The 144,179-nt window shown below is 41.5% G+C and overlaps 1 protein-coding gene and 1 long non-coding RNA gene across 2 annotated transcripts; one reads left to right on the forward strand and one right to left on the reverse strand.

The window, feature by feature from the left end:
• Nucleotides 1–9,768: 9,768 nt before the first annotated feature.
• On the reverse strand, nt 9,769–11,159 carry LOC121443396. Its single transcript, XR_005973659.1, has 2 exons — nt 10,946–11,159; nt 9,769–10,620 (listed from the first exon to the last, which is right to left on the reverse strand). It is a non-coding gene; the product is annotated as an uncharacterized LOC121443396 (long non-coding RNA).
• Nucleotides 11,160–11,428: 269 nt separating this feature from the next.
• On the forward strand, nt 11,429–94,857 carry LOC121443395 (DNA excision repair protein ERCC-6-like 2). The gene is made up of 19 exons (XM_041645151.1): nt 11,429–11,510; nt 15,289–15,713; nt 19,738–19,857; nt 26,550–26,743; nt 29,862–30,023; nt 30,791–30,998; nt 33,478–33,618; nt 35,742–35,855; nt 36,633–36,752; nt 40,820–40,891; nt 41,480–41,625; nt 44,666–44,761; nt 50,843–50,942; nt 54,179–54,331; nt 55,657–55,737; nt 57,606–58,710; nt 65,110–65,264; nt 89,449–89,618; nt 93,274–94,857. The coding sequence occupies exons 1-19, from the start codon at nt 11,468–11,470 to the stop codon at nt 94,217–94,219; spliced, it is 4,551 nt and encodes a 1,516-aa protein (XP_041501085.1). The 5' UTR covers nt 11,429–11,467; the 3' UTR covers nt 94,220–94,857.
• The last annotated feature ends 49,322 nt before the right edge of the window (nt 94,858–144,179 follow it).

Consider the following 144,179-nt stretch of genomic DNA (forward strand, 5'->3'; position numbering starts at 1 on the left):
AATAAATATTCAGGGAATTGTGAACTTTTCAGACAATTTTTAATATTATTAATTCTTTTGTAAATTTCTCATTTTTGTTAGAGAATTTTTATAGCAAAAAATTAGAAATTGACATTTAGTAGACTATAATATTATTTACATTAAATGAGCTGTAGATTATATGAAATACACAGAAAAGGAGACATGCAAATTATAACTGGTTTATACATCCACACCTGGAGTCTGAACAATACACTAGTCCTGCCTGAAAAATGCAGCCATTCCTGTGCATGCCACTGTGCAATTACTGCACTGCACTCGGCCACAGACTTTCTCCCTCCATCATACGGTAACCAGCTCAGTGAGATCACATGTTTTTCTAGGAATATTGTAGGTGTACTGTACTCCAACCACTACAAAGATCACTAAAAGACTTAGAACTGAAGTGATTTTCTTTTTATTTCCCTGTAGAATATCCACACATATTAATGGACACTAAATGATCAAACCGAAGTAGAAGACTTGGCTTAAGTTATCTGTGTGATAGTTATGTCCTGGTCCTAGGTGCTTGATCAGGAGAGAGAGACTTTGCTCTATCTAGTGACGGTTGAGTGGGTGAACCCTTTCACCGCCATGCTAAACTATCATCTAGCATTTTAGAACTATGTTCAGTAGACATGCAAAGTTACAGGGTGCTACAGCCTTAGTGACTGGAGCAGTTTTCTTAAGGAACAGCACTGAAAAGATTGATAACTGGAAGAAAGCAGACATTTTCCTATGCCGGTGAGCACAAAAAGCAGGGAAATGTGCTTTGGGTGGCAACATTCTTGCAGGTCTTCAGATACTGAGAACTTATTTGTCAAAGCGAGCAATATAAATAATTAGAAGAAAGAAAAACAAAGGCCATGTTTTTCTACAGAAATTGAATGAATTATCGAAATTTGAGAAGGTGTTAACAGTCCTGAAAATATGAATTCTTTGGGTTTTGCATTTCCACTGTGCATAAGTAGTATGGGATACTTCAACCATTCTGTCAAATAATCTCAGCATCGGCTGGAGAGCATGAACAGTTCCCCTGAAAGAGTTGCTTTATATTGAAAAAAAAAAACGGGGTCCAGTTTAAAAACAAATTCACTTGCCTTTTATATATTTTTTTTATATTTCTTCCATCTTAATTAATTCCTTAACTTAACTCACTTCCAACCAAATACAGTTAAAGCCTACGTATTATTCAACCATATAATGCGTTTAGGATAATGTGATCAAATTAATCTCTGTGTTTGCATTTGGAACAAGCCATCGAAGTCTGTACATCTTATAAACATAGCACTTCTTTTGCCCTTGTTTTATGACACCTACAATCTTGTTCACTGGGGAACATTTTTGAAAAGTAAAACTTGAGCAACAATCTTTTTCAAAGCACATCAGTACATTTTAACTTTGCAGTTGAGAACTTAGAACTATGTAGCCTACTCTCTCTTCGGTTTTCTTTGCTTGAAGGATTTAAGTGATGCAAACTCCAAAGACAATCTTCAAAGATCAGATGATGTGCCCTAAAACAAGTCAGAGAAAAACTATCTTTAATAGAAATCACATGGGTCATTGGGCATAGGTGGGACCATGGCTCATATAATATGAAAGGTGTTGGGAAAGTCCATTTTAAGGCCAGAAAGCATTTTTTTTTAACCCACAATTCTAAAATATGATCCAGATAGTTGGGTTTTTTTTTTATCATGCTTACTGAAAGCTGTTAAAATACAATTTACCTATTTCTCTCATATCTTGATTCTATTCAGATATAATCTACTTTAATTGAACTTCTTAGAAAAAAATTCTATTGTAAATATGCAGTGGATTTTTGGAGCTTAATTCCCTAAAAATGTGTGTTTAGGGGCTGGATGGATGGATCAGTGGATAAAAACCCTTGCAATACAAGCTTAGCAATCTGAATTCAGTCTTCAGAAAGCACAGAAAGGTGGAGAGAACCAACTCCAAAAAGTTGTCCTCTGACGTCCAGATGTGTGCTGTAGCAATGTGGTCACACATTTCATACACACACAATAGTAATAAAATTTTTAAAATCTAACAAGGAAACAGTCTGTATATGTTCAATACAGACCAAACACCACATTTTCACTAGTTTCTTCTTCTAGTTGAGGGAGGCCTTTCCATGGAACTTGTATTAGCTAACTTTCTGTGCTACAGCGCTTTTGATATGTGGGGGAAGAAAGTACAAACAAGAGTATTATTTATTAATCTTTTACTTGAAATTTTATTCAGTTTCACGTTAGCTTTCAAAAACTAGTTTGGGCACTTAAAAATATCAGTATAGTTAAGCCTACATTGATTTAATTACTTACATATTTTGGGCGTATGCATGTGTGTGCGTGCCCATGTCTACATGAGCATGTAGACATCAGAGGATACCTTAGGTGTCACCTGTTAGAGGGCATCCACTTTGTGAAAATTTGAAACAGGGTCTCTCGCTGTCCTGGAATTCACAAAGTAAACTAGGTGGCTGGCAGGGATCTACTTGTTTCTGCATCTCCAGTGCTGGATTAGAACTGGACACCATCATACCTGGATCCCTCCAATCCCTCTCACATACCCCTCCTTGTTCTTTCTTAAATTTCCACCTGGAAGATGCCTGATCTCAACTGGCATTCTTTAAAATATAGGTTCTACAGTTTCAACTCATGCTTGCAAGTCAAGTACTTCTACTATCTAAGCTATTTTACCAGCCTGCATTTATTGTGCCAAAACACAAAACAAAACAAAACATTAATCTAGGCTGGGTGGTGGTGACACATGCCTTTAATCCCAGCACTCAGGAGGCAACGGCAGGTGGGGCAGGTGGATTGCTTTGATTTCAAGGCCAGCCTGGTCTACCCGTAGATCTAGTTCCAGAACAGACTCCAAAGCTACAGAGAAACCCATTCTCAAAACGAAAACAAACAAACAAAAATTAATCTATTGATTTACATTTCCATCATAATCTACCAACAAAGTTGGGCAGCATGTTTTTCTATGGATATACTATTTATTCTGATCATTCTCTGCTGAGGAATAATCCTCTTGTGTACTGTAAAGATTTGTCACTCGAACTAGTTTAATAAAATGCTAATTGGTCAGTAGCCAGGCAGGAAGTATAATAGGTGGGGCAGCTTAACTAAGGATGATGGGAAGTAAAAGGGTGGAGTCAGAGGTTGCCAGCCAGACACAGAGAGAGCAAGATGGGCATGCTGTAGTGAGGAAAGGTACTGCCATGTGGCAGAACATAAATAAGAAATATGGGTTAACTTAAAATGTAAGAGTTAGTTAATAATAAGCCTGAGCTATTGGTCCAGCATTTATAATTAATTTAAGCCTCTTTGTGGTAATTTGGAAATTAGCTGCCAGGTATTTGGGAATGAGTGGCTCTGAGACAGGAAACTTCCGTCAACGATTCTCATAAGTTAATTATATATGATATTGTACTTTTATATATGTATCCAATTTATATATTCTTATTTTCTTATTAATTAAAATCTTACATTAAATAAGATGAAAGTATGCCAGAAGGAGTGCTTTGAATATAAACACTCAGGCTTCAACAACATGCAAATTTTGACACAAACAATAAAACACAGTCCTGTCCAATTAAAGATCTAAAACAGGCGTGATTAAGCAAGGCCACTGCTTTGCTAACTGTCCCTTCCATGCGTACTCTGTTCTTCAATGCTTCCTTCCCTGTTATAGTTCTTTGCTGTTCATTTGGTATTTGATGGTTTACTGAGCTGACTAGAACATCTGTATACCTGAAAACTTTGTCTTCTTTCTTGCTAAACTTAAATCATTAAAAAAAAAGGGGGGGGGGGGTTTGATGCTTAACTTTACAGTGTTAGTACCAGTGCTATTTTTTAACTATTCCTTTGATACCATGTCAATGTTGACCTCACCATTCTTCATTTACTCTTTCATATGAATCCTTACAATCTCACTGTTCAGGTCTGAGGGAAACCCTTGTTGGTAATCTGGCAAAGAATTGCTCTATAAATTTATTGGGTTGGGAGGAGCATCTTCATCGTACTGAGTTTTCTTACCGTAATAACACAAACTCTCTCTCTCTCTCTCTCTCTCTCTTTCTCTCTCTTTCTCTCTCTTTCTCTGTGTGTGTGTGTATGTCTTTTTTTTTTTTATCAAGACAAGTTTTCTCTATGTAATAGCCTTGGCTGTCCTGGAAATCACTTTGTAGACTAAACTGACCTTGAAATCAGAGATTCACCATGCGCCAACTTGTCCAGAGATAGGTATTTCTTTATTGAAGATTTTCACATTTTATTATTAGCTTAAAAATATTTTCCATTTATTTTAAACTATTAACTATTGTAATTTTTGTTATTAAGTGTAAAATAATCTATTTTAAATTATATTATTAAATTTGAATATAGTTCACTTGTGCTCACCAATAATCCTCTTATTCTAAAAGTTTATCAATAATTTTTCATTTTATACATAAATGATCATCTTGTTAACTATTGTTTTTATAATTTGTTCCTGGTATCTATGACTTATATCCAACATTGGTTTACTAGAATGATTAGTACAATGTTGACTAGAGGGAGCAACAGACATCACACTCCTGATTTTAAATGGAGACCATATAATGAAATGAAATGAAAGTTATGCCCTGGCAGTGCTGAAGCATGCATGGGCAGCCCGAATATGGTGATACAAATTAATAGAAATGGGTTAAGATGTAAGAGTTAGTTAATAAGAAAACCTGAGCTAATAGAGCAAACAGTGTTGTAATCAATATAGTTTCTGTGTGATTTTCCGGTCTGGGCAGCTGGAAAACAAATGCATGGTCTCCAGTTGTAGGTCTCTGCATCTGTTACCATCTTTTGCCAGAGGAAGCCTCTCTGATGATGACTGGGCGAAGTACCAATCTATGAGTATAGCAAAATATCATTAAGAACCATTTCATTGACTTTTTTTTTTTTTTTTTTGTCAGTTTAGTTCTACCCTAGGAATCTCTGAGCCATCCAGTTCCCAGTTCCTGTATATCTAGGCATTGTCAGGCATGGGCCTCCTCTTGAAGCTTGGGCCTCAAGTTAGACCAGTCATTGGTTGGCCACTCCCACAAGCTCTGAGCTGTCTGTCATTGCTCCAGCACATCTTGCAGACTAGACAGGTGTGGGTTGAAGATTTCGTGACTGGGTTGATGTCCTGGTCCCACCACTGGGGACCTAGCCTGGTTACAAAAAATGGCTGGTTCGGACTACATATTGTTGTGGAATATTATTTTAAGATGTGTTAAACTTATTTATGCTGTGGAACATTTGTTTTAATGATGCAAAGATGTTGCATTCTTTTACATTGCTTGTGTTTAACTCTGTTAAGCTGTGTTACTTTGCCTGTCTAAAACACCTTACTGGTCTAATAAAGAGCTGAATAGCTAATAGCTGGGCAGAGAAAGGACAGGTGGGGCTTGCAAGCAGAGGGAATAAATTGGAAGAGAAATCTGGGAAGAGAAGATCAAGGAACAAGAGAAGGAGAGAGGACACCAGGGGTCAGTCACCCAGCTACACAATAAGCCATGGAAAGGTATAGAGAAATAGACAAAGATAAAAGCCCAGAGGCAAAAAGTAGATGGGCTAATTTAAGAAAAGTTGACTAGAAACAATCCACGCTAAGGTTGGGCATTCAATAAGTAATAAGTTTCCATTTGATTTATTTGGGAGCTGGGTGGCAGGCCCCCAGGAGTAGAAGAGTAAACAACGCAACAACACGTATCCTCCAGTACTAGGTTGTATGAATTTCAGGGTCACAGTGAAGCTGAACACAGCAGTAGAAGCCTTTTATCTTCTGCAGGACTTGTTTAATTTTATGGAGGATAGAAGCAGAGTAAGGAAGGGAGAGAAGATCTCAGTGACCTACCTCCTGAAACAAGATTCCATCCCCTAACGTTTCTAGAACCATCCAAACCAGGGCTGCCAGCTGTGAGTCAAGAATTCAGTGGCTCCCCTGGGTGAGAAATTTCATATTTATGTTATAATACCTGCCTTACATTGGGGTGACTGAGTTTTATCTTTTCCTATTGAAAACTTGTATGCCCCTTTAATATTTAACTATACTAACATTTAATGTGAAGTCTCCATCAGAAGTTCATCAATGCCTGCTTTCCTTTCCAGCAAAGGCATCTTTTAACTCTTCACATGCCTTCACTGTCTGCAGCAGTCTGTTACTGTAACTTAAACTGCTTGCTTCCGTTTTGGGGGTTTCAGCTGATGGTGCCTTGGCCCCAGTGTTTCTGGGCCTGACATATTATGGCAAGGGTACATGGTACAACAAGCTACTTACCTCGTGGTGTCCACCAATCAAAGAGAAAAAGAGGAGAGCCTGGGATCTCAGTGTCTCCTCTAAGGGTATGTTTCCAGTGACCTGAGCCCTCCCACTAGCCTCTACTTCTTAAAAGTTTTCGTTACCTCCCAGGAGTGCCAGGCTGGCAAGTAAGGATTTCTCGCGTGAAACTTTGGAAGTTATGCAACATCTAAGCTGCAGCATTGTAGTCATGTTGTATGCTATTATACAACATTCTTATTTTCTTTTATTTTCATATATTCAAATTGTTTCTATTGTTTTGGTTGTTGCTTTACAAGGCCAGTAATTGCCTACCAATTTTTTTAGGCTAATCATTCCTTCTTACAATTTAAAATTTTAAGTTCAAAATCCTTTAACAGATTCTGTAGTGAAAGCCCACTGGTCTTGTCTGAAAATATTATTTGCCTTAATTAAAATCTAGGTTGGCAGCTATCTCCCGTTGGCACTTTGAAGTCGCTCTTCTATTGTCTCAGACTTCAGTGTTACTATGGAGATGTCTGCTCGTCTTGGTGTCATTCCATTGAGGGGTAATCTGACCTTTTTTACAGACCCTCAAGATCTCCAGATTCTTTGCTACTTTCTTCTGTAGTTTCACTTCTATGTCTAGTAATGCATTTTATTTATACACACCACTCTGCATACTTCCCTCGTCTAAAGACATCAGAGATTTCTTTGAGCATTGTCTCTCTCAGGCTCTCTAGTCTTTACTTCTAGGTCTTCAATTAGATTTTCACCTTTCATCTGAATTTGCTTTTTTCTTTCTTTTCTGTTTCACGGCTTCTTGGTCTTTTACACTGTATTTGGGGACATTCCCGCAGAGCTTTCAGTTCATAATTTTTTGTTAAGATGTGTTTCATATGCTCTTTATTTTACCACTGAGTTTTAGATTTCAATAACTAAAATTTACATTTCTAGAATTTAAAAATAATCTATCTAGACTTTTTTGAGACAGGGTTTCACTGTGTAGCTCTGGCTGGCTTGGAATTCCCTATACAGACCAGGCTGGCTCCAAACTCAGAGATCTACCTGACTCTGCTTTCTTGAGTGCTGAGATTAAACTGTGTGCCTGCTTATCTAGTACTTCTTGACGGTGCCTTTTATTTACTCTCTTGCTTTCTGTCCAGTATATAAAAACATCAATAAATATTTGAGTGACAGTTAAAAAATACCTATTATTCTAATAATGAAAATTACCAGGGTACTATTTTTATTGCAAACATTTTATGGTGGATCTTGTTCATGATGGCTTGTTTTTGTATATTTGTTTCAGTTTTGGGATTGTAAATTTCAGGATAGGGCTTTTTCTCTGAGATCTGTGAATCTTTAACATGGTTCTCACTTGAAAGGATGCACTTGTTTCTTTCCAACTAACTGAATGCAATAATCTGGTACTTCACTCTTATTATTTTGGGGATTTCCAGATTGTGTGCAAATGAAAATTCTAAATCTGTATGCTGCAGATACAGGAAAATATCATAAAAATCAACAGCATAGAAAATCCTTGAAAAGGATCCTCAAGCACATCCTTTTTCCATCGTTTAGGTGTTTCTTTAAGTTTGCCATTTCGTGAAGAACATTGTATTTCAAATCTTCTTATTTTAAATGGAGAGTTTTACTTCCAACATGGGCTTTAATAAGACTCTGTGAGGATGAAAGCTTTATCTTCTGCCAATGACTGTTAAAATTCATGGTTATGTAACTGAGACAGGTTAATGCCTTCATGATAGCAGTGGGTTAAGTACCACTTCAATAAGCCAGCTTTCAGTTCCTTACGTAGATGTCCTGTGTGCTGTAATATATTTTTGAGAGGTAAATTATACATCTTAGTATTTTGACAGAAATATTTCATCCAGTACTTATGGGTGATTGTGTGTACCTGTGTTCATATGTGTAAACATATGTATATGCACAGAGGCCAGAGGTTGGTAATACATGTCTTCCTTGATCTCCACCTAATCATTTTGGAGTCTCTGGCTGAAACCAGAGCTCACCAAATGACTGCATAAAAGCTTAAGGAATCCACCTGTCTTCTTCCCTCCACAACCAGCACCAGGGTTATGGGTGCACATACCCATTCCTAGACTTTTTATACAGATGCTGGCCATCTGAACTCACTTTACTGACTGGGCCATCAGTAAACAATACCAGTTCTTGTTTAGTTGCAGAATTTTCAGGCTTATTATCTGCCATTAAATGGAATACTACATCAAAGTCACAGGCTTTAATTCTTCAAATCTAAAGATTTCTTCTGTACACGGTTTTAGAGACCTTATATAAGAACAAGTCAGGAAGGCTGGGAACACAGTTCAGTGATGGAGCTCTTGCCTATACACACACAGACCTTTGTTTGGAGACAGAGCCTCTATAACCCAGGCTGGCCTCAAGCTTGCTGAGGCTGCAAATGACTTTGTACTTCTGATCCTTATGCCTCTATACCCCTAGTGATGGGATTACAGGTGTGTGTCACCACTCTGTTCATGTGGTGCTGGGCGTTGAACACAGGGCTTCATGTATGATGGCCATACATCAACTGAACTACAGCCCCACACCCTTGGTTTTTAAATGCTAAACGTTAAGACTTATTGGCACACAAGGACACATCCACTGCATTTCTTTTCTCTTGCTCTCACTTACATCTTCCATCTCACTTTCTTTTCATTGGCTGCGACAATAGATCAAGGGAGAAAGAAAGGCTACAACCCAAACTCATATAATTAATAAAACTTAACAACATTCTTGTGTTATTTTTGTTTTCATACTTATTGTTTTCTATGAGCCTTTTGATGGATTAATCCATCATTTTAAAGACCTATTTGCCTCACAATATGTATTTTTTTACATTGTGAGCTTAAATATTAACCAATTTTAATAAAGTATTGGGGGGTTAATAATGCTAAAAGTCTCTTTAATATTCAAGTAAAATTCTTTTGAAATGCTTATGCTATGATGATTGTATTGGGTGCTGAGGGTTGAACCTTGGGTCTCATGCATGTCAAGTATATGATCTATATTCCAGGTGCGCTACACCACAATCCTATTGTTATAGTCTAATTTGGCTTAATTATTCTAGGTTCTCTATTGCTAGTGGTTTTGCATGCAACATAGTCAATGCAACAATACTTATAATTGACTTCAGAAATTCTCAAATATATCAATTTCACTTTGAAATAATTAGCATTATAGTGTTTGGAGGGTCACAATATCAGCATCCCCACAAGAGACTGGCAGACAACCGGCAAGAACAACAGCTACTGGTAAAGGCAGGAAGAATGTTACAGATGCTTAACTTCATGAAGCACGTAGATCTTTAAGATAGTTTCATGTTACAACTGTTTCCGTTTCATTGTACAGGACAAGCATAGCAATGCGGTGACATAATCGACACTCAAGGATAAGGTGTCTTCTTTCTTGTTAGTCATAAGAATATTCCTTCGACAAGTTGATTTATTTTATTTAAATCAAACTTATTTTGAGTTTATCAAGTCACCTGTAGTTACAGGTCAGCTCTGTAAGGATTGACATCTTAAATCAACAGACTTCTGGGAAATCAAGACAATATACAATTAATGATATCAATGGATAGCAGGTTGGAGAGTGGGGAAGAGCCAAACTTTTCTTGTAGCAAAAAACAACAACAACAAAAAAAAACAAAACAAAACAAAAAAAAAACAAAAAACCAAGCTTGATTAAAATTTCTATTTATCATTTCGATTTCAAAGAGTATGTGAGGAGAGTTTAAGATAAGGAATACATCAGAATGTATGCTAGAATCAAAGGTTGTAATTAATAATGTTTTCAATGGTTGTATCTGAAACATGTCCTATAATAGATGGGGATCTTAAGTTAGAATCAATGGATCAAAAATAATATGGTACAATAAACTACCAGTCAAAATATTAACCTATGCAGCATGTAAATTTTAAGTGGATACATTTCATATTTGTATGAACAAACATTTCTTATTGTGACTGCAAAGAATGGAGATCGCTTTGTAGGACAGGCATAGTGTATTCAAAAAAGATCCTATAGCAGGCAGGATAATGATTCCCTCAAAAAGAAATTTGTCTCTATAAATTCAGGAACCATAAACTTTTTTTTACGTTTCATAAGGGTCTTTACTGATGCGGTTAAGAATGCAGACATGGAAATGAGATTATTCTGGTGAGCTCTGAATCCATCCTGGTCAAGTCGAGGAGTCATGATTTCTTCCACCTTCGGGAAGGAATGCAGCTTCTGACATTGGATTTAGCTTCAGGAGACCCATATAGGAATTGTGGCCTACAGAAATCATAAAGACATTAATGCTGTTTAAAACAAAAAGTTTTGTGGGAACCGGTTACAACCGCAATAGGCAAGAGGCTTATTCCAGCTAAATCAACGACATACTGCGTAGCACACGAACATTGTAACACTGTAACATTGTAACAGAGTGCAAAAAAGATACTCTGGCTTCATTAACTTGGCGGGGAGGTGTCAGACAACGGGCAGCATCCATTTAGCTCATGCTAGAGAGGGTAACAGGCTGCGTGGTGTGCGCTTCTTCATCAGGGCGTTTCACGAGGCTAAAACTCCGGGGTTAGTTAACCGAACCCCCCTTGTTTACCTTGTTTGTGCAAGGCCTGCTGGTTTTGTTACAATAAACTAGGTAAACCCAATAAGACGACCTCTTAAAGCTCGCTCTCCTGAAGCTCCCAGACGACGAAGCCAGCACAAGGACAGCAATCTTTGCAAGGTTCACACTGTCCTTTCCCGCTGTTGGGGAACGCCACGCGCCTGGAGCCTCAGCAAAAATAAATAGATAAATAAAAGTTCAAAGTCGGCGATGAGTACCAAATCTCGCGATATTTGGACGTCCGCAGATCGACCGGGCCGACCGAGTCCAGAAGGTAGCTCGCCGGAGCCGGCTTGGAGGCTAACCCATCTTCTCGCGATATCTGCCGGGAGCGCCTAGGGGGTCGTTCTCGCGGGATTTCGGCACTGCGGCTGGTCGCTGCGGTGACGCCCACCCCGAACTCTGCGCTCCGGCGGGCGATGCCAGGCGGGCGGCCTCCGAGCCGTGCCCTCTTCGCCGCCGACCGCTAGATGTCGAGAGCGGCGGGGCTGCCAGGCGCCTCCCCCTGGCCCGATGGACGCCTCCTCCCCGCAGCCCCGCGCGGAATCCCGCAAAGGTATGAGCTCCGAGCTCGCGCCTTTGCGCTGACACGCGCCCCGAAGGGACTTCCGGGAGAGGCTTCCGCGTGGTTTTTTGATTGGCAGCTGACGCTTTAGACCCCTTTCACCGCGGGAACCTGAACGTCAGGAGTTAGTGCTGCTCCTCTCCGTGGGAGCAGACACCTCATCTTTTCAATGGGGACAGTTGAGTTTCATGACTGAGATGTACGCAAGTGACTCCACTTTTGACCCGTAACAAGCATTCAGTAAATGTTAGATATTTTTCCTTTCCGTCTTTGCATATGCCAGTCACTAGACGATAGTAGGAATTTGTTAAGTGGATGAGTGAAGGTCTATTTAGTTAAGTTTTAGTCTTATTACACAGACAGCTTATTACATGGTGTATTGAAGCCGCGAATTCTGCCTCTAGTAGACCACCAAGAGTTTTTGAAGAAGGCATGTTTATTTCATAAGTATCAGGATGCAGGCTTGCCCCCTAACTTATATTAATTACAGTGATTGCTATAACTGATTAAAAACCGTTTTGTGTATGCCTGCGTGTGCACGCACCAGGCATGTGTACGTTAGGGGACAACTTGAGCACGTCAGTTCTCTCCTTCCACCTTGTGAGCTGTGGGCATGGAGCCCAGGCCACCAGTGTTAGCAGCCAGTTGGCTTACAGGTGGAGCATCCTATAGACCTTACAGAATGGATATACAGTTGACTGTTTGTTGCCCAGGAATCTTCTGATAAATTTTGCTTTTTCCTTTGAGGAAGGTCTCTCATGAAAGCAAGGCGGGATCCAGTGCTAAATCTCAGAGTAGGCAACAAGCCCTGAACTCCGGGGCTATAAATTGATAAAGTCATCATAATTAAGGGCCCACAAATATAAATGCCTTTGTGAGTCTGTCTGCTAAAGGCAAATAAGTAGAACTTTTTTTTTATTGATTTTATTGAGCTCTACATTTTTCTCTGCTCCCCTCCCTCTCTCTCCCCTCCCCTTCAACCCTCTCCATGGTCCCCATTCTCCCAATTTACTCAGGTGATCTTGTCCTTTTCTACTTCCCATGTAGATTAGATCCATGTATGTCTCTCTTAGGGTCCTCATTGTTGTCTAGGTTCTCTGGGATTGTGATTGGTAGGCTGCTTTTCGTTTAAAAACCACTTATGAGTAAGTACATATGATAATTGTCTTTCTGGGTCTGGGTTACCTCACTCAATATGATGTTTTCTAGCTCCATCTATTTGCCTGCAAATTTCAAGATGTCATTTTTTTTTCTGCTGTGTAGTACTCCATTGTGTAAATGTACCACATTTTCCTTATGCAGTCTTTGGTTTGGGGCATTTAAGTTGTTTCCAGGTTCTGACTATGACAAACAATGCTGCTATGAACATAGTTGAGCACATGTCCTTGTGGTACGATTGAGCATCCTTTGGGTATATACCCAAGAGTTGTATTACTCCGTCTTGAGGAAGGTTGTTTCCTAATTTTCTGAGAAATCGCCATACTGATATCCAAAGAGGCTGTACCAGCTTGCACTCTGACCAGCAATGCAGAAGTGTTCCCTTTACCCCACAACCTCTCCAGCATAAGTGTCGTCAGTGTTTTTGATCTTGGCCATTCTGACAGGTGTAAGATGGAATCTCAGAGTTGTTTTGATTTGCATTTCTCTGATGACTTAGGATGTTGAGCATTTCCTTAAGTGTCTTTTAGTCGTTTTAGATTCCTCTGTTGAGAGTTCTCTGTTTAGGTCTCTACTCCATTTTTTATTGGATTATTTGTTCTTTTGATGAACAATTTCTTGAGTTCTTTGTATATTTTGGAGATCAGCCCTTTGTCCAATGTGGGGTTAGTGAAGATCTTTCCCATTCTGTAGGCTGTCGTTTGTCTTGTTGACCATGTTGATTTACAGAAGCTTTTTAGTTTCAGGTGGTCCCATTTATTAATTGTTTCTCTCAGTGTCTGTGCTACTGGGGTTATATTTAGGAAGTAGTCTCCTGTGCCAATGCGTTCAAATGTACTTCCTACTTTCTGTCCTATGATTTTCAATGTGGCTGACTTTATGTTGAGGTCTTTGATCCTTTGGACTTGAGTTTTGAGCATGGTGATAGATATGGATCTATTTTCATTCTTCTACATGTTGATATCCAGATATGCCAGCACCATTTGTTAAGTATGCTTTCTTTTTTCCATTTGATATTTTTTGCTTCTTTGTCAAAAATCAGGTGTTCTAAGGTGTGTGGATTAATATCCATAAATGATCCCTGGAAATAAGATGCAGGGAAACTACTCACTACCTTTCTTTGACATTGTTCTTCATTTTATACCCATTATGTGGTACAGTGTCTGATAAATAATCAGTGTTCAAATCATGTATGTTGAGTGTCAAATTAAGGAATTAGGTTTTAAAAATCAGAGGCAGATGCATCATTTAAAACAGAAATTATGTGTTAGGAACTGCCATGGTATCGTTAGCTCAGGCTCAGCTAGCGCTGTCCCAGAGAGAAGACACTTGGACCTGCCCACCCTTCGTGCCTGGACAGTAAAGTAGGGTTAATTTCATAATAGAATAACAGTTCTCAGTTTGGATCTTAAGAATAGAGTGGGAGAACATGTTTTTTTCATGTGTACTTAGGATGACTATAGTAAAACCACCTCAGCAAAGTTAGTGGGAATAATGCTTTTGAGGAATAATTGATGAAGACCATCACGGTGAGTTATTCCTGCTTAAGACAGCTTATACCTCTCATTATAACCAGAAATGTTTTGAAGTTCTAACTGGAACTTCTCAGGAAGATCCTAGGAAAGCACTGATGGTCTTGTGGTATCAGTGAGGAGTGTGTAAGAAAAATAATCCCCAGTATCCTTACAGTTATAGCCGTATAATTTCTTAGATCCTTTCAATGAGGAATTCCATTTGGAAAAATTACCTTTTCTTAGTGTTCTCCATTTTGTTCTCCTTAAGCTGCTTAGTAGTATATTCTAGGAAATCTCTCCCCACTCATGCTGTCTTCAGAAGAGAAAAAAAGACAGTTGGCTGAATAGTTAACAAAGAGTGAGTTCAGGTGCATAGAAATCAGTATCTTCAGTAATGGCAGGATCTTACAAAGGGCTCTTAGGACTCATTTTTGTCTCTCTTTTCAAGACTTATTTTATTTAAGGTGTATGAGTGTTTTGCCCGTGTATTTATGTGTACCACATGTTTGCCTGGCACCCAGGGAAATCTGAAGAGGGTGTTGGATAACTTGGAATGGAGTTATAAATGGTTATGAACCACTGTGTGAATACTGGGAATTGAACCCTGGTGTTCTGCAATGGCTTCAAATACTTTTCAGAGCCCTCTCTTACAGTTTAAAATATTCAACACCCAAAATAGATAAGCTGTAATGGTTGTGGTGTCATTGTAGTCAGATAAGAGGTTCCCTTGGCCTATTACATACCAGTGTTCAGAGAAGGATGGAGTAAACAAAAAGCTCATGTCACAGAGTTGCTTTCCTGAAGATTCCAGCTTACTCTTTACTGTATCTGTTTCTCTTGCTGTATCATATAAGGAGAATGTGTATAATATTTATGAATCAGAAAGAATGTTTAAATCAGTGGATTTCAGCTCTGGTTGACCATCAAGATCAATTTTATAGGAATACATCTGATAATATATTTTAGAAAAATATGCATGAAAATAAATATTTATTTTGTTTAAGTTATTTGGAAAACATGTTATATTTTCTTTTCTCAGATAAATGAGGTATGACCTCGTGAGCTTTTAGAAAAGCTAATTTTCTTTCTTCTTATAGACAGGTGGTATCCAGGAGAAAGATGTCTTGCTCCTTCTTCAGATGAGAAAAAGCTTTGTGAAGCAACCATAAAGTCTATCACTGTGGATGAAGATGGGAAGCCATGTGCAATTGTCCTGTATGCAGATTTTCAGGAAAAGAAAATACCTCTTCAAAGACTTCAAGAAGTAAAATCAGCTAAAAATTTCTCCAGAAGTTTTATATTTGATGATGAAGATTTGGAAAAACCTTATTTCCCAGATCGAAAAATTCCACCATTGGCTAATGCTTTTAAATTATCTGAAGATGGAGACTCCATTCCTTACACTATTAATAGGTATTTGCGCGATTACCAAAGAGAGGGAGCTCAGTTTCTCTACGGACACTACATCCAGGGAAGAGGGTGTATTCTCGGTGATGACATGGGACTTGGAAAAACAATACAGGTATTTATATTAATTACTTTATAATCAGGGTAAGCTCATCCTATGTATAAGAGTGCATTAACTTATTCAAATCTCTTTTTGTAATACCACCTGTTACTATACGTTTTTGTTTGTCTCATTAGCTAGATGGTAAAGTTTCAGAATTGAGAACAGTGACTCGGTGTGTCACTATTTTATCCTCAGTACTTTGTTAATATGTGGGGAATAACATTTTTCTTAATTTTTATTCTTAGAGAAAATGCCATATGCAATATAAAAAGTTAATTAACATCTAGCGCCCCAAGCCCTTTAAAAACGAAGCAAAATAGCCTTTGCATTTTAAAGATAAATTTGATAATATCTGTAATTCATATTGTAAGACTCGAGCTTTGTAATGAAAAATGAGCTAAATCGCCTTTCAAAGTGGCATTTAATTATACATTTTTAAAAATATATTTTGGTCGTTTTGTTTTGTTTTGTTTTTTTGTTTTTCGAGACAGGGTTTCTCTGTGGCTTTGGAGCCTGTCCTGGAACTAGCTCTGTAGACCAGGCTGGTCTCGAACTCATAGAGATCCGCCTGCCTCTGCCTCCTGAGTGCTGGGATTAAAGACCTGCCCCACCACCGCCCGGCATTTTTTACCCTTTCCTAACTCCTCTTAAATCCTCTGCCTTTCCCAACACAGTATTCTTTCCTCTCTTAAACACACACACACACACACACACACACACACACACACACAAGCAAAAAACCAAAGAAACCAGGCAGGGAATCAACCAACAACAACACACACTCAAAAGAAAAACGAAACAAAGAAACCCATGGGATTCATTTTGTGCTGACCAAGGACCCTGACCATAAGACCAGCTCTGGAGTGTGTGGTTGATACACCCATTGCCACTCTATTGAAGACAATGGGCTTTCCCTCTTGATCAGCTATCAGTTGTAAATAGCTTCTTGGCTAGGGAGTGGGACTTCATGCCCACTTCCCTTTTTCCATTCTGGGAAGCTGTCTGTCTTGAACTTGTGCAGATCTTGTGCTTGTTGGCACAGTTTCTGAGTTCATGTGTGCTTCAGTCTTACTATACCTAGAACATGCGATTTCCTTGGAGTTGTCCTTAACTTCTGGCTTTGTAACCTTTCTGTTTCCTCTTCTGCATAGATCTGAGCCTGGAGGGGAAGGGTGGGATAAAGACATCCCATTTAGTGCTAAGTACGGTGAAGTTTGTCACTCTCTGCATTACCATTTTTTTTAAGCAAGCAAAAATCTTTTTGCAAATATTGTTCTGAAACATTCTCTGTTTCTTTTCATCTTCTGTGAGATGAAAAACAATAAGGAATGTGGTTATCTCTTTTGTCTTATGAAACCCACTTGTCACCCTCCTTTTTTTTTTTTTTTTTTTTTTTTTTTTGGCTAGGCCTTTGGTTCGAATGTTTGAACTGTTTCCTAGTCTCTCGTTTATTCTATATCAGGAGGTAACTGCAGGTGAGGGAAGGTGACTTATAAAAACGTTTGCTTGGCAGAGTTTAGAAGGGAATGCCTGTGAAAGCAAAACTTTTCCTGGAAAATATTTTATCTTTGAAATGCAGGTTATGACTTTTATTGTTCTAATGTGATAGTCTTAAATTTTTATCTATTTATCTATATATATTCTGTAAGCAATTTTGTAAATATTCCATAGTAAAGAATCTTCTGATTAGTTTCTTCTGAGGATTAGTTTTAAAAATCTTCATTCTAAATTTGTCATAGATCTGTAAATTGAGATTTGTGTAGACCTGTACTGTGGCAGTGAATTGTGGTAGACCAGGCCTGATCTTCTCCAGATATCCATGTTCCTTTTGCTGTGGAGTAGTAGACCAAGTACAGTGTTTCTCTAATCTTGCATGTCAGTGTAGTTTTGATAGACTTAGGCCAGTAAAAATAGCATAGATGAGATGAGTACCATTTTGGCCCTGGCCCATGAACTACCTGTATGATTCTTCACATCCTTCTTTCCCCTTTGTATATTATTAACACATTATAGTTAGCATCACTTTAATTATATCAGGCTGAGAGATTTCCATGGCTTTAGTCTCCCTGTTCACTTAGGGTGTGTTCTCAACTAAAGGACAAGTTTATACCTTTTTTTGGGTGTGGGTGAATGAAGCAGTAAAGTTAGAAGTTAGTGTATATTGTTGTTATTATCATTAGTGTATTTAAGGAATTAGGTAAAGCTGATTTCTAATTGGATCTTAAAATGTAGTTACGATATTTTACAAAAGTCTGAGTGTTTTTAAAAATGATTTGTTCTTAATTATGTGTGTATGTGTGTTTCTGTGCATGAGTATGAGCACATATGTGTGCAGGTACCTGAGGTGTTCAGAAAAAGGTGTATGATCCCCTGGAGCTGGAGTTGCAGGCAATAGTGAGCCACCCAGTGTAGGTGCTGAGAACCAGACCTGGTCCTCTGCAAGAGTAGTGCACTTCTTAGCTGCTACACCATCTCTTCAGCCCTAGATCTGAGATTAAGTAAATGAAAAGCATTTCATGTTTTTGCTTTAGGGAATTTGACAAATCTAGAATTAAGATTATTTTAGAAGTATTCTAAAGTATTCTATTTGTTTCCTCTAGTCACTTTTAATAACTTTTGTGTCTCAGTTTTTGTTCTATGAAGCACCCACTTGTGAATTTTTGATAATTTTTTATTTTGGTGGTGGTGAGTAATTAATATTTCTAACTACTGAGCCTATGGCTTAAGATTTTTTTTTAAATGAACAACTTTTATTTCTTCAAATAACTCTAATTACCATTCCTTTTCTTCTCTCATTTGGGTTTAGATAATTGGTATCTACATATTAAAATCACTTTTCTCATAAGGTGTGTACTGACAAACACATGCATGGATGCAGTCACACTTGTAATTCCAGCACTTGGGAAGGATAAAGCAGGATTGCTACAAGTTTGAGGCCACCTTGACCAGGTTACTAAGTGAGCTTTAGTCTTCCCTGGGCTAGAGTAAAAAAGATCTTTGTCATCCCCCTTCCTTGTCCCCAAATCCAAACTTTCCTTTATAGTTTTTCTACTTTCTTTTATAATTTTTCTCTAGATTTCAATATTTCTATAATTTATTTATTTTTTTTAAACTTATTTATTTATTTATTTATTATGTATACAATATTCTTTCTGCGTGTATGCCTGAAGGCCAGAAGAGGGCACCAGACCTCATTACAGATGGTTGTGAGCCACCATGTGGCTGCTGGGAATTGAACTCAGGACCTTTGGAAGAGCATGCAACGCTCTTAACCGCTGAGCCATCTCTCCAGCCCCTATAATTTATTTTTTAAAGTAATGATTTATTTACTTCTATATGAATACCCATCTCATACACTTTCATCCCAAATCTTTAAAACAACCTTGCCAATATTATTTTTATCATTTTTGCAAAGAACTATTTAGGGAGTTGAATCACCTTGCTGAAGTTCACACAGCTGCCAAAGAACTAGAGCTAACGTTTTAACCAGCCAGCGTCTAATTGGTTGAACGTTACTTGTTGTTGATCGTGTGACTACACATGCTTTTTCTTATTTTTAGCCTTCTTATTTAATTTTTGGAGAATAGCCACTATTTAAAATGGTATGTGTATTGATGAGTTGTGGTACCCTACATTAAATTGGCATTGCCATTCATTAGATAAACAAAGGTACTAATCTATGAGGCAAATATTTCTTCCTTTAAGGAATTCATTTTTTACAGGAAAAGAAAAATGTATAGTTTATTCTAGAGGCTTTGAGAAGATAGTATCCATGGATAGAAACAAATAGTAAGGTAATATCTCAGATGAGGGAATAAAGAAAGAATTCATCAAATGGGCAGAATTGTTCTGAGATGATGGCCATGTGGAGTTTTATGTGTTCAAAGGTAGTATTATTATATGTTTGCTTGTTAATTCAAAGAAAGTACCAATATTTTTATGCTTCCTCTGACATATTTTTGTTTGTAGTTTACTGATTAGTTTGTCACATGTACAGTGAAATTATGCATAGTGATAAAGTCTTTTTTCTTCCCAGGTTATTTCATTTCTGGCTGCAGTTTTGCATAAAAAGGGAACTCGTGAAGATATTGAAAATAACATGCCAGAGTTCTTACTAAAAAGTATGAAAAAGGAACCCTCTTCTACGGCCCAAAAGGTAAAATGTCTCGAAGTGTTTAGCTTATAAAGCTGACATTGCAAATACAGAAACATTTAATCACAATATAATGTATTATACATTTTAAAACAGGAATTTAGACATTGAACTATTTATTTAATTAGACTATTTTTGGAAGGTTGCCAGTTTCATCTGCTAGTTGAATCAAGTTATATCTGAGACTTGCCCACCCCGTAACTGATCAGGCCTGGCTCTGTTGAGATCAGACAAGATTGGACATGTTCAGGGTAACATGCACAAAATAAGAGATTTGTAACAAAATTAATAAAACAATAAAATTATCAGAAGCGTTACGCTTGCAGCCTTTGTGTGTATACGTGTGTGTGTGTGTGTGTATACGTGTGTGTGTGTATACGTGTGTGTGTGTATACGTGTGTGTGTGTATACGTGTGTGTGTATACGTGTGTGTGTGTGTGCGCGCGTGTGTGTGTGTGTGTATACGTGTGTGTGCGTGTGTGTGTATATACGTGTGTGTGTGTGTATACATGTGTGTGTGTGTATACGTGTGTGTGTATACGTGTGTGTGTATAGTGTGTGCGTGTGCACGCGTGCGCGCGCGCATACGTATGCAGAGGCACATGCACGTGTGCTAACGAGAACCAGAGGTCAGTGTCTGGTGTCTTCTTTCTTCACCTTAGTTTTTGAGTTTTTGAGTCAGGGTCTCTCAGCAAACCTGGACCTTGCTGATCCATCTAGACTGGCCAGCCAGCAAGCCCAGGAATCCTCTTGTTTCTATGTCCTCAGTGCTGGGACTGTAGGTGTTCACTGGCACACAGCTTTTTAAACCATGGGTGCTGAGGATTGAATCAGAACCTCATGCTTGCACAGCAGGTCCTTTACCAACTGAGCCATCTCCAGTCCCCTTATGTGCTCTTCTGTTGTCCTCAGTATTTAGAAAATTAATAGGAATAAAGATGGAGTGATTAGATGAAGACAATTACTGTTTTATTAAGGTAGTGAACTATATTCCTCAAGTTCTAACACGGGGTTTCTTTAAGATTTTATAAATCTTATTCATAAGATTGCTATGAAGTCCAAGTTTACTCCAATGACCTCAGAAGAGTTATATTTATATAAAAAGTTGAGAAGTACTGGTTCATGGTATTTTTGTTATTATCTTAAATTTTCTTACTATTTTACCAGCATTCATGCATGTGGTCTGAGATAATAGCTGCCTCAGTTGACACTGGTGTCTTCATTTATTCTTTCCTTCCTTCCTCCATGTGTCTGTGCATATATATTTCAATCCTTTGTCATAGCACACAGCATTTTTATTAGATCTTCTGTAGCTGAAATTTTACTAATTTGTGTTGTCTTGTATTCTAATAAATTCCATTAATGTATAGATGTTCCTTTGAGCACTACTGTAGCTCCATTACTATCTTGATAAGTAGTAGTGTTCTCGTTATTCTTGTCTGAATTGTCTGTGACTCCACTTTTGCTCTTTTTACCCAAGTACTATTTAAAAGACAAGTTCTAAAATTTCCAGATAAATATAGTATTTGTGATGGAAGAGCTTAGTTCTTAGGATAATATAACTGAAATATTTCCTTTGTAAAGTATTGATACTGTATTTTGTGTAGTCTGTTATGTTAAAATACCCATTTATTTTTTGTATTCTTTGTTATTATGGACACATAGTTGTGTACGTTCTGTTTAACCAAACTTGATTGCCTTCTTAAAAACCTTAATCCTATAATTGAGACAAATTAGAAAGACAAGGATCCTCTTGACTGCTGAGTGTCGAGAATTCCAGCACAATTAGCAGATTTGCTGTGAGACTTGCCTGTCTATAAACATCAGAGCCATTTCAAGTAGAATACTAAGATATGGAATTTTGCATAAGACTTAAAGGGATATGTCCTTTGAGTTTGGCTCACTCCTTTCACAGCTGTAAACCTGCAAGTCTTTGAGATGCTCACTAGACTATAAACTTTGTTTATGGGAAAAGCCTATGTTTTCACTACCTAGTGTCTACTATAATTGGGATTCCTTCAACATTTGTCACCTGTAAACCTATCCACCGTATCTCAGGAAACAACCTATGATCCCATTTACTGAAAAATGGTATTGAAGGAAGGGTGTTAGAAATTATTTAACAAGGGAACCGTATAGCCACCAAAATTATCTATATGGCTACTGCTAAGATACTTAAACTCAACTCTCTTGACAAGCTCATGTCTGTATGTGGCTATGTACTGTTTTTTCATATTTTCTCATCCTGAAACTTTTGCAGTGTAGTCAAGAATCCTGAATTTTCTTGAGTAACAGTCTCTGAAAAAGAACTCAGGCTTGGACAGGTGGCAACTGTGTCTCCTGCTTCTAATATGATTTTCCTGTTTATTTGAGCAACTGAGTTCTGAGAAATTAAATTATCTGTTATGACTGAGGTTGTGTTGACTTTGTGTTTGTGTTGACTTTCATTAGTCTCTTCAAGTTTGGTTTCATAGATTTTGTTTGTATATTGGTTACATACTTGGTTAACAGATTATTTGATGATTTCTGAGTTCAAAATTTTATCTTATAACTTGACCTAAATAATTTTATTATGTTCTGTCATTACGTATTTTAGATGATGGTTCAATGCTGAATTGATTTTTTTCCCATTGAAAGGAAATTCCTTTTTGTTGAAGTACCAAGCATTCTATCTTTGAAATTTCAAAACAGAGCCCTAATATTTACTGTAGAATTCTTTCAAATAAGTTCACTTTTGAAAAATGTGTCTAGGAATCAGAAGGATGGCTCAGCAGTTAGGAGCATTTACTGTTCTTGCAAAAAGTACCAGGGTTTGATTCCTAGCATCCACAACTCAAAATCATTTTTAACTTTAGCTCTAGGGGATCATATGATTCTTCTGGTCTCCACAGGCCCCTGCATGCATATAGTGTTCATATGTGCGTATCCACACACACATAAAAATTAATAAATAAACATTTTTCTGAAAAAATATATACAGTACTTTTTTGTAGGGAAAGCTAAGGAATGATGCCAGAGTCAAGTTTTTGACAAAAGCCTCGTTCCACTGATCTTTCTGAAAACCCCTGAACATGACTGTTACTGACCTGGTCCTTCCAGCTGCTTCAGTTTGTCCGTTGGGTTCTGCTCTTGCTTTTGTTTTTATGACTTTGTTTGATGATTTCTCTTTCATTGGTGCTATTGTGGCCTTCTCAGTTCTGCAGCGGGTGGGGAGTACACACCCCTGCCATCTTCCTGGACTTCCTGCTCTGCTGGGAGCTCCTTTCCAGGTGTCACAGCGCAGATAGTTTTCATAATTTGTTCTTCATTTTGGTGGCATCAGTGCACATATGTTTTCAGAGAGTCCATTTGAAGGAGCATACATTTTTAAAACATGTTTTGTGAAGCCGAGCAGTAGTGGCGCATGTCTTTAATCCCGACACTTGGGAGGCAGAGGCAGGCTGATTTTTGTGAGCTCAAGGCCAGCCTGGTCTACAAGAGCTATTTTCAGGACAGCTAAGTCTGTTACACAGAGAAACCCTGTCTCGAAAAAACAAAGGGAAAAAAATGTTTTGTGAAAAAGAGAATAAATAAAGTAAAGCTAATGCCAGGATTAAATCAACCCTGAAACACTGATCTTTAATCTCTTTGAAAAAGAAACACTCAATGAATTAATAGATGCTACAAATTAAGGATTAGTATTTTGAGCTAGGGATGTATGTATGTGTAAAAGATCTATTTTATATACATTCTAAAACGTTGCAGGTATGAATAAAATTTTGAGGAATGCGTGAAATGTAAGTGCCAATGAATTCCTAAAGGAAAAGACACAAATCAAAATCATGCATTTCAAGTACTTATTCTTGGATGATTCATTAGATTTAGGCTAAGTTTATGCTGTAGTTTGGTCTTTATGAAATAAATCATAGTAAGTTAATTAAAATATTATCTTTTAAGATCAAACTTTGGAGATTTTTAAGAATAAATTGTAAGAGAAGGGCGGAGGCTATGGAGACAGCTCAGTGGGTAAGGTACTTGCTGTGATGGGGCCCTGAGTTTGTACCTCCAGTGTCCGTGTAAAAAGTGGGTTGGCAGTTTGCACCCAAGACAGTGCTGGCAGCAGAGATAGGCAGAGCCCAGGGCTTGCCAGACAGCCAACCTAGCCGAAATAGGAAGCTCCAGGTTCAATGAGAGAGGAAAACATACAAAATCATTCTCAGCCCTGCACATCTGTACACATACACATGCACCACACAGGGAGAAAATTAAAATTGAAAAATGAGAGGAAGAATTTCCTAGCAATTACAATACCAGTGTTAGAAAGATTTTCAGTTGTATTGAGCAAAAGAATTTTTCAGCTATTTTGTGTAGCATTTACCATCTTTTTTATATGACTGAAACAATTCATAAGTTTCTGTTTCCTTCTTTTACTGTGATAAAACACTCTGGTCAGATGCAACTTGGGGAGGAAAGGGTGTGTTTATTTGGCTTACACTTTCAGGTCATACTCTGTTATTGAAGGGCAGGAACTCACAGTGGGAACCTGGAGGCAGGAACCGTGGGGGAACACTGCTTGCTGGCTCATTCTCTCACTTGCTCTCAGGTTCATGCGTAGCTAGCTTTCCCATAGCTTGTCCAGGATACTACAGCCCATAGGAGGCTAGGTAATCAAGTAATAATAAAGACAGCTCCCCACAGACTTGCCCACAGGCCAGTTTGATCAAGAAAATTCCTCAATTGAGGCTTCTTTTCTAGGTGACTCTAGGTTATGCCAAATTGACTACTAAGACTAACCTGAACAGAAACACTGGAACAGAAAAATAAGGAGCCAAGCAGTTTTAAGAATAGGTCACAGGAGGCTGCATTGCAAATGATGCTACTGTAAACACCGTTCTGTGTACAGCTCGTCAACCTTTGTAGTTAATAAGTATAGGGTACGTTCTTAAGACAGACTGCAATTGTGAGGGTAGGAAAACTACTGGGTGCCCAGATGGAGTTTGTACCCAGGATTGTCATTCTATAATATACAAAATTCAAAGGGAGACATCACAATTGGACTTAGTATTTTGAGCCTTGACTTTGTATTTGAAAGCAGAAAAATTAAATTTTCAGGTGAGCTACAATAGCAAAGGTATTTGAAGGGAAGCAAGAAAGAGAAGGTGCTCCTGTGCTTGAGGAGGAGTGGGGACAAGGAGCTCACTTTAGTTAAACTTTTGCTTTCTGCTTTCTCTTTACAAACATAGTAATGTATTTTGTTTCTTACAGGTCATAAGTGACCTAGACGAAACATTACACAGAACCTATAAATTGGTTCGTCTCTTGGGTAGTGGGGCAAGTATAAATCTTTAGAAAAGTTTACCAATAATACTCTCATATGTAACAAGCTATAAGTATTGGTCATAGGGAAAAATGAAGTCATAAAAAATTTTAAGCTGTTGATAAGAGTGGTATCCAGGGTTCAAAAAGAAAAGTGGAACCTCCAAGCACCACTTTGAGAAACAGATGTGTTAGTAATCTTAGCAGCCTGCTTTGGTTGAAAGCTGAATTAATCAGCTTTCCATCACTGGTACAAATTACCTGAGATAAGTAACTTTAGAGAAGGAGAGGTTTATTTTGGCTCTTAATTTTAGAAATTTTAGTTCATGATCTGTTGTTGTGCTCTTCAGCATATGGCAAGGCTCGTCATGGTAGGAATCCATGGAGAAGGAAGCCAGAGTGAAAAGACACAGGAGATGTTCTCCAAGGGCATGTCCCAGTAGTTCAGTTTCTTTTCACAGGGTTCTGTCTCTTTAAAGTTCCACTACCTTCCCGGGAACCAATCTTTTGCCACACATACCTTTGGGGGAACACTTCATATCCAGACTATAGCTTTTTTCCAAACAGAGAACAAATTCTGTTCACATGAGTTCAGTAGAGAACAGAGGGTAGAGGTAATAAGTACCGACCAGTCTGGAGAACATTGCTGTAAAGGAAGGGACTGGGAGCTGAAGATGTACACTGGAGAAAACCTGTTCTGTTTTGTTTCAGTTTGATTTTATTTTGTTTTTTTAACCCTGGGAAATGTGCTCATTGATAAAAGTGGTTTGTTATAAAGATAAAGCTGGCATGTGTTGATTCTAGATTGGCAAGAGAGATAGATGGGAGCCACTGAGTATAATCAAACATCATTTTGAAGAACAGAAGCAGTTAATTTGTGGTCAGAGGTGGTAAGGCAGGTGTGTGGAAATAAATATAGATCCAGTTATGATAGAAACCTACATGGAAGTCCTCTACTTGTTTCAGTTTTCCAGTGAGTTTCTCATGCCTTTAGCACAGAGAAGCTGAGGAAAATGGAGTAGGAAAGAGAGGTAAAAGAAGCCCCAGAAGACTGTTTGGAGAAGGATGCTACCCATTTGCTTTGCTTGTTAGCTCTTTAATTTGTTGTTGGGATTCTGATTTTATTGCTCTCTCTCTTAAAGAGTTACTTTTCTCTTCTTCAATGTCTTTAAGAATAGAAATGAAAAATGATGATTCTCTTCAGTGGATTATCTTTGTTGATGTTCTGACAGAAAACTAATTGAGCAAAGAGTATTTTTTGAGGATGTTTTTTTCACAGTTAGCAAACCAGTCAGTTGTATCAATCACTTATAGCACCAAAATCAAAGAGGGACTGTTGATACTGTGTATTTCATGTTGGAGTTCTTATTAAAACATGGATGCTTTCCTTCTGTTTTTAGATGTTCTTAATAGTTGCCCCTCTTTCTGTCCTCTACAACTGGAAGGATGAATTGGATACCTGGGGATATTTCCGAGTCATTGTTTTACATGGCAGTAAAAAAGATAATGGACTGATTCGTTTAAAGCAAAGAAAATGTGAAATTGCTCTAACAACCTATGAAACACTGCGCTTGTGTCTGGAGGAACTTAACAGGTAAAACCATAAGGGTCATGCTGTCAGTGTGCTGCCAACATTAGTCATATGCATCCTTTATGTCATGATTCAAAACTCAAACGCTTTTAGTTTGGTTTCATGTCAGGGTATAAAGCAGAGTTTGTGATAGTTGACTCCATCTGGAAGGTGTCCTACCACTTCATATTCTATTTTTTAATCTCAGAATAAGACTCCTTTCTAAACTGTACATTTTAAAGAATGGTAGGATTTGTCCCAAGTCCCCTGTACAACACTGTGTTGTTGTATGAGGAGTGGCGGGCTGCATCCCGCTGCCCGGCTAGCTTAACCCCTGAAATAACCACACAGAAATTGTATTAATTAAATTATTGCTTGGCCCATAAACTCTAGCCTCTTATTGGCTAACTCTCACATCTTGATTCAACCCATTTCTAATAATCTGTATGTCACCACGAGGTTGTGGCTTACCGGGAAAGATTCAGCATGTCTGACCTGCAGCTTCATGGCGGCTCGTCTCTATCTGCTGCTTTCTTCCTCTCAGAATACAGCTCTGTCTTCTCCGCCTATCTAAGTTCTGCCCTATCAGGCCAAGCAGTTTCTTTATTGATTAACCAATGAAAGCAACACAAATACTGAAAGACCTCCTACACCACTGTATAAATGATGCCTCCAAGAGTATTGAAAGCCACTGAGGATATTTTGAGCTGTACCTTAGATAAGAAGCATACCAAGCATACCCTGGCATATTCCCAAGATATATAGAAAAATCCCTGATTGGTATGTTCAGCCACATTGATGGAGGAAAACCAATTAAGAGGTTTGTTCTGAACTAACTTGTGCCGAAATTTCTGATTCATGTGTATAAGTTCCACCCTTAGAATGTAATCATGTTTAAAGATGTGATTAAAAAAAAAAAAAAACGGGGCTGTTTGAATAGAGCTATAAGTCAACATAAGGCATCCTTACTAGGTAACAGACAAGTACCAAGAGCATGTGAACAGGGAAGGACATGTGAGTTATTTAATATCTTTTAAATGGTGAAATATGTAGTTTCAGTCAGTTTGAATTATAGTCAGTTGAAAGAGAGAATGGCAGAAAACTACCTCAAAGGTGATGCTTTCCAACCATCTAAAATCCCATGGCATGAGAAAATAATGAAGAACAAAAGCTGATAGTAGAATGTATTCAAGAGTGAAGTCCAGCTAGATGAGCTGGTGCAAATCTCCAGGTGGTGCATCTCACATACTCTGGAGGCTGACGTGGGAGAATCATGAATTTAAAGCCAGTGTGAGCAAATATAGTGGGGCCTGTGCTCAAAATATTAATAACAAAGAAGAATAAAAGCAATCACTAATTAGCTATGTGGATTTGAGCAAATTATCTATCTCATCTGGAAAATGACAGGATGACTTGGATCTGTTTTTGCCAAAATGGACTATTGAGATATAGATGGAACGTTCTCTTGGAATTAACTTAATGAGGTTCAGTTTATATACCATAATCAATACTGATTTTTAAATGTAGTTAGCTTCCATTTCCACAGGTTCTACATCTGGGATCTCTCAGCCAACTGTAGATTAAAACATTTGCTAGAAAAATGTGTCTATAACAAACGAATGGTTTCCTTAAACAAGTCAGTGTAATATTTTTACATACCATTTACATTGTGGAGGGTATTACATATCATCTAGAGATTATATAAAGAACAAAGAATGATATATGTAGGTTATACACAGATACTATGACATCTTATGTAAGACGTTTGAACATTCATCTATTTTTGTAGCACAAATTCTTGTTCTTAATAATAAAAACCTAGAGCCAGATATTAGGGAGTGAAAACAGAGAGAGCAGAGAAGCCGTGCAGCCAGACACTAGAGAGACCTTTACCTCTACTAATGCTCCCTGAGTCCGCCTACTTTTTCTTTCTATTTCTGTTCTGATTTCCTGCCTGACTTTACTGAATCATTGGCTGAAGCAGCTTCTTTAATAACCAATGGTAATAAAACATTCATAGCATATGGAGGAGAATCCCACATCATATTATACCCAATTATAATTGGGATTTTTTTTTGAGTCAGGCTTTCTCTGTATAGCTCTGACTGTCTTGGAACTCACTCTGTAGACCACGCTGGCCTTGAAGTCAGAGATCCACCTGCCTTCTGAGTACTGGGATTAAAGGAGTGCGCCACCACTGCCTGGTGTAAGTTATTCTTGATGCTCCAATATTTTGATTAGGCTGGTCTGGGCGTTTAACGTAGCTTTGGCTCCTCAGTATCTCCCACTGACCCACAGCACCTGTTCTTTTTAATAGACTGACACTGTAGCTATTCATTTCCATGCAGTGATATTTTGTTTGTAATCTAGCAAATAAAACTGCACCCAAGATCAGAGTGCAGAGCTAAGCTACTAGGCATTCATAGAGGCCAGGTAGTGGTGGCACATACCTTTAATCCCAGCACCAGTGGAGACAGAAGTGATATGGCTGGGCAGAGAGAGGAATGTAAGGCAGGAAAAGACAGGAGCTCAGATGTAGTCTGAGGATTCATAGAGACAAGATCGCTCCTTTGGTTGGAACATTGGTAGAGGTAAGAACTCTCTAGTGACTGACTGCTCTGCTTCTCTGATCTTCCAGCATCAATCCCTGTATCTGACTCTGAGTTTTTATTATTAAGAACAATTAGAATTTGTGCTGCATCTCTAGTAGGGTCACAACATTAACCCTTTTAGTAAACAGCGTTCATTATAAGTTTCAAAAACATACTGCTGTCTATATCAGTGCTTTTCAAATTTAACATAAAGTTTGTTTCTTTTGTGTGTCTGTTTCTGGTTTGTTACTTAAAGGAGGAATAGTCATTTAGCTTTCATTCCAGCATTATCAGACATGATCTCTAAACCTGCTTTAGTATCATTTGAATTTTATTGGGGTCTACAAAAATCATGGTTTGTTTTTTTTTTCTCATATTTTTTCCTACATTTATCTGTAACATTCTGTGATCTAGACTCACTTAGCCAAATGAGAACCAGTATAATCATCTAAGGATAAAGATGTTAGGGAGAAAAACAGTGCTATCTAAATTCTATTAGACTAAAGTAAGGATATTTTCTATTCCCCATTATTCCCTTTTTTTTCTTGTAGTTTGGAATGGTCAGCTGTTATTGTAGATGAAGCTCATAGAATCAAGAATCCAAAAGCACGAATTACAGAAGTCATGAAGGCTGTGAAGTGCAAGGTCCGCATTGGACTGACTGGTACCATCCTCCAGAACAACATGAAGGAGCTGTGGTGTGTTATGGACTGGTGAGTGGAATGCCTCGATAGTTTCTGTTTAGGTGTTTTCTGATTACTAGTCCTTAAGTCACAGCCCCTCCCCCAGAAAACTGGCCACTTAACTGTTTACAAAAATATCCAGCCCCAAACATGTTTCAGTCTAGGAAGTTGTATGAGAAGTCAGGATGTGCCTGTTGGTTCCCAGAGTAAGGAAATGCTGGGTTACTAGTTCCGTCACCTTCAGTTAGAGACAGTCACAAGGAAGAAATGCTGTGCTCCTGGCTCTTGTTTTCGCTGTCATTAGTAAGTAAGCCACTGAAAGGATTCCTTACTAGTAAAGGAATTGAATGCTTTTCTTTTTAGATAATTTGTAACATGAGCGCTGGCTTGTTTGTTGTTGTGGTTTTTGTCCTGCCCGGTACCCCACAGCCGGCAAGCCCCAAATAAAATCACACATAGGTCTCCATAAATTATAAGCTGATTGGCCCATTAGCTCTAGCCTCTCACTGGCTAACTCTCACATCTTGATTAACCCATTTTTCTGATCTATGTTAGCCATGTGGGGCAGATCACATCCTGTTGCTTCGGTGGTCTGGGCAGGAGTGGGAGGAATCAACTTCCTTCTTCCCAGAATTCTCCTGTTCTCATTACATCATTTCTACTTCCTGCCTGGTTTTTCTGTCTATATTTCCTGCCTGGCCAATCAGCATTTATTTAAAACATGATTGACAGATTACGGACAATTCTCCCACACCAATAACTTAGTAACCTTGTTACATTTTTCTTCCTTTATAAAGGGCTGTGCCAGGACTTTTAGGTAGCAGGAGCCACTTCAAGAAGCAGTTTTCTGACCCAGTGGAACATGGCCAGAGACACACAGCAACCAAAAGAGAGCTTGCTACTGGCCGAAAAGCTATGCACAGGCTTGCAAAAAAGATGTCTGGCTGTTTTCTCAGGCGCACCAAGACCCTTATCAAAGGTCAGCTACCTAAGAAAGAAGACCGGGTGAGAACTGTATTTGTTTGTATTATTAATTACACATCACAATTTTTTTTTCCTGAAAAGCATTTTTTTTTTAATTAGGATTCCTTTTGTTACATGTGGAATTTCAGAAAACATCAACTGAGCTCAGTTTTCTTTCTTTCCTGGTTTTACTGACCTGTTGGCTATTAGGCCTGCAGTTAGTACGTGTGTTAGTTAAATTTCTGTTGCCATAATATATTCTAGAGATAAGTCACTGTAAAAGGAGGAAAAATCTATTCTGGTTTCATAGGTTTCAGCCCATGGTTCTTTGTACCTGTGGCCTGTGGAGAAGATGGTGGAGCAAGCTCTTGCCTCACAGTGGTGAGAAGGAAAAGAGACAGGAAGGGGACAGGAGCCCAATACCCACTTTAAGGACACAGTCTCAGTGATCTAAGTTTCTTCTGAAGGCTCCACACATCAAAGGCCACTGAACTGGGCTTTGGCTTATGGGCCTATGGCGGACATTTGGTTTCTAAGCCATGACAGTGTGTGCCTAATGCATATCTTAAGTCAGGTGTAGCGGGGCATTCCTTTAATCCCAGCACCAAAACTCAGGCAGGTGAATTTCTGAGTTCAGGCCTATCTGTTGTACACAATGAGTTCCAGGCCAGTGAGGTCTACACAGTGAAACCCTTTCTCATAAACAAAAAAACCAGACCAAATTCTCGTGTCCTATCAAGACTTTTGATTCAGTTCTAAGGAAGTAGGGAGAGCTTCCCTTTGTAATGCATTTTCCTTCACACGTAGTACTGTTCAGTGTGTTCTGTGGCATCTTAATTCTAGTTATAGGACTAAAATGGTTTAGTGCTGCTTTTTTTTTTTTGGCTTCATGTGGAATGCTGTTTGTAGTTATGCTACTGACCTAATTATTCACTTGTAAGAAAATAACATTGTTTAGAAACTTGGAGTTGTCGAGGATTTTATATTTTTCATTGATTATTTAACCTTACGTTTGTTAGCTCCATCAGTAGAATAAAGATTCTGTAAATTATTACAAGTTAAATCTGTCACATGCTGTTTTAACTAGAGGTGATGATTTCGATATCAAATGCATTCTAATCTTAGGATACCTTGTAAAGATAGATTTGAAAATAAAGGCTGGTACTGACATGGTAGTCGAGAAAATTGATGATATGTGACGTGATATTTACCTAAAGCAAATATTACGTTAGAGTACTTATGAACCTCTGCTTTCTAAAATGTTTCATGCAGGGCCACGTGTGCATGCACTTGCGTAAGCACGCACGTGTGTGTGTGTGTGTGTGTGTGTGATCTGTTAATAGAAATAATGCAGACAGAATACATCAAGAGAGAACTGTGCCTAGAGATTTAGAACTTGGGCTCTGGCTCTCCCAGTTAAAGTTCTTTTTCAGTTGAGCATCTTATTGAGGTTCTCAGACCAGTGTTGTTTTTTTAAGAAGCCATTGATGATAGGCAGGCTTCACATGGTTGCTCTGAAATGCATGACACGTACGAAACACTTAGTAACTGTTAATGTTGAATACTAATATAAAATATCCTTTATATTGTCATCATTGACTGCCATAGTCTATGTCCGCCTGCTATTCTTAAGTACTTTTATAATCAAGACTGAGCATCAAGGAGTAATTGTATTCTGTAGATATATTTTTAAAATTCTAACACTGTTTTTAAACACATTCCTATATTTGCTGCATGTATATTTTTTGTAATGCTGTCTCATTGAGCATATAAATGCTTAAAAGTGGATGGCTGTTCCTTTCTATTCATATTCTTTATGGCCTGTTTTGGATACATTTGATTTTATGACACTGATTTCACACATATTTAGAATTTTATCATTTCTAGTGCTGCCAGAAGTAGGAGGGAAACTGTGTTCCTTATAACTTGTTGGCATTGTTTTGTTACAATATTTTGTTCTGTCCTTGAATTCAGACATACAATAGCAACTTTATTTTGGTTTAACATATACTTATTTAATTCTTATCTATACTAATTTTAGGAATTTATAGCAAGGTACTGAATAAAGTAATTAAAGTAACATGAAATTTTTAATGTTTTTGCAGTTTTTCAAGTATTTCAGTAACATTTGTTATTTATACTATTGTTCTAAAGTCTTTTGTTTTACTTTATCTTAATTTCTTTGCATGATGGACTAATATTATTTTAAGGAGACCTGTGATATACTGAGAAAAATATAAGGAAGCTACATCATTTGTTTTTCATGTTATTTTTTTTTCTTTTAAGTAAAATAAGAACAAAATTGTAAGGATTATTTCAAAGTGAGGTGCGATAGTCTGTGCACTCTCAAATGAGGTGAGGAGCAAGAGTGAAAGAGATGGGAGAGTAATAGTCATAAAGACAGAAGTGCAGGTGACCAGTGTGGGTGAGTGTGGTGTGAGCATCACTAAATCTAGTGGGCGTTGTGATGACTCCTCATTGCTATAGAAATCCTCATAACTGTCCTCTTCTTGGTCTGCAGATGGTGTATTGTTCTTTGACAGAGTTCCAGAAAGCTGTCTACCAAACAGTATTAGACACAGAAGATGTAGCTTTGATCCTTCAGTCCTCTCAGCCTTGTACCTGTGGCAGTGGCCGGAAAAGGAGAAACTGCTGTCACAAGGCAAGCATTCCCCTTACCTTCACTGTTTCATTCTGTGTCATGAGACCACTGTTCTTCGGTTCTTTAACTTTAGAAGCTGTGTTTTTAGAAAGTTATCAAGGGGCCAGGGAGATGACGTGGTGAGAAGTGCTGGCAACACCAGCCTGACAAGCCGAGTTCTGATTCCCACAACCCACGCAGATAGCATGCGCAGCAGGCTGTGTGATCTCAGCACTCCTGGCAGGATGGCGTTGTAGGCAGGAAAATCCCTGGGAGCTGCAGGTCAGTAAGAGAGTCTGCTTCAAAACAAGGTGGAAAGCAGGAATTGCATCTTAAAAGTTATCCTCTGGTCTCCACATGTCTGCCATGGCACATGCATACCACACGGGTAATCACAAATTAATCAGAAATGCCTTACAATTTCAAATTACTACACTATAAAATACAATATTCAGATAGCAACAAAACCTAGTTTAGAAATTGAGCTTCGGTTTGGTATCTTACTACTTATTAGGAAATAATTTACTTTCATTCTAAAATTCCATTTTTACAAATTTTTCATCTACTGCTGTTAAGAATGAATCAGTGCTTTGCTGATGAAATACAACTCTTAGCACAGTGTCTGCTTAATAGAGCACTGTTTTAATAGAACAAAAAGTTTCCTTAGAGATAAAAAATTACTTGTTTTCCTATCTGCTTATTTGGTTGGTTGGTTGGTTGGTTGGTTGGTTGGTTGGTTGGTTTTCTGAGACAGGGTTTATCTTTGTAGCCCTACCTGTCCTGGAACTCACTGTAGATCAGGCTGACTTTGAACTTACAGAGATCCACCTGCCTCTGTCTCCCAGATACTAGGATTAAAGGTGTGTGGCACCACTGCCCAGCCTTTATAAAATTTCTTCTTATGTCACATACCTGTGATGATTACAGGGATCCAAGTATTTTTCTAGATTGCTTTTTATTCAGTCTAGCTGGTTTTGCTCTTTTCAGCCATTTCCATTTTTGTAATATCCCATATTTTTAAAAAGCTTTCTAGTTTTATTATCAGATTTGGGGGTTACACCCTGTTCCCCAAGTCAGATCTGGCCTCTCATCATAATTCAATTAAAGAAAGCAAAGGAGATTTAGTAAGCACAGCTACATTGGAAAAAGGGACAGAAACCCATCAAATTCCTCAAGTCTATGTTCCCATTCCAGAAGTGAGATCAGCATTTAAATAGAGGGCCAAGGATGTGCCATCCCAGCGGTGCCAGTCAAGGTGCTGTCCCGCCCACCACTGACCATCAATGTCTGGGCTTCAGTCTGTAACGTGGTTTTGCAAGTTAGAAATGTGTAAAATCTTTCTGGAAGTCGGGTTCCCTCAATGGCTAGCGTTTTTTTCAACCTCCCAGTATGAGTTTCTTGGGTTCCATTGTTTTAGTGGTCTGATAGTCTATAACTGGAGGTTTCTCTCCCACCTGCCAGTTCCCAAATAACCACTCTGAGGCTTAATATTAATTACAAAAATGTTTGACCCATTAGCTCAGGCTTATTATTAACTTAAATCGACCCATTTCTATTATTCTATATTTTGCCAAAAGGGTCGTGGCTTGTGACCTCACATCTTGCTTCTCTAAACACTACTGGCATCTCCCTGACTCCACCTTCTTTCCCCACCTCTACTTTGCTTGGATTTCCTGCCTAGCTCTATTCTGCCTGGCTGTTGGCCAAATTAGCTTCTTTATTAACCAGTGGTAATAGAACATATTCACAGCATACAGAAGGGCATCCCACATCAGTAGTCCAATTGAGAAACAAGTGTCTCTTCAGAGTATCTTCAGTTCTGCTGGGCTAGACGTAAGCAGAGAGTAAAGTATTCTTTAGAACATGGTAACTACGTCATAGTGCTGATACCAGACCCTCCTAGTGTAGCCTTTCTGTCACTGTTCCATTCCAGAATGGAGGTTCCCCTTTATTAAATACTCATTGCTATCTTATGATTCATGAAGAGTGATTCTAGGTCCCTGCTTCATGGATATTCTTCCAAGCAGTTGCCTTCACTGTCTTAGATAATTAGAAATAAGTATTAGTGTTGTGTTTTATAATTAGCTATATAGCCATGTTGTTAATGCTTTTCTTATTTGTGTTTTCTGTTCTTTTGGTTACAGACTAATTCACAAGGTGACAAAGTGAGATCGCTGTGTCTTAGTTACCTGACTGTGCTACAGAAAGTAGCAAACCATGTCGCTCTGCTGCAGACCGCCAGTACCTCCAAACATCAGGTGGGGGTTGACTTTACATTTTTCTGTGTTGCTGTTGGTATAAAACTCATACTCTACAGTGTTGTTAACACAAAAAAAACATAGCTCTCATCTTAAAGGAAGTAAAGGATACTTTATTCTGGAGCTATTTCAGTGACCAGAGCCTAGGAAGAAGGATTTAGATTATCCCAAATTCCATATTTTAACATGGAAGTGGTTTTATGGAGTTTTATAGTTTACTGAAGAAAGAAAGTCACAAATTGAGGCAAGTTTTATACTAGTGGGCATATCAGAGAGATGGGTACAACAAGATGGCAAAACTATTTTTATAGGCTCAGTATGCTATTCTGATAACATTTTTAGCTTATGGATTGTTAGAAACTAAGATCCCAAATTCTTTATCTGTTAGCCACAGAACGTTAGTTCTGACATAGAGGTAGGCAAGGAGTGGCTGTCAGAGAGTGGGACTAAAGCTTCGTCCGTTAACTTCTGAAGCTGCAACATTTCCATCTGTCCACAGTATTGCAGCACTGATCAGTTGATCAGTCTCTGCAGCTTCTTTCCGGAGTTCTCCTTCACATTATCTTTGCTAAATACTCTTGGCTTTGTTTGGTTTGGTTTGGTTTGGTTTTGGTTTTTCGAGACAGGGTTTCGCTGTAGCTTTGGAGCCTGACCTAGAACTAGCTCTGTAAACTAGGCTGGCCTCGAATTCAGAAGGCAGATTACATTTGTCTTTTTACAAAGTTTTATTTTTTGCAGGTTTAAATATGTATTGAAATTTCTTCTTCCTTCTCTCAGGAAACACTTATCAAGAGGATATGTGATCAGGTATTTTCCAGATTCCCAGATTTTGTGCAGAAAAGCAAAGATGCAGCCTTTGAAACACTTTCTGACCCTAAGTATAGTGGGAAAATGAAGGTACGTGCTCTTCCTTCAGTTTGCTTTCAACCAGGAATGCTGCACAGAAAAGTTTGATTTATGCAGTGGTACAGCAAGGACACCAGCGAGTCAGGACAGATCCCAAGCCCTGAGAAGTGAGGGAGATTGTAAGCTGTGCACATAGATCTGTGCACACAATGAGTTCTCAGTGGCAGTTGATCAAATTACTTCAGATTTTTCCTTACTAATCTATTGGGCTTAAGAGCACTTAAAATGATGTATGCACATATAACACATATGTGCAGAGACAAGGCCTCTATATCTAGACTAGATTTTCTGCCTCCAATTTTTGTTTGTTGACCTGGATAGTAAAATTGCAAGGGAGCATTTTGTTCTGCTCGGGGAAACTGACCTATGGCCGTGTTGTTCTTGGTACTGCATCACTAAAGGGGTGTGGAAAGGAAGCCATAGGAAGACCTACGGAAGCTTAGGTTTCTGGACATTACCTGTCATCGTAGTGTGACTGCCTTCTGCAAGAAGCCAAGTTTGCTTGACCCCTCAATAACTATCAAGAATCCCTCATTTATGGGCTCACAGATTTTTATAGAACAATTCTCAGCCTTATACTACAATTTATAAGATGGTAAGATATTTATTTCTTTTGGCAAAGGGAATAAAAAGGAAGTAATTCAAATTAGTCAATTAGTGTCTTATCTAGAAGTGCTTTTAGCTGTTATTCTAGATAAGCTCAATGTGATTTAGTTGCTTAGAACCTAGAATTTTAGTGAAACAAAATAGGTAAAAATAGAAGTAGTTAAGAGGATTACATTAAAAATTTATTTTAAAAATTAAATTAATTTGTATTCATGAGAATATTATGATTTATTCAAAGAAATAATTAAATTATAACAATCTCTTTTTATCCATTTTATTTGTGTATTTTAAAATTTCAAACTATAAGAGCCAGATTCATTTAGAGTTTTATTTTTAGAAATTATAGTGTGTAGTTAAGATAATGATTAGATTTCATTTTTATTTTTATTTTGGTTATTGAAAACTGGATAGGCATCTTGGTTTCTATGGAGAACAGCTGATTTGCAACTTCTGATTGATTGCTAGTCAAACGGATCTTTACAGTAATAAGCTGGAGATGTATACCGCAGGGCTGTTTGTTTCTTATCATGTAATTATCAGCATTACCTTTGACATCTGTTTGGTAATTTATAGCCTATAGGCTTATCATAGAATTATTGCTGTGAGGTTAAAAACTTCAATTGTGAATTCAGACATGTTGAATTTTTTGTCTATCCCTTGGAGAAATACCACAGACCCACTTACTAAGAGAGCTAGAAAGTCTAGGGAGCCCAGATCAGTGTTCTGTGACTGAAAGACACCTCGTTCATCCTTCTAGGCCAGTCTGAATAATTCAAGAAACTTATATCCAAAAATGTATTTACTTTGAATACTCTCAAATTCATAGGTAGATTGTTTTATGGAAGCTAAGTAAAGATCTGTATTATTAAAGTGTCAACATATATTCGTAGTACTGCCATTTTTGAATTTTTGGTAAAAACCCTTAATTTATGGTTATTCATTTAGTGAGTTGTTTTTCTTTAAATTAGCCTAATAAGACCTGCAGTCAGGAGAAGAAAAATTCTCTTCTCATTACTTATTTCTGCTTTTACTTTTAAATACCTCAAATGACAACAGATCAGAAGCCATCCATGTCCAGTGACATGAATAGATTTCTGTTCAGAATATTTCCGGTTGAATACATTAGCATCTTCCAAGGGAATAAAAGGACAAGCTGCAGACCAGAATGTCTTTACAAGATGATGAAGGATTGGTATCCAAAATATACAGAGAATCTTCAAACTCAGTAGTAGAAAGTAGGTAATCTAGCTTAAAAGTGGGCGGAAGATCTGAACAGATAATTTAGTACAAAAAGAAGGTCAGATGGCGAGCAAGCTCAAGGGAAGATGCTGCCCACGGCTATATAACTGAAAAAAATAAAAGGAAGGAACCAGTGTATGCCTGTTACAGTAGCAAGTCCAGACCACTGGAGCACCAGGTGCTTCTGCTCCTCTTCCATCACAGGTGAAGCTACAGAGTGAGTTGGTCTGTCTGGAAAATAGTCTGATGACTTTTGGCAAAGCTTTTACTTTTGATAATTGTAAATGCATAGCATTTAAAATGTGTTTGAGATTTAAAATATGAGAATGAAACATTCATACCTTATTACCCATTAGTCACATTTCCTGTTATTTATCTAAGAGTTAGATGTAGTGAATTTTACTAAGTTTAAACTTATGCCTGCACAAGAACCCCACCTAAATTTATTCATAATTTTCAAAGCTTGGAAACAGTCAAGATGTTCTTCAAAAGGCAAATGGATAAACTGTGATGTAGCCATAAAATGGCATAGTTTTAACAATAAAAATTAAGTGAGACATGGAGGTGCTTGCTTTTAATCCCTTCACTCTGGCTGCAGAGGCAGAGGCAGAGGCAGAGGCAGAGGCAGGTGGATCTTGTTAAGTTCAAGGACAGTGTGGTCTACGTAGCCAATTCCAGGCCAGGCAGGGCTACACGGTGAAACCTTGGAGAACTCTTAAATATACATTGTTAATTGAAGAACCCAGTCTGGAAAAGACTAAATGCTGTGTGATTCCATCTGTATGACCTTCTGGAAATGGAAGCACTCCAGAGATAGCAAAAAGATCAGGGGGAAGAAAGGTATATAGGTAAAACACCAGGGACTTTTAAACAGTAACACTGTTTTATATGATGTTGTCATGATATATTCATCAGAATTCAAAACTAGAAACAAGGTGAGTGAACACTAATGCAGGCTGGACTTCTGTTAACAGTATGAGTCAGTATTCTTAGTTGCATAGATACCCCGTGAATGATAATCATATTTTAATAATATTAGCTTTACATAGACGTTAATAGGAGGTATTACGGGGATATATAACTCAGACGTAGAAGCCTAGCATGCACAAGGCCATGGATTAATCCCAAGTATTGCAAAAAGAGAGGTGAGGAGTGGTATGTGGGAGCTTTTCACATTTATACTCAGTTTTGTAAACTTCTGTAATGTGTATCAGTTAAAAGTATTAATCTTATATAAAATTAAAATGCATGTCCTTCATAAACTCAGTTATTTCATTTAAAAATAAACTAAATGCAAATAAAACTTTATATGTTGTCAGATATTAAAATAATATTTCCCTAGTTGTAGCATTTTTATTCACCATCTGAGTAGATTTAAAAAGGCAACCTCTGTAGCATGTTTTTTTTTCAAGGATGGAGGGTACAGCTCAAATTTAGAACAAGTCCTTACTAGATAAACTATTAAAAGGTGCTATATTGAGTATATTTTTTCTTTAGATATTTATCATCAAATAAATAGCATTGTTTCTTTTGTAGTTCAGTAAAACTTGGTAGAGAAAAGTCCTCTTCCCTCTGTGGATTGCTTTTTCGTTGTGTTCTGTTTTCCCAGTTATGAGGATGTCTGCTTGAAAATAGCCTCTTCTTCTGTGTATCTTTGGGCTTTTGCTTCCCCTCCAAAAGACCTGAGTATGAGGGCAGGTTATTAGCACTGTGAGGTCAAATCCAACCTGGAAGTCGGGTTTTACTGTAAATAAACAAACGGGAGAAAGTAAGGTGCAGGTGCGTATCTAAGAATAAACATCAGGTCTTTCAGAACCTACCTAGATGCAACTGAGAACATTGTGTTTTGTTTGTCTAGAAAGCCATTTATTTGCTAAAAGGTATGATTTGCTAATTCAGTTTCTTAACATAGTGTAGATATAAAATTGTATTCTAGAAATTAAATTAAATCCCTCATCTAAAATGCTTCTTTGTATTAAAACCAGATGAGATGAAATAGGCTTTGGGAACTTTACCTTCTTTCTGACAGCAGGATGAGGAATAGCATTTGATGTGATAAAGTTACATTTGTTAACTTGGAATAGATAAGTTAGCAAAGATGACTGAGGTTAGTGTTGTGTAAAGCACTTTCGGGAACTCTTCAGGGCTGTCTGGATGTGAAAAGTGTGGTTGTGATTGGTACTGGTCCACTGATGCCCTATGTTCCTTCCCAGGTTCTCCAGCAGCTTTTAAACCATTTTAGGAAAAGCAGAGATAAGGTTCTTCTCTTCTCCTTTTCCACCAAGGTGAGTTCCATCCAGACTGTTCTTGCTTGGTGGACCTGGGGTCTCCAGGCACTAAGCACAAGGAAGTAGCAGATTACTGTTACGTCCTCTTCATCCCCAGAGCAAATTGTGGTGAGGGAAGCAACTCAGACCTTCCCAGCACACTCAGTTGTGTGTGGAAATTAGATAGGGATGCCACCATCCTGTCACACTCAAAGTAAAGTTGTATTTTCTGTTGGTGTTTTTTTAAATATTTAGGATATTTTAAAGTTTGCAAAATGACATAAATAAATGTTTACATTATTTGACTGATGATTTTTAAGAAAGACTTATTAAAAGAAAAGATAGCCTATTTCAGAATAATGGAAAGAAATACATGGGTTAAAAGTGAGAAAGTATTTATTTTTTTGGTGCTGGAATGAACTAGAGCCTGGGCCTAGCATAGGAAATCATTCTCACACAGAGTTACACCCAGGACCCCTTTATCTATTGCTCATTAGTTAGAAGGAATGGTGAGCCCAATGGTCAGTGCTCACCAGATGCAGCCTCAGTGGCTGGACAAAGCCTGTGACTGAAAGAAAACTTGATGCTTCCCCTGCTCCCCTTCAGCTGCTGGACGTGCTGCAGCAGTACTGTATGGCTTCTGGCCTTGACTACCGGAGACTTGATGGAAGCACAAAATCAGAGGAAAGACTCAAGATTGTGAAAGAGTTCAACAGTACACAAGACGTGAACATTTGTCTTGTCTCCACGATGTAAGAAAACAAAACTGCATAGATTGATTTCTATATGGTTGTTTTTTTTTTTAACTGTTTTGGGATTAATTTTTACCAAATAGGTGTATGTTACTCTATTTTATTTGACTTTAAGAAGCAGTAAAAACTCTATCATTTGTAACTGGAATAGCAGTATCTTGAGTTTTACCTAATCTTTTATTTACTTATCATTCTGGAACTCCCCGAGTAAGGACAGGCCTATAAGATGAGAATGAATACACCAACGTTGATTCCCAGGAATTCCTGGACAGTGTTGGTGCCCTAGGGTCAGTACCATTGGACTCTTTGCTCAGAACTGGGCACTGCATCCTTCTCCGCCTTGTCCCAGCTGGAGCTGCTCCTGAGATTTTATAAGGAATAGATTTGTTCTTGCACCTACTTAGTGAATCTCTAATTAGAACCTTGTAAGGAAAATGTGTTCTTCTGAGAAAGATTTCAGCCAGTAGAAATACCCAAGGAAGATATTTGAGGGCATAATAAATACTTTGGCATTCTGTGTGAGACTTTTTAGGCTTTTCTCACTGTTTTTGAAAATAGAGAACTGTAGCGGGAGGCCGCTTGTTTGTTCCCAGCTGCCCAGGACCAAAATAATCTCAGAAATCTGTATTAATTGCAATACCGTTTGGCTAATAGGTTAAGTGTATTTCTGGCCAGCTCTTACATCTTAAATTAACCCATTCTACTAATCTGTGTATTGCCATTTCGCTGTGGCTTACCAGCAAGGTTGTGGTGCATCTGTCTCCTGCAGGCAGCTACATGGCTTTTCACCGACTCCACCTACTTCCTCTCTACATCTCTGCTTGTATTTCCCGCCTGGCTTTACTGTGTTTAACCACTGGTCTAAAGCAGCAGTGGTATTCACAGCATGCAGAGGGGAACCCATATCAGAGAACCTTTAGAAATCAAATGTGAATCGCACATGTGGAACTCAAGCTGAGTACTGAGATGCAGAGTCAAGCTGCTGTGGGGTGACTGGATTCTTGCAGCTGAGAATAGGGGAGAAGCTTTGAACTCATTTGCTGTGGATGATATCGAACATCCCTCACCTAAGTCCTTACATTGAAAGCAGTACATAGTGATGTAAATCCTGCCTTCCTTTCTTAAATTCTGTGACACTGAACAGAGGTTGTTTTCTGAAAACAGCTGACAGCTCTGGTCTCACTGTAACTGAACAGTCCCTACGTACCCAATGCACTGCATTCCTAGTGTCTGAAGAAAAATGTTTATTTTTAGGAATCCTATTAGAGCTTTACAAACCCATCTTATCATTTTATTTGCATTTTGTTCCCTGTGTTTTTTAGTCTTTTAATTCTTTATCACATTATTAAAATTTTTGAAATTATTTTTAAAATTAATTTATTTATTGTGGTTAGGCAAGGCTTATGATCTATCTTGCTGATCCTAATTTTTTTTTTTTAAGACTGGGGTCTCATTCTGTAGCCCCGTCTGGCCTGATGTGAACCAGGTTGATCTTGAACCTGCTTCTGCCTCCCACATACTGAGGTTAAAAGCATGCACCAGTACACCCAGCCCCTAAAATCTTTTTATTAGTTGTTTTTTTACCGTATTCAGTTTTGTACTTGGGGTTGCTAATCATCAGGCTGTTTCCTCAGGCTCTTGCTTCTGCTACATGATTTCTTCACATATTTTATAGTTTTTTATTTTGATTTCCTGGTGGAACTTCTTTGGAGACCAGTTGTCCTCCACTTGTGTGGTTTCCCTGTGTCTTTTATTAATGTCCTGACCAAGGCAGAAGTTCTGTGTGACTGAGTTCAAAAAGTAATTCTCTGCATAAGCCACTCCTTCTTTGACCTTTGCCCCCATCTGTATCTGTTAACTCTTGTCTTTTACTTTGTTGGGGCTATCACTGTTTTTTTTTTTGTTTGTTTGTTTTTGTTTTTGTTTTTTTTATTTTTTTTTAAATTTATTTATTTATTAAGGATTTCTGCCTCGTCCCCACAACCGCTTCCCATTTCCCTCCCCCTCCCCCGATCAAGTCCCCCTCCCTCATCTGCTCCAAGATCAATCAGGGTTCCCTGACCTGTGGGAAGCCCAAGGACTGCCCACCTCTATCCAGGTCTCGTAAGGTGAGCATCCAAACTGCCTAGGCTCCCACAAAGCCAGTACGTGCAGTAGGATCAAAAACCCACTGCAATTGTTCTTGAATTCTCAGTATTCCTCATTGTCCGCTATGTTCAGCTAGTCCGGATTTATCCCATGCTTTTTCAGACCTAGGTGGGGATGTTCTATTGGGATCTCACTGTTTTTAACTCCTGAAACGCTAACTAGCTTAGTATCCACAGATTAGCTTTTAGAGCAGTTATTAGACATGCAGTGTGCTCAGATGCACATATTAGACATGCAGTGTGCTCAGATGCACATATTAGACATGCAGTGTGCGCAAACGCACATATGACCTCTCCTTGCTGTGCATTTGAGTCTCCCCGCGTTTACCTCAGCTTCTCCATGCTGGGATTGTATTGTTGTCTTTTTTTTTTTTTTTTTTTTTTTGATTTTTTGAGACAGGGTTTCTCCGTAGCTTTTGGTTCCTGTCCTGGAGCTAGCTCTTGTAGACCAGGCTGGCCTTGAACTCACAGAGATCCGCCTGCCTCTGCCTCCTGAGTGCTGGGATTAAAGGCATGCGCCACCAACGCCCGGCTGTATTGTTGTCTCTTTTTCCAAAACTCTTTCCCTTTCCCACCTTTGTCCCCAGGTTCAAGTCTCTCTGGAATCTCAGGAGCAGCTCCAGCTGGGACAAGGCAGAGAAGGACGCAGTGCCCAGTTCTGAGCAAAGAGTCCAATGGTACCGACCCTAGGACACCAACACTGTCCAGGAATTCCTGGGAATCAACGTTGGTGTATTCATTCTCATCTTATAGGCCTGTCCTTATGTTAGAGCTAAACTGACCTGGAACTTTTGATTCCTGCTTCTGCCTCCTGAGTGCCGAGATTACAGTGTGCACTGCCATCCCTCTCAGTGGTTTATGCTTTTTAATGTGTTGTTTCCTTTTCTTTACAGGGCTGGTGGACTAGGTCTCAATTTTGTTGGTGCCAATGTTGTTATATTATTTGATCCAACTTGGAATCCCGCCAATGATCTTCAAGCCATTGACAGGTATTATACTGACAAAATGTAAATGACCTGTGAGTGCTTGTCATTTAAAACCACTCTGGGACTTTAGAGATTGCTTATAGTTAGAAAAGGTAGGTACCTTGAAAAAAATTGTATTAAAATACGACCCCAAACCTCTAAATTCAAATGGCCGGCTGCTCATAGCCATTTGTTTTCTACCTCCAAATCCTGCTCATGTGAATAAGACCATAATACCAACGGAAACTAGGACAGTTCGTTGCTGGTCCAGAACTTCTGCGGAAACTCCAAAGAGAGACTTAGCAGAGAGAAAACTGTCAGCCTGAGTGACAGACAGCTCGTAGGGTGTGGAAGCAGACAAGGGTGTTGCTCTTGCGACCTCATAGAGCGACAGGAGACTGAGGCAGCTTCCTCTGTGTACTTCATACACAGGCATGGTCTATGGTGAGTTCCTTAAAGGATGGTTTCACAGGTAGAAAACTGAGATTTAGGTCACTAAGTGGAGCCAGACAAGAATCCCAGGTCTTCATAGTACACAATACGAGAAGTAATTGAATAAACCTATTGCCTACACAGGGAACTAGACCATCTTTCCACTTTAATTCACGTGCCTTTTTATTTTAATTACAAAAGAGAAATTAAGAATTATGAGACATTTTCATAAAAGTAGCAGCATGAGAGAAAAGGGCCACAGGGAAAAACAGGCATTGAAGGAACTAAAATAAGGGTGAGGCAAAAATAATACAGCTCAGTAAGAAGGATACGTATGTAGTGAGCAAGAAATGTTATTAGAAATTACAGCTTTTGCTGAGATCAAACTCATCAGCAGATCTGAATAATAAAGTAGAGAGAGCGATGTGGTCTAAAGGATGTGCATTTTAAATCAAAGTGCAGTCAAATAGATGTAGAATATGAGTACAGAGAGAGGAAAGCACCCCCCCACACACCAAAAAAAATCATCTGTTTGTTCCAGAAATAAAAATAGAAGACTGAAGGATGGGAGGGAATTAACAATATATCTGAAGAACATTTGTTAATTTTGAAGGGCTGCCAAACACTTAGTGCAAATAATGGCCAAGAGGGAGATGAAATCTATATCTTTGTTATATTTCTAATTCTGAAGATAAAGAGGACTAAAATACCCCAGAGTAAGAAATAAGAGGATTTATAAAAACAAAACCCAAAAGAAAAATCAAGTTAACCATAAATGGGAATCAGCTTCATCTCTGCAGGTCAGACTTTTTGTCTGTGACTATAGCTATGACCTTATGAGAAAGAAAACTACTTTGTCTTGTGGTTGTGATCAGTGACTGACTCATTAGTGTGTAAGACAAGATTAAAAGCACCCTGACACCCGAGAGCTCAGGAGTGTACTGCTGTAGGCCAAGAGCAGTGCTCAGACTGACTGACATGGCCGAAGAAGGTTCTATGTAATTGTTGGTGCTAAAACTTATTGACAGTGTGGCCAAGAGGCTTCATACAATTATAAAGGAAAAATTCTCCTAAATACTAAAGGATGATATAAAAATATCAGTAGGTAAGAATTGAAACTCCATGTAATTTTAGAGAAGTGTCAGGATTATTCAAGAAGAAGGAACTCTCAGAATTTTTCTTTGCTTTCAGGAAACAATATCCTGATCAGTTCTCAAAAATTTTAACAATGATATTTTTAAATACTAGAAAAAATTAAGGGCAACAATTATAAGAGCGAGTCATGGGTGATCCTTCACTACTGTTTGAAAGCACAGGTGACTAGCCCTCATCCTCCACACAGTCTGCTTCTGAAGTTATATACAGGAACATACGATCTATTCAAAGTAATAGCAAAACCAGTCTCCAGACACTTTCCTTAAAGATAGACAGTGAACATACAAGACAGACTTTAGAGTAACCATCTTAAATTCTCTAAAAACTGAAAAAATACACAGAGAATTCTAGAAAATACTGGTGGGCAAAATGAGAAAGAATATCAGCAGAAATAAACATTATGAGAACAAAAGTACAAATATTCTGAACCTGCCATTCAGTTCTAGAATTAAAAGCTTCATTAGACTCAACCCTGACTTAAACAGGATGAAGTAAAAGAACCTGTGAGCATGGAGTCATAGTACTTTAAGATACTAAGCCTGAGAAAGAATCTTTTAAAAAGAAGGAAAAATAAATCTCACCAAAGAGACATATTTTCCTTTACTTTTCTTCTCTTTTCTCCTTCCTTCTCATCAAATAGACCTATTTGCACATTATGGAATTCTCAGCAGAGGAAAAAAAAGGAATAATAATTGAAAATTTTCCTGAGTTTGAAGGAAAATAAAGGAAAGAAAAAATTCCATGTTGAGATGATCCCAAAGAGACTTGTACCAAAACTTTTTCAGGCTGTCAGTAGATAAAAACAAAGCCAAAATCCTAAAAGTGGTAGGATAAAATGTAGGATATGTGGAACTGATCTCCACAGGCTCATCAGTGATTGTCTCAGCATAGACCTGGCAGCCAGAAAGCAGTGTGCTGGTGTGTTTAAAGTAGTAAATATGTATAAAGTGGAAATGAAAAGACAGCAGACAGTAACTGAAAGCTTTATGAAAGTCCATCAGTTTAAGTAAATCCATGGACAAGTACAAATATCAATAGAATTTAAATGTTTGTTTTCAATAGGATTCAAAAGGAAAATGCATAAAATGCTTATGAATCCATCTGTACATTTGTAATATATGTTTTTATATATTTTATTTATGTATATGTGTCTTATATATATAGAAACAACAGAGAGGAAAGGAATCAGTGTATCACTGAAAAAAAGATCAGTTAAAAATACAAAGGAATACAAGAGCTAGTTCCAGGACATGCTCCAAAGCTACAAAGAAACCCTGTCTCAAAACAAAACAAAAAAAACCACAAAGGAAAATCAATAGTGGAGGAAATCTGACAAAACAGTTAAACACAGCAAAGGCAGCTGAGCATAGTGGTACAAGTATTTAATCCTAATACTCTGGAGGCTAAGGCAGACAGATTTCTGTGAATTTGAGGCCAGCCTGGTCTACGTAGTGAGTTCAGAACAGCTAGGGAAAGGCCCTATCTCAACAAACTAGCAAAAGCAAGACCTCCTTTGTTTTTTTGTTTGGCCATAGGCAGATTCACCTCCCGGATCAAAAGACATAGATCTCAGAATAGATTAAAAAGGAATATGGGGGAGGATAGGAGTATCTGACTGCATGGTTTCTCTAAGTCTCGGTGTGGATTCAAGGATATGTGTAAGCTGGAAATGAAAGGCTGGAAAAAGATATTTCATGAAAATATTAACCAAAAAAGAGCAGAAGTATTGTGTTAATAGAATAAAAAATAGACTTTTAAGTAAAACCTGTTATAAGAATAAAAGAGGGACATTGTGAAATGATTTTTAAAAGTCAGTATGCCAGCAAGTTATAACAGTTACAAACAGAAGTATAACAAACATTGACTTCCAACCCCTCCAGCTCCAGTTAGAGAACTTCACAGCAGACGTAAAGAGAACACTTGAACAACATTGGAGACAAATCAGACGTGACAGATGCTTCTTCCAACAAAGCATCAACAAAGTGTGTTTCTCTCAAATACACATACAACATTCTCTAGAATAGCCCATATTCTAACCTGCAAAAAAGCCTTAACATGTTTAAAAATACTTAAATTGTTTAGTATTTTATTTTTCATTTGCAGTAGAAGGAAAAACTCAAATATTCACAATTATCTGGAAATAAAACAACCCACCCAAAACCCCTAACTGGTCAAAGAAGTGGCAGAAGAAATTTAACATATCTTTGAAGTGAATGAAAACATCATTCCAAATCTTATGGGATACAGTGAATAAGAGAGAAATTTATAGCTATAAATCCTTACTGAGAAAATTGGGTACGGGGGGGGGGGGAGACTAAGGAATTGCTGTTTGGTGGATAAGAAATTTCAGTTTGAAATGAGGAAGGTATGCATAGTATACATGATATTGGTTCCAAAGCACTGGGTCTCTTTTTTGCATTTCAGCTGTATGCTCAAATGATTAAGTTTATGTAGCATGTATTTTATCATGAAAGAAAAATCAAAAGAGTGGATGTGGTTTTTTTTTTTGTTTTTAGAAATAAGTACTAGTGAAATCACTGTAGGTCACTAAGTTCTCATTAGTTTATAATTTTAATTTCTTCTTTAAGGTTTTATTTTATGTGTATTGTTTGCCTGTATAAGTACGTGTGCACTCTGTGCATATGGTGTCCACTGAGGCTAGAAGGGGACTTTGGATCCCCTAGAATTGGAGTTACAGGTGATTGTATTCCAGTTCAATGGCTACCAGGAGTCAATCACTGAGCCATCTCTCCAACCCCGAATTTTAAATTAATTCCTTAGAAAAGACTGAAAGTGAATGAAAAACACAGTATAACTTAGAAAACTAGCAAGCAAACAAAAAAGCAATAAGAGAAAGTTATAGAAGAAATTATCATTATTAACATGACATAATTTAAGTTATTAATTAAAAGAATGGTGGGAGAGGACAAGACAGAAGAGTTTAAGAGGCAGAAAGATGCCTTTATGGTAGCATACACCTGTAGTCCCAGCACTCTGGAGGTGAAGGCTAGCCTGGTCTCTTTAGCAAGATCCAGGCCAGCCAGAGCTACGTAAGAGAGCTTGTCTTAAATAATAAATAATAATAATAATAATAAATCAGAAAGGCTTACTAACAACTAATGGCAAGTACTTTACTGAGTTACCACCCTAGGTCCTAATTTTGTACTTTTTCAATTATATCCCTATGACTTAACTATTCCACTCTCCCTCATAACATAGTGCATTTCCCTCCCCAACCATCTCCTTCCACTGAGTCTCTAGAACAAAGAGAAATCAAGACATTGACCTGTATGTTGTAAAGCAGTTCCTTTATATTTGTCTCTATATAGTAGAAGACTCATCATTTGTAAGTCCCTGTTTGATGGACCAAGAACTTGATGAAGCATAAGTACATGTATTCAAGTTTCACCCGTGGAGATTAAAAAACAAGCATTCTAACACAGAACACAAAACAGTGGACTACACACACATGAGGGAGGGAGAGATTTGATATTTTCTTGGATCCTTTTCTGATTTTTTTTTTACAGCCCCTTTATTCCCTTCTGCAGAAACAAGGTTTGCAGTACCCAAAAGTCTTTATGAGAGAATACCAAATATTAATAGTATTGACAGTGATCTCTCAAGTTCAAAATAAATTTTCCCCAAGTTATAAAATTTTTCAAGTATTATAAATAGTTAATAGTTAATAATTAATAGTTAATAATGTAAATAGTTATGTCTTGTCCATTTGCATCAGGAACTCCACAAGTGTTGAGGAATATGACTTTGTTCAGAGCATCAATAGAGCCTGTTTGAGAACCAGAGGGAGCAGACTGGTAACCACTGTGGCGAATCAGTATAAAGTGTGGTTGGTATCAGGGTCTGTATCACAACCTGACAACCTGGGGATTTAGGTAACCGAGTGATTGACTCAGACCCAGAAGATATATGTCAGTTCTTAAACCTGCATCCGAGAATTTTCAATTATTTTTAACAAAATTTATTTTTATTTTCGTTTTTATTCTTTGGGAGGGGTACTTTTTATTGTTTTTATTTTAGATAATCTTATTAAAGTGTAATTGCCATATTTGCATATAGTAAACTTGACGAACTTAATGTATACAGTTGGTAAATGGTGATGATTGTGTACATCATCACCATGATCAAGATAATGAATGTATCCCTTCCCCCACAGCCCTTCGTTCCCAGGCAGACATTAATCTTGCTTTTGCCACTATGGATCAGTCTACATTTGGAGGAATCCATAAGGAGGTCCCCTAAAAGAAAAAGCTAAATTTAGAAAAAAAAGTTTGGGGCAGTGGACGATGATATTTGTAACAGAACATTTTATATACCTTTTCTAAAGTATTCTCAGCAACTAATCTTTTATATGACTAGATATATTTGCATTATTACTAAATAACACCACATAACCTAAGCACGAGGTATTAAAAATGTTGTGATCGTCCACTACTACACATAGAAGCTGCCTCTTAAACTTCGGGTTGTTTCACCTGACGTCCTGGTTTTAATTTCCAGAGCATACAGGATCGGGCAGTGTAGAGACGTCAAAGTGCTCAGGCTGATATCCTTGGGGACTGTGGAGGAGATCATGTACTTACGGCAGGTTTACAAACAGGTGAGAATATACTTCATTCTAAGTTAGAAGTCAACATGGGTCTATTTTCAGAAATTAGGAACAAATTTGTATAAAGAACTTTTGAATTTTTACTCTAGTGTGTAATTTACTAAGATTATAAAATATACTCTTCCCATACACGTGCACAAAATAGAGTAATTGTCAAGTTCATTGGATTTTACTCCTGAAAGCTTCTTAAAGCAGTATCTCTTAAACCTTAATGTGCACTTTAATCACCTGGGGATTTGTTGACATTCAGGTTCTGATTAAGTAGGTCTGAGGTACAGCCCAAAGACTCTGCATTTTGTTTCCTCCTGAGTGCTAGGATTTAAGGCATGCACCACTACTGCCCAGGTGACTCTGCATTTTTAACTTGCTCCCAGGAATGCCAGGACTCAGCTAGTACACTGACCATGGTTTAAGTCATACAGTGAGCCAGGGTGTGATATGTGTACTATAGGTGAGTTTCCGGTGCACAACTAACAGCAGGAATTTCTTGAGCCACCTTCAAGCCTTAAGGGACCTCCTCTTTTTACTGTAGGTTGATATTCATGGGTTCTTCTGTATGTGCTGAGACATGAAAAAGATCGAGAATGCCTTGAAGATACAGAGACACCTTAGGAAACTGGCTGCAGAGATGCCCAGGAAATAAGATTGTGCAGCTAGAGCTTCCGCTGCTGCTGCTTGGTACTTGAGTGTTCATCTGAAATCTCATTGGCTCTTTAATATGTGTAGGATATTAATTTCTGTTCTCTTCATACTTATAAATAAACAGTTCTTCATTTAGGATTGCTCGTTTGAGAAGCTCCGAACTGAGGCTCAAGTTTAATTACAAGTATTAAATTTGAATTGCTCCCTGTATATTTGACTGGCATCTATTTAAGAACAAACATCTTTCACATGTGGTGGTAGTTAACCTAAAAATGATTCAGTCTTAAAACTCATGCTAACTTCTTCATTCTAAAAATAGGACCATGCGCAGCAGTTTGTATATTTTCTTAAATCATTTAGCTCTAAAGGAAATAGTTTGGAACTACTTGAGAGAAGTTTTTTTCTAACTTAACCACTTTTGAAAAAAATAGGCTATTTCTTAGGACCTGTAGTTTTGAGTTCTGTCTTAAACTGGTCATCAGTAATGTTTCCTTAACCATGTAAGTGGTTTTCAACCTATTATTATATGCACTTTTAGTTTTATCTAAAACGGCATATTATATACTGTAAAATAATATATAATAGAAAAATTTCAGGAAACTGTAATTTAAGTGTTTAGAACTTTGTATGATACATACAAAGATAAGGTAGCGATCATATAAAGAAAAGGTAGAACACATGGTTTAAAGATAGTTTGGAATTTGAAACAAGGATGCATATCAGGCATACATACATTGAGCCTCACATTCTTTGAGAAAAGAAAAAAAAACTAAGAACAAAAAAAGCTGTAAATATGTTGAAACACAGAAGGTTACTCAGGGCCCAGAAATTGTTTAAGGATCCTTAAAGACAGAAAAGAAAGAAACTCAGTGAAACTCAGCCAGAAGAAGAACACCAGAAAAATTAGACAGTCACTACCCCAAAAAAGAATTCCTGGAAACTCTGGAGCATCATGTGCAATAAGGTGGCTTAACGTGTATTTTCATCTGTGCACTGTGCAGCCAAGAGTTGTCTGTTCCCAAGTGAGAGCAACAGATAGAGATCCTGGAAGCAAACAAGTAAGACAACGCAAACATTTTGCTGATTACACAAAAAGTCACTCATCACCCAGGCTAAAAACTTAGACAATCTCTGCTCTACTTGAAACAACCATGGAGTAGGCCGAAGTGAGCGTGGATTGAAACGCACTAGTGACCAGGTGAAGAAAAGAAATGAAGAGCACCACGGAGCTGGATTATGGTTAGCAAATCTTAGTACCTGGAACCATATTACTTCATATCAAAAGCTATGTTTATACATGAAACTGTTCCTCTGTAGCTGCAACTGCACTGCAGGGACATCCGGAAAGATCTAAGGGAGAGCTCTTGTTTAAGGAGGACTTGGAATGGGGTATGCTGTGCTTCCATGCAGGGATCAGATAGTCTATGGTTTAAAATAATATTTATACAGCACCCGTGGTCCTTGAAATTTGGAGCATCATATACAATCAAGTTTGGCATTTTAAGATTTGCCTTATCTATATGTTGTACATAGGTATACCTATATATACAATTTATTTAGAAAAATTTGCAGAAGAATTGACTGAGCAGCTCAAAAAACTCCAAACTTGCCCCAATTCTCGTTTGATAACATTTTCTATGTTTGCCTTCTCCTTGTTGGAGCTATTACCTTTCTTGTTTCTCTGGGCCATTTGAAACTCACAGACTTATCATCTATGTGTATTTCCTCAAAGGTCATGTTTAAATTTTACACACTTACATTACATTATGAAATAGTTAGCAAATAGAGAATATCCATATGATGATGCTAAAATGATATATATCCACATATATCCTAAATTACTCCATTGATGGGGTTCTCAAAACTCTTGACAGTGGTGTTTCTAAGATTTTCATGGTTGTTGTCAATGAAATATTGTGGTTGGTAAATCTGCAGTTAGCTTGGCATCAGCATGTTTATTGTATAGTTACTTTAGATTTTAACATAAGTGATATAACAATTCTGCTAATAGTTTTTTATATTATAAGAAATATTTAATATGAAAGTTATCAAAAATTATAAGAATTTAAAAAATCTTCATAGAAATAGGTTCTTCTGGAGGATAAGGCATTAACTCTATATTTGACTATTTAATAGCAATGTTAAAATAAAATCTTCTTTCTATTTTGCTGTTTTAGTTTGCTTTGTGTTACTATAATAAACATCATGAGCAAAAGCCACTTGTGGTAGGCAAAGGCTTACTTGACTTAAATATACTTTTTAATGTAGTAATTTTAAAAGAAGAAAAATTTATTCAGATGTCAGATTTCATTATTAAACATAATAAAACATTTATAATAATGTAATCTTGACTCAGTATTTAAAAAACAGATAAACTAGGAAATATAAAATGCCTGCTTCAGCAAGGTGGCCAGATCATTATTTCACCATAATGGCAACATCTGCAGGGAAATTGAAACAAAATCTCCTCCTTAAGGCAATTCAGCCAACCCAACTAAAACTGTGTGTGTGCAGGGAGTGCCAGGAAACTCTGACATACTGCTGGAGCAAACATTTCAGAAATATCTTTTATTTTTCTGCTCTAGCAACTTCACTGTGTGGTGGTTGGAAGTGAAAATGCCAAGCGATACTTTGAAGCAGTACAAGGGTCAAAAGAACATCGAGGAGAGCTCTTTGGTGTCCACAACCTCTTCAAACTAAGGTCCCAAGGGTCATGTCTTACGAGAGACATCCTGGAGGTATGGAGCTGTTCTGTGACCTCTTCAATGATGATTTCAGTACAGTTTTATCATTTGGGAATTTTCAAATACAATTGGTGTCTCCTTGTCAGAGAAATTTTTTGTTTTCCTTAGCATAAATGCCTGTTTAGTATGTTTACTTTTAAAGAAATGGGAACTGAATTGTACCTCAAAGCCAAGGCTTTCTCGTGGATGCTGATAGATAATACACATCCATATATTCCATCCACGCATGAGATAGTACGGCCTCCACGGCCATTTCAGACAGACAAATTTATAGATAATACACATCCATATATTCCATGCACGCGTGAGATAGTACAGCCTCCACGGCCATTCAGACAGACAAGAGTTTATTATTCTGAAAACGGTTGTTGAAATTGAGAGCTAAAAAATTAAGATTTTCCTAAATAAACAAAACTGTAAAACATGTTTTGATTAGAAGTTACAAAATATTCCCTGAGATGTACTCTCTTGTCTCTTAGAGATTTTTGTTTTCTGTTCCCAATAAAAATTCCACACCAATATTTCAGACTCTTAGCTATGTTCCTGCTCAGCTTACAGATGTTTCTTATTCTTCAAATGAGACACTTACATGGCTTTAAAAATTCCTTAAGTTCGTTAATTTACCAGAACACTGAGAATATTGTCCTTTTTCTCAACTGATATTAGTGTAGATATGATAAAGCTCTGGAATATCATCCTTTTCCATCTCCTTCTTACATAGATGAGGAAACAGCCAACAAGAACTCCAGGCTATTTCCCTTGGCTTCTGGGACTTTGTAGTAAAATTCTTGACTGTATTTCATTTAGTAAGCATCATAAATATAGTTCAAGAAAAATTAATCCCTGTCTTTGAGCAATTTCTGTCCTGATGGAGATGAGATGGAGGGCATTTATACAGGTGGATATATGTACTGTGAGTGTTAAATGTAATGCTTGAGTAGTTGTTCAGGACGAGCACTGGGGAAGCTAGAAGACCTGTGGACTGAGCAGCCCAGTGACGTTCTGTAGTGGCTATAATAGGGAATGCACTGCTGACACAACCAGAGCTTGGTGATGCTTGGATGGTGGTGCCCTGTGCTCCGTCTTCACACATGAAACAGCAGCTGTGATGGCGGATTCCTGGGCAGATGGGACACTTGTGCTTCCCAGCAGTGTTTGCAGTGGAGCTGGACACAGCCACTAGTTGTCTATTTGTGAAACTGCATGAGTTTCTTATTAGGATGCAAAGCCACTTAGACTTAGCCTGCTTTGCTGTTACCTTTCTGGTTGTTTCACTCTGTATTTACAGCTGTTTATATTCTCCCTTGTGGACATTATAGAGAGAAGGCCAAGTGGAAGCTGGCATCATGACAGCCACGACATGGTTGAAAGGGGGACTTTCAGCACAGGAACTAGAAACAGTGAGTAAACCAGAAAACATGGCATGTGATAGTCTTTTCTTCTACTTCTTCCTTCATTTTTCAGTACACAAAAAATAGAAAGTTTTCTAAAATCTCAGAGGAATAAAGTCATAGGATGATGAATGAAATTAATTATTTAAGGTGCTCAATATTCATATAAACAAGTCCAGGAGCAGTCCCAAATTAAACACCTTCTGTAAGTGACCACACCAGACTATATTGTTTGTTTGTTTGTTTTGTTTTTTCGGGTTTTTTTTTTTTTTTTTGAGACAGGGTTTCTCTGTGTTGCTTTGGATCCTGTCCTGGAACTAGCTCTTGTAGACCAGGCTGGCCTCGAACTCACAGAGATCCGCCTGCCTCTGCATGCTGTGTGCTGGGATTAAAGGCATGCGCTATCACTGCCAGGCCAGACTTTTTTTTTTTTAACTGAAGAACAAGTTAAATAGAGAAATGACCATCAATGTGCATCTAAGATTAAACCCAAGTATCAAAATCATTCAGTAAATCAAAGCAAGTATTGTGTTGGTTTGAGTCTGTGATCTTAAGATCTCATCATATAGCCATGAAACCTATGTTGTTACCAGAGGCCATGTTAGATATAAGATAAAAGAAATCTACGGAAGATTTTTATTCTGTGGGATAATGCTCTTATACACTGTAAAGATTGGTCACTCGTATTGGTTTAATAAAATGCTGATTGACCAGTAGCTGGGCAGGAAATATAGGTATGGCAACCAGACTAGGAGAGTTCTGGGAAGAGAAAAGGCACAGACACAGTCACCAGCCAGATATAGAGGAAGCAAGATGAAAATGCCTTACTGAGTAAGATACCAAGCCACATGGCTAAACATAGATAAGAATTATGGGTTAATTTAAGTTGTAAGGGCTAGTTAGTAATAAGCCTGAGCAATAGTCGAAACAGTTTATAATTAATAGACGCCACTGTGTGTTTATTTGGTACTGAACAGCTGCAGGACCAGGTAGGACAGAAACTTCTGTCTACATTTTTATGTTGCTATTTTTGTTTTTGTTTGTTTTGTTTGCTTTTGAGATTTAAGTTTATGTGAACTGAGTGACCTTGAACTCAGGGGACTTGTTTTTCTTTACAGATTTTGTATTCTACCAAGTTGGATCAGGCTCGGGTTGTTAAGCTTGGTCACGGGTGCCTCTCCCTCTGAGCCATCTTGCTGGCCCAGGCTGACAATTTTTTTTTTAATGTAGATAAACACAAATATAAAATATTGGCAGAAATATCTAATTACTTTCTGAAGATATTAACAAATTAAGCTTTAATTTTAGGGAACTGAAGGTTATCCTTAACTTGGGTTATCATGGAAAGGGAACTGAATTTAAATTTGTAGCAAATTTTGTTCTTGAGACAGGGTTTCATATAGTCAAGACTGGCCTTGAATTTCTGGTGAAGTGGAGGATTGTTAAAAGAAGCTGCAAGAGTATGTTAAGGGTTCTCAAGAATTTATTTAGGTATAAAATAGGGGTAAACGCTCACTGATACTGAGGGATGTAGATGCCACCACTGATCAGCTGTCTTCATCCAGTCTATTCAGGGATGAAGAGCAAGCTGCCTACTCCGCTCTGGCCACCCAGGAGAGCATGAGAGCAAGAAAAAGCGAGATCCTCTCCCTAAGCTTATAAATTGTCACATCTGCAGACAAGTCTTGCCCTAGGACTCATAATCCCCAAAAGCCATTGGCTAAAGGGATCAGAATCCCACAACAGAGGATGGTCTTGAACACCTGATCCTCCTGTCTATTTCCCAAGTCCTTTGCTTTTCTAGCTGTAGGCATGCACCACTGCACACCACCCTTTCCCTCATGTTTTCTGATGTTTCTGACTGCTTTTTTATGTAGCCTGGAGACCCTGACTGTCAAGAATCCACAGAGGTTTGTGAGCTCTACGGTGACTTCAGTGATGACGAGACAGTGGGCCGCTCCCTCGGAAAGACGGCTGAACACAGAGTCTCTGACTCCAGTAGAGCTGCAGGCTCCTCAGCGCAGCTCACTTTGCTGCAGTGTGGATTCTCTAAATTGTTTGAGGCCAATTGTAAGTCAGTCCAGGATGGCGATGGAAATGATGCCTCCAGTGATGAAAGTTCTGATGAGCAGCCCACATGCCTGTCAGCAGAAGCCAAACAGGCTGCTTGTCAGAAAACTCGAGACTCTGTTTGTACTTCAGAACATCAGAAATCAGAGAACATCCAAAATCCTAATGAAAAATGTGGTTTTGATAAAAGTAAGAAGATTTTAGAACAGAACGTTTCTTCTCAATCTGATGATGAAAGAAAGTATCACAGTACAGATGGACATCATGTCAGGGGACAAAATGACACAGAGTCAGAAGACAGTGATGTCATCTATCCCACACAGTATCCAGCTCAGAAAGCCCCTAATAACCGTATACGCTTTAAGCTGCTGTTTGGTGAATCTGAAGATTCTGAAGCAGAAAACCCTGTGAAAAGAAATTGTGTTGCTGGTAGACAGAACAGTGGCAAAGGAAATGGACCCTCAAAACCCTTGAGTACTGAGAACATGACCTTGAAACTTGTTAGGAAAAGAAAAGATACAGATGATATTAGCGATGAATCTGATGACATCGACATGTTCCCCAAGGCAAGAATAAGAAAGCAAAGAGCTACTACTTCCCTAAAGTTTAAGAGAAAAAAGGAAAACAAAAGGGAGCCTTATCAGTCTCCTGGAAGAGCAAAGGAGGCAGAACAAGTGCACGCAGATGGGGACTGTAGCTCTCAGGTCATTGACGACTTCTCGTCCTCTGATGACAGTGTATCTGTCAGCCGTCGGAGTTCCTCTGAACTAAAAGATAGAATCAGTTTGTTCTCCAAGCTACCTGGCCCGGATGAGAAAAACAACACTTTTATATCAAGGAAGCCAGCAAGCTTTTTAAATGAAAGAGTTGTCAGTCAAGAGCAAATGTGTGACTCAATGGATAAAATATTAGGTAAACATTTCTCTAAATAACTTTTTCAGTCATATTTTAAGAGAGATTATTCAGCCAGCTGTAAAATAATTCTAAAGTCAGGATGCTGCATTGAGGCAATAATTCAGGATAATGAAGAAATAATGAAGTGGAGGTAAAGGAAAGGCCACCTACAGGAGGGTGGAGAGTTTGCTGTCTCCCTGTGATGCCCCTCCGTGTGGCCCACCCTCAGCACAGCTTCTCTGTGCCATAGAACCAGTTATTTTGATTCGTAAATTCCTTAGTATAAATTCCAAGTTTTCTCACATGGGTGTGTATTCTCTGATAGCGTAGTTCAGTCTTGTCCACTTCATCTTATGTAGTCTGTGTAATCTGCAGGAATCTTCCTCCATCCTTTCATTACCATGTAATTTACTTACAGAGTTTCCACCAGTCTGCATTTTGCTCAGTTTTCTCAGCAGTCAGACATGTTCGCCGACCTCTGTATTACCTGTGATTTACCTGTGAAGTATTTCAGTGGTCATATTATTTGTACGTTTGCATCTATAGTTTTTGTACTATATTTGTAATTATATATCTTAATATGTATATTATACATATACTCATTTGTATATGAATATACATACACATATATTTTATGTAGTTGTATGTGATGGTGAATATACCTCATGAACTATATTTATACTTCCATATTTATAGTGGTACTTAATTAGAAAGTTCTCTCTCATCTCCATTATATTTGAATATTATTTCTTTCATCTTGATCATTCTGGTCACATACAAAGACTGATTTAGTTATAATGTCCCATAATTGCTTATTTATTTTGTCTCCTACTACACAATAGTGAAGGAATGCGTTGACATGGTACCACAGTGAAGGTTGGAGGTGTATCCCAGAAGCAGAGCATCACGAAAACATTTTTAATTTAAGTTTTTTGTTTGTTTGTTTGTTTTTGACAAACTGTTCCATTTCTTTCCACTTTTACAGTGGTTACACTATGTCTAAACTGCCAGAGACTTTGGCTAAATTCTTCCCCTTTGGTTTCACTCCCTCGTGGTGTACAGGTAACTAGAAATTTCATGGTCCCTTTCAGTCCTCCTAGTGTCAGTGTCTCTAAATCATTTGCATCATCTGGACCTTCTTTTCTAGTAAACCTTTTAAGACATGTTGCAGAGGGACTTTTTTTTTTTCTGCTGAAGTTCATGTGATAATGGTTTGTGCCCTGAAAGCCAGTTTTGCTGGATATAAAGTCCTTGGCTCACATTTTGCTGAGTATTTTCAATATTATTTCTTTTCATTGCTGCCCAGTGGTTTCAGCAGACTGTGTTTGGTGTTTACTCCGAGTCAGTGTTCTCATGTGCAGATGTAGTTTCCACCAGTCTTTCTTTAGGAACATCATGCTGCATCAAGGGACTTGTTCAGCTGTTCCGTCTTGGTCACTGCTCTTGAGAATTGATCATCTCTTAAATCATTTTTATCTTTTCACTTGTTTGGGTTTTTGTCATTATCTATTTCCTCTTAATGTTTCTTCTAGATTAGTCTTCACTTACAAATGACATTTTCTTTTTGTTTTTATTTTTAATTATTTTTTTTTAATTTGTAATTTTTATTTATTTTATATACCAACCACAATTCCCTCTGCTCCTCCTGCTCTCCCCTCCTCTCAACCCCCCACCCCAAATCCACTCCTCAGAAAGGGTAAGGCTTCCCCTGGGGAGTCAAAAAAGCCTGACACATTAAGTTGAGGCAGGGCCAAGCCCCTCCCCCCTTCATTAAGGCTGATCAAAGCATTCACCATAGGGAGTGAGCTCCTAAAAGCCAGCTCATACACTAGAGATAGATCCTAATCCAAGCCACACCACTGTCACCCACATACAGGGAGCCTAATTTGGTTCCATACAGGCTTCCCAGCTGTTGGTTTAAAGTTCATGAACTCCCATGAGCTTGGGTCAGCTGTCTCTATTGCTATCTCGATCATGATCTTGACCTGCCTTGCTCATATAATCCCTCCTCCCTCTCTTCAACTGGACTCCAGAGTTTGGCCTGGTGCTTGGTTGTGGATCTCTGCATCTGCTTCCATCTGTTAATGGATGGAGGCTCTAATATGACAGTTAAGGTATTCACCAATCTGATTACAGGGGAAGGCCAGTTCAGACACCTTTTTCACTATTGCTAGGAATCTGAGCTGGGGTCATCCTTGTGGATTCCTGGGAATTTCCCTAGGACCAGGTATCTTTCTAACCCCATAATGGTTCCCGCTATCAAGATATTTCTTTCATTACTCTTCCCACTCTATCCCTCCCCCCAACTGGGCCATCCAGTTCCCTCATGTTCTCCCCCTTCCCCTTCCTTCTACCCACTCCACCACTATCCCCATTTACACAGATCTCATCTATTTCCTTTTCCCAGGGCAATTCGTGTGTCCCCCTTAGGATCCTCCTTGTTACCTGTCTTCTCTGGAGCTGGGGATTCTGATTTGGTTATCCCTTGCTTTATATCTAGTATCCACTTATGAGTGAGTGCATACCATGTTTGTCTTTCTGGGTCTGGGTTACCTCACTCAGGATGATTTTTTTTCTAGTTCCATTTGCCTGCAAATTTCATGATATCCTTATTTTTTACCACCGAGTAATAACCCATTATATAAATACACCACATTTTCCATATCTATTCTTTGGATTGGGGGCATCTAGGTTGTTTCAAGGTTCTGCCTATTATGAATAATGCTGCTATGAACATAGTTGAGCAAGTGTTCTTATATGATTGAGCATCTTTTGGGTATATGCCCAAGAGTGGTGATGCTGGGTTTTGAGGTGGATTGATTCCCAATTTTTTGAGAAATTGCCATACTGATTTCCAAGGTGGCCATACAAGTTGGAACTCCCACCAGAAGTGGAGGAGTAGTCCCCTTACCCCACATCTTCTCTAACATAAGCTGCCATCAGTGTTTTTGATCTTGGCCATTCCAACAGGTATAAGATGGTATCTCAGAGTCATTTTGATTTGCATTTCCTCATGACTAAGAATGTTGAGCAATTCCTTAAATGTCATTCGGCCATTAAGATTCTTCTGTTGAGAATTCTCTATTTAGATCTGTATCCCATTTTTTAATTGGATTATTGGTATTTTGATGTCTAGTTTCTTGAGTTCTTTATATATTTTGGAGATCAGCCATCTTTCAGATGTGGAGTTGGTGAAGATCTTTTCCCATTCTGTAGGCTGCCATTTTGTCTTACTGACCATGTCCTTTGTCTTACAGAAGCTTTTCAGTTTCAGGAGGTCCTTTTTATTGATTGTTGCTCTCAGTGTCTGTGCTACTAGTGCTATATTTAGGAAGTGGTCTCCTGTGCCGATGTATTCAAGGCTATTCCCACTTTCTCTTCTATCAGGTTCATTGTAACTAGGTTTATGTTGAGGTCTTTGATCCACTTGTACTTGAGTTTTGTGCATGGCGGTAGATACGGATCTATTTGCATTCTTCTACTTGCCAACATCCAGTTATGCCACCATTTGTTGAAGATGCTTTCTTTTTTCCATTGTACAGTTTTGGCTTCTTTGTCAAAAATCATGTGTTCATAGATCTGTGGATTAATGTCAGGGTCTTCAATTCGATTCCTTGATCCATGTGTCTGTTTTTATGCTGCTACCAAGCTGTTTTTATTACTACAGCTCTATAGTAGAACATGAATGAAATCAGGAATACTGATGCCTCCAGAAGTTACAAAGGACATTTTCTTAATGTCTAAGTCTTTCTGAGACATTCCACCTCTCATTTCTAAAATATTATAATTATGATTTATATTTTTGGGTTGGGGCAGGTGTTCAATAGAAGATTTCTCTCTGTAGCTCTGGCTGTCCTGGAACTCACTCTGGCTATAGAACAGAGATCTGCCTGTCTCTACCTCCTGAATGCTGCGATTAAAGGTGTGCACCACCACCACCTGGGCTGATTTATATTGTTAATTTGTGACTTCTTTCATGGTCTTAAAGTGTTCTGACATCAGTCTTTTTTTGTGAGTCTATCATTTACCTGGTTTTGACATGTCTGTTTTGTGAGCCGGTCATTTCTGACAGGGATATTACTCTGTTGCTTGTTCTTTCTTTGCTTATAATTTTTGGGATTTGACCCAGATAATTCTTTCGATCTTATTTTAGGGGAAATTATTCCCCTGCTTAGTGCTGAATCCTGCTTTCCTACACACACTGATCACCTCCCCATGTTGCTTCTCTTTGCTGGGCTCTGGCTGGGAATTTTTATTATATAGTTAGCTTGGTAATTCTCCTGAGGCCTTCTTACTGTAAGACTTCTGATCCCTTCAGTCCTAGTGAGCAGAACACCTTCCCTCTGGGTGACCCTTTGTGCCTCCCATCAAATGCCTGTTGGCTATCCTGGGATCACCTGTTCTTAGGTCTGTCACATGCTACACCTCCCTTCTTCCATAAAACAGATGTCAGTACTGTACAGCAGTGATTCTCAGCCTTCCTCACACTGCCGCCTCTTAGTGCGGATTCTCGTTGTGGTGACCTCCAACCATAGCATTATTTTCATTGCTATCTCATAACTGTAATTTTGTTACTGTTACAAATCATAATGTAAATACCTGTGTTTTCTGGTGGTCTTAGACGACCCCTGCGAAAGGGTCATTTGACAATCCCCCAAGGGGAGAACCATAGTTTTGTCATTGGCAGATTGCCTCTACTTGATTGTAATTTAGGGATCATGGAAGTGCCCTGTCATCTAATTTTGTTTTCATGTGGTCCATAGGTGTCTACTTTTGTTGTCTAGTTGCTTTTTTATTTCACCTGGGGATTCAGAGGGAATGAACAACCTTTGTTCAGAATCTACTTAGTGGTTATGAGTTAGCATTGCTTTATGAGTGTCTGTCTTATTCCCCTTAAGTCATGTGAAGAAAGATGAAATAAGGTGCTACATGCAGCTTGTTAACTTTTATTTACCTCTGCATTAGGCTTTCTCTTATGGATAAGACCCATTTAAAGTATCCCCATTATATCTGTGCATCCTGGTCCCATTACTAACTCAGCACAGGACTTTGATTGGATTGTTTACTCCAGTGAAATTAGAGGGCTAAGGATTTGTTACAAACGCTTTTAAAAATGATCACATGAGGTTTTTAACGGCAGGTGTCAGCAGTTGTTAGTGGTATTTTGTGTCACCTAGAGATGTTTTCCTGGAAACTTTTAATTACATGATGTCGCAGTGTCTAGTGGTTTGTGCTTGGTGATTGCTGGAGAGTTCAGGGCTAAACCAGTAGAGTGTTGAGGTCACAGCTGAGGTTCATTGCCAGGGCTGTTTGAGAAAATTTTTACAGGCCTTACTTCCAGCCTCCTCTTTTATGGCTGTAATTTCAAAATAAATTATTAGAGCCTAGAAGCAAAGCAATAAAAAAAATACAGCCACATTTAAGACTTCTTTCAGATAAAAAGCTATGAGTTAAAATTTTTTTTCATTTCCTAAAAAGCTCTCATCTTGACATTCTCTGGGCATGTGTACAAAAAAAGACAAAATACAAACAATAAAGCCGAGCACCACCAACCAAACACAACTTTCTGGTCATAAACCCCATGCTCTCGTCCATCACTGCCACCAGGGCTTTCTTAGACCAGCAGATAAGCCTAGAGCAGCTCCTTAAATGTGCAAGAACAGTTTGAAATTAGCAAGGAAGAAAAATCTATACAGGACCATTAACCATGATTCTCACCGACAAAAATCTTCATTTCAGATTTAAATTTAAAAATTCTTACTTAATTTCAGCAATTCTCATATTGATAACAGTAGAAAGTCATTTCCAGGTTAACCTGAATCAACATATTTGAATTCCTTTTTCCACTTACTTTTTAAAATGTTGTGATAGTAACGTGATCTTTTAAACATTAAAAATAAAGCAAGCCATTAAGCATAGTTGCTTATACCTGTAATTTCAACAATACTCAGGAGGCTTAGAGAGGAGAATTACCAAGAGTTCAAGGCCATCCTGAGCTGCAGAGTAAGCTCTTATCTTAAGGAAGCACAAAGATAATAATAATTTTAAAATACAGCAAGCATAGCCAGATGTGGTGGTGCACACCTTTAATCTTAGCAATGGGGAGTAAGAGCCGGGCTGACTGAGTTTGAGACCAGCCTGGTCTACATAGTGAGTTCCAGGTCAGCCAGGGCTACTAAGTAAGGTGCTATCTTATAAAGAAAGAAAGGGAGGGAGGGAAGAAAGGAAGGAAGCATAAGTAGGAGGCTAAGACAGAAGAATCACGGGTTTGAAACTAACCTGGGCTGCATAGCAAGAAGGTCTCAAAAATAGAGGGAGTAACAAAGCAGGTATATCCTGTTCTTAGTGTGCTGTGGATAATTAGAGCCGTATTGCATCATAGTGATTAATCATGTAATAAACATGTTTGCCTCCTAGGTGGTGTTCAGGAAGTGGCATATATCCACTCAAATCAGAATGTGATTGGATCAAGCAGAGCTGAAAATCACATGAGCCATTGGGCAACACGTGATGTATTTGAGTTGAAACAGTTTTCCCAGCTTCCTGCTAATGTAGCTGTTTGCAGTTCTAAGGTAAGAAAATTTAGTTTTTATTTCACTTTTCACAAAAGTTTCTCAGTAGGGTCCTTTTTGATGTTTTTCAAGACAGGGTTTCTCTGTAGCTTTGGAGCCTAGCTCTTATAGACCAGGTTGGCCTCAAACTCACAGAGATCCGCTTGCCTCTGCCTCCCAAGTGCTGGGATTAAAGGTGTGTGCCACCACCACCCAGCTAATAGGGTTCTTTTTATGACCTCAGAAGTAGCCGCTGATTCTATTAGGAGACATAGAACTAAGTGTGGAAAAGCCATATAGCATTGTAATAGTGACAGTCACAGAAGATGTTGGGATTGTGTGGTGGCTTGAATGAGAAGGGGCCCCATAGACTCATGTTTGAATATTTGGTCCCTGGTTGGTGGAACTATTTGAGAAGGATTAGGGGGTGTAGTCTTGCTGGAGGTGTATCACTGTGGGCAGGCTTCCCAGAGTATTCTCTCTGCCTTCTGCTTATGGATCAAGATATGAATTCTCAGCTACTGCTCCAGCACATGCCTGTCTGCCTTCCTGCCTCACGCCAGGCTCCCTGCCGTGATGGTCACAGATTCTAACCTTCTGAAACTCTAAACTCTAAATAAACTCTTTTTCTTTTATAAGTTGCCTTCATCTTGGTATTTTATCACAGCAAAAGGACAAATTAAATGACATCTGTAAATTAAAATGACCAGTAAAACTGAGTTGACTAATAGTTATCCCTTTTTAAAAAATATTCCTATGTCCCCAAATTCAAAACAACCTGAAGAGTTACACAAATTAAATCATAACCCCCAACTACTTCTGCTCCTATGGATATGATTAGGTTTCTTCAGGTTTTCTTCCCCATCTAAAAGACACAGACACAAAAATCTAGCCTCATACAGACTTCTATGAAGGATTTTCATAATGTTAAAGTAATAAAGCCTGGATTTTCCTGCTTAAGATTACTGCTGCATGGAAATAAAGACTTACATGGTTGTATTTTTTTGTTTATACATGGTCATTTTCATCAAAGATTTTTAAAAATGTTTTTGTTATTGTATTCATCTAAAAGCCTACTGTTTCTCGTTTTATAGGTCAGAGTTAAAAGTGCATGTTGCATGTAACAGTGATATAATGTAGTGTTGCTTTTAAGAGTGAAGCTGGGGGAAATCTCTCTGAACCTTCCAACTGTCTTAATTTGATTCAGATTGTCTTAACAGTAAATCGAGAGTGTAAAGTTAAACTCACGACCAGGGAAATGTGAACTAAAGAGCAGTGACTGGAAGAAGGGTAGACTGCAGCACGTGGTTAGCACGTTCTACATAGACATCTTACCGACAAGACAGTGTGAGATTTCCAGTGGGTATAACAGAGGAGACAACCGGTATTGTCTCAGCTCGAGTTTGAATGATCTTGTTGACCAGATGCTGAACAGACACAAACCACCATGCTGGGCTGAGTGTAATGGAGTGAATTCACATGCCAAAAAAAGAGGGGTTATACTCCAAATGCTTTAACATTGAACATGGGGCAGACAAAGACTACAGAAACAAAAAAATACCAGTCTTAGGAGAATCAAAGCTTCTCATAGCATATAATTTGAAGGCAGTTTGTCATCTGAGATTTGTGTGTGTGTGTGTGTATGTGTGGTGTGCTTGTGTGCATGTGTGTATAGAGGCCAGAGCTCTACGTGAAGTGCCTTCTTCCGTCTCTCTCCATCTTGGTTTTGAGATAGGGTCTCTCTGAGCCTGAAGTTTATGGATCCCGCTAGACTGGCTGGCTGTTTATTTCTATCTCCTCTCTTTTTCCCAGGCACCGTAATTGCAGACACAAGTCTCAGGGTCCTCATGGGCTCTGGAGATCCCTTGCTCCTCAGGGACTTTACTGACCCATCTCCCTAGCTCTTCATCTGGAATCTTTTCATGGGGTGGGAGAGGCTGTTAAATGAGCTAGGGAAGAGCCCATCCTCCTACAGTATCCATAGAGTAAATGTAATGATGGGTTTTAAAAGGACCCAGTTTAATATGCAAATTTAGGTTTTTCTTTTGAAAGGAAGCAGATACTGTTTTTTGCCCTCCCGTTACCCTTTTGTGTTTTTCCTATCCCTCTCCTTTTTAGACAACATCCTCTGCTTGCATATCCCTTTCCTACCTCCGTATTGTGTATTTACATTTTTATTTTATTAGAGTCTCTGTATGAGAGAAAACATGTAGTGTTTGTCTCTCGGTCAGGCTTATTGTGCTGCATTCAGTAAGAATCCCCTTCAACCCATTTTCCTGCAGGGAACATAATCTCATTCTTTCCCCTTGTGTATATAAACTTTATTTTCTTTACCCTTCGACCCATTTTCCTGCAGGAAACATAATCTCATTCTTTCCCCTTGTGTATATAAACTTTATTTTCTTTACCCGTTCATGAGTTAGTACATCTCAGCTGGTTCATGTCTTGGCTGTTGTAGATAGTGCTAGAATGAACATGGATGGTCAAACATCTCTGTAGTACACTAGAGTTAAATGAGATAATTTACTGGATATTGGTCACACGGAGAACGTCACAGTTAACACAGTTCATCTAAATGTGAGCTTGAAAAGCGTCTCCCACATGTAGAAATAGTAAGCAGCCTCTTCAGAGCCATCTTTAAGAAAGATGTGAAACGAGAAATACACCTCCCCTCTAACGCACTTTGACTTCAGCGTTTTATAGGAACAGTCTCATCTGAAATCCTGTCTCTGCATAGTTTTCATAATGAGATTCATCTCCTACCATGAAAGAAGCAGGTATCTATCCTGTGAGGTTTCTGTTTTCATTATTTCTAAAACTTCCCATAATAAATTTTGGTCACATTTTTCCCCTCCCCCAACTCATCCCAGGTCCCTCTCTCTTTATCCACCCTACTTCATATTATTTTTCTTTCTTTTGTTTAAAAAAAAAAAAAAAGGCCAAACCAAGCACACACATACGCAGACACCCAATAGGCCATGGAGTTTGTTTTGTGTTGGCTAACTGTTACTGAGCATACGGCTTCCCTGGGATGTGGTCAGTACGCCCAGTGTCATTGCTTTGAAGAAAACTGATTTTAATTCTCCCAGCAACTGTCAATAACAAATTGATTCTTGGTTGGGGGCTGTGGTGGTTTGAATAGGAATGGCCCCCATAAGCTCATATATATGAAGGTTTCTTCATTAGGGACTGGCACTACTTGGCAACAATTAGGAGGTATTTTCTTGTTGGAGAAAGTGTGTCCCTGGAGTTGGGCTTTGAAGTTTCAGAAGCCCAAGCCAGGCCGAGTGTCTCTCTCTCACTCTACCTGCTGCCTGCAGACTCAGATTTAGAACTCTCAGCTCTGCAGCACCATGTCTGCTGTGCACCACCCTGCTGATAATTGGCTAAACTTACAGAACTGTAAGCCAGCCCCAGTTAAATGCTTTCCTTTATAAGAGTTGCTGTGGTCACGGTGTCTCTTCACAGCAGTAGAGCATTGACTAAGATGGGGTGGGGCATGGTGCCCACTTCCTTTCTCAGTGTTTGGTCTTCTGTGCTTAAATATATTCTTATACCACATTCAGCTTAGAGGCCTTTTTTTATGGAATATGATTAAATCAACTATTTAATGGCTAAACTGTGGTATGTATGAAGATTGGAAGAAGTTTTAAAACAATTGATCAGCACTTTGGGCAGATGGCTAAGTGAGTAAGAAAGCTTGCTGCAAAGCGTGAAGACCCGAGTTTCAATCCCCAGCACACATGTGAAAGACTGCACATGGACACTTAGCCTGTAACTCCAGCACTGTGGCCCGGGAGACAGAATAGCTGAGACCTGCTAGCCTGCCAGCCTCGCTGAAAACAGACAGCTCCAGGTTCGTTGATAACCTTTCCCCAAGGGTATAAGGCAAGGGAACAGTAGGATACCCAGTGTCTTCTGGCCTCTGACATATGTACCTACACACCCAAACCATGATCAGGAGGATCTACCCATGCCACCAATGCCACCAGTGCCACCAATGCTAGTGGGCCAGAATGGTCATTTCTGTAACTGACATCTTTACGTCAGTACTCAATACAGTGAAATTTCATCCAGCTTTGCAAAAGCCATCTTCCCAGAATTTCTCTGAAAGTAGTAATTTCATCATACTGGACAGTATTACTTCAAGATCTTTAATGAGAAAATTATTAAAACTCACTTCCATCTTTGGTGAGATATTTCTATCACTCACTGTATAAAGGTAGGTGGCATCAGTAAATTTGAAGTTTTAAAAAAGTTAAATAGTTATTGGGGGAAAAGAGTAAACAAGAAGAAAGGAAATAGGCCAGGCAGTGGTGGCGGACGCCTTTAATCCCAGCACTTGGGAGGCAGAAGCAGACAGATCTCTGAGTTGGAGGCCAGCCTGTCCTATAAAGCAAGTTCCACAGCAGCCAGGACTGTCTCACAGAGAGGGAGAGGAGGGGAAATGAAGGAAGAACAAAGGAGATTTCTGTCAGTCTCAGGAAGTACCTGGAGCAAAGCATATTGGTACACTCCTGTAATCCTAGCACTTGGGAGTCAGGGACAGGTGGAAACCCTGTGAGTTTGAGGCCAACCTGGTCAACATAGTGTGTTCTAGGATAGCCAAAGCTTTGTAGAAAGACCCTGTCTCAAAAAATACAAAAAAAGGAAGGAATACTTGGAGGCCTCTTGCTCCTGAAATCTTAAAAATAAAAATAAAACAGACTTCCCACCTACAGGCCTAGAATCTTTTCTCTAGGGCTCAAATCCAGTCTCTTCTTGATTGCTGAGGATTCTTCTGAGTGCTTGTCTGTCATCAGTGTTCTGTATAAAACACATGTTTCAGAAGGTGGTGTGTGTGTCTGCAGCCAGATGCAAAACAAAGCAAATCTATGTATTTATAAGAAATTAATAGTTGAGCAACAGTGGTTGCAATATTTCAGTGTTTGGCTGTGTGGGGAATGCTACACTTGAGGCTCACTTTCAGCCTTTGACTAACTTACAAAGAAATATGTATACCAAATGGAGAACTTGTAAGAGAATTAATGGACACCACAGTATTAGATAACCCTCAGAGTTCCTCAGTATTTTTAAGCTAATAGTTGTTAAACAAAATATCAAAAACTGTGAATCTACTTTGAAAATTCAACCTTTTTTTTTTTTTTTTTTTTGGTTTTTCAAGACAGGGTTTTTCTATGTAGCTTTGGAGCCTGCCCTGGAACTAGCTCTTGTAGACCAGGCTGGCCTCTAACTCACAGAGATCCGCCTACCTCTGCCTCCGGAGTGCTGGGATTAAAGGCGTGCACCATCACTGCCTGGCGAAAATTCACCAATGTCTTTAGGAAAGACCTAAAATACACAAGCTTTTTCATGTTTCTTTTTTATTCTTGTAGTAATACTTACTAGTTTTTATTGGTAGAACATTCTATAGATGTACTAAAGTAAGACCTCTTTCTCTCAAAATAAATTTGTAATTATACCTGTTATTTGACAATACAAATATAAAATAGTATGCAAAATAAGCACATATTTTACCTTCAATTATACTTGTTTTCTGTTTTTATTTTTTAATTATTTTTAAATTAAAATATATTACTTCCCTTCTTTCCTTTCCTCCCTCTAACACCTTGCATGCCCACACTCCCTGTCAAATTGATGACCATTTTCTCTTTGATTATTGTTGTGCACACATTTATATGTATATATATGTATATACATATGCATAAATAATATAAATATAACCTACTGAGTGTGTGTGTGTGTGTGTGTGTGTGTGTGTGTGTAAATTCAGAGCTGACCATTTGTATTTGATAGCCAACTTAGAGTACTCATCCCTGGGAGAGAATCCTTTCAGCAGTCATTAGTTGCCTGTAGTTCTTTGTATAGTGAACCCCATGAGATTTTCCCTTTCAGTAGAAAGAAATAGTCATAATGATGTTGTCATTATTGTGGGTCTCATTTAGGCAGCCATATTGTTGTAGTATCATGGGTGTTGCTTCCCTGTCATGGAAATCCATATGGAAATCATTAAAAAGCTAAAAATAAATCTATTATATAATCCGTTCATCTATACTGCTTCTTGGCATATGCCCACAGGACTTGATATCCTACCCCATAACACTTCTCAGCAATATCCTTGGCTGTACTAAAATTGAAACAACTTAAATGTCCTTCAGAAGATAATGAAATGTGCTATATATTCACTATAGAATGCTATTCAACCATAGCAAGCAAAATTTATATTTTGATATTTAAAAACTATCTTTGTAAGGATATCTACAATGAAACCCCATGTGTCTTCTGTTTCAGTTCAGACCAGAAAGAAAGGTTTTAAGTTTGTAAAGGAAAGGTGTTGTGTGTCCCAGACTTCACTCCACCTGTGGGGCTCTGTGTCCCAGAACTGTACTGTGGGGCTGTGTGTCACAGAACTGTACTGTGGGGCTGTGTGTCACAGAATTCTGTACTGGGGGGGGTTTTGTCACAGAATTCTGTACTGTGGGCCTGTGTGTCTCAGAACTGTACTGTGGGACTGTGTGTCACAGAATTCTGTACTGTGGGCCTGTGTGTCTCAGAACTGTACTGTGGGGCTGTGTGTCCATAGAATTCTGTACTGTGGGCCTGTGTGTCTCAGAACTGTACTGTGGGGCTGTGTGTCTCAGAACTGTACTGTGGGGCTGTGTGTCACAGAATTCTGTACCTGTGGGCTGTGTGTCTCAGAACTGTACCTGTGGGGCTGTGTGTCACAGAATTCTGTACCTGTGGGGCTGTGTGTCACAGAACTGTACTGTGGGCCTGTGTGTCACAGAACTGTACTGTAGGGCTGTGTGTCTCAGAACTGTACTGTGGGGCTGTGTGTCTCAGAACTGTACCTGTGGGCTGTGTGTCTCAGAACTGTACCTGTGGGCTGTGTGTCTCAGAACTGTACTGTAGGGCTGTGTGTCTCAGAACTGTACTCTGGGGCTGTGTGTCTCAGAACTGTACTGTGGGGCTGTGTGTCTCAGAACTGTACTGTGGGGCTGTGTGTCACAGAACTGTACTGTGGGCCTGTGTGTCACAGAACTGTACTGTAGGGCTGTGTGTCTCAGAACTGTACTGTGGGGCTGTGTGTCTCAGAACTGTACTGTGGGGCTGTGTGTCTCAGAACTGTACCTGTGGGCTGTGTGTCTCAGAACTGTACTGTGGGGCTGTGTGTCACAGAACTGTACCTGTGGGCTGTGTGTCTCAGAACTGTACTGTGGGCCTGTGTGTCCCAGAACTGTACTGTGGGGCTGTGTGTCCCAGAACTGTACTGTGGGCCTGTGTGTCTCAGAACTGTACCTGTGGGCCTGTGTGTCACAGAACTGTACTGTGGGCCTGTGTGTCACAGAACTGTACCTGTGGGCCTGTGTGTCACAGAACTGTACTGTGGGCCTGTGTGTCACAGAACTGTACTGTGGGCTGTGTGTCTCAGAACTGTACTGTGGGGCTGTGTGTCACAGAACTGTACTGTGGGCCTGTGTGTCACAGAACTGTACCTGTGGGCCTGTGTGTCTCAGAACTGTACTGTGGGCCTGTGTGTCACAGAACTGTACTGTGGGCCTGTGTGTCACAGAACTGTACTGTGGGCCTGTGTGTCACAGAACTGTACTGTAGGGCTGTGTGTCACAGAACTGTACCTGTGGGCTGTGTGTCTCAGAACTGTACTGTGAGGCTGTGTCACACTAAGCCTGTGGTGATGCAGTGCCTCCTTTCTCAATCAACCACATGTCTTCAACTTAAGGTTGCTTAAAGTTTTCTGAAAAAAAGTGTACAAAGACAGCATTCAATTAAGGATTAATCACTATGGCAACTGAGATATGGTGACTAAAGGGGGAGGATGTATTCTCCCCTGAGTTTCCTGCCAGCTGTCATAGTCAACCTTTGCTGCCTGAATCCAAGCCAAAATATAGACTGTGACCAACTCTAAGAAACTATATCTGTATTTTTATAAATTGGTACAAGTATCAGACTATAAAAGAAGACTTAATCCCCTGAATTGGATGACAGACACTTGGCACTCCTGCTAGTGTTTGACAGAAAAATAATGGGTCACTTTGTAGTAAAACCTGGATTAATAGTAAACCCTTCTTTATATGATTTCAGTGTGCTGTAAATGAGTGTGCTAAGCGGGCTGTCAGGCTGAGGTGGGAGTGTCTTTTTATAACCAACGGAGATTTAAGTATTGTTGAGAATACTATAAACTCAAAATGTTGTGTTAGCAGGAACTTCTCTTGTATGTGTGTTAGACTGACATTCTTTGGATTACTTAATGCAAGGATTTCTGTGAGCTTTGGTGGATTGATTGCAGTGTGTTTATACAACTTTGGAGTCAGCAAGGAAGAGTGGACTGTTTATAATGAGCAGACTTTGGGGAAAGGGAACATTCTATTACTCTATTTTTATCAGGATAATCGTCAATGGTATAAAGTAATTGACTAGTTTATGAGGTAGTCCAGTAAGTACAGTGTATGGATTTAACATGTTAACAGAATTTACTCTCAGTGGGGCTTTTCTTGTCTACTAATTTTTCTTCTTTATCTCAATATTAACTTTATATAACTTTATCAGATAGTTTTTTTTTTCAAGTAACAAGTAGGATTAAGATTTCTGGGACTACAGTGAATATATGCATGAGGTTATGGTATTACTATTGGCATGAAAGGAGCTTTGTGTCTTTATCCCTAAGAGGAAGATTGATTGTAGGTGACATTCTTTTCCACAAAAACAGTGCATCATCTGAGTGAAGAATACTCGTGTGTTAGACAGAAGGACAAGCCAGTGCTCTTGTATACATAGCCCTGTCCTTCTTAGAGCTACGGTCCAAGAAAACCTGTGGTATCCTTCCTCATAGTATCCAAAACACACTCACTGCCTTGAAAAATAATTTTTAAAAAAGGTGCTGAAATTACTCAAAACAGAACATAGATTTTTATTATTATAATAGTGGGAATGGCTTAGTAGTCACATGAGGGATAAACTCTTCTGTGGTTCTATGTAATTATCTATTATTACTTTTTGTTCATTGTTCATTAATAAGGTAGCTAATAATTAATAAGGTTAGCTACCTGGTAAGTCTTCTAATTTTATTAAGAACCTGTCCTGAACTATGACTGATTTCCCATGAAAAGGGATAGAGAAAACATATGTATATATACATACATACATTTTTTAAGAACTTAGCCAACATTGGATTAGATAAACAAAAATAATTTTTCTTTTTAGGAAGTGGTATAATTCTAACCCTTTTCCTAGATGTTGAGGCTTCTGATTGCACAAAGAAATTGACTTTGAAAAACTTCATGGTTTAGACAGTTGTGAGGTTTTACTAATTTATAAAATGCCATTTCTTCAAATAATGCCTTCTGGTAACAAGATAGAAGTTCAGAGGTTAAAAAAAAGCCTCATTGAACCTTCATTGGTTCTACCTAATGAACTAAGGGGTAGTAAGCAATGAACAGTGCTTTTCAAATTGCATTTTATAGCTTTATGAAGATCGTGGTGTCAAACAGACATAGTTACATGATAGAAACCCTTTTCCTTTGATCTCTAGTTGAAGATTTCAGATTGATTTTCTAATATGTGACATATTAACCTTTTAATTTTCTAAGATACCTAGTTTTTAAAACATTTATTCCAATTAAACCTAAAAGCCAACAACTAAAGTGAATTCATCATTCCTTTATATATATATTTCAAAGAATTAAACTCTGTCTGGACTCAAGAAGTCAGCGAGAGTTGAAGAAGTAGCTCAGGGGATAAAGCACTGATTGGTGATAAAGCATGAAACCTGAGTTTGAATCCCCAGATCCCATGTAAAGCCCGCTGCAGCAGCACATGTCTGTATTCCCTGTGTTCCCATAGAGATGGGAAGTGGAGACAGGATAGTTCCTAGAAACTCATGGCCGGTTATCCTGGGCATAGACATATCTGTGAGCATACACAGTGGCTAACAACAAAGATACACTGCTTAAATGTAAAAAGTAGTTGACCCACATTCAAGGTTGTCCTCTGACCTACATACACTACACACACTGGATATGCATGCCTTTACTGACACACACAAAGAGGCACACACATACATCGCACACACACACTGTGAATATGCATGCCTTCACTGACACACACACAGAGGCACACACATACATCACACACACACACTGTGGATATGCATGCCTTCACTGACACACACACACAGAGGCACACACATACATCACACACACACATACTGTGGATTTGCATGCCTTCACTGACACACACACACAGAGACACACATATATCACACACACACACAAAAGAAACATGACAAAACTATGAGGAATATCAACTTTCCCAAAGATATTTTGGCAAAGATAATAATTTTTTTTTACTTTTTCTAAATACTGTGTTGGTTAATGTTAGTTGTCAACGTGACTAGATTGAGAGATGCCAAGAAAATTGGCAATCAGACTCTGGGTATGTCTTTGATGGTATTTCTAGCCCATTAATATGGTAACCTGAGGGGAAATATCTGCCTTCAGTAGTCTGAGCTCTGACTAGATGAGAAGCTACCTCATGGACTGACTTGAGTGGGTGCATTGCTGCTGCTGTTGCGATGGTCATCAAACATTGCAGTTCTTTAACCTGGGAATGCCAGCTCACATCAGCAACTGTCCAAGGAGCTTCCAGACCTTCAGCCCCTGACTGGGGATGCCTCATTGGTCCCTCTTGTTCTCACGCTCCAGCTTCTTGGATTGAGCAACTGCTGAGTTCTCTGGTTCCTCACCTAGAGATAGCCATTTTGGAGTTATTCAACCTCTATTTATATAAGCCAATGTACTAAATCCTTTGTGTGTGTGTGTCTGCATGTGTGTGCACATACGTGTGTGTTACTCTTTTCCTTTGGAGAGCACTGATTTATACTTGTACTTTTCCTTTACCTAGAATAACATTCAGATCTCTCTGCCTTTCAGTGTGCACCACCACAAATGTGTCATCTCTTCCCCAGGTCTCCACTAGTTTCTCCCCAGCTAGAAACAAACTGCCCTTCCTCTTAGGCTCTTTCTTCTTCGTTCAGTAGAAGAACTTCGTGTGGCTAGTTCTTACTCTAAAGTAGGTATTTGAGAGTTATATTATAGTTGTGTTAAGATATCTCTTTTTTAAAATTAAAATATAATTATATCATTTTCTTCTCTTTGCTCCCTCCAGTCTCTCCCATGTACTCCATCCTCTTTTCTCCCTCTCCAAAGCATGGCCTCTTTCATTTGTTGTTTCTCTCTCTCTCTCTCTCTCTCTCTCTCTCTCTCTCTCTCTCTCTCACACACACACACACACACACACACACATACACACACCCCTACAAATATAAATACAACCTGCTCAGTCTGTGAAATGTTGATCATATGTTTATGGTTTCAAGGCTTACTGATTGGTTTTAGGTAACCTATGAGGGGGCTTATCCCTGGGGAGCACAATTTTTCCTGCTCTCAGTATTCTTTAGGTACCTGCAAGAACATACCTCTTCAGATAAACCAGAAGTGTGGATTTCCCTAAGTAGGATGTATTTCTGACTCACTTTTGATAACCTAAATTGAGTTTATATTTGAGTAAATACTTTTTCCAGAAGATTTAACTGTTAGTTTTGTCAAGGTACAATGGCTTCAGACACTATTTTGGTCTTGGAAAGTTTGTTTTGTTGTTGGGTATGATTGGTTTGATTTATTTTGGTTTTCTGTGATGGAGATGAACACTGGGCCTTTGTGCATGTTAGGCAGGCACACTACCATTACGTTTACCCAGTCTGTGTTCTGAACAGTTAGTTTCAATCATCTTTTCTGTGAACAACTTTCTGATTTTTCTAGAAATCACCTTACTCAGAGATAGTACTCAGTGTATCCAGACTGGGGGTCCTCTATATAGATGAGAAATTGTGACATTCTGGCACACACGTTTTGGTTTTGTCCCCTGTTTGGGTCATAATGTCTCTCCAAAGCGGGTCCTAGATACCTGTCTCCCACCAGTACTGCCTTTTTATCTTAGGGACAACCTTATAGAAATTCCATGACTTAAGAGCCTCATCACAGGAGGGTCCTGTCCTGTCCTGAGAGGGAGGAGGCTATGAATAACAATTGGTACAGACAGGCCTTGCTGGGTTTCCCCATCCAGCCTGCTAGCAATTGTGCCTATGCAGTAAAATAGCCACAAAAGATAAGGAGGAGCCGGGCGGTGGTGGCGCACGCCTTTAACCCAGCACTCGGGAGGCAGAGGCAGGCGGATCTCTGTGAGTTCGAGCCCAGCCTGGTCTACAAGAGCTAGTTCCAGGACAGGAACCAAAAAGCTACGGAGAAACCCTGTCTCGAAAATTAAAAAAAAAAAAAAAAAAAAAAAAACCCTAAGGAGGATGGGTTTGATCTTCTGACTAGCTGTGCATGTGGAGGTTATGATAGAGTGGCATACCCAGGGTGGGCATGGCAGCTCCATACCATGTCCCCACAACTTTGCCTCTGCATATTGCTTCCATGTGTGGAATATCCTGAGCAGTAAACTGGTGAGCAGAAGCCAGTGTTCTCTTAAGTTCTGTGAACTGCTCTAGCAGGCACAGCCGAGCTAAACTGAGGCGTACAATTGGCATCTGGAGTTGTGGAAATGCTAGTCTTGGAGAGATGGCCCCAGAATTAAATTAGAGGACATGAAGTGCCTGACCATTACTGCTAGTGAAGAATATCCTTACACACTGAGAGCAGAATTGTAGTGTCCTTAAATATAGAAACACCTCCAACCATACCTAATCTGCTGGCTGACCTCATTCACATGTCTCAATGCCAGTCATTACAGATGGGATGTGAACTTCCTGTAGCTTAACGTCATGTGTATCTGTTCTTTCTTGATGTAAGGATCAAAATATAACATACACTTCCAGATACGACCACCACCACTCAGCAATGGCAACAGAGTGGGCTTTCACCACATGCTCGTTACTGGTAATCCTACATTAAGATACAGCATTAAAAAGAGCTCACCGCCAAAACTCCTTCAGCTCAGCTTCTCAATTCAAAGTAGTCACACTGGCATGTAATGCAGAAGGATTAGTCAGGTTTGAGCAGCATGCATGCTGGTTATTCCTCATTGTTCATCATGGTGCTGGCAAAGAAGCCTACTAATAAAAGAAGAGCACGTGGAAAATGGAGTAAGGAAGATGCCCTGTCCTGTGTGTGAAGTCAGAGTGAGACTTTGTTTTCTCTCTCCCACAGGTCTGTGAAATTTCTTCAGTTTTTTTAAAACATTTATTTAGTGTGTGTGTGTGTGTGTGTGTGTGTGTGTGATGTATGTGTGTTTCACTAGGCATGGCGTGTGTGCGTATGTGTATACGTGTGTGTGCATGTGTTACATGTGTATGGAACTTTTAGAAATTAGTGCTCTACTTCTACCTCATGGGGTCTGGGGCTTGAACTCAGGTTGTCAAGTTTAGTAGCAAGCACCTCTGTCTGCTCTCCACCAGCCAAGTTCTGTGAAATGTCTTACTATAGTCTGGGCATGGAGGTGCGTGTTTATATAATGTCAGCACTCCAGAGTCTAAAGTAGAATTCTAAGTTCAGTACCATCCTATGCTACGTGCTGAGTTTTAAGTTAGCCTAGACCACAAAGTGATAGATCCTGTCACAAAACCACCACAGAATAAAGTTGCTTTAGACTGCAGTTGTTAGACTTCTGGGAGGAAAGGAGCCAGAGTTGCCAGCTTCAGCCTCCTCTTCTTCCCAAAACATGTTTCAGACTTGAATCTGCTTGTGTTTTCAGGCCTATCGTTTTTATAACATGCAGAAAATGTGACGTTTGTGTATATTTGGAGTGAGTCCTCTAACCACTTGGTTTTTCTCCCAACTGATGGCTTAATGTTTAAGAGTAGCTTTTAGACTTAGGTTTTTCTTAAATACAAAGACCTACATTATGATAACCTTGCATAATTAATTAGAGTATTTTCACCCTTGTACAAAGATCCTTAAACAGCTTTGTCACTTTAGACCCAGCTGCCATCTGAATGAATTTACTTACACTGTGCTATCTGTTTTGATAGCACTCCCCGTTCCTTGTATTACAAAGATAAGAAAATTTATGCCTTTGTGTGTTCTTACAGTTTGGTCCTTAACCAAAGAGATCTGTTTTTAAGTCTTTTGTTGGAACAGATGTGTAAACAAAACCTTGCAGCCTGAGACTTCACTGTTTAAGGCTTGAAGACAGAGACTGAAAGAACACTTGATTTGTAGCCTCCATCGCACACATGGTGTGCTGGGGATGAGGGACGAGTATGGCCTCACATGGTAGTGACCTGAGAGTGTCTTTAGAGCTCTCTGCTAGTCTTGGGAACAAGCTGTAGGCTCCAGACTTTCCTGGGATAGGCAGGTCCTCTGTTCATCTTAGAACTAGCCTTCTGAGTTGAGCCTTTCTTCATCATGACTTTCCACTACTTTTAAAATCCCCCCTTAGTTCCAATTCCCTATTAGTGATCAAGCCTATCCATCCCTTATCTGCCCAGTAAAGGATTTCACTAGTTCCTGTTAACCTGCCACAGATAGGCTATCTTGCCCGTGCACCACTCTGAGTATCCTTCCTCTGAAATGTGCAGGGTAAGGTAAGCTGGGGAGATATTATGCTAGTAATGGATGCGGCTCCAGAACTAGCCCCAAGAGAGATTATCCATTATACTTTTATATCTTTTCTGTAAAATAGGAGCTAGGGACTTGTCTTAGAGTTTTATTGCTATGAAGAAACATCATGACCATGGCAACTCTTATGAAAGAAAACATTTAGTTGAGGCTGCTTACGGTTCAGAGGTAGTCCATTATCATCCTGTAGGGAAGCTTGGCAGCATGCAGGCAGACATGCTGAAGAAAGAGCTGAGAGTTCTACATCACAATCTGCAGGCAGAGAGAACCACTGGGCCTGGCTTGGGTTTCTGAACCACCAAAACCCATCCCCAGTGACACACTTCCTCCAACAAGGCCACACCTCCAATAATGCCACTCCCAGTGGGCCTTTGGGGGCCATTTTCATTCAAACCACAACAGGGCTCCTCATGATTGTCTTCAAAAGTTAGCCTCATGGTGAGCATTGTGGCAAGCTTGTATAGCCAAAACATTCTGAAAGCTGAAAGAAAAGTACCCAAGTTCTTGGGCTACATCATTAGTTTTAAGGTCACCTGCAACAACATTGAAAAACCCTGTGTCAAAAAAATAAAAGTTCTTCATTCTTGGCCCATTTGTTAGCAGATGTGGTCATGAGGCCTTTTCTCATCAAATTCTCCTTCCCTTATTATCCCTATGTAAGTGCCCTCTATGGTTCTTTAGCAGTTTACCTCCTAACTTATTTTTCACTTCAATTAATGTTAATAAAAAGCGGTTTTTGTTTTGTAAACATTCTCTGAACTATACAGTGCTATTCCTAGTATATACAATCCATATGTGGCCGAGTAAACAGAAAAAAGGAAGTGTGAGCATACAGCTGTGAGGTAGGAGGAGCCCTCCTTTTGAAAGTTTGACGTTAATGATTGCTGTCTACAGTTTTCTTAACCCTTTCTTACTGAAAACTCTGTAGCTTTCCTTTTTTTAGCTGCGCCTGAAATAAAACTCGGTGCTTGAATAAAAGTAAGGCACCTTGGCTTTGGCCTTGTAATCAGAGCCTGCATTTCACTAAAGGACTAAGACAGAGGCTTCTGAGATGGCTCAGCAGGTGAAGGCCAGCAGCCCTGGCCCCCACATGATGGAAGAAAACCACTAACCCCCACGCACATGCTTTGGCATGTGAATACTAAAGCCAGGCATGGCAGCATACACCTTTAATCCTAGCACCCAGAAGGCAGAGGCAGGCAGATCTCTGTGAGTTTGAGATCAGCCTGGTCTATAGAACAAGTTTCAGGACAGCAGGGCTACACAGAGAAACCCTGTCTCAAAAAACAAGCAAACATAAAGACTCAGTATTGTCCAAGGCTGTTTGACGGTTTCCTGCTGCAGATGGGTAACAATGCAGTATGGCTGAAAAGACCTAGTGTGGATTCATTTGTTTCCTCAAGTTTGGCTTTAAGAGATTTTATTTGTACACTTTTTTTTTCCTATTTTGTCTTCTAAGTGGGAAAAGGTTGATTTAGATTACCTTGAGTTTCAGATTTGCATGCTCTTATGTAAAGCAAGGGGAAGGGAGGGTACAAGTGAACACATCCCTAGCATTCTTCCTTCATAAATGCCTTCTTAGCTACAGAGTTTCTCTATAGCTTTGGAGCCTGTCCCAGAACTAGCTCTCGTAGGCCAGGCTGGCTTTGAACTCACAGAGACCCGCCTGCCTCTGCCTCCCAAGTGCTGTGCTGGGATTAAAGGCGTGCTCCACCACCACCCAGCTCATGTGTCTTCTATAATTTACAATAATAAATCATAGTAAATACATGCTTATCCAGCTTTAAATAGCAGTTTTTTATTTTGAATCACATTTTAAAGGTAAACCAGAAAAATCAACAGTGATTCGATAGTTTTATCAAAGTTAATGCAAAGCAATTATTTGTCTATGCTAAAGTTAAAACTTTTTTATTTAGACAGAAAAGGGAAAATGGTGTGGGAAGCCCTTCTGTATATGTGTTGCTTTTATTGGTTAATGAATAAAGAGGCTGTTTTGGCCTGTGATAGAGTAGAATAGAGCTAGGCACGGCAAGACTGAACTGAATGCTGGGAGGAAGAAGGCGGGTATGTAGCCACCAGAGGGCAAAGACACGGGCTGTCAGGTGGAGCCTTGCTGGTAGGCCACGAGCCTCTTGGTAAAATATAAAATAATGGAAATGGGTTAATTCTAGATGTGAGAGCTAGCTAGCAGTACACTTAAGCTATTGGACAAACAGTATTGCAAATAATAATAGTTTCTGTGTGACTATTTCAGGAGTCTGGGTTTAGTTATTGGTAGATAGATTGTTTTGACCAAAAATGTCAGAACAATTGTCATTTATAGAAGCGTTTTATGTAGATTAACTTATATATACTAAAATGTAATGATTATTTTTGTAAAGGCAACATACTATACCTAAAGTTTCAATGCTATAAGACTAGGGTCCACATAATTAGCTTAGCCTATGGTTTACTTTTTCTGTCTTTATCTAAAGCTCCGAAAGGACAGCAGGGTTATTTCCCTTATTTTCCCATTTTCAACTGACTGTTCCTGGTAGACTCTACATGTCCAAAGAAGAAAGAAATGTTACTTACTGCTTATTAATTAAATTGACTACCTTAATGTCCTCTGATAAGTTCATCTTTATGACTGACCTCCTGCTTTTTACTCAGGACATCTGATTAGATGACTTATTTAACTTTATATTATTGAGGAATGGTTGCTGCATTTCTTCATTTGTGCAGTGACTTTTATTTTTTAACAAAGATTCTAAAAGTTGGATTTGATTTTTTTTTTTTCTCATACACACACAGTGGTGAACATACCTAACTAACAGTGGTGCATAGTTTATGGGATTGGTCATCCACATAGCAATTACTGAGTGAAAGGCCGTCTGAAGTGTGATGTTTTCTAAGGTGTTTAGCAGAAATACTCATACTCAATAAAGAGTACATGAGATTCTTACTTTCGTAACTCCTTTCTTATTTTATTACAACCATAATTAGAATTTATGTCTGATGTAGCTTCAGAACCATTCATTTGTCAGTACCTTCTCTTTGAAAAAGTACTTTAATAATGAACATATTTGTATTAATTTTTCTTTTGAGAAGATATAACTTTTTTTTCATTTGAGACAAGGTTTTGTTGTATAGCTCAGGCTGGCCTCAAATTCACAATCCTCGTACCTCTGTTCCTGAGTGCTAGGACTCCAGATGTCTGCTACCGTACCCAACTTCAAGACTGATCCTGATTTTTTTTTAAATATTATTTATGAGTGTTTGGGCTGCATGACATAAAGGCTAGAAGATGGCATTAGATCTCCTAGAACTGGAGTTGTGCGTGGTTGTGAGCCACCTTGTGGGCACTGAGAACCAAACCCAGGTCTTCTGCAAGAGCAGCAAGTGCTCTGAATTGCTGAGCACTCACTCCGGCCCCTAACATTAGTTACTTTTATGGTCAATGTGACAAAGTATATGACAGAAGCAACTTAGCAGAAGACTTATTTTGCCCAGAGCTTCAGTGTGTCATGGTAAGGAAGGCATGTTAGAGTTCGTGGCAGCAGAAGCGTGTGGCAGAGGCTCCACATGTTTTGGCAAGTCAGTAAGAGGGGGATCAAAAGCAGGGCCAGGCTGTAACCCTCAAGACTAACCCTAATGGTCTGTGTCTGTCAGAAAGCCTACATTCCAAAGGTTCCACAGCTTCCTTAGACAGTGCCACCAGCTGGGGACCAAATGTTCTAATGCATGTGCCTGTAGGAGCATTTCATATATAAACTGCAACAGATTTTTAGAGAAAATATTAGAGATGCCAGGTTCGTGTTTATAATTCTATCACTCAAGAAACAAAAGAAGCAGAAGCAAGAGAGTTGTGAGCTTAAGACCAGAGTGGGTCTTAAGTACTGGGTTCAAGGCCAATTGGGGGTACATTCTGAAACACTGTCTCACCCAATTCACCAATGAGTAGGAAGGGGGTAATTGTGGCTATGCAGAAACAGGGTTTGCTTCTTGTAGTTTCAAAGCTTTCCATCCAGTTCCTACCCAGTTATCCAGTTGTTGCCAGTCCTGCTCTCTGAGAAAAGAAAGGTGCTTTTAGCTTGATGCCTTGAGCCACAAGAGCAACTTCACCCTCCGTCTTGATGTTAAAAGAGACAGGATTGCTTTTTAAATTCCTCATCCACTTTCTTTAGGGACTTAGTGTCACCGCACTGTCAGGACTCCATAGCATGCCTGATCGTGAACTGTCCTGTCCTGGCTGCACATTGTCGGGGCACTACGCTTCACTTTGGCATTAATTGCCCGTCTCAGCTGTTGTAAAGAGTTAGCTGTACGGCTTTAAGATAAAACAGTGAAAACCTCCTCTGTAACAAAAACACCAAGATATTTATAAAATAATATGGACATTATTTAAAAAAAACAATTTTTAAAAACTACATAAATAGAGCTGCCATGTAAACCAGCAGTTCATAATTCTTTGTGCTCACGTACGCTTTAATACAATGAGAAAAAGCTCTAGGCTTTTCTGACAGAGAGTTGTGTGGATGCTCACATACACACCCTGCAAATGCAGCTTCAGAAGGTTCAAGAGTACCTTTTTCTGTGGTCCCTAGAACCTTCATAGGGCCAGTGAACTCTAACAAAGGACCCTTAGTAAAAAAAAATCCCAGAGTCACTAAAATTCTTGCCCATGGCTAATCTCTGGAACTCGTTAGTATGTTATCTTACCTGACAGCAGAGAACTAAGATTATAGGTGCAATTCAGGTTGAATCGAGGTGGTCTTGTTGAATTAACTGGATGGATACCATTAAAGGATACTTACTACCCATCTGGCCAGGATCCTTTGCCCTGAGTATCTGGCTGGACTTAGGAAAGTCACATTCCTTCTTACCAGCAGTACCCTCCCTGGCTGTATGCACAGGGTGGTGTGACCCCGAAAGAAGTGTTACAGGAAGACAAGGACTGTGTTCTGCATCTGGGTATTGGTGAAGTATGGAAATGAATTGTCCCCTAGAGCCTCCGAAAAGGAACATAACTCTGCCAGCACTTTGATTTTAGCCCAGTGAGACCCGTGTCAGACATACCTACAAAAATGTAAGGTCAGGAGTTTATGTTGTTTCAAGCCAATAATACCATGGTAACTTGTTATACAGCAATCAGAATGTAATCCACTACCTCCATTCCATACTTATAATTCAGTATAAATGTGACAGCACAAACATTCCTGAAATCTTAATACAGTTGGGCTAAATACAAATTTATGGCTTACAACCTAATTTCAATAAAATAGTAAAATTATCTACTAAAATAGCAATTTGAAGTCATGTCTTTTTTTTAAAAAAAAAGATGTAGAATTCATGTGAGGGGGGGAAAATGAACTTTCTCCTTTTAAGAATCTGGTTTTAAATTGTGTAATATGTCAGAAAATCTAATGACCTATTTATCCAGTATCTTTGGTTGCAAAGACTGAATTCTTGAAGGATTTATAAAACTGATTCTTTAAATGTATATAAAATGTGAGCTTTGTAATGTCAGAAAGAGCAATCACATAAAAATTGAAAAGAGCCATTGCCCAGACTGTCTCTCCATGGCTTCAGAAATCACAGTGTAGTAGGAAGGGGAGTTCTTGGTTGGTCCAGCTGCTCTCCTGTTTATTCTCCTTATGTTCACATTAGCATTCCCATCTCTTAAAATACTGAACAGTCATCTCTGGGGATTTAGAGTCTGTTACTTATAACCCTCGTCTTGTTTCTGATAGAAATACATACATAACATCTCTTTTGGATTTATTTTAAAGATCAGTATTTTTTTCTCTTCAATGATGATGTTTTCAGGCAATTTAAAAACCTGATGGCCTTAACGAAGCAGCTTCCAGTATTCCTGACTGCTGTCGGCAGAGCTGCGGTCGCACCTGTCTGCCTGGCACGGTTTGTTCCTGTGCACCATCATAGCTTCTGAAATGTCTGCTTATCTTCATTAGAGATGGTTTGCACACAGTTGCTTTGGGGGGAGGGAGGGCATGTGAAAGTAAGTTAAGATATACATGTTGTGCAAGGAAACCAACGGGCTAAGTGGTTTTTAAATGGTCTTACCTCTTATATCATGGGTGATATGGCTTCAGTGTGTGTTTGTGTCTCAGATGCATAGTAATGGGAACATAAGAAGTACTTAGAATATCCATGGAGTCAAAATGCACTCTCTACCTGTCTTGTGAACGTGGGCCATTTTGTTCCCATTTGGATTCCCTCCGTCTTAGGATTCCTATTGCTGTGATGAAACACCGTGACCGAAAGGCAAGTTGGGGAGGAAAGGGTTTATTTGGCTTATACTTCTACATTGTAGTTCATCATTGAAGAAAGCCAGGACAGGAAACTCAAACAGGGCAGGAACTGATGCAGAAGCCATGGAAGGGTGCTGCTTATTGGCTTGTTCCCTGTGTCTTGCTCAGCCTGCTTTATTATAGAACCCACAACCACCTGCCCAAGGGTGGTCCCACCCATGTCAACCACTAACTAGAAAATGCCTTACAGGCCTGCCTGTAACCTGCTCTGATTGAGGCATTTTTCTCATTTGAGGCTCCCTCCTCTCAAGTGTCTAACTTGTATCCAAGTTGACATAAAACTAGCCAGTACACCATCAAGGAAAAAATACTACACTGTTATCAACAATCTTTTTATATTTGAAATTTCCTGTGTTTTTGAGATCAGCTCTCTTTATTTTGTCCAGCTAGACCCTGACCAGACAGTCCTGAAGTAGCTGGGTACAGGCGTGCCCTACAGTGCCTGGCTTGGGCAGTTGTCAAGCTGTAGTTTGACCTGTGTGTGATTTTAGGTGGCATGGCCTTGTATAACACTGAAGAGATTACCGGTTTGTTCTACTGGCACTAGTTAGAAGTCTTATATTCGCCAGTTCTTTTCTACCATCTCTCACTCCAGCAGTTTTTAGAATATTCCCTTATCTGTAATCAGAAGGAAGATATTTATTATCTTTGTTCCTAGTAAAGATGCTCTCTCCTTTTTTAGTTTGAAGTTTTGTTTCTCTAATTCTTTGCCCTATGGTTATATTCCCTCTCCATTTTCTAAATTCTTTTTTTATTTCTAAATATACTTTCCCTCTCTTCTCTCAGTACCTACACTAAATTCTGACTTATTTTATTTCTCTAGTTTATCAACCTCGTTGCAGGCCTATGCTTGCTGTCTAACCCATGTATTGTTTCTATTTTACCTTAAATCTGTTTTTTAAGGTTTGTATGTGGCACTGTCTTGAGTATCGCTATACAGTGCTATGCTGGGGTTTTCTTTCTCTTTTTTAAATCTTCCCCGATAAGATAATTGAAAGTGTCCTTCAGATTGCCTGATCTCTTGTCATTCTGCAATAGAATTCACATCTTGGCTGTACCTGTGGCTTAACAATGCTGGGCTTTTAATGTTCTTTAGGACTCTCTTAATTTCTTTCCCAACGGAATCATAAGCCTTCTTTTGATTCAGGAAGCCTTCTTATACTGATTTGGTATTTGGACCTCATTGGACTCTAGTTTTCACTGGTTCTTGGCCAGTTTTCAGCATAGCTTTTCTTACCAAACAGAATGTACAAAATCAGGTTCTCCAGTTGTCACCAACTGGCCATTCTGTTCGTCTCTAGTTTTTCTTTCTAGATACTACACCCAAATGGGCCTTTTAGAAAGAACCACTAAAGGAGTTCCCACAACAGTTCTTTCTGTCTAGGGTAAGAAGGAAGAAGATAGCCCCTACTTTTGTTCTGTGTACCAGTTTAGGCTTGTCTAACCTTCTTGTGGGGAGGGGAGTGCTGGGGAACTAAGGCACTGATTGTTTTGGACAAACATTTACCGCTGATGCTCCTGCTATTGCTGCTCCGTGTGTTTCTAGTATGCAGGTGGGTACATGTATGTGCACAAATGTGTCTTGTCTTCCTTGGGACAGTGCGCCCTAGGATCCTCCTGCCTCTTCCCCAGCGTCGGGATCACAAGTGTGCCCCACTGCACCCAGCTTTGATGAGTCCTAAGGTTAAACTCGGACCCTTTATCATTAGTAGAAGTACTAACACTCTTTAGTTTGCATATGTGTGCATGTGTTAGTGCAGTAGTGGTGAGAGAGTGACTTCAGTCGTTGGTTTTCTCTATCCACCTGTATTTCTGGGAATTGAGCTTAGGTTTTCAGGCTTTGCAGCAAGCCTCTCCCCACCAAGTCATCTAACCAGCCCCCAAACAGATCTCCATGCTTGCGCAGTAAGCATTTTGCCAATGAAACTATCTTCCTAGCCTGTTTGTTTATTGCTTAGTTGTTGTTGTTTTATTTCAGGGAGTTAAATCATGTCCATCTCCCAGCTCCACATCTCCTGTGGACCATGTTCTAGAATACTAACCTGTGGCCTGCTGGGCTCCCACTCATTGCTATGTCGTTTCTTTGCTTTTGGACGCTAGAAAGTTTGGTTTTCTTACTTTTGAACTAAAGTGTGTTTTTGTTGTTGTCGATTTGTTTCTATTATTTTTATTTTTGGAATGGAGTAGAACTTTACACCTGGCCACAGTTGCCATTGAGATTAGAAGCATATAATATCTTTTCCTAACATTAAACAACAGCCCATAAAATTATTATAAAGTAACTTTGGTTTTATTTATAACGTAGAAGCTGTAGACAATGTGGAGAAGTGATTTTGTTTGTTTGTATTTGAGACAGGGTCTTTCTGTGTAGCCCTGGCTTTCCTAGAACTCCCTCTGTAGACCAGGTTGGCCTCAAACTCACAGAGATCTGCCTGCCCCTGCCTCCCAAATGCTGGGATTAAAGGTGTGTGCCACCACTACCTGATTGATGATATTTTTAAAATACTTAATATTCTTCAGCCTAAGAGAGGACTTATGAAATTGGTTTCCCTTTTTGCTACATAATGGTTCCTTTTTCTAGTTATTGTGCTTATATAAAATTAAACAAAAATTGCTTCATAACTTTTACAAAAAAAACAAATAAATGAGGTAGACTTTATTGGTTTTATTTTTTAATGTTTTTTGTTTACAAGGGGGGCACATGTTTGTGCTATAACATGCATATGTAGGCTAGGAGACAACTGATTTCCAGGTTTTGGTTCTTTCCTGCCTCCTTGTGGGATCTGGTTATTAGGCCTGCATGCAAGTGATCTCTAATCCTGTTTTATTTTTTGAGATTAGGTCTCTTTAGCTCAGGCTGGCCTGGTAGTCCCTGAGTTCTTCAGAATGACTTGAATGCTTGCCTGATCTACCTACCTCTGCCTCCAAATTGCTGAGATTAGAGGTGTGGACAACCACACCTTGCCTAGATAGACCAATTCTGAACCTTCATTCATTTAGTCATTGGTTATTATCCTTAGATAGTGGCTGTCAGCCTGTGTGTCAGTCCATCTACATCCTTGACAGCAGACAGTACCTCGTTTTCCCATGCTTTGTCCTTTTAAAGGTCTAGACTAATATCCTCCAACAGTTGCTCCAGCTGAATAATGTGATCTGCTTTACTGTAAAGAGTATCTGGGAAATAAGTGTGATGTTCTTTGTCTTGTTGATCCAAAACTATATTTTCAGGCTTAGTTTTTATTTCCTTTTTTACAGACATACAAAAATAAGGTGAACGCACACTCAGAGAAAGCTGAGACCCCAAGTGATGGAACCATTTCCTCTCCTCTGTGTGTATCCCACCCTGTGAGCCAGAAAAAGAAAGATGTCTACCGTACTAACCAGACTACCTTCATCATTGGAGAAACACCAAAAGGAATCCGCAGGTGTGTTATCTGTGGTAACTCTAGACTCAGGCCAGTTCTCAGAAGATGTATAGCTTCATCATAAAGTATAGAATGTAAAAACATACCTCACATCCAAATTTCAGAAAATCAGAACTTTTCTATGTTAAAAAAAAATGCTTTTGAGATAGGTTCTCACTAAGTAGCTGCGTATAGTGCAGACTGGTGTTGTGAATCTCATGCCTTAACTTGCTAAATTCTGGGATTACAGAGATGTAGTGGGGACTGACATGGAAATGAGGCCGTCTTCAGGGTCGGTGAAGCTCCACACGCAAGTGTTAATGTTACCAAGAATGGCATCAGAGTTGGTGAGGTGGCCCCCTAAGCCTGGTCCACGGGGCCTCTGGACAGTGGAAATGATACCGGCTCTCGCTCAGAGTTAGTCTCTGAGCTCCCAGGAAAGGAGCAGCAAGCCCCACAGTAACCCATAGAGCTGGCATGAGGCCACACCTCACCCTGCCAGGCAGGCTTGCTGCAGTGATTCCTGCACGGTGTGCCTTTTCATTGTGGTCAGTTACTCTTCTAGAAGGCAGCTGTATTTCCCTAGTCGTTAAAGAAACGTGGGTCCCTGTAGTAGTGTGTTCAGAGGAAGGAAGGACAACGGTGGTTTCCTCTTGTCCCTTCGTTGCTCACAGCCCACAGAGGAAATGTCTCCTGCTAGGTGAAAGGTAAGGAGTAATACTAGAAAGCCATGACCTGTCTGGACACCCCACCCTTCCTGCTGCCATCATAGTCAGTCAGAGTCAAGACAGTTTCTTGTAGCAGCCACATGATGGCCTTTCAACACCTCCAGCCCTCAGAGAGCAAAGGCAGTGACGTGGTGATAGCAGCTGTGGTCCCGCTCCTTCCCAAGAGTAGACGCGCTTTGGAACGTTGGCCGTCGTAGCTTCCGGTGACTCCTCGATGGTTTCCCTTTTCCCTTTTCCTAAAGCTTCTCTACTACTTTTTTTCTCACAAAAGTGGTTAGCTTGTGTTCCTAATTACACCTTGCATCTTCATTGAATTCTTAGAGAAAATTCTGTTGAAGTCCCAGAATTAGGAAAATGAGTTGGAAGGTAAAAAAATAATCCTTCTGTGCAGCCATGAGCATAATTCACTCAAGGTTCCATGGGCTAAATAGTGTTGAAGCAGCACTCCTCCCAAGGACAACCCACCCAGAGTCCTAGGTGAGGGCGTGCGTCCTTTCAGGTTGCTTTGGCATCTGCTAAACAGAGGTTTCACCAACTCTTGCATAAATAGAAGACATTACCTAAAACCCTCTTGGTCACTAAATCCTTATAAATATAAGTAAAAACATTTACTAGGTCCTGGAAATGGATTTGTGTGGGTGAACACAAATAAGGTAGTCCCACACTAGCTCAGAATTGAGAATAATAAAGGGTTCTTTATTTAGGGGGAGGAAGGGAGGGAGGGAGGGAGGGAGAGAGAGAGAGCGAGCGAGCAAGTGTGCACATTTTTTAGTATCCAAGGCCATGCCCAACCTGGTCCAGCATCTCAAAGGCCATTGGCTGAAGGCGTTTCCCAGCACCTCCTCTTTTTGTCTAAATAAGAGAATTCCAAACCCAATACAAAACTATATACAATAAGAACATATATCAAGTATAAAAATTAAAATTACAATCAGCATAAATAATATTAAGCAAGAAACATATGCTAAATGATACTTATTTTATTTTAAGGAGTCTAAGTCCTGTATTATAAATAACTTGGCTAAGTCATGAGAGAAAAGTAACTACAATTATCTACTAGTCTTTAACCCCATCAAAGACCTGTTGTGTAAAGTGAAATACAACTCTAAAACTGTGGAGCCTTTAACATGTGCTGCATAATTGGCTTTAGTTTTTATCTGAAGGAAAATTTGCAGATACTTAGGTTTCCCAACTTAGGCCCCAAATGCAGCATCAGCAAAGCCATACGCTGTACCTTATTTTTTCAGTGGGGAGGGAGATGAGGCAGGCTGGCTCCAAACTTACCATATAGCCGAGGTCGATCAAGAACTCAATCCTCCTGCCTCCACATCCAGAGTGTTAGGATCACAAGCATATGTTACCAAGCCTGGCTCAAAACTGGGATCTTTTGAAAACACCTTGTGCTAGTTCCCTATTCTCTTCGATGCCCTACCCATGACTTTACTTTGGTCCTATAGGTCCTTTTGCCAGTGTTGTCACATTGAACTTCAGTGTAGTTTAGGGGATAGGCACAATTTAGATTTTAAGTCCTCACTGTGGAAAGTAGCAGTCTATGGCTCAAGGAACCTAAATAATTTTTCTGCCTCCACTTTACCAGGTTTCCAGAAGGCGCATTTGTGTGTGTACATTGAGAAGTGTTAGAATCTTACTCTAGGAAGGCACTTTGTGTCTTCAAATAACATCTTACTTTGTTTATTTGGTTTGGGGGGTTGTTTGCTTGTTTTTGAGACAGAGTCACCCTATGTAGCCCATACTGCCTCAAACTTTCCATCCTCTTGTCTCTTGGTACTAGGCATGTAGGTGTACACACCACCATGCTCAGTAAAAATGGGCTCTGGCTTCTAAGATGAGCTGTCTGCACAGGTTGGATCAATTGGGGGTGGGGGTGGGGGGCTACTGTAGGAGAAGGGGGATGATTGTTAGTTCCCAGCCGCCCCATCTAGCTTAGCCCTGAAATAACCACACAGAAACCATATTAATTAAATCACTGTTTAGCCCATTAGTTCTACCTTCTTATTGGCTAACTCTTACATCTTGATTTAACCCATTTCCATTGATCTGTGTGTCGCCACATGGTTGTGGCTTACCGGCAAGGTTCTGCGGCTGACTCTGGTGGCGGATCCATGGCGTCTCTGACTCCGCCCATCTTTCTCCCAGCATTCAGTTCCATCTTCCCCGCCTACCTAAGTTGTGCCCTATCAAGGAGCCAAGGCAGTTTTCTTTATTCATTAACCGAGAAAAGCAACCCAGACAGAAGGACCTCCCACACCAGACTACATTTATAGGGCTTTCTTTAAAGCTCAACCTAAAGCCCTGTGAAATTCTATACTGTGAAAGAAGGGGGAAAGGGAATTTTTTTTCAGAATTTTCCATTTATCAAAGCCATTCTTTAACAATATTACTCTGAGATTTGAATGCAGTATAGATTCTCAAATATAGAGTATTTAATGATGATTCTCATGTCAGTCATAAATTGACTAACTGGAGGAGTAGCCTGCTGGGTTCTCATAATTCCCAGGAAATACATAATAGTATATAAATCAGAGTCACCGAAAAAGCTGATGATTTAATAAGGTAAAAGATCATTTCTGGTAGCATTAGGGAAGAGGCACATTCTCCTAGGATGGAATTAAGCTGATATTCCAAAGGGCAAGGTGCATTGTTCTGTCTTTATGTTTCCTGTCACTGCTAACAAGCACATTAAAAGTCCTTAACTCCGCTGCAGTGTGCGAGCACAGGCACACGCGCCACAGAGCGTGTGGAGACCAGAGGACAGCGGTCTGGAGTTGGCTGTCTCGTTCCACCCTTGCATGTGTTCTGACTGAATGCAGGTCCTCCTCACTTGTACCTGCTGGGCCATCTCAACAGCTTTCTGATTAGCTCTTTCAAAATAAATTGTAAATATAATACAAAATAGTAACTCCTGGCTCTGTCTATCCAATCTTTAGAAAGCAGTTTGAAGAAATGGCCTCTTACTACAAGTCATCTGTGCAGGAGTTTGCTAGACAGGTAACCAGCGCCACGTCTGAGGAGCGACTGAGACTGCTCAGGGACTTCTACAGCCTTCGGCACCCAGAGGTAAAGGGGTCCTTCGTGAGTTCTGCCCCAGAGTCGACCAGATCTGTCCACAAGGAGGAAGAGAGGGTCAAGAATAAATCCAAAGGAAAAGAATCTCTTTTAAAAGAACGACGCTCAAATGATAACACTTGGTCACGCAATGATCCCACCAACAAAATGTCTCAAGCTTACAACCCAAAACTATATAAAGGAAAGTCAACCAGATTTCAAAATCATGGTTCCCGTGGAGAAAAGATATTTTCTAGTGATACAAAAATTAAGAAATCGTCTGTCAGCTTTACTCAAGAGAGCGACAGTGAGAGAAATGACCACACACCCAGGAGCAGCATGACACTCTTCTGTCCAAACAGCAAGCCTGGAGCCTCAGAGGCAGAGCGAGAGAATTCCCCAGGGGCGTGCAGTTCCAGAGACAGATCACTTCTCAAGCTGGGGAACAGCAGGGTAGAAAACCCAGCGTCAGAAAAAGCTCCTGTGGAAGGCTTACTCGGTGACACCTCTATTCTTAACGACCTCTTTAAAAGCTGCGGAGAGGGTCCCACACAGCTGCCAGAGAACGTTCTTTCAGGATCTGTGACAAAAGCAAAGCAGAGACCCAAAGATTTCTGGGACATCTTGAATGAGCAGAATGATGACAGTCTTAGCAAACTCACTGACTTGGCAGTGATAGAGACTCTGTGTACCAAGGCTCCCCGCTCCACAGCCTCCAAAAGGAACGATGAACTGGAAGCTCCCCTTTGGAAAGCAAATGAGAAGTTTTTGTGGAAGACGTCTAACTCGGAGGATGATGAAAGCGTAGCCAGTACGGAGAGAGAGTAGAACATGGGTGTGCCGTTAAGTTAGTGGATCGGTGAGCTGTGTGAGCGTTTGTGGTACTGTAGTGGAGTCCTGAACAGTTGTTTACAACAGCCTAAAATGTTATCCTGGGTTTTCTTTCCCTAACATATATGTATATGTTTAATCATTAATCCCCCAATTTATACAGTGCTGGGGATCAAGTCCAGGACTTCATGTACACCAAGCACTCAGGGCAACTCCAGCTGCATCTCTCGCCCCTGATTTGATCTTTGGAACAAATGTGACTATATCATATTATCATGTTATTAAATGAAACCTTGGGCGCTCTCCTCCTGTGTGGTTCTGTGACCTCACCTGAGTGATTTGCCCAGTGTTTGCCCACTCCTCATATGAAAGATACCAGGATTGAGCCAGGTTAACATAGCCTTCTACTTTGGGAAGTTATTATTTTCCTTCCTTGGAATCATGTGCTAGTACTATTGAATTATTTTAGATAAGAGTTGTAATTAGGAATGGATATATGGTATTATGTTAAAATGGTATAACTGCTCGGAGTCATGTATAACTAAAGTAGTGGGATTGTTATCATTACCCAGAGCACCAACGCCTTAACCTCTCACGTTACTGTGATCTAGTAAATATAAACAGAGCTTTGTATTTTAACTTTGTATTTAAGTGGAAGGAAGTGAACAGACGTTTGATTTTAATTGAAACCCCTTTCAATGAACTTAACATATGTGTTATGCACACTCTGAAATGTTCTCATTGTTGGATTTGTTTACTTGGTGGCTTTTTCTCAGCTGCTGTGGTCTATGATTGGTGCTTGGCTGTGTAGGTGACACCTATACGTGAAGGCAGGGAGGTCCTGTCTGCGGAGCATCAGGTCCGCACAGCCCCTGGGTTGTGTCTGGCACACTGAGGGTGTGGGGCTGGTGCCTGCCCACATTCAGCCAAGTCTGCAGGACCGATGCAAGGAGCTATCCAGTCAGAAAAATAACGGGCTCTCCAGACTCCTCCTGCGCTGGAGCATTTTAAACTTACTACTTTCTTTTTTCCTTTGCCGTAAGAACCTCTTGAACCTGTTGCAGTGCTGGAACACAATGCTTGAGGTAACTTGAATCTGTGATCCAGGGCCATGATCATTCATACTTGGCTGGGGCAAGTGTTTGCATGTGTTTGCATGGGCAGAAACCAGCCTCTGGTAAGGGCTGTACACCCACTAACAGAAACAAGAAACAGGCCCCCAAAGGCTTCTCCAGCTCCTGGTGCCCCTCCTCCGCCACTCCCCAGGGAGCAAGGAGGGGAGCAGGCTTTGGATTAGTCAAACTAAGAGTTGTTGACAGTTTAACTTCGTGGGTACTTGGAAACACACCCCGGGATCGCCCAGGTATAGAGGCCTGCCACTCAGAAGGTGACTGACCTTCCCAGGCTGGGCATGGCACAACTCTGGGGCTTTTCCTTTTCAGCCTGCAGCAGGATGGACCACAGCCAACAGAGCTTGGCCCCACACTTCAGGAAAACTGCAGACCCTGTGGACCACAAATGAGCACTTCTGTGGGTGGCAACTCCCACAAAGCCTGAGCGCGCGCGCGCGCGCGCGCGCACACACACACACACACACTGCCTTAAAAGAGAAGAAAGGCTAATCTGGAGGCAGCCACGGAAAACTCTGGAGCTCAAGCCATTGGGAAGCTTGTTATCTACCACCAACCGCAAGCTGGGCAGGCATCCTGCATCCCTCAGCGTGAAGCTGTGGATGGTCCAGCTTTGGGAGTGCAGGGAGCGTGAAGAGCCTGCGCCTCAAAACAGGGGGCTGCACGTCTGTGATCCTGTGGGGGTCCCCCATAATATTCTGGCAGGAGGGTGGGGATAGTCGCCTAGTGCGTGTGGCCAGTCGAGGGTCCAAGCGGAGGTCCATTAGGAGCAGGTGGGGACCCCGGGCGGGGGTGCAGCTTGGCGCAGTGGACCTCAGGTGGAGAGGTCCCGCCCCCTGGAGGCTAGAGGCGGCGATTTCTGCTGTCTAAATCACTCTACTGATTTTAGAGTCGAAGCCGCTGGCCGGATGCACCGCCCTCCCTGCAAACACCTAGACAGAGCTGCCGAGCAAGGAAGGAAAGGGAATGGGAAGCTGGCAGGATGAATCTGGCTGATTCCAGGCTCAGTGTTAGCGAGCCCACTGGGGACTCGGCCAGGCACGCCCCGCAAACACACGGCAGGCCCGCTGGGGAGGAAGTCAGACTTAGCACCTTGGCGTACTCCACCTAGCTTCCCCGGCCAGCTGCCCCGGGAAGCGACCCCCCACGTCCAGAAGCACTCCCCAGCCTGTGCACGCCGCACTGGCTGGGCCTCCAGTCCTAGGCCACACACCCCCTAGGACGAGTCCTGTTGCTGCCTTCCCTGCCCTCCCACCTTCATGCTTCCCTCAAAGCCAGCGCCTTCTGCCAAACCTCCATTCCCAACCTGTTATCACGTCCTGGAGAGAATGTCTCTGAAATATTTCCTGAATCCCACTGCCAAGAACCTCGAGTTTCCGTCCCTCCACCTCCCATCTGGATGCCTGCAGACTTCTCCCTGGGTTCCCAGGCTCCAGCCTCCTCCCTCTCTAATCCATTTTCCACACCGCATCCCCAAAGCCTGTTGAAACACGGGGACTTTGGCTGCAGTAAACCTCTCGTTTCCTCTGTTAGAGCGGGTTAAAGGATTGGGCTGGGGAATAAGTACATCAATTCACGTCTATTGAGCATTTACTGTGTCGTTTGTTTAACATTTCAAGTGATTCTCATGTTTAATCTGCCCGGCAGCTTTCCTGAGCAGGTGTTACCTGTTTTATTGAGGAAGAAACTGAGGCACGGCAGCCACACGGCCCTGAATCGGCAACAGCTTGATTGGCAGTGTCCATGAGATACAGGAATGACTGAGAGACTCTTCTTTCCCTCCTTCCAAGGCAAGCTCTTCAGAACCCTCCATACCCTGCCTTAGATCCCGACTGCCAGGCTCTGACCATGCCCTTGTTTGTGCAAGAGTCCTGGTTTCCATTGTCCTGGGAGGAGGGGGATTCCTCTCTTAAAATTGTGGCTGGGAAATCTGGAGTCAACAACAGGCCCTTTCTAGCCTTTCCTCCCACCCCGCTCCTCCCCCCCAAAACATATTACTGGGTCTCTGGCCCTGTTTTTCTACCTAAGAGTTAACAAGGAAGGACTCTGCACCAGCCTGACCCACACCATCTCCTGTGGCTTGAAGCAGAGACTCTGGAATGGCTGTGAGCAGGAGACCTTGATTTGCTAGCTGATCCTGTTTCTGCTTCTGCGCACGGGCCGATTACCTATAATGCTTTGTGCTTGGGCTAGCATATGTGACTTTAAGCAGCTTTCTGAAATTTTAATTCCTTTTCCTGTATAGATCCATAATAGGACAAAGACTTAGTTTTCTTTACATTATCCTGCCATTCCTTACCATTCTGGTAGGTTTGTTTGTTTTTTGTTTTTTTTTTTAATTTATTTTGAGAGGATATCATGTATCCCAGGTCGGCCTCAAACTCCTGATAGAAGTGAGAATGACCTTGAATTCTTGGTCCTCCTGTCATTAGAGGTTATAGGACTGTGTCACTAAGTCCAGCTAATCAGTAGGGCTCTCTTGAGAATGATTGTAAGCCCGCTTTCCTGTCCAGCTATGTTTTCAGTGCTTTCTGTGTTAAACCTCCATTTCAAAGGGAACACTGCTACCCCTGTCTAGTTGCCCAGCAACCAGTCCCCACACGGGGACTAGAAAGACACGGGTGACATCTAACTGTACCTCAAGGCTGCATTGGATGTGGAACCAGCACTAGACACAGACACTGTGAAACCTTGCCAGTAGGCCACGAGCCTCATGGTAAAATATAAAATAATGGAGATGGGTTAATTCTAGAGGTAAGAGCTAGCTAGCAATACGCTTAAGTAATTGACCAAGCAGTGATTTAATTAATATAGTTTCTGTGTGATTATTTCGGGAGTCTGGGCGGCCGGAAAAACAAGCAGCTTCTTACAACGAGAGAGGACTTAGCTTTGAGAGCTGCCCCAGCTTTGCTTGGTGTAACACACAGACCAGCTCCTGTTGCTGCTTCTCCAGCTGTGTCCGCCTGCATGCTGCCCTGTCCCACCATGGTCATAACGGGCTGAACCTCTGAACTGCAAGCCAGCCACCCCAGTTAAATGGTGTCCTTTACAAGAGCTGCCATGGTTATGGTGTCTCTTCACAGCGATAGAAACCCTAACTAAGACAAGTGGAGAAGACAGGCCTCAGCACAGGGACCACTTAAGGGCAAAGCACAGCAAAGGATTCAGATACGGCGCTCTGTAGTAACAGCCTCCAAGGCCCAGAAGCAGCCACTCGGAGCAATTGGAAGTGACCACAGGCTCTCCCTGGTCACAGAGAACAGTTCCCCAGGTAGCTTGTGTTCAGAAAACAAGCTAGACTATCAGAAGTCACTTGTAGTGTGGGGTTGCTCCAGGAGAAGTGGCAGCTACAGTGTGGAGCAAGCTCCTTCCTGCCACCTGCTCAGCCAACAACTCGGACCCAGTTGGCAGAGCTCCTACCCAGGAACAAGTCTGGGTTGAGTGCCAACTGCACGGTGGAGAGTATGAGGTGAAGCCTTGTTAACGGCATAGAAGACCACAGAGGGAGAATGGACTGTGGGAGGCCAGCCTATGGGCCTGCTGTTCTGGATGTCCTCTGCACAGAAGGACACCTGATGCACTATTAATAAAAACTCAGGGTCAGAAATTGGGGTTCAATCTGAAGATCTGAAAAGCAAAAGAGCCAGCCGCTGGCTCTTACCTCGACCTCAGTCTAAAATGGCAATCCTGTCTCCAGGGATCTCAGAATGAAACTGTTTGTTAAGATCTGTTTCCTCCCATTTTATAATCCTCTTTTGGGCTGGGATTAAAGGCATTCACCGCCCAGTTTCTATGGCAACTAGTGTGGCTTCTAGGATTAAAGGTGCATGTCATTATGGCTATTGAGATTAAAGGTGTGTGTTACAATAACCTGGTCTGTAAGGCTGGCCAGTGGGACTGTTTTACTCTCAGATCATCAGGCAGTCTTTATTTATTAAAATACAATTGAAATGCCACTACATTTCCCCTTTTTGTTTAAAATAAAGAAGGCTATAACCAATATAAGAAAACTATATACAAAAAGTACAGTGCGCATATACGATATATACAGGCAATAAATATATGTACAATACCTAGTCCATTTGCATTTGATAAATTCAGAGAAAAGATTTCACAACTATCCTATCTAGGTGGGTTCAAAGTCTTATCCCTAATTGACTTTCTATCATAATTTGCTTTCTGTGTCTGGAAAACTAGAGCTGTAGCTATCAAATCCTCAACTCCCTCAGAGACCCAAGAAGAAAATAACAGGAACTGAGTAAGCAGGAGGTGCAGGCAAGTGACTTCCAAAAACCATGAGTAATCACAGAAACAGCTGGCTGCCTGGACAGTCACCCAAACCAACTTCCTGGGCAGCATTGGGGCATCCGTCTTCAGCCTTCACGCCTAGCATATCTGACAGACTTTTCTGTGAAGCAGGGTATTTTTTTGTCCTGCTTGTCCAATTAGGACAGCATAATGTCAGCAGTCAAGGCAGGGGCATTGTTAAGTGATTACATTGTTAAGTGATCTGTATAGGTACAAAAACTTAAACAAGATTAGAAATATATGGACAATATGTTTTAACAAAATTAATCTCAAATTTGTATCAATATACAAAATTTAGATACAATATGCAAAAGTAAAACCAATGTAAAACATTTGAAACTAAGAGTTGCTTTTTAAAAAGTAGATTCAATAATCTACCTTTCTATCTTATCACATTTATATCCCCTCTTTTCCTTTCTTTTTTTCTTTCCTTTCTCTTTCTTTCTTTTTTTCTTTGTGTATTTTTTGGTTTTTTGAGACAGGGTTTCTCAGTAGCAAGTTCCAATCCTGGAACTCGCTCTGTAGACCAGGCTGACCTTGAGCTCACAGAGATCCACCTGCTTCTGCCTCCAAGTGCTTGGATTAAAGGTGTATGCCACCACCACCTAGCCCTTTTTTTTTTTCAAAACAAGAACCTTGAATCTAATTTCCTTTGTTTAGCTTTTTTTCTGACCATTATCCATAACAACTTGTTACCAATGCATTAAACAAAAACAAACATTAATAATCCATTTTTGGGGAATGTGAGCATAGTTTTCTAGGCTACTTCCTACTGATTAGAGGTGCTGATAATCTTATGGGGACCCAAAAAAAATAAGATTATGGTTAAGTCCTTACTGGAGTATTCTGTGAGGCTGGATCATCTCAGCCAGCAGTCTTGAAGCTGTTCTGGATATAGAACTCAAAGGAAACTGCAAAAAATGTACTCTAAAGTATTGGATCATTAGGAGCATCTGTTCCCATTGGAACAGATTTTTCAGGGGGTATTCCTTGATCAAATCTTCTTTTTCTTAACCAAGATATAAATCCACAGACTCTCATTTCCCATGGAAACAAAAGCATATCCTCTTCTCCAAAGTAACATATCTTTTGACTTAAATTTTGAAGTCAAGGCATTTTCAGAATATGTAGGTTGGATTAATCCAGCAGCATTTATAATCAAATGTCTTCCGGCAGCTGTTGCTTCTGCCTCAGCAGTGAAACAATTCAGAGACAACACAATAACATACAGTGTCCAGATTCTCTGTGTATTTTCCATCTTTACATGGAAGCTAAGCTGAGGCAGATGGGAGCTGGGAGCATTAGTTTTTCTCCCGAACCCAAGTAGCTAGGTTTGGGTTCCAAATCCTAGAGCTTGAATTCCAACCCAACTCTGACCATTAGCTCTTACCCCAACCTCAGTCTGAAATGGCGATCCTGCCTGCAGGAATCTCAGAATGAGACTGTGTGTTGAGAGCTGTCACCTCCCGTTTTATAATCTTCTCTAGGGCTGAGATTAAAGGCGTGCACCATCATCATTAAAGGCAAGCACTGCCCAGTTTCTATGGCAACTAGTGTGGCTACTGGGATTAAAGATGCCTGTCTTTATGGCTACTGTGATTAAAGTTGTGTGTCATTGTGGCTACTGGGATTAAAGGTGTGTGTTACCATAATCTGGTCTGTAAGACTGACCAGTGGGACTCTTTTACTCTCAGATTTTCGGGCAGTCTTTATTTACTAAAATACAATTGAAATGCCACTACAGACACCTGCCACCACCAGCAGGTGGGGAGCTACCGCTCAGCCTCAACTAACTCCTTGACATCCTGCAGGTGTGCTTTCATTTGCTGTTAGCACAGGCAGAATATGCCATACACCACATGTATACACACTATATTCCTTTTACCATACCTGCCATACACACCACACACCAGGTGCATGCACCTCACACCATATACACATATCATACACCAGGTATACATCATACCATCATACACCAGGTGCATACACCATATATCAGCTACACACATCATACACCAGGTACAAACACTAGGTGATCACATCACACACCAGGGACACACACCACACACTAAGTACATAACTATACACTAGGTACACACATACCATATGCCTTTATTCACACCAAATACAACCAGAGCTCACACATACACACACACACACACACACACACCCTACACCAGTACAGGGAGCCTAGGAAGCCTTGAGTGAATATGCAAAGAGCAGATGAAGCCCTGAGTAAATGTGTATTGTTGACAGGATACAACATGTCAAGGACCCAATGGGAATGGCAAAGCCTTCCCCATACAGGTCAGGCTTGGAATAGGCAAAGCCTTCTTCCGGTCTGGATGTGGATGTTGACAGAGTGTGAAGAAACCAACAACTGAAGCTTTCCCCGCTGAAATGACTAGAGCCTGAGACTCCTGGCTACAGAGACCTCCTACCAAAGCTGGCTAATTCTTCCCCCTGTGCTCTACATAATAAACACACTGAGGTTTGGGTTATTGTGGTAGTTGGTGCAGCTCCATCAGAGTGCACAAACCTACCAGGCCCCAGCTTTTCTGTACCTATGTCTGTTCTTTTCCCATTCCCCTGCCACCTGTGGTAGTTGTGGATGTCACCTTGACTGCTTCTGGAATTGACTGAATCTCAAATGGCTGGACACACTTGTGAAGGCTCTTTCTCTTAATTAAATCATTTTAAGTAGGAAGACCCACTTTTTTAATTCTTTTTTAATTGTTTTTATTGAGCTATATATTTTTCTCTGCTTCCCTCCCTTCCACTCCCTTCCCATTTTACCCTCTCCCGTGGTCCTCATGCTCCCAATTTACTCAGGAGATCTTGTCTTTTTCTATTTCCCATGTATATTAGATCCGCGTAGGTCTCTCTTAGGATCCTCTTTATTGTGGAGATCTTGTCTTTTTCTATTTCCCATGTATATTAGATCCGTGTAGGTCTCTCTTAGGATCCTCTTTATTGTCTAGGTTTTCTAGGATTGTAAACTGTAGGCTGCTTTTCTTTACTATGTCTAAAAGTCACTTATGAGTGAGTACATATGATATTTGTCTTTCTGGGTCTGGGTTACCTCACTCAATATGTTTTCTAGCTCCATCCATTTACCCTCAAATTTCAAGATGTCCTTTTTTCTGCTGGGTAGTACTCCATTGTGTTAATGTACCACATTTTCCTTATCCATTCTTCAGTCAAGGGGCATTTAGGTTGCTTCCAGGTTCTGTCTGTCTGTCTGTCTGTCTATCATCTATCTATCTATCATCTATCTACCTACCTATTTATTTTGCTATGTGATGTAGCCCAGGCTGGCCTTACACTCACTGTGTAGCTGAGAGTGGTCTTGAAGCTCTGATCTGCCTCCAACTCCTGCATGCTGAGATTACAGGCAGGCACCACCATGCATGATTCATGTGGTGTTACAGAGGGAGCCCACAGCTTCATGGTAAGCATGGTGGGTAAGCATTCTAGCAACTGAGCTACATCCCCAGACTAAGGCACAGTTCTGAATACCTGAGACAGACCAGCAATCATCCAAACAATGCCCCTGAGGTCATGGAAAAAGCCCATTCACAAGCAAAGAGACAGACTAGATATGGCATGTCCAGATAGAATTGCATGCTCTGAGTGCACAAGGCTGAGGTTGGCTGATTGCTGCTCACACACCAAGGCACCCAGAGCTCTATATGCTGAATGCCTGGCAGCTTCCAGAGGAAGCAAAATGTTTTATCTGCTGTTGATGCTCAGCCAGGATAAATGCTGTCTCTTTCCCAATAAGCAAACGAGGGCTCGAATCCAGGAGAAAATAACTTCCCAGCATCAACATCAGCCTACTCCAATCAAGTGGCTTTCCAAATGCTATAAAGCTGAGGCTCCTAAGCTCAAGGATCCAAGAGATAGGCAGGCCTCGTGCCAGCCCCGAGACCTGGGTCCAGCTTGCTTGTGTGTTCACAATTTGTTTGTAAATAAAGAGTCGCTGTGAAGATCTCCCGACCCTTTTGTTTCCATCATCCCTGGAGACCCACTGCCTGCCTCCACTCCACAGTGTCACCAGCCTGATGAAGGAGCCATTCTGTGGGTTCACATCAGGAGAGGAAGGTGGACCACCCTGAGTCCATGTTATCAGCATGCAAGTCTCTCTTCTCTCTCTCTCTCTCTCTCTCTCTCTCTCTCTCTCTCTCTCTCTCTCCTTCCCTCCCTCCTTCCCCTCTCCCCCTTTTCTTCTCTCATCTCAGGCTGGCCTGGAACTCACTATGACCCTTCTATGACCTTAAACTTCTGATCCTCCTGCCTTTATTTCCTGAGTGCTGGGATCACAGGCCTGTGCCACCATGCCAGGTTTATGTGGCGCTGGGGATAAAACCAGGATTTTGTTCATATTAGGCAAGTACCCTACTAACTGAGTCCCATCCCTAGCGTGGCTCTTCTCTCTCTCTCTCTCTCTCTCTCTCTCTCTCTCTCTCTCTCTCTCACACACACACACACACACACACACAAAATTAAATCCTATTCTGTGAAACTATCAGAATACAATATGATGAATGATGAGAAAAGTTAAACTCATGGGCATCCATCCAGTGGCTGGGAACTACACACACACACACAGAGAGAGAGAGAGAGAGAGAGAGAGAGAGAGAGAGAGAGAGAGAGAGAGAGATGCCAGAACTCCACATAGCTAGGTCCCTTCACCAAGGATAGCCCATGGCCCCCAGACCTACAGATCACTTGGAGAAGCAGGAGTAGAGGGCATACAGGGACACAGGGCTCGGGGACTGAGCGACTATAACAGAAGCTGCTGCTTGTGCCTGGTTGCTGTCCGCAGCCTCCCCTCTCCTTATAGCATCTGTGGCAGAGACAGCCCCTCTTCATCTCCTGTGAACTCTAGGAAGGTCTGGCTGTGCCACGGCTTGTTTATCTTTGCCTGGAATCCTAAGAGTTTATCTCCCACCATTGATCTCCCTGGTAGGTTTGTTTGTGTTTTTATACAAACACAGTCCATCTGCTTTGATAGTTGTCCTCTGGGAGTCTCTTTTGTCTGTCGCTAATGTCATACTCCAGAGCTAGCTAAACACAGAAGGACTGATCCTTGCAGCAACTCCAAACCAAGAACCTGGGGATGGCAGAGCCAGAGGGAACCTCTGTGTGGCCAGAACACAATTCTCCTCTCTAACATGCTATTGTCTTCCCCTAACTCTGGGTCCCTTCAACTCTGCAGTTCACTTAATAGTCTGGGAACAGCTCCATTCCTCTATGTAGGTCAGAGCCTCAGTTCTCAGGGCTCCCAGCTGACTTAAGGATGTCAACAATGAATCTTTCTCCTTGAGCATCTTCAGTGTGTGTGTGTGTGTGTGTGTGTGTGTGTGTGTGTGTGTGTGTCTGAGAGAGAGAGAGAGAGAGAGAGAGCGAGAGAGAGAGAGAGAGAGAGATTTGTGTGCAGTGTGTGTTTACATGTACAGGCAGGAGCATTTCTACATGTATGCATATGGGTGTGGAGACCTAGAGGCCCATGTCAAGTACCTTCCTTTAACAGGATCCACCATATTTTTAGATAGATCTTCACTGAACCTGCAGTTCACTGTCTGGCCCAGAAACTCCAGTATGTTTTAAATTAACTCAGTCTGTTCCAGGATGTATTTCAGGTAAAAAGGTTTTTTTAATGCTGAATGCTACCATAGGGATTCAGTTCTGAATCTCAGCTGAAGGACCATCGTGGGAAGCAAAAGGTGCTCTAAGGGAAAACATAGCATTGCTACAGGCTTGTGTGTGGTTTGGGTAGCAGTAGTCTGGGTTGCTACATTGCCAGAAGGTAATGTCAGCACCGAGGGAGTGGACACAACTCAACATTGCCTTCCTCCACACCCTAAACATTTTGGGACCTCAACTCAGACAAACCAGGATCTGCAGCTTTCGTTTTGAAAAGAACTCCAACACTCACTGGCACAGTGAAGCCGAGTTTGAGGTTTTGTTAAGATAAATCCGGACTAGCTGAACATAGCGGACAATGAGGAATACTGAGAATTCAAGAACAATTGCAGTGGGTTTTTGATCCTACTGCACGTACTGGCTTTGTGGGAGCCTAGGCAGTTTGAATGCTCACCTTACGAGACCTGGATAGAGGTGGGCAGTCCTTGGGCTTCCCACAGGTCAGGGAACCCTGATTGCTCTTCGAGCAGATGAGGGGGGGGGGGGGACTTGATCGGGGGAGGGGGAGGGAAATGGGAAGCGGTTGTGGGGACGAGGCAGAAATCCTTAATAAATAAATAAATTTAAAAAAAAGAATATTTTAATAGTTGCTAGAAGGAGAATCATTCTTTCCTAAGAATGTGACAGCTGGTAGGTTTCCCATGTTCCAGGGGATGCGCCCCCCCCCCCCCGCGCGCTCCTACCCCATTCACATGTGGGCAACAATAACTAAACTGATTTAGTTTTAGTTGAGATTTAGGCGGGGAGAAAAGACATGAGGTTGGGAAGGATCGCGATGGGAGACATGAAGAAGTTGGAGGGGTAAATGAAGCATAGGTATGATCATACCGAAGGGGAAATGGAGGGAGGGTAGGGGAAGTAGAGGAAGCGTAGGTGTGATCATAGGGAAAGGGAAGTAGAGGGAGCATAGGTGTGATCATGAAGAAGGAAAGTGGAGGGAGGGTAGGTGTGATCATGAGGAAGGAAAGTGGAGGGAGGGTAGGTGTGATCATAGGAAAGGGGGAGTGGAGGGAGGGTAGGTGTGATCATATTTCATTGTACACGTGTATGAAATCCTCAGAAGTAAATGGATTTTTTCTTTTACAATAGAAAGATCACTGTGAGGATTCAGTGGTTGAATCCTGCTCTTTCTACCTCGTACACCCTGCTTCACCCTACACCAGCGATGACTTGTCAGTTTCTGACTATGCACCAATCAGGAGCCTCGACATTGGGTCTATTTGTGGGAGCCTCCTTTTCCTAGGGTTCCCTGAGCCCTGAGGGGAGGGACTTGATGGAGACAACCCATTTAGGATTGAATGTTCCAAGGTCTCTTATTCTCTGCACAATGTCTGCTGCGGGTCTTTGTATTTGTTCTCATCTGCTGCAGGAGGAAGCTTCTCTATTGATGACCCAGCAAGGCGCTGACCTATGAGTATAGCAGAATGTCATTAGCAGTCATTTTATTTCTGCTTTCTTGTTTTGCTTTGTCTTAGAACAGTAGTGTTTGGTTTTACCATAGGTCCCTGGACTGTCTAGTCTCAGGTTCTTGGCCACCCAAGCAGTGTCAGGCATGGGTTCCATCTTGAGGAGCAGGCCCTAAGTCTAACCAGATACTGGTTGGTTAGCCACACAAGCTTTGTGTTACCCTTGCACCAGAATATCTTGTGAGTGTGGCACCATTGTAGATCCAAGCGTTTATGGTGGGGTTGGTGTTTATGTTCTCCTTAGGTGGCATTCATAGTGCCTTCCTGTGACAAAGTCCATAGGGTGAAGGCTCTATCAGCACCAGTTCAGCTTCTCTATGTTCAATGAGCTGTGTAGGTGTTGTCTGAATCAATGGGGCCTTGATGTCATCTTGTGGAGAGCAACCTATAGTCTTGGGAACAGCCTGAGTTATTTGGAGGTTCCTGTAGGACCCCTTTGGACAACAACTCAATTAGATGTGACCCAATCCCAGTACTGGAAACTTGATTTGGTGATAAGAGATGTCCAGTTGGGGCTCTGTGTCTCTCATTATTTAGTGATCACCTTCATATTTATATATTTTAGGAAGCTTCTACTGTATTAAGTTTCTATGGTGCCCCTCAAACGATCCTTAATTCTAGCTGTCTCTCCCCATATTTCTTCTCTTGTCCCCTTCTTCCCCCTCCTCCACTTGATCCTCCCATCTCAGTATCCTTCCCACCCATCAACAACTATCTATTGTGTTTCCTAATAAGATCTATCTGCCCCCCCACCCCGTCCCTTATTCTATACCTAACCTCAGTGGTTACATGGATTGTAGCCTGCTTATCAAAGACTAAACAGCTCATATGCACATATAAGAGAATAGTATCCACATATAAGAGTCCTCCTGGAGAGGACTCAGTGCTTGCTGTAAGGCTTTTCTGGAATTCAGAGTGACTCAGGAGGAAAGGTTAAGGACAGTAATTTTTCTCTGTGCCTTTTAGCCAGAGAGTAGACACAAAATAACAGTGGAGGGACCAGGGATGAAAGATTCTGCTTTTAGACGTGCTCTGAGAATGAGGAGATGGATTTCTTTTGCAAAAGCAGCTGCTAAGTGCCTCTTTCATTCTTTTCCTCCAACCCATGGCAGCCATCATTCTGCTTTCTGTCTGCAAGAATTGCATCATTCAGGCTAGAGACATGGCACAGAGATTAGGAGCACAGGTTGCTCTTCTAGAGGTCCTGAGTTCAATTCCCAGAAGCCACATGGTGGCTCACAACCATCTATAATGAGACCTGATACCCTCTTCTGACCTTCAGGGGTAAGTGCAGATAGAACACTTAAATAAGTAAATAAAATCTTTAAAAAAAAAAAAGAATTGCATGATTCTAGGTGTCTGGTAGAACTGAAATTAGAGAATGTTTGCCTGCAGCAGTCTTTGTCTTTGGCCCCCCAAGCAGCTCCCAGATAAAGACACGGAGATGTATTATTAGTTATGAGTGCTCATCCTTTTCTCATGCTTGTCCCATTAGCTCTTATAACTTAATTTAACCTATTTCTCATCATCTATGTTTTGCCTTAGGACTTTTTGCCTTTCATTCTTCATGTCCTACTTCTCCTGCTTCTTTCGTGGATGGCTGGCGGCTGCCTACATGGCTGACCTCAGGTGTTTCCCGCTCTTTCTCCCACGTTCTCACTTCCTCTCCTAGCCTAGATTCCTCCTCCTACTTACTCTCCCTGCCCACCAGTCCATCCTATCCCTCTCCTGCCTAACTATTGACTGTTCTGCTTTTTATTAGACCAATCAGGTGCCTTAGGCAGGCAGAGCAACATATCTTTATATCGCTAACAAAGGCAACATAAACAAATATAACACACCTTTAAATAGTTAAAGTAATAGTTGGCAACATAAACAAATGTAACACATCTTTACATAGTTAAAGTAATATTCTGCAACATTTGTCAGTTTGTCCTTTTGGCTTGTTTCACCTCATACGACATCCCTAAGTTTCTTCTGTGTTGTTGCCTGTGTTGGAAATTCCTTCTCTGGAAGACTAAATGGTACTCTCACATTATCCATTCATCAAGATGTTGGTGAACATTTGGGTTGCCTCTGCCTTGAGTATGTTTTTTTTTAAATGCTACTGTAAATATGGGTTTGCAGATACTGAAACAGGTGCTTAGATGCTGTGTCATGGCCCAGTATGTTAGAAACACAGGTGGGTACATTGTGTCTTTCTACACTGCATAGCAGTGAGTTCACAAGCTGCCTTAGTCTCACTGATTGCAATTTGCCAAACAGTTCCAAGCTTCCAAGGGAAGCAGATTCTTCAGTTCTGATCTTCATTACTGATGTTAACGCTGAGACCACTCATTATACAACACATGTTGACTATCTCTTGATGAAGATCTAGGTTGCAGAATGGCTACAGAGGGCTAAGGAGACCACAGCAGAGTTCATGTAGCTCAGAGTGGCTGTGTGAAGGCTGAAGAGGGAGGCTGGCTTAAGATGCAGAGATTAGTGAACCAGGAGCTGGTTGCAGAGTTAAGGCAAGTGACAGGATCAGAGTTTAGCTGAGTCTTTTGTCCTAAAATCTCCAGTTACCCAGTTACTGTAGCTTTTTGTTGTGTCCCAATTACCTCTGAATAGAAGCATTCCATCCTGGAGGAAGGTTGGTTAAGACTCAGAAAGGAAGCTACATGAGCGTTAGCAAATTGCTGATCAGTGGCCCCTCCCCAAGCTTACAGAAACAGCAAGGACTGCTAGAGAGACTTTCTGGCCGCTCTGGCTGCCTGTGGAGTCATACCGAGAGCTCCACGGAGCCTACCTCAGCGTTCACAAACTGTCACTCAGGCTGAGGTGGGATTTTCAGTAGAGCAGCTGGCTTTGAGTCATCCACGTTCCTGTGAGTAACCCTAATTAGACAGCAGCACCCTGGAGTTCTGGCAGGGTTCTGCAGAATGTAGGATACGCTTTGAATCAGTATCCAGTGTGTGGTTCTGTTTCTCCTATAGCTAGGATCCATAGATTCAGGAATCAAAGGGTGGACCGGGAATGGTTTACTCACTACTGCCCCTAGTGCCCCACTAGGGAAATTCTTGCTTCTTATAATACAACCCGAAGTTCTGCTGGCCTAAAAGTGCTCAGTGTCAGAGGTGAGAACACTCCTACAAGGAGACAGCAAACATTCCCTTGAACTGGAAGCTCAGATCTCGACTTCCAGGGGACACTGGATTGCTTCTCCACAGTGGCGGTAAAGATTATGTCTGGAGTGCAGGAGATCCTTTAGGGCATCTCTTGGTGCTACCATGTCCTGCGGTTCAAGTCAGTGGAACTTGTTGAGGGTAGAGGAAACAGAGAACGCAACACAAAGGAAGGCGGATATAAATATCAACCAAGGTTACATCACCAGTTGCAGACACGAAGGTTAAAACTGACATACATGCTTCTGTCATGTTTTGATATGAAAGTGTGCATACGTAGATATACACTAAACACACTCTCCATTATGTAATGTAACATTGATTGAAGTACCATGAGGCACAGAAAGACTAAGCATCCCTTAGGGGAATTACCACCCGTTCCATAATGCACCTTCAGTTGTACGTGGGATAGCTATATCACGTTGGCAAAATGCTGACCTGGTTCCTGTTCTCATTTGGAAATTAAGGATGACTTAAGGAGACGTGACTGTGTGTCGGGCTGACAGAGGAGGACAGTTGTCAAGTTACATCTGAGATCAACTAAAACCTAAGCAGCTGGGCAGACCTGTGAGGGATTTTCCTAATCGTGTTGTTCTGAAGCAGGAAGACCCAACCCAAATCTGACCCACACCTTCTGCCCACATAAAGGATGTGGGAGAAGGAGCCTTTGGGTTCCGCCTGCTTGTCCTCACTCTCGCTGGCAATCCATCCATCCTGCTGCTGAAACGTTTATTCAGTGGTGTTGGACCCTACTTCTTTGGGATTTCAAGGTAGACTGGAGACCAGCACCTCTCTAAATGTCCTCCAGGCTTCCTGTGCCAGGTTGTGAGTGCTGAGACATCCAAGCTCATAGCCTGAACCACTACCAGATTCTCTGCCTCTCCGGTCTGAGGCAGTTATTGTAGGACTACTCATACTGCATCTGTATGGCAGTCTAATAAATCCTTTTAAAAACATTATGCATATTCATCCCATCAATTTTGTTCCTTTAGAGAGTGTGGCTAATGCCAACACCCTTGCTAGCTCCTACTATTCCTGTCCCAACCTGTGCTAGGCTGGAGCCCAGGGATCTCTCGGTTGTATTTGCTCTCTCTTCTGAAGCAGGGTCCTAACCATCTTCCTGTCATGTTCCCTAACCTCACACTATTTCTTTATGCCTCAGGTACCTCCTGGCTCTACTTCAGCCAGACAAATTATCAGTCACACCTTCTCTCACCATCTTCCCCTTTCTGGAGATTGCTATCTCCTTCTCTACCAAAGGCTCAAACACTATGGACCACCTGGAGTCACTATTCTCTGGGTCTGGCTGGTCAAATAAACTTATTATTTATTTAGATGAGTCTATCCCAAGAAGGCTATGCTGTCCCTGGATGGACTCAGTTCTCACAGGGGCCTGAACACCAATTCCAATCATGTCTGAAGCAGGAGAGGGCAGAGCTCAGGACCTGTGTCAAGCACCACCTGCTGGAGAACTGGACACCCACCCTGAAGCCCTTAGATGTGTCTCTACTTTACAAAATTCACTGAGGTTTCATCGGGTCACACAATTTTGAAAGGACGATCGTGCCTCTCTGGTCACCTTCCCCTCCTAGTCTCTCTCCTATCTATGTCTGCGAGCTCTGTGGCCACATCTCCCTAGAAGTGGCCCGGGTAACTGACTTTGCAGAGATGTGGACACTGTTACACCAAGCCAGAAGCAAGCCTCTCTGCAAAGCATGAGATGCTGAAGGACCAGGTTCGCCATGCCCTCGGACCTCAGCCCTCTGCCCCCCCAGTCGTTCAGTGTTGAGACAAGTCAACTTGAAGCTGGATAATAAATGAATTCCAGCTTGAGTCTTGGCAGGATTTGTTTTGCTTGAGGGAAGTTGTTTATGCTAACGGGTCCCCCCTCTGCATAGTTCGATTTATATTAAACAGAGTCTTGTCCATCATCTGGATAGCGCTGTAAACAAGATAATCTTTGTCTACCAGGAATGAGCCTGATGCCAATAACTTTAAATAAACACAAGCACCAGTTTTGTATTTACATTGTCTGAGGTAACCGCTGGCAAGAGCTGTTAATGGCGCCATCGCCCTCTCCCTGGCTAAGGTAGTGTCGGCTTTCGGGCTGACCTTGTTCATGGAGGACTAGCTCTAGGGGGTGGGGGTTGGAGATCTTATACTTAGCAGCTGAGTGCTACACCCAGGGCTGCATTCTTTTGTGTGGCTTTAGCATTTTAAAATTCCACTTAAATATCATGACCCCTTTTTGTGCCGGGGAGAAATGGGGCATGGTTTGGAGGGGGGTCGTTATTAGACACAGGAAATCAAATCTCGAGTTTGAGCTATGAATGCCTTCAAGGGCCAGGCTCTAGGTACAAGTGGGCTCCAAGGATTGTATTATTAATGAGGTCCTGACTCAGCTCTGTGGACGGGATCAGTAGATTGGCTTGCATTCCAGATGGAGAAAATGTGGAATTTTGCAGAAGTCTGGGTATCTTTGCAAGTCTGGATCAACAGAGAAGCCACAGACACTAAGTCCTCTTCATGTAGTGATAACTGATCTTTGTGGGATAATAAAGAGAAAAGCCTTTTCTTTCTCTCCTGGCCTATCTTCATTGCAGAGACAGTGAGAGCCGGCTCTGCTGAGTGTGCAAAGACAGTGAGAGCCGGCTCTACTGAGTGTGCAAAGACAGTGAGAGCCGGCTCTACTGAGTGTGAGAGTCACACTCATACCTCTACGCTGAAACAGACTGGAAATGTCATTTTGTGACAGCATGTGGCCAGGTATCTAGGCTGCCTTAGAAACCCTGCCCTTCTCTCCTGAGAGATGGGATCCACCACCTTGCCTGGCTGGAAATGTCTCCGGTCGTGTGTTTTTAACAGTCTAGGCTTCTGGTGCACACGGCTAAGAAACTGTTTTGCTTGCTTGCTTGCTTGTTTTGCAGTTTTGACTTGGGGTTTCATGCAACCCAGGCTGGCCTCTCTGTGTAGCCAAGGATGACCATGAACTCCTGTAACCCAAGTGCTGGGATTACAGGTACACACTTTAGCCCCTAGTGCAAAAGGAACTAAACAGGCTGCTTGTCCAACATCATCGAGATGAGAGACGGTGTTAGAGGTGCAATGGGAAACAGTGCCCGAGTATTCCATGAGGAAAATCTTTCTGGTCCCTGTTTGAAACTGGTAGGAGGATGAACTTTTTTCTTAAGTCTGAAACTAAGATGAATAAAATATAGTTTCCCAACCAAGCAGGCAAAATCAAGCAAACAAAAAATCCAACCTGCTTTGTAACTACATACTTTTATGGTATTTTGAGTTAATTTTGTGTAAAAGAAACAAGCCATTGAATGAATTATTAAACTGGGCATGGACTTCACATGGTGGTGATGAAGGCTACGTGTTCCAGGATCAGGCTGTGTGGGGACAGGCTCATGTGACTCTGAGTGACTTTAAGCAAAAATTTAATTCATAAGCAATTCATTCTTCTATTCTGTAGTAGGAGTGATTCTCGAACAGTTGTGACTCACTTGATAATGGGATGTATTCTGAGAGTCACACCCCTGGGTGGCTTTATTCACATATAAACATTTTAGAGTATACTTACACAAAAGAGTATAATGATACTTAAAATCACTAAACTTGGCTTCTTGATACACACACAAAAGAGAAGCCTGGAAGCATGGTGGCTCACACCTGTGATGCAGCACTCAGAAAGTCTCAAATTCAGGGTCATACTGGACTACGTAGCAAGACCCTGTCTTAAAAATGAGAAGAAGGTGTGGGAAAATGTATCAGGATGATAAAGCACTTGCCTACATACAAGGTACAGGTCAGGAGGAACCCTACTATTTTATGGTAATTTTTATAAAAATAGAAAAAGTACACTCTAAATAACGCTAAGCAGCCAACAATAAATGCATCGGACTGAGAGTTAGTGCTGTTATCCGGTGTGTGCCAGGCTTTCATGTGGTAAGGAGTTAGATGTGTTCATACCACAGACATTTGAGTAATATGTTGTACATGACCTTAGAGTGGTTATGATGTCAAGACTAAGGAGATGGCTTAGTTGGCAAAATTCTTGCTGGGGAAGCCAGAGTACCAGAACTTAAATCCCCGGCACTCATGTAAGAAGCCAGTCAGGGGCGGTGCATGCTTGCAATGCCAGCACCGGGGAGACAAAGACAGGAGGAGCCAGGTTCAGTGAGACTCTGTCTCAAAAACTAAGGTGGAGAGGGATAAAGGAGGACATCAGACATTGATCCATGTCCTCCCTGCATGTGTGCCCCCGTAGGCACACACAAGCATGTCCACAGGCCCCTGGGTGACAAGAAGCTTGGAGAGCCACTGGTATAGATGCTGTCTGCCCCTGACATTATGTGGTATACGTCTACAGTTAGCTCTTAAGTCTACTGAGGGTTACACTGGCTTGCACGTAACAGCACGGAAAACATACTATTCTTCAATGGCTGTCTTGCTTAGTACAATGTATACTGATAGATTCTCATATGATAAATACATCATCTGATTAAAAAAAAAAAAAGCAGTTATGGCCAGGCAGGCTAAGTTCCAGAGAGAGAACCCCTCCCACTGGTTTCTCTAAGCTGGGCTTAAACAAATACCTTATAGAATTGACGGGCAGGCTGAGAAAACCAGCCTTAGGTGGAGCTTTCACACACGGTTTCCAAAGCTACCATGTCAAACCAAGCCACCAAAGGAGCTGCTGCTTGTACCCAAGGAACAGGCACATGTGCTGCAGATTCTCATGAATGGGAAAAGCAAGTAAACATACAGTATGTCTTCTCTCTAGGTAGATCTTCTAGCCGCAGCCTGTCTTAGGGCAATTGGAAGCCTTAGAAAGTGATTTCAACCCCAGCTCCACAGAAGGGGGATGGACTATGGCCAAGGACAAAGAAGGGTCATGGAATATCATGCAAGCGGTGCCAGATCTGGTATTGCTTCTCAGCTTCCTGTTACCGTGACAACTGCTTGCTGAGATCCAAACAGATGCACCTGTAGGGGATACTTCATGGCTTCAGTCCATATTCACTGGGCCCTAAAGCTTTGTAGCAGCCTGGTACATCACAGAGGGAGGACATGGCAGAGGAGGTCTGCTCACTTCAAGGCAGCCAGGGAAGCAAGCACATTGCCTTCCTGGCCCAATGTCCTTCTACTGAGCCCTACCTCCCAAAGCTGACACCACCTCTCAATGCACCACAAGCTCCTGGCCAAGTATTTAACATATGGGCCTGTGGGGAGTGTTTACCTTCCCAACCCAAACACTATTACCTGGTGCCTACCTAGGTTTCAGATCTGCACCAGGTAGTCTAGATTTTGACTGTTCTCCTCCTTCCAGGATCTCAAGGTAGCAGTACTGGGAGATGAGACCTGGAGAAAGTTTTTAGGTCACTGGGGGAATGTCCCTGTCTCTCCCTCTTCCTCTCTTTTATTCTTGGGCTGTGGCATGTGTGGATTTTCTCTGGTAGACATTGCTGCCATGATGCACACTGCCTCTCACAGGCTCAAAAAAAAAAAAAAAAAGAACTGGGCCAAATCCATCTCTGTCCAGAGCCTTCAAAACTGTGGGTCAAAAGAAACCTTTGTCTTTTATACGTTGATCTTCCTGAGTATTTGCTACAGTAGCGAAAAGCTGATTCACACAACAAAAATGTGCGAGTCGACTTCTTTAATCAGAAGCTGCCCTGCCGCAGCTCAGCGGGCTTGGGCTGCTCCAGCGGTGGCTGGGCTCCAGGCTCTGCTGCCCAGAGCTGGCCTCTCATGCCAAGTCCTGCTTCATTTCGTCTCGGCAGTGCCATAAATACTTCTTGGATTTAACTGCTTCATTCTTCCTGCACACACTGGAGCTCACACTGAAATAAAAGGAGCTCAGCATCTTCCCAAGTTCCCACAGGGCTCCAGCTGGATCCAGCTTACTCCTGTTTGAAGTCTACTGTCAAGGATGGGTACCAGTGAGGAGAAAGTAAATAGTCTTGCCCAGAGTTTCCTAAAAGAAGTTCACACCTAATCACCTCCTCCCACACCCCCGGCTCCTGTGCCCAACAGTTCCTTATTTGATAAAGGCAAATACTACCTCCAGCCTGGCCAGACGACTCCCCCAACTGTGCTGGGGAGATAATTAATGTCCCAAGGCAATGTGGGAAGGGGTGGCCAGTGGGTGGGACCCAAACCAGACTATTCTGGAAGAGAATGAGTGGTGGTTTTTTTTTCTTTTTTCTGTCACCCTACATAAAAGTGATTTCAATAATTCTGTTTGGTTCCCGTGTCCCATAAAAGCTGTTTTGGGGGTGGCCCCAGCTTTTTGTGTGTGTGCTCCTTAGTTATGGGGGCACACACTTGAAGCCTCCCTCTGACTTCTATTACAGATTGTTCTGGTTGCCAGTCATGGCCAGTTTGTCAGAGAGGACGGAGAGGGAGGGAGAGAGGAAAGAGAGGAGGGGGAGAGAGAGGAGAGGGAGGGAGAAAAAAGGGAGGGGTGAAGGGAAAGAGGGAGGGAGAGAGAGAGAGAGAGAGAGAGAGAGGGAGGGAGAGAGAGAGAGAGAGAGAGAGAGGGAGAACACATGAGCTAGGAGCAGGGAGGGAGGGAGGGAGAGCAGAGCTGCCTTTGTGTGTGGTCCCAGGCTGGTCCTCCCTTCATGAAATCCCGGGCTTCATTCCTGGCTCTGGTAAACTTGAGCGTCACTTGAATGAGTCCCTTATCCATTTTCTAAACACTGAAGAGGTTTGAAAGGGCCCTGTGGGCAGACTGTTACTATCGGCGAAAGCAAACAAGCCAGCGTATTTAGCTAAGCATTTTTAATATTTAAACATCATAACTTTCAGCTATGCAGGAGCAGTGGCAGGCAGCCAGGAAAGCTGGCCGAAGGGACTGGAGCTGCAAGTGTTCCTTCAGGTGGGTCTTGCCGTCCTTTTGAGGGGCAAGTCGGCACCTTCCGACTTCCCATCGGTGGCAGCTTGCAAGGGTAGTCAGTCTTGTCACGATCCGATGTGGTTTGAGCCTAATTCAGTGCTTCCCCCTTCAAAACGTAAACGTCTAAGCAGACCCCAGGAGAAAAGGAAACGGGAGGCGGCAGTGCAGGAACATGAGCTGTGGGCATCAGGACCAGGTACAGCAAATATTATCCCTGTGGATGTGGCCTGTGCTCCCCACTCCCGGACTGAGGCCATAAAAACCGGCCTGGCCAGGGGCTGTGACAGACCACAGCTCCTCCACAGCGCTGGGGACCCCTCCCAGCCGGGACAGGATGGCACCAGACACCCGCCCACCAGACTCCATCCCACCAGCTGGAAGTGGCTTTCTGGTTTATGGAGCAAGACGGACCTGTAAAGTCAGTAATTCTCAGCGGCCAGAAGAAAGTCAGCGCCCCGCCCCCACTGGAGCCTGGGGAAGCTTCTGGAACCCCGCAGGCAGTTGAGCCAGCCGGAGCTCAGCCAGGCCTCCCAGGCCAGACTCCCCCGGTGCCACCCGAGGGGCTGAATGGGCTCCCTGTCTGCCAGAGCAAACAAGACCCCTGGGCAGGGCGCTGGGGAACAGCCTGGCGCAGAGCAGGCCGGAGGTTACACAGGCCACAGGGGAGGACAGGGGACGTTTTCTCTCTGGGCATTCCACTGGGGGAAGCCTGCCAAGGGCTTTGCCAAGGAGCTCAGTCGGCCCCACCATTACGGATGCACCAGTAAATGGCTCCATTCACAGAGGACAAGGCCCAAAGGGCCTTTCTAGTGCAATGCCTGCCCATTCTCCAGCCAGAGCCACTTCTTGCCAACCGTAGCTGCCACCCAGGGTCCCTCCTCTCACTCAAGTTCACCCAGCTGCTCTGGGTTCTAAGATACTTTTCCTGGCACAAACTTGCAGCTTTCCATCTATACAAGCGTGAATCTGACCTGCAGGGCTAGTCTGGGAATTAGTGGGGACTGCCTGGGTATGGCTGACATTGTTCCGACTTCAACTTTGGAGCAATTTTCAGGTTATCTAGCTTTGCTGACAGCCTTAAGCTGCCTGAGAGCTAGGTGGGAGGGAACTCCCTCTGGCAGGAAGCTGGGGTATATGGGAAGGGGCAGAGGAAGACCTCCCTTCTATCTTTCAGCCTCTCCTGCCTGCCCTGAGACCCACTCCATTCCGGAGACCGAAATGGGGCCGAGGGTGGAGTTCAAACTCCTCATGTTAAATATTGCCATATTCGTATGTAGCCACCTCCTGTCTCTTTATCATCCTTGCACTAACTGTAATTCAAATACAATGTATACGCTGTGTATATACTTACTGTACCTAGTAGTTTAGGGAGCAGACAGCAAACATGTCAGTACAGACTGAGAACACAGACTTAATTTCCCTCAAAGTGTTTTTCATCCATAATCGGTTGAATTAGATGTGGAACCTGTGGATGTGGAGGTTGGACAGTCACCTTCAGTACAGCTCGCCGAAGTGTGCAGGAACCTGTGCTCAGCATCATTCCAGGGCTCACCAGCTCACAGGAGGCAGGAAGACACATTTGCTGTGTAGTATGTCAGGAGACATACATTGCTATATGGGTCTCCCAAGAAGGTTATGAGAAGCTGGGCTTCTTGAGTCTGTGAGCTTAGAATCCCTTAGAGAACTTGTTTCTCCAAAACACCCTAATGTGGACACCTACAGGATGGGGGGGGGGGGAGGGGGCGGTAAGGGGTTTTGAACACAGTGGGTGTTCAGAAAAAAATTTTTTCCTTTTACTCCATTTCATTTATTCTGAAGGGAAGACAAGGAAAAGTGCAGGAGAGCAGAAGGCAAGAGAGGGGAGTTGGAGGAACAATTTCCAGCTCAAATTTAATCCAAGAAGGGCCTGCAGCAAGTGTCCAGGTCAGGCTCACTCCAGTTGTGCAGGAACCGGGGACACTGCGCTGTGAAGAGAAGGCTAAGACTGTGTGAAGTGCTGGAGCAGTTGGAGCAGTGACGTCATCTGCTCTTGCAGAGGCAAATCTGCAGCCTGAGTCTGTTTCAGTCCTCCCTGTGGAGCTACGCTCACCTCCAAGGGGATGGATGACCTTGAACTTCCTTCCTATTACCCAGCCTCTACCCACTAGGGCTCCACTGAACCCAGGGCCTCATTCACACTAGGCGAGCCCTGGACAAGTGAGTTACACCTTAGGCTCCTGCTTTTAACTTTTCCTTTTCCCTTTTGATGGCTTTAGCACTCTATAAACTCAATTTACCCACTGTTTTGCTGAGGTCCCCCCCCCTTTTTTTGAGATAGGATCTCTACAGAGCCCTTATCTCTCAGATCTGCCTGCCTCTACCTCTTAAGTGCTGGGATTAAGGGTGTGTGCCACTGTGTCTGTGTGGCTGCACCTTGCCCAACCTGCTGGTCTGTTATTCAGCCCCTCTACACCCTTTTCTACCGCAGAAATATCATGGCCCCCGTGAGGCCTGTAGACCCCTGTGCCACCCTACACAGTTTTGCTGTCCTGAGGGCTCTGCTGGATTAACTTTTTCTAAAAATTGTCCTATGAGCATGAACTGGGAATCAAATTTTGTCCCTTTTATGTTCCGCTCTCTTAATAATGTCTTCCAGTTCCTGAAATCTGGGGGACCTCAACTGGAAATAGCTAAGTTTCCCAAATGGCCTGTATGAGTCAGCCCATTGGGGGTCGATTTCCCTCCCAGTGCTTTGGGTCCTGCAGTGCTTGTCTCAAGGAAAGATGAGGAATTGGATTACTGGGTCCCTCTGCTTCCGTGACTCTTGACTGATTCCATCTGTACCTCCTGAGCCAGATTCTGAGAGCCTTTTTCAATTCTTGTTAAAAGCTATTTCCAATTCGAGCAGTTTGTGGTACAGTCCACCCTAATTACGGGTTTTCTGGACTTCGACTGAGGTCCTGTTTGCGTGCTGAGTCGTGGGTTCTCCCTTTCTCTACATTGAAGATGTGACTTTAGTGAACCCCTCTGTACTTGCACATTATTCTCTCCTTGTTATCCAGTGTCCTCTACCTCTTCCTTACAAATCAGAGGCTAATGCAGAGGATGTCATCCACATGTCTTTTTCTCACTGGAATCTCTCCCCTTCCGTGGGCAGGTTCCTTTTGACAGGCAGCATAGACTCAGTTGCATCTCACACTATGCCTAGCAGAGATCACAAACTTCTGCTGCCTGCTAACAATCCCATCCAATGTGTCCGACTTTCAGAGACTGCAGGGTCTTCTCTAACTCTTGATCCATTTTTGATCACGTAGTACTGTCACTGTCCTCACTCAGAGGACTCCCATTCATCCAGGGGGTCACCTCATATCTTTTAAAAGAAGACAACCATCTGGGATTCCCCCTAGGATAGTCAACATTCAGCTAGTTCAGCCTTAGTTACACGTCTTAGTACCTGTAGTAGTAGGTGTCTAATGACTATGGCCACAGCGAGAAAGCCTACTACCATAAACCATATGAGGAAGACAGGCCTTAGTGGGGTCATAGATAGACCACCCTCTGGTGACTAAGCCTCTGCTGCCTGTCTTACTATACATAACAGGGGCCATGCAACTTTCTTCCCAGCCGTCTCTGATTCTTCATGCTCATGTCCAGGTACCAAGTGTTGTATGACTTTTCCTGAGGAGTCTGTGTCTACTCACGACAGATGGAGAGAGCAAAAATATGTCCATCCAATTGCAGCTTGGTGAACTGTTGTAGAATATTATTTTAACTAGGCAGAGATATGTTACATTTGTTTATGCTGCAGGATATTATTTTAACTGTGTACAAGTGTGGTTTTTTGTTTTGCTGTATTTGTTTAACGATGTAAGGATGTGTGTTTAATTATGTAAAGATGTGTTACATCTGTTTCACCTTGCCTGCCTAAGGCACCTGATTGGTCTAATAAAAAGTTGAACGGCCATTAGCTAGGCAGAGAGAGGATAGATGGGGCTGACAGGGAGAGAGAATAAATAGAAGGAGAAATTTAGGCTTGAGAGAGGAAGGAAAAATGAGAGAAGAAGGAGACGCCTGGGGCCGGAAGCCAGGCCGATGCCAGCAGACACAAGAAACAGCAAAAGTAAGATATACACAAGAGGGTAACAAGCCCTGAGGCAAAAAGTAGAGAAACAGGTTAAGTTAAAAGAGCTAGCCAGAAATGTGCCTAAGCGTTCAAAACTAATAATAGTCTCTGTGTCATGATTTGGGAATGGGTTGGTGGCCCAAAAGGAAGGAAGCCTGGTATAGTGAACCAATGAGAGTAGTTGGGGCAACATAGAAGAACATGAGTGAGGGGCTTCCTGCAGGACTATGGGTAACTTACAGGCAGCTGGACCACCAAAGAAGAGTCCCTTCTCTTCTTTCAGCAATTCTCTCAGCAATTGTGAGCTACTCCCATATCCTGGGGAGGGAGGGACATCAGGAACCTGTATGTCAGGCATTCTTTCCAGGAGGAAATCTTGTGAGGGTCTCATGAAGGTGATGGCTCTGATTTCAAGATGGTAAATTATGTCATAAGAACAACGTTCCCAAACACTACAGCATTAGCTGAATGGTTTCTATCCCATGTTCAATCCCTATTCTTCATTGCGAAGATGGTTTTGGGAGAAGAGATTTGGGGAAGGTGATTGTTCCATGAAGGGATTAGAGTCTTGTAGAAAGAGACAAGTGAGGGATCTCCAAGAGAGGGGAACCAGGAGGTGGGTCTTTGCTAGACAATCTGACAGGACCTTGGTCTTATTCTTTCCTTCTTACAGAACCGTGTCTGCCAGGACCTTGGTCTTATACTTCCCTTCTTACAGAACTGTGAAAGCTGAACTTGTTTTTAAAGCTACCCAGTCTGTGGCATTCGTTTCAGAGCTTAATCGACAGTCACCAGTTAAAAAAGTGACCATATATGAGAACTTAATCCACAATGCAATGCAGTAGAATGAACTAGAATGTCCATGTGCTGGACTGAAATGATCTTTAATATGGAGTAAGTAAAATCAGAAAGGGCTCAAGCCGTGGGTGTAGATTAATTCTTTTTATGTAAATAGAAGGTACATATAATCTTCAGTGGTTGAAGAGTTGAACTTTTTTTTGCAAGCATTCAATTATCAGTATTTCTTTTGGGGAGGGCCACCAGTAACTTATTGTACATTTATTATTTTAATTTAATTTAATAGTATATTTGTATGGTGTTTTGTCCACAAGTATGTCTGGTGCCAGTGGAAACCAAAAGAGGGGTTGGAGCTCCTGAAACTGGAGTTAGTTACAGTTGTAAACACCAGGCAGGTACTGGGAATTAAACCCAAGTCCTCTGGAAGAAAAGACTGTGGTCTTAACTTCTGAGATATTGTTTTAGTCACATTGGATATTTCTTTGCACTGCTTGGGTTTGTTTTTGTTTTTAACTGTGTGATGGTACTTTTCATCCAGATGAGAACCACACATGCTGGTTACTTAAGGCGACAGACACTTGGAGAGGAAGTTGACCTGCAGGGAAGGAGGCAGAGACCTTTGCCTGAGTTCAGCATCCTTCTGACACTACAGGCAAGCTGGGCTCAAGCTGTTTCCGATTAATATCACAGTCTTGCAGATGAATGGAATGTAAACCACATACCAATTACAAGAATCCCAAGGAGGAAACTCCCTCTTCCCTCTGTCTGTCCACCCACTTGTCCGACCACCCACCCACACAACTGCAGTGTCTCTCAGGGCAAGAGGGGAGAGGAAGGATGGGAGGGGGAGTGGTCAATGGGTAGCAGGGGAGACAGTGAACAAGAGCAAGCCCTAGTGCTAACAATACTGCATCTGCGAGCAAATCCCTTCCTTCTTTCCTTCCGTGGTGACTGTCATTCCCTGGAGGGAGATTTAGATCTGTGAAGACTTTTGTCCATAGTTACAAAGTCAGGGTCAGCATGGAAAATAATTCTCTTTCCTGTGCTGGAACAGAACTGCACACCCATGAAGCTGTCTCCAGAGTGATAGCAATAGGCTGGTAAAACACCCTGGTGGAAGCACCTCCGACAACCTCTGCTCAACCACGGCAGAAGTGCAGTGTGTTGGTTCTGTCAGTCACTGGAGAAGGAGGACACTCTTTGTGGCTGATTGGACACCGCCAACAGGATGGTTCTGTAATCTACAGTGTCTGTTAGGAGTTCTGAAACTGTGGTTGTATCCCTAGGATCACAACTGGATCCCTGCTAATTTATGGCATGCCCGTTTTCCTCTTGATCTCAGTACTGATGAGGATCACTGTATACTTCATACCCATGCTAGCCAAGCACTCTCTCACTGAACTAGCTGCTCAGCTGGAGGGCCACCAATCCTTGAGGAGAATGTAAATCAGCCAGCCAGCAAAGTTTTCCTTGGTAACTTTGTATAGGGAGACTAAGCATGTTCATTAGGCAGCTGACTTTTGGAGACAATGGGAAATGCCACATCCACCAGATCGAGACAAGCCAGGAAGAAGAGATAAAAGTGAATGTGGAACCATCAGAGGCAGGAGGCACAAGCTGGAATTCCCAGGGTCTTGTGTCCAGGAAGACAGTGCTGGACCAAGGATGCAGGGATAGTGGCAGAAACAGTTTATTAAGGAAGGGAAAGACACTCCTAGGATGTAGGCCAGAGCCCAGAAGGTTTAGAAGCCCGGTGGCTCTGGGTCATTAGAATCTCAACTTTTATGGGTCATTCTTGCTCACTCACAGGTTTCAGATTTTACTCCTGCTCTGTCCCGTATGCATGGCTCTTGCTTGTCTGTCCTTTCTCTACCATCGCTTTCATCTACCTGCTAACCACCATACCTTTCTCCTCTTGTCTTGTTCTCCTACCACAAAACCAAAAGGGCTTGCTGGACGGGAAAGCAAAATGGACACACACATTCGGTACTGTGAGGGAAAAGGGACCCAGGCCAGAGGCCCCAGCTGCAGCCTGGTGACAGATGGATCCGAAGGCAGGGTGTGTAGGCAGGAGAAAGGGTGCTGACAGGAAGGGTAGTTGATCAAATGCAAGGAGGAGAGGTTGGGAGCTTGTGGCAGACCAGCGAAAGGACAGGGAGCTTCTCCCACTACTCTGCAGTGCTGGGAAGCATTCTCTCTGGCCGCTCCATGGCACAGTTCTCTGATGCTCTGCTGGCCCCTACAGGGATGCATTGTAAGAAACATGAAGGAAGCAGACATCACAGCCGGTCTCTGCTCCTGGGTTCCCACAGATCAGGCAAGCTAAACTCCTAACTGCCTGTGCTGAAAGGTCCCCGTATCAAAGAGCCACAGAGAGTGTGACAGAGAATGGCCAAGTTTCAGAGAAGGTTCTGGGCCATTCTCCCAAGCAAAGTGCTTTCTACTTGGGAAAACCTCTAACTGCAAGTAAGAGTTGCTGAACATGCAAACGAGAAAAAGGCTGGATTGCCAGCAGAAAGGAGAGGCAGAGGGTCAACCATAGCTGTTGGTCTGAGAAGGCTGTGTCCCTGAAGAGGCACAGAATCTGTTGGTGCTGTGTAAACGCTAGCTAATATTTACACGATATAAGCTACCTCTGGCTGGCATGGCTTTAAGCATATTCTAGTTAACTTCCTTCACGCTCACCCAGACCTGCAAAGTAGGTATAATTTCCATTTTATGGATGAGGAAACTGGGGTATAAATTGATTTAGTGACTGTCTCAAGGTCATATATATATATGAGTAAGTATGTAAATATATATATATATGTCGACCCAAATGCTGTATAGTTGCATTCATGTATATGAATGCATGGATCTGGGCACACACACGCACATCTATAAATGACTCCAGAATGATTAGTTTGAGCAGGAACTAGCAATGGGTGGATGGGGAAGTTACCATTTCTATCCAGAAGCATCACATCTTTCTTTTCTTTCTTTCTTTTTTTTTTTTTTTCAAGACAGGGTTTCTCTGTAGCTTTGGTGCCCGTCCCGGAACTAGCTCTTGTAGACCAGGCTGGCCTCGAACTCCCAGAGATCCGCCTGCCTCTGCCTCCCGAGTGCTGGGATTAAAGGCGTGCGCCACCTCCGACCGGCCTTCTTTTCTTTTCTTGATTCAGGTCTCTCTGTATAGTCTTGGCTGACCTGGAGCTTGCTATGTAGACCAGGCTGGCTGGCCTCAAACTCTCAAGGATCCACCTACCTCTGCCTCCTGAGCTCTTAATGACTGAGCCACCACTCCGGCCCCGTGGGGAGGAGCAAGTCTTCAGAGGGACTACACTGGGGTTTTCAGGGGAAGGGAAACCGTAGGAAGGTAGGTTGAATCTGTAGCCAGGGCCCAGCTTTTGTAAAGCTCCAATCTCCAGATAAATTAACTTGCTTTTCTAGATTCTCACTCCCACTTCCCTATCAGCCCACAAGCTCTAGACCATGTGCTTAGCATCTCCTGGCCTCCTCGTCAGTCATCTAGCTCCCTTAGCTACCCCTAGCAACGGCCAAAGTGGGAGGGAAATTTCTGTCCTTCTTCCTTTGTGCACTGTAACTTTTGTGAAGGTGAAATTCCCTACTTCGAGATGGAATGATTGTGGGGGTGGAGATTCCATCTGAAATGTGTGGTGATAGTTTTTGCTGGCTCCTGGATCCTAGTCACTGTGTGCAGCCTTGAGGGTTCACACAGAAGGGACTCTGAGCGACACCCTCCTTCCTCTGCCTCTTCCCTTGTCCCTGCAGGTCCAGGACTGAACCAGATACCTATTAAATATTAGTTGGAAAAACAATGAATGAGGCCAAAACTTTCAACATTTCCTGACAAAAGTTATTAATTGGGCTTTAAGTTTAGGTGGCTTCTTCACCCTGCACTCCACACATCCCTTCCCACAGTTTAGCTAACCAATTTAATTGGTTATTTTCTCCTCTGATTCTGCCTTCCTAATCAGCTATTATAATAAAAAATCAGCTATGTACCCTGACTGACAAGGGCAAAACTAACCCAAGAAGAGAAGCAGTGTGAAGTGTTTTTTCTGAGTCCTAACATAAAGAACAAAACATTTTTCTTTTTGAGGTAGTGAGACCCTCCATAAAATATTTGCCCAGTGACTATTTCCTACCTATGAGTGGGTATTGTGGGGAGACGAGGAAGCTATTTACACATGCATTTATGGAGGAAAAATATTTTAAATATGTTTCAACCAATAATAACATAAAAATACCCAGGAGCCCTGTGATGTGGAGCCAGGAAGGGTCTATGAGGTGAGGTGACGTCTGCCCCAGTCCCCTGTGTCCCATGTAGGAATGTTTCAAATATAAAATAAACTAATAACTGGGAAGCTGGAAGGATGGAGGGTCTTTGCCTTTAGTAACTTTAAAGGGACAAAAACTGCATCTAAGTAAGAAATACGTCAGAATTTCAAGGAAAGGGAGATTTGAAGCGCTAGAGAGATTTGACATTGTTTTGGGTTTGTTTCCTAAGTCAGGGTCTCAAATAATCTGGACTGGCCTCAGTTTTTCTCTGTACCCACAATGACCAGGAACTCCTGCCTCTCAAGTGCTGGCATGATAGGCGTGCTACAATGTCTGGCTTAAATTGTTTTAAATCCTAGTATTTTGCAGCTAATCGGAAATCAAGGATTTTGCAATCTAGAATACCTAAACCAATTAGTCCTTTTCATATTCTCATGAAGTTCTTTCTTAAGAAGACTTAAGGCCTGTGTTACTGAGGGATGGGCACTTGCCTATATTCCAGTCTTCTCTCTGAGTTGAAACTGAAACCCTACAAGCAAAATGGGAGAGACCTTTATTTTCTGTACAATACTTTGAGGATTTATAAGCATGTGATTCACATATATAGACCAGTTCAGGCCACAAACTTGTAATGAGACATGCTTCTGTGATCATAACAGGTTATCTGGAACTCAGAAAGTATCGTTCTTCTATCCTTGGACCATAATGATGAAGGTTTTTGTTGTTGTTATTGTTGTTGTTTTGTTTTGCTTTGGTTTGGTTTTGGTTCTGTTGGGGTTTTTTTGTTGTTTGTTTTTCTGACAGCATTGAGCTTTTCTCATCTCTTGGGGAGCTAGGTACCAGATGATTGGCGGTCACCCAGAGTCAGTGATTTTTTTTTTAATTCGTTACTTTATAGCCATAAAGAATAAGGAAAGGGGGTCAAGGAGTAAGCAGAGTGAACACAGAAAGAAAAAGTGAGAAAGAACCCCAAGAGTAGAAAGGACTTTTAGGAAAGAATACCCCCGTGTGGCTCTGCCCAGTGACCTTTCTACAGATCTCGTGGCGGGAACTGGTTGGAAGCTGAGGCATCTTTATTGGGATTGGCTACTTTCAAACTCATGCTGCCCCGAGTTGGTAAGACTCCCACGTGCCAGCTCCATGCGTGTTCTCTCTACCCACAGAGAAGTGATCCAACCAAGGGCGTGGTTACCGTGGGTCCTACCTCACTGTCCAAGAGATGCTAATTCCAGTCATGGAACTCCCTGCCACCATGCCTTCCCTGAGCACTCTTATTTCAAGATGGTGTTTGCATTCTAGGAAGCCTTTCTTTTTAGGCCCCGTAGATTTCATTGCTCCCACGAAATGCTCCACGCTTCAAGGACTCAGTAAGCACTCTATAGAATGGAAGCTCATTGGGGATTGCACAAATCTTTCTTCATGTCTGTCCCATCACTCTGAGAAACACCTCAGAAAGGGTTTGTGTTTCATCTATTTCCGCATCTCTGGTACCTAGAGCATCACCTCTTTGCTTGTTAGTCCAGAAGAAATCTTCAGGAAACTTTCAGCAAGATAAAATTCCAGTGCCTTAATCCAGGAGCACCCATTTGATCGAATCATTCCTTAACAGAGCCACCAATTAGGGACAAAGCCTTTAACACATGAGCCTTTGGGGACATTTTATATATAACCTATAACATTATTCAGTCATAAAAATATAAAAATTGACCAACAATTTAACTACAAGTTGTGATGTACCTATAGGAGCTGAGTGGCGGGGAGGCACTTAACCTAGGTAAGGCCAGTGAAACTGGAGCCTGAGTTGTTGCTAAGGTTTATGGGAAAGATCCCTAAAAGGTTAAAAACACTCTGGGCATTTCCCCCTTTCCTTTCTCGTGCCTCCTCCTCGCCAGATGTGAAGACTCCGGGATTTTTATGGTGGGTTTGTAGTTGTTTGGACCCAAGCTCCTTCTATCTTTCTGTTCTTACATCTGGTTTCTCTTATTTGGGAGATAAACAAATCTTTATCTTGCTTAAGTAATTTTTACTGGGTCTCTGTACTGGCAGCTGAATACAGTTTCTCCCCAGTATCAGACATATAGCAAATTGTTTGGAGCCACAGAGCTGACCGTGGAAGGACGCGCAGCCTTCTCCAGCTGTGCTGGATAACTCAATGATGAGAGGCCCTTGTGTGTGTGTGTGTGTGTGTGTGTGTGTGTGTGTGTGTGTGAGACAAGATGACGTGTGGAGCACCCTGCTGCCTGCATGAGCACCCATGAGGTGGGGTTACAGGAGAACATGTAGGGGAGGCCAGGAGAGTTCAAGGGGTAATTGTTACACCAGTGGTTTGGCCTGATCCCTCAGAGGATTCGCGCATCTGGCCGCTGATTTTCATAGCAGTTTGAATTACAGTGTCACGCTTTGGAGCAGAGGCTGCTGGTCAGGCCCCAGTGCTGATATTCCTCCTACGCTATTCACTCCCGCTCCTCTGAACAGTCAGCTTTCCCGGTCCATATCCCCAGCAAGAAAGCTGTGTGTAGATTTTGGTTGCTCAAGTCATACACCGAGCTTTTTGTAAAATCCTGATTTAGCGGTACCTTTCTCTGAACCTCAGAAAGCCCTATTTGGTCTCTTTATTAAAGGTGCCCAACATGTGCAAGGCCCCGAACTTGATCCCTGGGACTACTCAATCAATCAAACAATCCACTGGAAGCATCAATGTCCTGGGTGGTACATCTAAAAATGGGGCCTCTATGTAATTGTCCCACATCCATGAATACAGGCTGTCATTGTATCCTTTATAGATATGCCACTGGAGGAGGGAGGCTGTCTAGAGGGGACATAACTTGGAAGGATATAGTTCTCTGCAGCTCAGAGGGTTCCCCAAAGTTCAGACAATCAAAAGGCATCTGCCAGTAGCGTCTCTGGCAGCTTTCATCATGGCCCAAGAAGGGATATTGTCCAACACAATATCTCAAGTGCCGGCAACAATGCTTAGTTAGAGGTGCGTGGTGCATGTGTATGTTCATGTCTAAGTTGTTGTTCTACTACTGTATGTGTGTTCACATGTTAATCACTGTTTTTTCCTGTGATGGAACACCATATCCAAGTCAACTTATAAAGAAAACTTTTGATTGGGGGCTCACTTACAGTTTCAGAAAGTCAGTCTATGACAGTCATAATGGGAAGTATGGCAGAGAACAGGCAGGCATGATGCTGGAGAAATAGCTGAGAGCTCACATCGGATCCACAAGTTGTAGGCCAAGGGAGAGACAGACACTGGGCCTGGCATGGACTTTTGAAATCTCAAAGCCCACCCCCAGTGACACACCTCCTCCAACAAAGCCACACCTCCTAATCCTTCCCCAATAGTTCCATTAACTGGGGACCACGCACTCAAATATATGAGCCTATGGAGGCCATTCTTATTCAAACTATCACAGTGCATGCAAGGGGAGGCCAGAGGTCAACCTGGGCTGCTGTTCTTCAGAAACCATCCACCTTGTTTTTGTTTTTAAAATCTTTGTACACGTGTGTGGATATTTCTGCATGTGAATGAAGGCACATACGTACCACGCTATACATGCCGTCATCAGGGGGACAACTTTGAGTGTCTATGGCTTCCTCCTACTTTGTTTTGAAGCGCGGTTTCTTGCTGTTCATCATCACGTTTACACGGCTGACTGGCCCATTAGCTGTGGAACTCCCTTAGCTCTGCTTCCCACTTCTCCTTAGGAGCCCAGGAATTACAGATCTACACTAGTATGTCTGGCTTTCCATGGGTCAAAGGGATTTGAACTCAGGTCCCATGCTTGCACAGCAAGCACTTTGCTGAGCCATCTCCCCAGCCCCTGCTTGGTTTGTTTCTGACAGCAAGATGAGCAGCTCTCATATTGTGTGTCACAGATGCAATCTTATGTTTTAATCCACAAAGGGCATGCTATCTCATTGATCTCGGAGCACATAACCAGAAAGGAAAGAGATACCTACTCACTGCCCAAATAACCTACCAGGAACTACAGGGAGGGCAAGAGAGAGCCCTGAACAGCCCACTCAGAGACCCAGAGCCAAACATTAGGAGGAGCTCAGCAAACCCTGTGGAATAGGAGGATGGGGATTTTAGGAGCCAGAAGGACCAAGGACATAAGAACATGGGCCACAGAATAAACTAAGCAGGGCTCATAAGGGCTCACAGAGACTGGGCGATCAGGGAACCCATGTGTGTCTGAACTAAGTTCTCTGCATATATGTTATGGTTATATAGCTCGGTGTTTTGTGGGTCTCCTAACAGTGGGAGTGGAATTTGTCTCTGACACTTTTGCCTACTCTTGGGACCCTTTCCTTCCTACTGGGTTACTTCATCCAGCCTTGATATGAGGGAAGGTGCCTAGTCTTATTGTAACTTGTTATGCCATGTTGGGTTGATATCCCTAGGGAGGCCGGCTCTTTTCTTAAGTGAAAAAGAAGAGGCATGGATGGGTGGGGGCGGGGGGGGGGAGATAGTATGAGGGAGGAGGGAAGAGGGAGAGACTGGGATAAGTGGAGGTGGTGAATACAATTGGGATATAGTATATAAGAGAAGAAAGAAAGAGTAGAGGAAGGGAGGGAGGGAAGAAATAAAATGAAAATTAAAGAAATTAAACCAAAATGAGATAACCAGAAAGTGTCTCAGATGTGTGAAGTCTGTGAATAGATACAAGTATCGGGCTTTAGTATGCTTTGCTATGTTTACCAAGTATCTGAGCTCCTCTTCCTTGGTAGATCTCAAGGTGGGAACAGCTATTTGATTTGTTTTGGCCAATTAAATAAGAATGGGAATAATTTGATTTTTGTTGTTATAACTGAATACCACAGGGCCGATTCTCTGTGTGCGTTCAAGCAAGCGTGGGAACATGAACGTGTGTGTGTGGTGGGGGGAGGCACGTGCCAAGGCACATGTGTGGAGGTCAGTGGACAACTCATAGGAATCAGTTCTCTCCTTCTAACACATGGGTCCAGGGAATAGAACTCACTAGATCATCAGGTTTGGCGTCATCTTGCTGACATCTTGGTTTTCCCTGTAATTACCTTGGTAAATCTGGAAGGATTAAATCCTTGGTGATGCTTCAGGTATACATCACACATTTTCATTGTCTCTGCCATTTGCCCAGCTCTCTCCCTGAGCCATCCCAGCAACTGTCTCTGCTCACCTAAGAGACTCCAGATTTCTGCAGCCAGTCTGTCTCTGGTAACTATGACCCTCTGCTCAGGGAATAACCTCTCCTTCCAATCCTGCTTCAGGACACAACCCAGGAAAAAGAGGCAGCACCCTAGGGCAACTCTCCACCCACGTCTCCCCACCTGACCTTACACCCTTCTCCTTGCCCCTCACCATCTCAGAGGTAATTTCTTTCCCCAGGGCAGAAGAAAAAGCTGGATCTGTCTTGCTTTAAGATTCATGTTTTTGACTAGATCTTTTCTTTACCTAGTTTCCTGGCCAAGCTTTAGTGAATGGCGCTTACTGCCTTTAAAATGTGACTCGAAACTCACCTCCTGCAAGGAACATTTCAGGATTGGTTGCACATGACTTGGCGCATTCGCTGCTGTGGCCCCCTGGAACTCAGCTATTCAAGAGGCTGTTTAAATGTCCCCTTGCCTCTGAGTTCTTTTGTTGCTGTGTTCTTTGGGTTTCTAGGAGGCCTTTTCAGATAGATTTTACACGTGGGATTAGAAGAAAGCTCTCAAGCACTGACATACTGAGAAATATTAAAATAGCTTACCCTAGGAACAATAACAAGGTCACTGCCTTGAAACCTTCTGAGGCCAAAATTTTTGTTTCTTCGGAATTTTGACAAATGCACGGATCTCTATATCACAGGCTCCAACCAGCTTTGGGAACTAGCTTGGGTGATGGATTTTCATTTTTGATTGTATTTTTGCTGTGATCCATTGTAATGACCATGTGTATTTATGGGGTATGGCACAGAGTTTCATTATGTGGATGTAAAGTATTGAGCCCCATCAGATAGCTACCTTTCTCATCTCTTTTTACTTCTTCATGTTTGGATCTTTTCAGCTCCTATGTCTAGTTCTTGAAGTTTGTTGTAGGTTGGGGCCTGGAGATGAGGCTCAGCGATTGAAATGTTTACTGTGCCAGAAAGAGAACCAGGGCTTGGATGTCTAAAACCTATATAAATGCTGGGTAGGTGTGCAATCCAAGCTGGTTAGTGAGTCTGGGTCTGCTGAGAGATCTTGCCTCAATGAATAAGACAGAAGGCAGCTAAGAATGTTTAAAAGCCATGTGAAAACCTGCTATATTTTTGTAAGTTCCATATATATGTGAATTTGATTAGCATTACACTACACAGGGGATAATACTCCTTCCGGATCTATTCTTTGCCACATACAAAGTCCAATGCCAGGTGTGGGACACCTTCCTGTAGTAGGGGCTGCTGGCCTGCTTTCGTCCCACCTGGCTCCTGCACGGCTAGCTTTACACCAGAAATAACAACACACAAACTGTATTCTTTTAAACACTGCTTGGCAAATTGACTCTAGCCCTTACAGGCTAATTCTCATATCCCGATCAACCCATCTCTAATAATCTGTGTAGCATCAGTCTTACCGGGAAAGATTCTAGCCTACATCCATCCTGGGTCGGAGTTCATTGCATCTGCCTCAGAGAGCAGAGCTATCGCATCTGCCCAGGAGAGGGGAGCATGGCGTCTCTGAGCTCACTTCCTCTTCCTCCCAGCATTCTGTTCTGTTTACTCCTCCCACCTATGTTTTAACCTATGAGACCAAGCAGTTTCTTTATTATTTAACCAATGACCTTCCTCTATCATTTCCCCTTTTGCTGTTCAAACAAAAAGGAAAGGCTTTAACTTTAACATAGCAAAATTACATATAACAAAACAGTTATAAAGCAAGAATGACAGTTACAATATTTACATCTACTTTATCTTTTATCATAACTAAGGAAAACTAAAACTAGCTATATATTCTTTAACTCCATCAAAAACTCCAGAAGAATATAATATTACCTAATTAAACAAGAAATAAGCAACTTTCAAACTCTAGAAATGACAGAGACATCTCGCTACCTTGACAGTCACCCAAAGTTTCTCTGTACCGTTGGGGCATCCATCTTCGGCCTACAGGCCCATAGTATCCAGAGACATTTCCATGAAGCAGGAAATTTCAAAGGCAGTTCAGTCACTATCTGCTGTGTCCTGCAGAATGTCTTGCAGACTCCTTCATGAATTAGGAACCCCGAAAGACCATCTCACCTTTAGGCAAGTTCAGTAGTCCTCTCTCTGCGGGTTCTCTGTGTCCAGTTTATGCAATAGTCCAGGCAAGAGCAGTTTCTTGCCCAAATGGCTATCCAACTTCATAAGGATTCTCTTCGATGCCCATCTTCTTCTTGAAGTAGATTGGTGCTGCCAGGAGCAGAGTGTCTCATTGTCATGAAAAGCCTTAAGTTATTAAAACATTTAAAATGCCATATTTTATAATCTTTAAAAAATATGAAGAATGCCTATCTAAAATATATCTATGTACATCTAGAAAATCTTAACTAACATGACTAAAAGCTTGACTATTATTGATTATCCATTAACAACCTATATACATTACATTTTTAAGTGAACTACACAATCACAATACCTTAATAAAGATCAGAAATACATATACATATAACAAAATTGACCTTAAATCTCTATCAATAAAGCAAAATCTATACTAATGCAAATTACTCATACCTATATCATATCCCCCTTTAAATGTAAAAGAACGTTTATAGACCATATTTGGGAACATGGGCACAGTTTTTTCTCTCCAAACTGCTTCCTGCTGAATGGGGGCATCATTAATTAGGTCTTTCATGGTATAACCTGTGTGCTAGTTTCATCTCAATTGGCAGTTGAGTGAAGCAATTTTCTGAAGGTGTTCACAGCAACCCTTCAGGAGGGCGTGGTTCATCATACCATATTGAAATAGAAACAATCCACAGACTCTCACCCTCTGTGAAAACAAAATAAGAAACTCCTTTCCAAAGCATCATGTCCTTAGATCCAAATTTCAAAGTCAAGGCATTTTCAAAATATCTATGTTGGATTAGTTCAGCAGCATTTATAAACAAATATCTTTTAGCAGCTGTTGCTCTTTTCTCAGCATTCAAACAATTCAAACAGAGCATAATAGCATACAGTATCAAAATTCTCTGTGTATTTTCCATCTTTGTGCGGCTTTATTTAACCTCTATTTTATTTATTTTTACTTTTATTTTTTGCTTTTTGAGACAGGTTCTCTGTATCTTTGACCTGGAATAACTCTGTAGACCAGGCTGTCCTTGAACTCTCAAAGATCCACCTATCTCTGCTTCCCAGGCATTGGGATTAAAGGTGTATGCTACTACACCTTGAACTCACAGAGATCTGTTTGTCTCTGCCTTCTAGGCACTGGAATTAAGGGCGTGTGCTACCACACCTTGAAGTCACAGAGGTCAATCTCCCTCTGCCTCCCAAGTGTTGGGATTAAAGGTGTGTACTACCACACACAACAACTCTCTTCCTTTTTTTTGTTTTTTACTTAAGAACTTCAACTTTTAGCCTGCATATATTTTTAACACACAGTAAACCATTTAGAAATTTTCTTTGTCTTTGAATCTCTCTTTACTGTATATCTCTCTTTTTCTGACCACACGAGCCTTTAAATTACTGAGCAATATGGGTGGGATTAAAGCCGTGGCTTTGGCAGCTGGATCCAGCCCATTCCTTAGCTTTCCAGCCTCGTGGCTGAGGTACTGGTTGTAGCCATGTTTATTGCTACTAGTCTATGGCTTTTCAAGGTCCTTGCCAGCAAACAAGCTACAACACTCAAATGCTCTTTCTGTAGCTGACCTCCTGCCTCAAACAGTCAGAGTTTGTCCTGGCAGGACAACCCATAAAACCGGCATTTTAAAACAGCACAACTTTTTTCCTGCTACTGCTGAAAACAAACAAGCATTCAGTTGGCTTTTCAATACCATTTAAGTGTTTCATGGCAGGACCTCTTAATGAGCTGCAGGATTTTGCAGCTAAAGCTGAGTCAGGAAGCCTCTCTTAGATGAGAGCGCTTGCTTGCCTCTAGCAAGCAGAGTAGACCCGAGAAATTGCTGCTACCCTGTCGGGCGCCATTTTGTTGTAATAGGAGTGGAAGGGCTGCGTCCCCAGCACCCTGGCCGCCTGCTAGCTTATGCTCCGAAATAATTACATGGACACTGTATTATTTTAAACACTGCTTGGCCCATTAACTCTATCCCTTACAGGCTAATTCTGATATCCCGATCAATCCGTCTCTAATAAACTGTGTAGCACCAGTCTTACCAGGAAAGATTCAGCATGTCTGACCCAGCGGCTTGGTTCATTGTGTCTGCCCGGGAGAGGGGTGCATGGCCTCTGCTCCAGAGAGCAGAGCTGTCGAGTCTGAGCTCACTTCCTCTTCCTCCCAGCATTCTGTTCTGTTTACTCCTCCCACCTATGTTTTAACCTATGAGGCCAAGCAGTTTCTTTATTACTTAACCAATGACCTTCCTCCATCACCTTCCAATTGAGTTGTTGGTCAGGATATTCTGAAGATCCTTAGAGCAACACTAACTATTGCTACTGCTTTTGCTTGCCAACCAAAACTTGATGGTAAGAACCTTCTGCTGAAGACACCACAAACATTGGTCATAGGACATGGAGAAAACACCTTGGTGCTGACCAGAAAGGTTCCTCTGTGCTGGCTAGCTTTCATGGTATGGGAGGTGCTAACGGGCTGCTGGGAGTAAGGCAGGGACCATGACCTATCTACTGTCTGTCTTCTCCATCTGTGAACTACAATAATGACCATGGTACAATAGCTGCCCCAATATCATGGGGGTAACCAAACACTTTCTATTTGGATTTAAGGATTGCTGCACAGGAAAACACACATAACTGGTGCCATAAATTTGGCTGAGAACCCGTGATTTGGGAGTTCGTAGTCCCCAGGAGTGAACCTGCCGCTATTGTTCTGCTAAGTTAACACAGTATCTAACTGCCCTCTAAATGTGTATCTCTTACAGTGATACATTAGTGAAGCTCTCAGACCTCATCAGGGAAGTCTCTTTGTGTGGTAGATGGTAGTTAAGGCAGAAAGTCACAACATAGGAGGCAGAGACAACACAGAGCATTTGGTAGAGAACTGGACTTCCTGCTGCCTGGGCTGCTCTGGGAACCCAGCTGAGGAGCCCTTCCTCGCTATGTCCCGTGGCTTCCTCTCCATGTTTCCCCCTTTCCAGATCCATTCTCTGTTGCATTTCTCCTCAGACCTCCTCTGTTATCCTATTACCTCCCTCGTCATCACACTAAGCAATTTCTCTCCTCTTTTCCTAATCCCTCCATTACATCATCCACAGTGGGATATCTGTAAATAAAACAAGGTGTCCATCCTATCCAATTTTAAAGAAAACATGTAAAAAATTACACTTTAGGCTCTTCTACCTTGTATACATGCTTCGAAACATCATATTGGGCATAATAAATATATACGCTAGAAAACATGAACACATTCACCAAGGAGAGCCAAAATCCACCAAGAAGGCCAGTTGGGAGTTAGATCGTTACACTGAAAAAATGACATTCTGCTGTCCAGTTTTCCTGCTGGCTGCATGCTTCACAAAGCCTTCTCATGTGACTCCCTAGTTTATGATGACATCCATGATGTTGCCTTTGTCCTTCAATACTCCATCAACAGATTCTCTCCTGAAAGGGATAAAAGGAAGGAGGATTGCCTGAATGAATGAATGAATGAATGAATGAATGGAAGAAAAAAGAAAGGAGGAAGGGAGGAAGGATAGAAGAGAAGAAGGATGGGAGGGAGGGAGGGAGGGAGGGAGGGAGGGAGGGAGCACTGAACAGGATATTCAGATAATGCTAAGGAGAACATGTGGTTAACTTTGCCCAAATCACCTGTAGTTCTCAGTCTTCTCCATCGTGGGTTGGTGTTAGTTAGTTAGGTTGTCCTTCTGTGTGGTTAGGTGATGTGGGAGTCCCCTCTGTATGCTGTGAATGGTTTTAACCATTGGTTAATAAAGAAGCTGCTTTGGCCTATGGCAGGCAGAATAGAGCTAGATGGGGAAAACTAAACTGGATGCAGGGGAAAAGAAGGCGGAGTCAAGCAGAAGCCACATAGCTGCCAGAGGAGAAAGACGCCAGAAACTTACCAGTAGGTCACAGCCTCATGGTGATACACAGATTACTAGAAATGGGTTAATTTAAGATGTAAGAGCTAGCTAGGAATACAGCTAAGGTATTGACCAAGCAGTGTTGTAATTAGTATAGTTTCTATGTGACTATTCAGGTCTGGGCAGCTGGGAAATGAAAAAGCAGTCTCTGTTTACAGCTAGGTTTATCCTTTTCCTGAGGCTCCTGCCCATACTGTGTACCAGGTTTTCATTTTGGGGGGCCACCAACCAGTTCCCAAATCATGACACAGAGACTTGTTATTATTTTTAAATAATCAGCCTAGTTTGGGCTTTCAACTTAACTTTTAATTTAAATTAACCTGTTTCTCTTTATCTACCTTTTGTCTTCAGGATTTTTACTTTTTTTTTCTGTATATCTTACTTTTGTTGCTTCTTATGTTTGGCTGGCAGCTGCCAGGCTGGCTGGCCCTGGGTGTGGTCCCCCTCTTTCTTCTCATTTCCTTCTCCTCTCTTCTCTCATTCCTCTTAAGCCTAGATTTCTCCTCCTATTTATTCTCTCTGCCTGCCAACCCTGCCTTCCTTTCTCCTACCTTGATAATGACCACTCAGCTCTTCATTAGACCAATCAGGTGCCTTAGGCAGGCAAGGCGAAGCAAATGCAACACATCTTTACATAATTAAACACACATTCTTACATCGTTAAACAAAGGCAGCATAAACAAATGTAACACACCTTGACACATGAAGTAATATTCCACAACAATACTGAATCACTTTGTGGGCCACTTCTAAGACCAGAGTTGTTGACTCTTGGGATCTGTAAAGTGACTGCCAAGGGAAAGGGAGCTTATTTGAATGAAAGTCATTTCACCCACCAAGTGACCTCAGATTCTCCATTAGACTCTCCCTGGTGTTTAAATCTCATGCTAGCTGACATAATATTTTTAAAATATTAACGTATCCCAGATCTCAACATAGCAAAATGATAGCAACACCCACCAGAGCTTACAAGCTAGGACTGAGACATTGTGCAAAGAAAGTTTGCAGCTTCTCGCCTATGGAAGCAGAGTTTGAACTCAATAGCACTTAGAGTCTCATGGCCCCAAGGACAAACAAGTCATGATGAAGTGCGGGGGGGGGGGGGGGACTCAATAGAACGAGAATGACTTAGTCTCCTTCCACAGAGTCTTGCCTTTTAAGCTCCTTTTTGATATGTATTGCAGACTGTTGAGAGTGAAACCACTGAGGATATAAGACCACCCAAAAAGCTTCTAGGCCTCTCCTTAGCTTTGTTTTCTATAGGACTGAAATAATTCCAATATACAGAAATTTAAGTAGAAGAAAGGAAGGGGAGAAAAGAAGAGAGGTAGAGAGGTGTGGTGATTTAAAAGAAAACTGCCCCAAAGGTAGTGGCACTATTAGGAGGTGTGGCCTTGTTGGAGTAGGTGTGGTCTTGGTTGAGGAAGTGTGCCACTCAAAGGCAAGCTTTGAGGTCTCATATGTGCTCAAGCCATGCCCAGTGAGACAGACTACTTCCTGTTGCCTACAAGTCAAGATGTAAAAATCTCAGCTCCATCGCCAGCACCTTGTCTGCCTATACACCACCATGTTGCAATGATAATGGACTAAACCTCTGAAAATGAAAGCTATACCACCCCAGTGAAATGTTTTTCCTTCATGAGCTGTTATGGTCATGGTGTCTCTTCACGGCAATAGAACAGAGGGGAGGAAAGAAGAAAGGAAGAGATGAAGGGATGAAGGGAGGGAGAGGAAAGAGAGAAAGAGAAGGAGGGGAGGAAGGAAGGAGTGGGAAGGAGGGAAGGAGTCATAAGAGGCAGAAAGAAGTTGGAGACACAGGAAGAGGCTAGGATCAGAAATAATTCATTTCTGGGTCAAACGGCTGCTCTGTGTTGAACAGTGGGGGAGTTAATTCCATTGTAGTATTGATGGACATGTATGCTGAGCTGGCAGAGCACTGGCCATCCATCCCTGAGCCTAGCAGGGCATCTCATCCCTGACACCCTCTGCTTCAGCTCTTACAATGGAGAGGAACTTATCACCACTTCCTCACTTCCTGTCTGGCTTTGGGAACTAGATTAAGAGTCTCTTCCAGGATCTGTTCTTTTCCGAGTAGACACAATAATTTTGTTCTTTGATAACAGGACAGTTGGAATGACTTCTCTTTCCTGAATCTTCTTTTCTTGATGTTTTAGAAGCTTCTCTTCTCTCCTTTAGTTGCCAGTGTCCTTCCCTTGGCAGCTTTGCTCTGAGACCAGCACCCATATTCTGCAGAGTTCCAGGACGCATGGGTATTCTTGCTTCTGCTAGACACCCTGCATCTGGAAGACAGTGTCAGGTGAATGAGTCCTAACAATGTGGGGACTTACCTCCACTGAGATGCTGGAGCAATGTCTGGCAACCTTACGACTGGCTCACCAGCCAAAGAGTCATCTCTACTCTGTTTCTCCTCCCAGATTCGATCAGAAGCCAGGGCTTTTCTTGGCTAGAACTGCTAAGATATTAGCCAGTGCTGTTTCATCTCCCAGGGAGAATGCCCTGGGCATCCCTGACCATAAGTATCTGTGAAAAATCAAGAAATGTGACTTTATTAGCTTTCTGGGCCCTTAAAGGTCACCAGACATGCTCTGACAGGGTCTGCCCTGGCCAGTAGTGTAGACAAGCCCTGAGTCTGGCTCTGAGCTCAGACCATTTGGGCTCAAGTCCAAGTTCATGCATGCTGACCTACAAGGTTAATAAAAAGTTAAACTCCTTGAGACTCCTTTCCTCTTAAGACGGACATGAGAGACTTGTGTCCAGGCCACGGCAGATGACTAACCATTTGGCTGTTTTTATCACTGCTGCCTCCACCGCCCTTGGGTCATACGATAAACTAAGTTAAAGGGATAGTAATTAATCTAGCCCAGCCGAACATTAAAGATTAAGACAATAGCTTCACTTTTATAGAGAAGGGGCTATAGGTCACAGGCCAGGCACTGTGGCAGGGGACCAGTGGGTGTCAATGTTAGTATTTTCAATAACATTCTGAGGTAGGGTGCAAGTTAGCCCCTTTCTACATAGAAGAAATCAAGAGCCGAAGAGAATGACAGATAACCTAGAGTCATTCACTTTCACTCTTTTTTATTAAGTTTATTGTGTGTGTGTGTGTGTGTGTGTGAGAGAGAGAGAGAGAGAGAGAGAGAGAGAGAGAGAGAGAGAACCCATAAGGTCAGAACAGAACGTGTAGTCCTCTCCTACCATGAAGGTCCTGGGGATCAAACTTGGCTCGTCATGCTTGGAGACACACATTTTTGCTTCTCCCTTACAGAGCCGGTTTCTTACCCACTGAACCATCTCCTCGGCAGCAACCACACCTTTACTGCAGGGAGATTAACAAGGAGAGATATCATTTCCGAAGGATGGGCACACTGGTTTCCTTAAAGGCTTAAAACAATACGCATTTATTGTCTTATAGTTCTAGGTACAGCAGGAAGAAGCCAGCAGAACGCATGTCTCACCCAGAAACAAGTGGCTACATTTCTTTGGTGTCATAGTGACAAAGTTTACAGAACTAAGGGAGGTAGATTTATGCAGCTCACTGTCCCAGAGAGTTTCATTCTTTCCTACCGTGTCCAGGTCTTTTAGTGTGTCAGCAGGGTCGGGATACAGACAAGTTTCCTGGGTAACATAGCAGGCAGACAAGCAGGTAAGCTGTATTGCTGAGTCTCCATAGAAAGGGGCCTTTGTAACCAACAAAGACTTACACCTCTGAGGCTGTCTATTGACTTGTAGTGTTTCCATGGTTTTTAGACCCTGTCTCATCAATCCTTGCTGCCGGGCTCATCTCAGCTTCAGAAAATACAAACAGAAGCAGAAATTACCTTCAGACTTCATCTTCTCTGTCCATAGCCTCATCCAGATTTCCACACTGTAACTTCTGAGTGTCAGGAAGGCTCCCTACATATGACACAGGGTATGGCTTAAGTTGGCACACATCCTACAGACATATTAAGCACCTGGCCTGGCTTCTGATGCTGTTTTGAAGGTTATAGCACAAGGCCCTCTCTCTCTCTCTCTCTCTCTCTATATATATATATATATATATATATATATATATATATATCCATCCTTTTGGCCCTGGTGCGAGTTCTCGGTTGCCCGGCACAAACCTGTGAAGAGTTCCTGTCACTTACTCTATCTCTGAGAACCCTGTCTGGCAGATTGTTATTGAACATACTTTGGTAATTCTCTTTTCCAAATGAACAAAACCTCGGCTCAGATTGTTGAAACTGGATATGTGGCTGCAGGTTACTCTGCCTGTAGCACATAATTATGGTGGGCAGGGGCGTGCGTGTGTCTCAAAGGTTTCTAAGTGCCTCCTGGAACTTTCTGGATGTGATTCCCTGGGAATGTCTGCTTTATCTGTAAGCTTCGCCTCCCTACAATCCAAGGCTAGCTTCAGGCCCTACATAGATAATCAAATAGCTTTGCTCTCCTGCCCTGTGAACCACTTGGCTGCAGCTGGAGTCTGTTGCTATCTGCTGTGGGTGTTGGTAGGCTCTGCTTGGTGTTGACCACACAGCGCTGCCCTGGGCCAGCTCTGTTCTTGCTGGGAGGTTGTGCCTGTTGGAAGCAGGCTGCTGGACCACACAAGGACTGTTAATAAACTGTTTTCCTCCATGCTGGTGTCCAGGCCACTACACCCACTGTGGTCTACCCCACCTTAATGACCGGATCTAAGACGCTAATACCCCCTAATCAGATACCTCCGAGCAGGCAGGAGTTTCTCTCCAGGTCTGGCAAGCCCTGCTTTTCATCCTGATGTCACCTTATATTTTCCATCCTTTTCCTTCCTGAACTTTCCATATATCCATTATAAAAAAAAAAAAAGAATCCAAATGTTGGGCCCTCCAGATAGTTTTTAGTAGTTGTTTTTATTTCAGTATCCACAGTGTTTGGGTCAAGACTGCCTTCTAAGCAACACCTCCCACCGCCGAGTCTGAGCTGTCCCCCCAATGGAAAGGTCCAGCTGTCCCCCCTCAGGTAGGGTCATGATGTTAAGGGTCTACAGGCCATCAGCAAAGGAAGCAGACCACCATTCTCCTTTCTAGAAGGTGTTTGTTTATATATGGCTTTGCCACTTTCATACCCTAACAAACTTCTTCAGAAACATAGTCTGAGGCCAAGACCCCTGGTCAGCAAGGAAGAGGGAAAGACCTGCGCAGCTGGTCCTCTTGGGAGCAAAAAGCCCAGCTCTAGAGTGATGAGGCCCTGCCCTCCCTTCCTCCCTGCATGCCTCCCTCAGCCATTGCAAGGACGCTGACAGCCATAAAAAATCAGGCCTGTTAGCAACAGGGAAGATCACAGGCCTTGATTCCTGTCGAGCTCCTGCAATAACAGCTACCATCTGGAAGCCCCCCCCCCCCCCAGCCGAAGGCAGGGCCTGATTTATGGGGCAACTTGGGTCAGGGAGTGGGCCTTGTTCATTGCCCTTTCCCCCACAAACACCCCAGCAGGCCAGGCCTGGGAGAGGGCCACTGCAGGTCATCAATAAATCCTGGGCATAAAACAATGCAGAGGTTTATTAAGAGAGCTGAGATGGGGGACTAATGCAAGTTATTCTGGTTACAGACGCCGCTATCTTCCCCCACACAGTTCAAAGTCTATGCACCCTAATGCATTTCAGCAGCCAATAAAAGTAACTGCTGCATTCCTGCTCTTTCTCTCTCTCTGTTCCTCTCTCTCTCTCTCTCTCTCTCTCTCTCCCTCTCCCTCTCTCCCTCTCTCTCCCTCTCTCTCTTTCCCTCTCTCTCTCTCTCTCCCTCTCTTTCCCTCTCTCTCTCTCTCTCTCTCTTTCTCTCTCTCTTTTTCTCTCTTCCTCTCTCTCTCTCTCCCTCTCTCTCCCTCTCTCTCCGTCTCTCTCCGTCTCTCTCTTTCCCTCTCTCTCCCTCAAACCCATAGTGCTTGTAAGTGATAGGGCAAGAGGTGTGAAAGACACATAGGAATTTTGAAGCTGCCAATTCCCTCAGAATTAACGGATCACCAACCAAAGTCAACTGCTATAGAGGATGACCAGTTTATCTAACTTCAGGGTTCCCTGCGGGGGTGGAAATTTTAAAAATAATCTAAAATAAAAATGTGGAGTCACCCATTGGAATAAAAGTGGTGTTTTTGAATGCTTCTGTGGCTCTGAAGAGGTGGCTTTGTAGAGAAGGCCAGACAGGATGGTGATGGCTATAGCGCAGAGGTAGAGCGAGCCTGAAGAAGAGCGAGCCTGAAGGCTGGCATGCCCTCTATGATGAAGCAAAAACTGTATCTCCATATTTTCCCCAGAGGAAGCATTCAACCCCAACACTCAGTTGCCATCCAAGCCCATAGGCCGTCGTGGTGCTAAAATGATACTGGCCAGAGATTAAATTAAATTGTGTTGACATGAACTAATGGGATCCGATGGGGGGGGGGGGGGCTGGCCAGAATTTGGTAGTAGCATTTTCTTGGATGGGCTCTGTTTGCTAGAAGCAAGCGGAGGCATGGCTCCTTTAAGAGAGGTTTTTCTGATTCAGCCATAGCAGGAAAAATAAAGACACTGTGCAGTTTTAAAACATGGTTTCCTGGGTCATGCTGCCAGTGCAAACTCCAGCTATGGAGCATTTGTGGACCCAGGTGTTTGTGTACCCGCTCCGGGTTGGGAGGAAAGTAGCTGAGACCATGCCCACAGCTCAGTGCTCCCCACCTGGGCAGGGGGTGGAATCGGATTGCTAGGAGTGCACAGACAGGAGAGCATGGTGGATTCCTGCCACCATACACAGTGATATGTCTAATCTGTGCAGTGCTCTGCAGGGCATATTTAGCTAATATTCAGATAAAAAGGGTTTATGTGCTGCATGCCCATTCTCAGAGTTAATGTTCTGAGTGTGGCTCCTAC

The sequence above is a fragment of the Microtus oregoni genome, unplaced genomic scaffold (assembly GCF_018167655.1).
Source record: "Microtus oregoni isolate MIOR12 unplaced genomic scaffold, Mior012 000105F_ref0000443, whole genome shotgun sequence".
In the NCBI taxonomy this organism is placed as follows: domain Eukaryota; kingdom Metazoa; phylum Chordata; class Mammalia; order Rodentia; family Cricetidae; genus Microtus; species Microtus oregoni.

Bases quoted from the DNA above. Each gene is read 5' to 3' on its own strand.
- LOC121443395 (XM_041645151.1), top strand. From the start codon at position 11,468: ATGGACGCCTCCTCCCCGCAGCCCCGCGCGGAATCCCGCAAAG. The intron at 15,714-19,737 runs GTATTTATATTA...TTTTCTTCCCAG, and splicing joins GACTTGGAAAAACAATACAG to GTTATTTCATTTCTGGCTGC. The intron at 89,619-93,273 runs GTGTGTTATCTG...TCCAATCTTTAG, and splicing joins ACACCAAAAGGAATCCGCAG to AAAGCAGTTTGAAGAAATGG.